Source organism: Urtica dioica, chromosome 2, assembly GCF_054948205.1.
Source record: "Urtica dioica subsp. dioica isolate 48M chromosome 2, U.dioica_male_clone48M_v1_H2, whole genome shotgun sequence".
In the NCBI taxonomy this organism is placed as follows: Eukaryota; Viridiplantae; Streptophyta; class Magnoliopsida; order Rosales; family Urticaceae; genus Urtica; species Urtica dioica.
Genome location: NC_142757.1, coordinates 54,112,437 through 54,256,615, shown reverse-complemented (window position 1 = coordinate 54,256,615; position 144,179 = coordinate 54,112,437). Strand labels below are relative to the sequence as shown.

General features: G+C 36.4%; 11 protein-coding genes, 1 long non-coding RNA gene and 2 pseudogenes across 13 annotated transcripts; 9 read left to right on the top strand and 5 right to left on the bottom strand.

Moving 5' to 3' along the window:
• The first annotated feature begins 944 nt into the window (after positions 1 to 944).
• AAE3 (AMP-dependent synthetase and ligase family protein) lies at positions 945 to 5,628 on the top strand. Its single transcript, XM_089607995.1, has 5 exons — positions 945 to 1,251; positions 1,491 to 2,100; positions 3,121 to 3,567; positions 4,412 to 4,515; positions 5,213 to 5,628. The coding sequence occupies exons 1-5, from the start codon at positions 1,051 to 1,053 to the stop codon at positions 5,435 to 5,437; spliced, it is 1,587 nt and encodes a 528-aa protein (XP_089464121.1). The 5' UTR covers positions 945 to 1,050; the 3' UTR covers positions 5,438 to 5,628.
• A 4,819-nt stretch (positions 5,629 to 10,447) lies between these two features.
• SR (serine racemase) lies at positions 10,448 to 13,463 on the top strand. Its single transcript, XM_089601340.1, has 6 exons — positions 10,448 to 10,682; positions 10,905 to 10,991; positions 11,350 to 11,580; positions 12,267 to 12,340; positions 12,492 to 12,678; positions 13,062 to 13,463. Exons 1-6 carry the CDS (start codon positions 10,507 to 10,509, stop codon positions 13,306 to 13,308), a joined length of 1,002 nt encoding a protein of 333 aa, XP_089457466.1. The 5' UTR covers positions 10,448 to 10,506; the 3' UTR covers positions 13,309 to 13,463.
• A 13,037-nt stretch (positions 13,464 to 26,500) lies between these two features.
• On the top strand, positions 26,501 to 31,683 carry LOC149405728 (putative LRR receptor-like serine/threonine-protein kinase At1g63430). 2 transcript variants are annotated; one of them, XM_089607992.1, is made up of 13 exons: positions 26,501 to 27,070; positions 27,541 to 27,685; positions 27,765 to 27,836; positions 27,921 to 28,064; positions 28,161 to 28,274; positions 28,378 to 28,488; positions 28,576 to 28,640; positions 29,063 to 29,287; positions 29,382 to 29,587; positions 29,689 to 29,821; positions 29,901 to 30,058; positions 30,144 to 30,359; positions 31,050 to 31,683. In XM_089607992.1, the coding sequence occupies exons 1-13, from the start codon at positions 26,986 to 26,988 to the stop codon at positions 31,293 to 31,295; spliced, it is 1,920 nt and encodes a 639-aa protein (XP_089464118.1). In that variant the 5' UTR covers positions 26,501 to 26,985; the 3' UTR covers positions 31,296 to 31,683. The 2 variants fall into 2 exon arrangements, with proteins under 2 accessions (XP_089464118.1, XP_089464117.1); XM_089607991.1 differs by having other exon boundaries at positions 26,504 to 27,070; positions 29,030 to 29,287.
• A 996-nt stretch (positions 31,684 to 32,679) lies between these two features.
• On the bottom strand, positions 32,680 to 35,932 carry LOC149405727 (RNA-binding NOB1-like protein). Its single transcript, XM_089607989.1, has 5 exons — positions 35,558 to 35,932; positions 34,030 to 34,912; positions 33,623 to 33,791; positions 33,193 to 33,318; positions 32,680 to 33,096 (listed from the first exon to the last, which is right to left on the bottom strand). Exons 1-5 carry the CDS (start codon positions 35,883 to 35,885, stop codon positions 32,935 to 32,937), a joined length of 1,668 nt encoding a protein of 555 aa, XP_089464115.1. The 5' UTR covers positions 35,886 to 35,932; the 3' UTR covers positions 32,680 to 32,934.
• A 3,238-nt stretch (positions 35,933 to 39,170) lies between these two features.
• Positions 39,171 to 39,837, top strand: LOC149405726 (actin-depolymerizing factor 7-like). Its single transcript, XM_089607990.1, has 2 exons — positions 39,171 to 39,403; positions 39,687 to 39,837. The coding sequence occupies exons 1-2, from the start codon at positions 39,186 to 39,188 to the stop codon at positions 39,835 to 39,837; spliced, it is 369 nt and encodes a 122-aa protein (XP_089464116.1). The 5' UTR covers positions 39,171 to 39,185.
• Positions 39,838 to 42,646: 2,809 nt separating this feature from the next.
• LOC149405725 (uncharacterized) lies at positions 42,647 to 43,893 on the bottom strand (annotated as a pseudogene).
• Positions 43,894 to 46,934: 3,041 nt separating this feature from the next.
• On the top strand, positions 46,935 to 48,257 carry LOC149405724 (uncharacterized). Its single transcript, XM_089607869.1, has 2 exons — positions 46,935 to 47,417; positions 48,168 to 48,257. The coding sequence occupies exons 1-2, from the start codon at positions 46,935 to 46,937 to the stop codon at positions 48,255 to 48,257; spliced, it is 573 nt and encodes a 190-aa protein (XP_089463995.1).
• Positions 48,258 to 48,966: 709 nt separating this feature from the next.
• On the bottom strand, positions 48,967 to 50,787 carry LOC149405723 (uncharacterized). Its single transcript, XM_089607867.1, has 3 exons — positions 49,772 to 50,787; positions 49,539 to 49,566; positions 48,967 to 49,446 (listed from the first exon to the last, which is right to left on the bottom strand). The coding sequence occupies exons 1-3, from the start codon at positions 50,530 to 50,532 to the stop codon at positions 48,967 to 48,969; spliced, it is 1,269 nt and encodes a 422-aa protein (XP_089463993.1). The 5' UTR covers positions 50,533 to 50,787.
• Positions 50,788 to 60,949: 10,162 nt separating this feature from the next.
• On the top strand, positions 60,950 to 61,937 carry LOC149405722 (actin-depolymerizing factor-like). The gene is made up of 3 exons (XM_089603926.1): positions 60,950 to 61,173; positions 61,631 to 61,862; positions 61,914 to 61,937. The coding sequence occupies exons 1-2, from the start codon at positions 60,956 to 60,958 to the stop codon at positions 61,779 to 61,781; spliced, it is 369 nt and encodes a 122-aa protein (XP_089460052.1). The 5' UTR covers positions 60,950 to 60,955; the 3' UTR covers positions 61,782 to 61,862; positions 61,914 to 61,937.
• A 12,392-nt stretch (positions 61,938 to 74,329) lies between these two features.
• On the top strand, positions 74,330 to 81,504 carry LOC149405721 (glutamate--cysteine ligase, chloroplastic-like). Its single transcript, XM_089607866.1, has 8 exons — positions 74,330 to 74,357; positions 74,499 to 74,639; positions 74,719 to 74,817; positions 79,246 to 79,259; positions 79,567 to 79,659; positions 80,994 to 81,074; positions 81,165 to 81,234; positions 81,320 to 81,504. Exons 1-8 carry the CDS (start codon positions 74,330 to 74,332, stop codon positions 81,406 to 81,408), a joined length of 615 nt encoding a protein of 204 aa, XP_089463992.1. The 3' UTR covers positions 81,409 to 81,504.
• A 9,723-nt stretch (positions 81,505 to 91,227) lies between these two features.
• On the top strand, positions 91,228 to 92,034 carry LOC149405720 (actin-depolymerizing factor 7-like). Its single transcript, XM_089603915.1, has 2 exons — positions 91,228 to 91,460; positions 91,763 to 92,034. Exons 1-2 carry the CDS (start codon positions 91,243 to 91,245, stop codon positions 91,911 to 91,913), a joined length of 369 nt encoding a protein of 122 aa, XP_089460041.1. The 5' UTR covers positions 91,228 to 91,242; the 3' UTR covers positions 91,914 to 92,034.
• Positions 92,035 to 108,385: 16,351 nt separating this feature from the next.
• On the bottom strand, positions 108,386 to 109,321 carry LOC149405719 (uncharacterized; annotated as a pseudogene).
• Positions 109,322 to 126,385: 17,064 nt separating this feature from the next.
• LOC149405718 (actin-depolymerizing factor-like) lies at positions 126,386 to 127,215 on the top strand. Its single transcript, XM_089603910.1, has 2 exons — positions 126,386 to 126,618; positions 127,065 to 127,215. Exons 1-2 carry the CDS (start codon positions 126,401 to 126,403, stop codon positions 127,213 to 127,215), a joined length of 369 nt encoding a protein of 122 aa, XP_089460036.1. The 5' UTR covers positions 126,386 to 126,400.
• A 1,946-nt stretch (positions 127,216 to 129,161) lies between these two features.
• Positions 129,162 to 136,053, bottom strand: LOC149405717 (uncharacterized). Its single transcript, XR_016295580.1, has 3 exons — positions 135,804 to 136,053; positions 134,742 to 134,937; positions 129,162 to 129,370 (listed from the first exon to the last, which is right to left on the bottom strand). It is a non-coding gene; the product is annotated as an uncharacterized LOC149405717 (long non-coding RNA).
• Positions 136,054 to 144,179: the final 8,126 nt, after the last annotated feature.

Sequence of the window (144,179 nt, the reverse complement as noted above, 5' to 3'; positions counted from 1 at the left end):
ACTTTACTCCTTAATTTAAGCTTCACGTCCTCGATTCTTGACACAAATATCGCAACAGCAAAAGAAAAAATGTCTTAAAATATCTTTTAAAAATAAGTTCTGTTGATTACGCAATCAGATATTCTTAAAAAACGTAAAAGATTAAATACTACATCGATATCCCAATACCGTACACGTTTGTGACATGACTAGGCGAGTATTCTTATTTTATTTAATTAATGAATATTCACTAGCACTAATAATGTTAATAAACCAAAGCAACCAACCAACAACGCTCCCACATTTAACACTAAACATTATAATAAACAAATCTGTATCAAAATTTTTGGTCAAGTAATAACCCTAAAAACCGTTAGAGATATTTATCATCAACACTCGTTTCTATTAATAATTTAATATTGCTACTAACTATGATACAATGCGTACTAATGAATTCAAATAAAACTACAATTTTTATTTTGATATTTATTATCAACGTTCGTTTAAGCAATTTTCAAATAACAGCACAATAAGGTATTTATTATCAACATTCATTTACACATTATCATATTGTGTTTTGTCTAAAAAATTATTATTATACTATTATATTAGAACGCATATCACACCAATATATGCGTGGATATAAATGTCAAGCAAATCCACGCTGTCACAGCGAAACCGTTCTCCACCACATATATCACGCCACGTGTCACTCCGAAAAGCGACATTATGGAGATTCGTGGAAAGCACACATCCCTATTACCTTAAGAAAATATCGCACCCTCAATCTGCCACGTAATCAAATATCTCTCTTCACAGCCTTCCCTTTTTTTTTCTTTTTTTTTTTCCTTCGTCTCTCTCATAGTCACAGACTCACAGTTAAACCGCCACCGCTAAAAAGTAAAAAAAAAAAAGCCCAAACTCGCTTTTCCTATATTTTTGTGTATATATAGTATACACCTCGAAAGAACCGTTCATTTATATTTCGTTTCAACTTTCAACCGAAGTTATTTTATCGAACCATTTATTCTTAGATTTTCATAATACGAATTCGAAGATCAAAGCGAAGACATGGAAAGTATGACCTTGACTGAAATGTTAAAGAAGTCGGCGGCGAAATTCCCAGACCGACGAGCAATCTCAGTATCCGGAAAGTTCGACCTGACACATGGCAGGCTACAATTGGTCATCGACCACGCCGCTTCTCTGCTTCTCGCGCACGGAATCAAACCCGGCCACACAGTCGCTCTATCCTTTCCCAACACCATTGAGGTCAGTTTTCTCAGAGCCCAAATTTTCTCGCAGACGAAACAGAAAAATAATATTTATTTTTCTAGTCTTTCATTTAATTATTTATTTTTTAGCAAAACTTTTCATTAAAATAATAAATCTGGCTCCGTAATTTGGCACCAAGTTTTATTAAAATATTAAACATTAGAATTTATTCGAGCAGGATCTTTTCGCAGTTTTTGGCTGTATACGCGATGATATTTATAATTTAATTTTGGCAGTATGTGATCATGTTCTTGGCCGTGATTCGGTGCCGCGCGGTGGCGGCGCCGCTGAACACGGCCTACACGGCGGAGGAATTCGAGTTCTACTTATCGGACTCGGAATCGACGGTCCTGATCACTTCGACGGAAGGAGTTCCGACGGCGGAGATCGCCGCGGCGAAGCTCGGAATCCCTCGCTTGACCGCCTCGCTCCGCGACAAAGACGGCCACGTGTCGCTCTCTCCGAGCCCGGAGGCCTCCGATTCCGCGTCGGAGCTCGGCGCCGTCAACGAGCCGTCCGACGTGGCGCTGTTCCTCCACACGTCGGGAACGACGAGCCGTCCGAAGGGAGTTCCGCTGACTCAGCAGAACCTGGCGAGCTCGGTGAGGAACATCAGATCGGTGTACCGACTCAGTGAGTCGGACTCGACGGTGATAGTCCTTCCTCTGTTCCACGTCCACGGCCTGATCGCGGGGCTGCTGAGCTCCCTCGCCGCCGGAGCCTCGGCGGCGCTTCCCTCCGCCGGCCGATTCTCCGCCTCCACCTTCTGGAAGGACATGGTCTCACACGAAGCCACGTGGTACACCGCCGTGCCCACGGTGCACCAGATCATCCTGGACCGCCACGGTACTAAGATTACTACTATTAACCCTTCTTATTATTATTTTCCTTTTTTTTTTTTAGTTTAGTATACCTAAATTCGATATCAATATTTCTCATCATTTATACTTAATTCTATAATATAATAATTCAAAATTAATCCATTAAATTTGAAAATTGTCCAAATCTAATTTTTTTTTTACTGAGTTAACAGATTCTTAGATCTCTGTAATATAGTCAAATTTAACATTATATAGCTGAAATTATTTACCCGTATATAAATTATTTAAACTTATATATAAAATTATTTTCCATGGTCTTGTGATCTTTTGTTTCAAATTTGATTATGATCTCTCTCTAATTTCAGAGATCTCTATTATTTTTAAATTTCATTAATTTTTAATTAATTATTTAGCAAATATATAAGGTCAAAGCGTCAAACATACGCTTTTGGACACGTCTTTCTTATCACCAAGGAGGCAAGGACAAAGCTAGCTGACCCTAATTTTTTTTTTTATCATTTTTAATTAAAAAAAATTATATGATTTTTTTTTTCGTATATACCCCTAATTGATTTTTATCCTTGCGCGCCACTGTTTATTGCACGATCTACATCGGCCAGCGTGCGTTTCTAAAAAGTTATTCCATAGTTGGCATGTTTAATCATATACAAGGTCTAGAGATAATTAATTAATTGTTTCTAAATCGTGTCAAATTTAAATTAAGATCACTCTCTTATTTCACACTTCATCAATTTTAATTGACTATTTAACTAGAACATAAGGTCACGCACTGGGACGGAGCCAGAAATTTTTAAAAAAATGAGTCAAAAGTGTAAATTTTTAAGGTAATAAAATGTAAAATATTTTAAAAATAGGCAAAAAATGTAAAAAAAAAAAAAAAAAAAAAAAATTTGAGGGGGTCAGTGGTCACGCACACACTTTCGGACATGTGTTCCTTGTAGCGATTTTCGAATAATTGGCATGTGGAATCATACCTAAGGTTTAGAGACAACTAATTGAATCTAAAACGGTGTCTTAACTTTAGAAGCGAAGCCGGAGGAAGCCGAGGCGGCTCTGCCGCGGCTCCGGTTCGTCCGGAGCTGCAGCGCCGCCCTGGCTCCGGCGGTGCTGACGAGGATGGAGGCGGCGCTGCGGGCCCCGGTGGTGGAGGCGTACGCGATGACAGAGGCGGCGCATCTGATGGCCTCGAACCCTCTCCCGGAGGACGGCGAGCACAAGGCGGGCTCCGTCGGGAGGCCCGTGGGCCAGGAGATGGCGGTCCTCGACGAGGGCGGGGCCCGCCTCGCCGCCGGGGTCCCCGGGGAGGTCTGCATCCGCGGAGGGAATGTCACCAAAGGGTATAAGAACAATCCGGAGGCGAACGTTGACGCGTTCAAGTTCGGGTGGTTTCACACGGGCGATATCGGGGTTTTCGACGAGGACGGTTATTTGCACCTCGTCGGAAGGATCAAGGAGCTCGTCAACCGCGGAGGTTAGTACTCGGAAATTTATATAGATTTTTTTTTTAAGAATTTTTTTTTTTTGTGTGTGAAATGAAATTTTATGGTTAAGATAGTTCATTATAATTTAATAGTTTTACAAGGAAAGTGAATGTTTGATATTTTTTGACAAGGATTAGATAAGTGAATGTTTCATAATAATTTATGTACGTGTGTATGTATGTTTGATGTTTTTGAACATATTAAAAAAATAAGAAGTTAAAATCACTTATTTTAATGGGACAATTAATTAAGTCAGTGGTTTAATAGTCCATCATCTTTTTAAAAAAATTACTAAAGTTTCATTTTTTTAATAAAATAGTCTAATACCTCGCAACGTTGAATGAAACATTGGATAAAAAAAAAACAAAAAACTATGAAATTGAGTAGTTGACACAAGTTCTTCTTTTTTAATGGTCAAACCAATTTGTTTTACGGTTTAAGGCGTTTTGCATGAATGTGTCTTGTTACGTAAGCGCAAGTTTTTCTCGACATGTCAATCAAAGGCGTGTTTTCGTGCTTTTTTTTTTTTTTTTTTTTTTTTTTTTTTTCATGCATATTTGTAATTGTATTCATGCGTGTTCTATTTTCATAAGTGAGTTTGGTGAGGGATTTGTGCCTGTAATTATTTCTTGAGAGAAAATTTCAAATGACAACGAAAAGAGGCTTGAATTAAGGACTAATATTTTGTTGGACCTCAATTTTGACTGAGAATATGGCACACGCTTTTTTTGCTTGGGTCTCTTTTGACTTTGTATCATTCTATATTAATTTGGTTTGACTTGTCCAAATTAAAAAGTCTTGTATGTTAATATTTAAATTTATTTTTTTTTTCAGGTGAGAAAATATCACCAATTGAAGTAGATGCTGTGCTATTATCTCACCCTGGCATAGCTCAGGCTGTCGCCTTTGGAGTCCCCGATGATAAATACGGCGAAGAGGTATGTTCTGCGAACTCACATCGTCTCTCTCACTTTGTGTCTCTCCAATTAAATCAGATTTATTTTAAAATGAGGTAAAAAAATGGACATATAGGGAGACACAATAGATGGACAATATGTAAAGATGGATTTTCGGATATAAATAAGTATTATTTATTAAATTTTTTTCTCCGAATCTAACCGTTTAAAATGAATCGAACGGATTTGGTTAATTTTAAAATAAGTTTAAATATGATAGAAAAAAAAATCTGTTAACCTAATAAAAAATTAGCAAAATAACCAATTTAAACGTTTAAGTTTAGCAAAATAGCCAATGTTTCGTAAATCTTAGATAAATAGCCACTGCATTTTATTTACAAGTGTATTTTTACAAAAATACCCATAAATAAGCTCATAATTTTTTGGGTATTTATGGGTATTTTTGTAAATATACGCTTATAAATAAGCGTAAATTAAATGCAATGACTATTTACCGAAGATTTACGAAACGTTGACTATTTTGCAAAAGCAAACGTTTAAATTGGTTATATACCTAATGGACCCTAAAAAAAAATTCATTTTAAATTGTCGGTTAATAACAATATTGTAAAAAATATTTCCAGATGATATATATGTATTCATGTTTTACTTGAAAAACATAAACGTGATTAATTTGTTAATAACAATATTGTAATACAACATGTGTGTGTTTTGGCAGATAAATTGTGCTGTGATCCCAAGAGAAGAAGCGAAAAACGAGGTGAACGAGGAAGAGGTGTTGAGGTTTTGTAGGCAAAATCTGGCGGCTTTCAAGGTCCCTAAGAGGGCCTTCATCACCGACTCTGTCCCAAAAACCGCCACCGGAAAGATCCAACGGCGAATTGTGGCCGAGCATTTCCTCGCTCAAATCTCCACCGCTAAAGTCTCCAAGTTTGGCGCTTAATCAATCATTTTGGTAGAAAAAAATCCCAACAATATGTATCCTATCATTGAAATCTTACATAAAATTTTCAGTTTAATTTAGTCCGTGTCATATGTAAGATTAATGATGAGGCATAACTTGTTACTTATTTGTTCCATAGCATGAATGAAATGTAGTTGCAAATAAAATCATTTTTGGTGGTTTCTCAATAATATATATGTATGCACAAATATATGCTCATTTTCAACAACTACATACGTACACTTTCATTTCGAACATACACTTGGCAAAAACAAAATTGCTTATAACATGAGATCTTCAATACAAAATAAATGAAGTTAATAAAAGATACGTGAGACAACACGGAATTACTCTATATTAGGAAATACTTCTTTGATGTCATTCTCGAAGAAAGTGGACACTTGGTGAGGAATGAACTACGAAAATGAGACATCAGATCCAGTGATCACTGATCAATCGCTAACAATATTAACAAATGTTGCTCTACTATTTGCTCATATCAATTATTAAGTAAATCTTTGTATAAAATTGTAAAAAAAGCACAAAAAGTCTCTAAAATTTCTCCATCGAGAAAGCCCTGAATTTTCTTCAGCTTTGTACTGGCTTGACCAGAGGCGGCTAGATTAAACCAAAATTTTGACCGGAAGACAAAAAAAAAAGTCTATTTTTTATTTTTTTTATTATATTAAAATTAATTAAAAATTAAAAATCGTGCTTATATGAAAATACAAAGAAGTTTTTTTTTTAACTCTAATGATTTTTTTATTTATTTTGAATATGGTAAAATCACTTTAAATAAGTATAAAATAAGATTAAAAAAACTATAAAACGAGATATTTTTGGAAGATAATAATGTATTATCAGAACAAGAATGAAAATGGAGGTATAATCAGAATATTTTTTGAAAAGGTAGATAGGGTAATTTTCAGACTTGAAATACGCATAAATAGGAGATAAAGTGATAAAACTATAAAATGAGGTATTATTAGAATACTAATTTTATCCAACTTTGTTAGGTTTTGATATTTATTTTCATCATCTCCACTCTTTCCACTTACTAGTTTATCACTAATAAAGTAATAATATCTCCATCTAACTTGAAAAATTTGTCTTATATTATGAAAATTTTGGCTCAAATGTTTGTGACATCTTCTCAGCTATCCCAGATTTTTTTGACCATGCAGGAACAAAAACAGTTTAAGGTGAAACTCTCACCAACATAACTAAGACCCTTGTGCGTTTCATTGGAGATTTTCTAGCAGTGATCAATATTCCATCCATATTCACAGTACCCTAATTAAGCATACGAACAAATTTAGTGATAAGTTTGACTACATGTTTCTTCACATCGGTGATGACACATAGACGATTGGTCTTCTCTATTAAAAGAGACTATTATCTCTTTTTGCTTCTCTGTGATCTGAGACTCTTCAAACCACTTCGGATATGAGTTTCAGAAACACACGGGACATCAGTTTCAAAGAACTTTATACTGCGAGAGGTAAAGGTAACAAAGTGATTTATATGCTCTTCTTCAGCTTCACTTTTAGATTCAGCCTTGTCATCAATGAGAGTAATGTGGTAGTTTTTTAACTACTTTCTCAGGTAGTTAACACATTCAGTTTGGATATGACCAAAACCTTCGGGCTCAATCGTTTTTTTTTCTAAGTACTTTGAAGCACTCTTACGGGATAAGTACTCCTACGATTAGATTAACTTTCCTCTGTTTATTTGCCCATATATATCATTGTCTTTTCACTTTCTTAAAAAAAAAATTGGTTCTAACACCTTGAGAGGCTTTGTCTCGATTGTTCCATATTGAGAATTTGAATATCTAGCTCTCGTGACAAGTCTTCTCATAATCCTACGGTCCTACCACTATTTTTAGCAATCATGGAAAGCTTTTCATGATACGCATCATCACAATATTATGAAGTTTAGAATCAGAATTAGTAGCCTTAATAAGGAACTTCTTTGGTCTTCTTATATGTTAGTGATGCAGCGAAAGCTATGCCGTGAGTAACGATTCTGACCGTTGATTCGATGCACAAATACCCCGTTAAAAACCTTCAAAAACCTGTTGATTCAAGACAAAGAATACTAGTTTTTGGGCATCAAATTCGATTCCACTGTTGAAAACGAAATTGGAATTAGATAGAGGATTTCTTTTCATTCATAAACTGCCATTTCAATACACTCTACTCTATTTATAGAGTCTTACATCAAAAATAAAGGGGAATACAGAACATCACAACATTAACAGCAATATTAAATCATGTGCAGTGGTTACTAAAATCATCATAACTTTTTCGAGGGAACTCCAAAGGCCACGAAACCTTCACCATTAGAAACTAGACTTTAATAGCTTTCAGTGGATATGCTATAAGCCCGAATCCATTAACATTTGCCCATTCAACTTCTCGTTTAAAGTTGGCTGATTGTTTATTTCCAAAAATTACATATTATTATGTCCTGCATCAGTTAGACTGTCATCACGAGACATCTCTTGAGAAGAGATCCCATATAGAAATAAGTGATGTTCTCCTTTTCACACTCGCACCTAACCTAAGTTAATCGGACGGAATAAAGAATTTTGTTACGATATTTTCAAAATTCGGGCCATTGGGCCACTGTAGCTAGTTATATTGAAACGTTGTAATTTCAATTTGGCCAACGTTTCAAAAGTTTTAGTTTAATAGCCATTGCCTTTTATTAACTTACACAAATACTTTTTGACGCCCATTTTTTGTTTATTTTTAAATCAATTTATTATATATTAAAAAACGTAAGTAGGTAACTAATTCCCTAGAAAGACGCAAAACAATTAATTCTATATTAGAAAAACTGAGGAAAAAATTAGTAAAATTGCATAGGAAAATCCGATTATGAAGTATACACAATTATTGATCATAGAAGTAGTAATGTTAATTAACGAAAATTACTTAAATTAACAAAAAATTACCGTAATTAACTATACAAGCTTCATAAATAAACCTTGAAAACCATGGAAACAAGTGTTAATTAACGAAAATTAATAGTAAACAAACGAATCAATACCCAACGAGACCTCAAGATCTGATCTCTTCGGAAAATTATTCGACGTGTACGTGCAGAAGCAAATCAAACAAAATTATAAACCTTAGCTTTGAGAAATATGAACAATACAAGTTTTAGAGAGAAAGATCCAAGATCGGATTCGATCATTTTAGCTTGCTCTCTTCTTGAACTCACAAGCCTCGCGGTTCGTCCATGATCTGAACGGAGGCTGTTGCTTTTTTCTTCATCCCCATGGCTCACGGACCCGAGAAAAATACTGATAAACACACACTATTACCGTTTTGTGTTTTGTGTGTGTTTGTGCGCGCGCGCGCGCACACGAGAGAGAGAGAGAGAGAGAGAGAGAGAGAGAGAGAGAGAGAGAGAGGTCCTGTTTGGCATAACTTTGTTTAAAAAAAATGCTTTTAAATTCAGTTTTTGAAAATTTTTGCTTTTTTTTCAAAAACTGACAGGTGTTTGGTAAACTGTTTATAAAACAGTTGTTGCTGATAACAAAAGTTGATTTAGCGTTTGGTAAAATAAATATATTATAGTAAAAAGACTAAAATAGACATGTTCTTAAAAATTAAATAAAAATAATTAATATGTTTATTTATATGCATATATATATGAATAATAATTTTTTTAAAAAAAATCAAAGAGAAAAAAAGATAACGTAACAAGACAAACTACTATTGGACTCCAACGGCCAACGATATTCCAATAAAATGCACAAATCATTTTTTAATAAGTTTCACTCTTAAATAATAATAAAAATGAGACATAGAGACAAATTATGTATTATGGTACAAAAATTCTCACAATTTATGAAGAGAAATAGAATTTAAAATATCATACAAATGACTTAGAAACACTTTGTACGAGGATATTACGGTAATTTGTATACCAAACTTAAAACCACTTTTTCTAAAAGCTAAGAATCATAGTTTTTCCATCTCATGTACAAAATCTAAAATCGTTTTTGAAGTTTTTTGTAAAAACAGTTTTGACAAACACTAGATAAGCAGTTTAGTTTTTTCTAAAAACAAAAACAGGGAATTTTAATCTCAACCAAACGCAACCAGTATCTGATTGATTTTGTTTCTAAAAATGTGGTACACGTTAACTAAAAACTGAAAGTAATTCAAACTATCACATAATTGAATTAAATCCGTTAAAAACTGCTGAATCGATTATTGCCGAATTTATAAATAATGATTTTTAAGGAGTAAAAATGGCAGAGAAATTTATAGAAATTGCCACGTATCTAAGAAATGGCTATTTTTTTTAAAGATTTTTGAACTGGTTGTCATTTTACAATCTTTATGTTTCAAGTGACTTAGTTTGTTATATATTTCTATATATATATATATATATATATATATATATATATATATATATATATATATTAGAAACGAAGCAAAAATTGTGAAACGAAATTTTATGTTCCATTTTACTCGCTCTCAGGTTTTTTTTTTAAAAAGTTCATTATATATATAGCCTTATTTATATATAGAAAGTGCCACGTATATAAGAAATGGCTATTTTTTAAAAAAGAATTTTGAAACTTTGACCATTTTACAATGTTTATGTTTCAAGTTGTTTAGTTTGATATATTTCTTTTAAAAAAAATATATTAGAAACAATACAAAAATGGAAGTTTCCGATTTCCAATTGGAATCGGAACGAAATTTTCAGTTCCATTTTACTTGCTCCCAGGTTTTAAAAAAAAAGTCCATTATATTTTTTGGTAAATAATCATGTCCAAATATTTACACGCGTAAATTGACTGAAAAACCTTATCAAAACGTTGGTTATTTACTTAAAATTTACTTAAAACTTACAAAACGTTGATTATTCATCTAAAATTTATAAAACGTTGGTTATTCGAAATTCTTCTACTTTTAAATTAATTGGTTAGTTTGCTAATTATTTGAAAAAAAAAATGTATAACTTAAGTCAAATTGAGGGTTTTTGTCCGTTTAGTCTATTACACCATAGGGACGTTTCTTTTAGTTGGTGTGTGAAGGAAGATGGACGGAGAAAGTGAAACATCAGAGAGAAAATACGCAGCTGATATCAACACAATCAAAGAAGCCGAGGCAAGAATCAGGCCATTCATACACACAACCCCTCTTCTCTCCTCTCGATCTCTCGACGCCCTTTCACGAAGAACCCTCTTCTTCAAATGCGAACTCTTCCAAAAAGGGTAATAATAAGTTAATAACTTCACAAACGACGTTCAAAGTTCTGATCTTTGCTTCCTTTTCGCTTTGGAAAGTACATTGCTTTAGTGCCAAGTATAGATTTTTCAACTGTTACAAGACTTTCCGTAGAAAATAGGATGTGGGTTTTATTTCATTCATTTAAGCTGTATGTGATTGTTGCCAAATAATGTGAATAAACTAATGTTTTTTTGGATTTTATTTAGTGGCGCTTTTAAGTTCAGAGGTGCTTGTAATGCTGTGTTTTCACTCAGTGAAGATCAAGCTTCCAAAGGAGTTGTAACGCACAGCAGGTTTTCGACTCTCTCTACTCATTTGTGTGATTTTTAGAATAATTAAATGTATTTTGCGAGTCAGAAAACTGTAATTAGTTCTGTATTAGTATGCAATTAGTTGAATTGTTATAAGTTGATGACGGTAAAGCAAATGGAATACTAAATCAAGAACACACATATTTGGGCAGAGATATCCGAGACCAGAAAAAAATTAAAATAGAAGGAAAGCATAAGGTGGCTAGGTGATTGTTTTCAGGAACGGAGCTAGATGACATAATTTAGGAGGTGCTAATTTGAAAAAAAAATTCCCAAAGGGGCTGATATGAAAAAATTAATTATGGGGGACTTGATTTGTTTGTGCGTGTTTGAAACGAAGTGGTAACCATGCGGCGGCGCTTGCTCTGGCGGCGAAGCTAAGGGGAATCCCGGCGTATATTGTCGTGCCCAAAAACGCTCCGAAATGTAAAGTCGAGAATGTGATTCGGTACGGAGGTCATATCATATGGAGCGAACCCAATATGAGGTCGAGGGAGAGCGTCGCAGCCGAGCTGTTGAAAGACACCGGGGCGGTCTTTCTTCATCCTTATAACGACCCGAGAATCATAAGGTAAAACGGAGACAAAGAAAAACAAATTAATTAGATGGTGTAGAAGGAAAAAAAAAGGGTAAATTAGCAAAATAGCCAACTTAAACGTTTAACATTGTTAAATAGTCAATGTTTGGTAAATTTTGGGCAAATAGCCACCTTCAGACGTAAATCTTAGGTAAATAGCCACTTTCATATACCAAATGTTGGCTATTTACCTAAGATTTATGTCTGAAAGTGGCTATTTATTTCAGATTTACCAATCGTTTTCTATTTAGTAATGTCAAACGTTTAAGTTGGCTATTTTCCTAATTTCCTGAAGAAAAAAAATCAGCCCGAATTGCGAAAGAAATCTAAGCTTTGCTAGTGTTTTATACCAAACATTGGCTATTTACCTAAGATTTACATCTGAAAGTGGCTATTTATTTTAGATTTACCAAACGTTTGCTATTTAGCAATGTCAAACGTTTAAGTATGCTATTTTCCTAATTTTCTGAAGAAAAAAAATCAGCCTGAATTGCGAAAGAAATCTAAGCTTTGCTAGTGTTTTTAAAAAAAAAAAAAAAAATTCAGGTGATTTTAAAAAATTAACTTCATTTTGGAATATCTGCTCGAAATTAAAGAAGTTCATTCATATAGGATTGATAGCAATTAGTCAGCTCATTCATAAAGAATTTTTAAATTATGACTTAATTTATTTTATGTAGCGGCCAAGGAACAGTGGCGTTGGAGCTTTTGGATCAAGCACCACAACTCGACACCATTATAGTTCCCATAAGTGGTACGTATGAATCTCGATCCTCTGTCTCTTTTTTTGTATCTCCCTTCGTGTCTCTCCAATTAAATTACGACACGTCACCGCCTACAAATAAATATGGGCACGAAAAAAGTTATAGAAATCCGAATTCAAAATGTATATAATTGCGATTTAGGAGGTGGATTGATATCCGGAGTGGCTTTGGCGGCTAAATCAATCAACCCCAAAATCCGAATCATCGCAGCTGAGCCCAAAGGAGCGAACGACGCGGCTCTGTCCAAAGCCGCCGGCGAGATAATCACACTACCCGAGACCAACACAGTGGCCGATGGGCTTCGTGCTTTTCTTGGAGATCTCACATGGTAAAGAACTGTTTAGTATCACGAGGTTTTATCTCAAATTTACCAACTGGCAGTGAGATGAGTAACTCGTAACTGAGTCCCTTGATCTTTTCAATCTGAAATCCCTAGCATTCCCTCTCAAGATAGTGGTTTTTCGATCTTTTACTCATGCACAAAGCTACATGCTAATCTTATTTAATAACACCATTATTTCGGGGGGAAAAAAAAGTTATTGAATATTATGAACTAAAAAAAATATTGCTTTCGTTTTTATACATCAAACGTTTTACTTTAGCCCTCACTATAATAAATTTCTAGCTTCGTCCTTTGCCCGTAACCCATTGGAGCTACTGTGCTTTGATACCATGTTAAGTATTGTGTCCTTTCGCAAAAATCAATTGCAGGCCTGTGGTTCGAGATTTGGTCGATGATGTCATAACGGTGGACGATGGGGAGATAATAGAAGCGATGAAGCTCGGTTACGGGATTCTCAAGGTCGCCGTGGAACCGAGCGGAGCGATAGGTTTGGCTGCCGTTTTATCCGATAGTTTTAGACGAAATCCGGCTTGGAATGAGTGTAGACACGTCGGGATTATTCTTTCCGGAGGCAATGTGGATCTCGGTGTGCTTTTGGATTCCCTTAAAGGGTGAGAAGAATCTAAATCTATGCACAGGCTTGTTTTTGTGTTGGGACATTTTATTGATTAGTTCTCACTTTTAATCCAAGTAAATGGGAAAAAAAAAACTATATTCAACACGGCTTGATCAACCTGTGATATTTAAGAGTTATTTAAAAGTTTATGAGATATTTTACGCCTGCGTTTTATACTAATATTTATCAGATTGAAAAAAAAAAATGGAGTTATTAAGATTAGATGTTAACGTGTCAATACCGATCCACCTATAATTTAGTCCCTAAAGTTGAGGTTCAGGTGGTTTTGAACCATTTAAGTAGTTCGATTCAAACATGTCCGAAACCGTCCAAGATTATTAAACAAAAACAAAAAAAACAAAAACACCACATGTAACTTTGTTCCCTTTTAATATTAACCTTAAATGTACTTTCTTAAAAAAAAAAAAAAAAAAAAAACAGCTTTCATGTTCTTGACACAAGCTTTCACTATCTTCAATTCAATTGAAAGTCATTCATTTGGGCCCAAATGGGATCATATTCAGAAGTTTTCTGACATTTGTTTTGAATGCTGTTGTGTGGCTTGAATTACAAGTTACTGATTGAAAATTAATAAATGAATCAGCCAAAAAAAAAAAAGAGTAAAATCATGTGCAAGTGTTTTAGGACCAGCAAAGATGTGAGCTTCATAAATTCCCATAACAGCAATGCCTTTTTAGTTGATGTCACCATTCGTCTGCTTCATAATTTTAGGATACAATTATATATCAAAGTGTGGTTAAAAAATATATAAACTACTTGATTTGTGAAGTCATTACATTATAGAGGCCTCTAATTTTCCGCAAACAAGCTTTAAAAAAATTAGAATTTATTAATGATGTTGCATAATTAAAATTATAGGCTTTGTTGATCGATAAATTTTCTTCGTCTTAATAAGTTAACTGTCTACGAAAGAGTAAAAGTTGTCAAGATTCAAATGGCATCAACATGAGCATATAACAACCAATATTAAGACCCAAACTCGAAAGAAGAAGAAAAGTGTTTCTCCATAACATGAACCACTTTCTATGCATGAGACTCCACAAAATCGATAACGAAAATTCAAATCTAGAGGCCACAATAAGTTAAGACGTAGAACAATAGTCTATACTTCTTTAACGAGATATTGCCTAAAAGTTTATTTTGAAGCCGCCCTGACAAACCGACAGAATCTCGGGTGATAGTTTTAATTTAAATTTAACTCGAATCATGTGAGAGTGAAACATTGACATATAACTTGTAAAGATATGGTCGAGGCAATTCTCATTGTATTTGCATTTTATGAATATATGTACATATATATGTATTTTAGAATTTTTTTAATATTGGAACTTTGAAAGTTATATTTTTTGCTACACTTAAAGTCTTCATTTAGAGGCTATAAGATGTAAACTTGAGAAATCAAGTTTAGTTTTATCCCACATTTGAAAATCAAGTTTCGTATTGAACATTTTAGGAAAATCAAGCATTTGGGTAGATAAAACGTCAAAAATACCCTTGTTAAAAAAACTTCGAAACGATTAGAAAGATGAAGACAAAAACTTTGAAATAACTAGAAAAATGGAGACAAAACCTTCAAAACGATTAAAAAGATGAAGGCAAAAAACTACGAAATCAATAATGTCAGAATAATCTATTTTCGAAAATTTTGCCTTCATTTTTATATTGACTTTGAAGGTTTTGCATTCATTTTTCAGTGATTTCGAAGTTTTTGGCTTCATCTTTCTAATCGTTTCAAAGTTCTTTAACAATAGTATTTTGGATGTTTTACCCACCCAAAAACTTGGTTTCCTAAAGTGGTCAACATAAAATTTGATTTTTAAATGTGAGGTAATATTAAACTTGGTTTTTCAAGCCTCTTAATTGTTTTTAAAAGATTAAAGATTTTTTTTTAAAAGATGGACTTAAAGTCTTCGTCTAGAGAGAGAAATGTCACGGTCAATTAATAATAATTAGAAGTGGCTTAGTTATTTAGTATATATGTTATAAATAGATGTGGATTATGGATACACTCACTTATAAATGTTCAAGTGATACTACTACACGTTTAACTTCATGATTATCGCTTTTTAAAATATAATTATTTTATTAATTAAAAAAACGACTTAATATAATTTTTAAGTTCATTTCATCGCTTATAATTCTGCAATGACTTTTGACATAATACTATAGAAACCGAGATTCTTGCCTAGAAAAAAAGCATTTTGCATGAAAATCAATTGCATAGAAGGAAGCTTCAAACCTGCAGAGAGCATCAGATAGTTGGTGACAACCATATATTAACATGTTAATTAAATTGGGTCATCAAAATTAAAATGGTCGCTTCTATCATAGTCAACTTCGTCAACCAACTTTATTTCGTTTGCTAAGTCATGTTTGATTTTTATAATCCACATCTTAGCAAGTTTATTAATGGTGCTATCAAAGTTAATATATATATATATATATATATATAAAGAGAGAAGATCAAAAGGAAAAAAACACTATGGACCACTTCAATGAATAAAATGTAAATACATACCACGGACTCTATAATTAATTCGCAAAGAAAAGTCCAAATGAAAATTTTCTAAAAGCAACTGCTTTAGGGTCACTCCAATTCAGTACAACTCTTTAGAACTTTCAAACACTTATACAAAACTATTAATTCTTTGTGCCAATAATAAATTAAAATAAATACTGTTCCATAAATGAAAATAGAAAGCAAAAAGTAGTATCTAACAAATTTTATTTTATGACATTAAATGAGTGGTAAGTTAGAGAAGGAGAAGGAATATAAAAAAAAATCCCTAGCAACTTAGCAAGTACCAACATTAAATTAGTAAAACATCATTAGATAGACCAAATTTTCAATTTTTTTTTTAATCGGGACCAAATATTTATTTTTAGTTTCGATAGATTGTATACAATAATAGCTGTTCCCCACTTTTTTTTTTTCATGTTTCAAACTCAGAGCATGTTATGGTGGGCATGATTCAATGTTTTGAAGAAATAAAAGGGAAATAAAGTTGAATTGACTTGAGGAAAGTTTTGCTACAACGTATAACTTTCAAGTGAAGAATAGAGGGAAAGGTTTGAACAAATAATTGTGTTCTTTTTTTTTAATCTTATAAACAGAAGATCGGAGGAAATAAAAATTCAATTTTTAAATTTTATATATTTTTTTGATAAAATATCTACTTTAGATGTATAAAAATATGACAAGCCTCCTTTAAGATATATTAAATGAAAAACAAAGTAAAAGATACTTTGTATTAGTAAAATCGAATCCCTCTCTCTTACATTCTCTTGTATCACTTCTATGCGAGTTAGGGTTTTCTAAAAAGGTCGTTAGTAGAACGGTGTTGGGGTCAGAGGTGTGGCGTGTTTTTTCGTCTTTGATCTCTTCGACGGTGTCTGATCTAATGATTTGGGGTTTGCCGATCAGAGATTCTAAAGCGATGAATCTCTAGTGGCCATCGAGTTCTTGTCCCCGTTGTGACTTATGTCTTTTGTCTTTCTGATGCTCTCTGTACAATGTTGTCATAAATAATGTCGACGTCTTATTTTTTTTAATCAATTTTATTGTGTTTATCAACACTTGATTTTGTAGTTATATGTATTATTTATTTTGCTCCAAATTAAAGACGGATTAAGTGTCGTCCAGTATCTCATTATGAGAGTAGATTTTTTGTCAAAACATACTTATTTTTTTCGTGGTTTTTAACAGACTACAATTGCTTGAATATCTCTATTAACTAGCGAGTGTATCTTGAAAGAGCTACTAAACAAGCATTCGGATTTTAGTATGTGTATAGCTTTTTTTCTTTTCTTTTTTTTTCTTCAGAAGTGTGCAAATGAATGAGCAAACACTTATACTTTAGGGTTAAATATAAATATGATCTGACAATTTGTGATGTTTTATCTATAGTCTAATATTTTCTTTAAAATGCTTCGTACCATTTTTCATTTTAAAAAAAATGGGAAAAAAGGCATCGGACAGTAAGTGAGAGAAATAATTATTTAATGCTTTAAATGCACCAATATAGCAGTAAACCATAAAATATATATATGGGCCCAAAATACGAGCGTGTCCTTGTCAAATTAAAAGGGACGCAAATACCTGTTTAAACGTGTATTTTCAATATTAAGTCATTTCGTCCTTTTATCAACACCAAAAAAAAAAAAAAAAAAAAAAAAAATCAAAATCCTTTGTGTTATTTAGGGGCCCAAAGTTAGGGCAATACTCTGTAAAGATATATTATTTACAGTGTTTGTAACTCTCTCCACTCTTTACATTGCCAACTAGTAACTACTAACTAGCCTTTTAAATAAGACCATATTTAGTACCTTCTCACACAATACATTGTTTTATACTTGTTTTTGGAAAAGCTAATATTCATCACTTTGGTTAAAAATAATAATATATGTATATGCATTTCTTCTCATATCTTCTTTACATATTGAAAACTATAAAGTATGTCTGCGAGTAAGACCTAACTTATCTTATACATTATATTATCCCAACATGCATAATAAAATCATATGCTACACATGAAGGCAGGTGAAAAGTATTGGATTATTAATTAATTTTTTATTGGTTTTTATTTTTCTACTTTGTTTTAAAAAAATATTAGGTCCCCTATATGTATGTGACATCTGTTTATTATTACTTCACTTGTAGGAAACCCCACAAGGCTTTTTCCTATTTTCCTTCTTCTAAATTATTACTATTATTATTAATTGTTTTTGTAAAGAGAGTATCTTGCTTTGAAGCATTGTCAGCTCTCATGCTTAAAGCCTTAAACAAATCCATTGTCTTCTCTATTCCTTCTTTTACAAAGTTAAAATGAAAAGATACAAGTGATGCCAAAACAGAAAAAGCAACTGTGGAATAATTATTAATAGAGAAATACTTCAATCATAAATAGTAAAATTGTAATGGGCTTTACAATTAACTATTCCCTCCCTACAAATCATGTGCAATTATTATTTTTCCTTTGTTTTGGTGTCAAGCAAGAAGACATTTCCCATAAGATACTTGAGAACATTTTGTTTAGGTTTGTTGGTTCTGAATTTTGAATTAATATATAAAGAGGCTCAAATGTCTTATCATAAAAATAAAAAATAAATTACTATATTACATATAGTGGTGGTTGTTGTAGAATTAAAATAAAATAGGATATTTGTATATACATCTTAAATTTGTATTATAATTAACGTTTAATTTAATTATAGTTAACTAGTCACTAATTTTATTAACAATCATTAATTGATAATTTTGTCCAAATAATTCATGTTCATTAACAATTAATGGGAATGAGTTATTTGGACAACATTGTCAATTAATTGTTGTTCATATAATTAGTGACTAATTAGACAAAACGTTGGCTATATAACAAATAATAAGTATAAAACTTAGTTGTTTATAAATTTCTTTATAAAATATCTTTTACGGATCAACATGTTTAATCTTATGGATAATACCAACTGTAAAATAATAAAAATAAAAAAACGCAACATTTCAAAACTCATTTATCGAAAGATAAGCTATAAAATAAAAAAATATTGCTGAAAAGTTGTTACTAATTTAAATTGTGTTTAAGAAAATACAAATTATACGAATCAATTATACCGTATTAACAAATATGAATTGACTGCAAAATTCTCAAATTTTGAGATCAAGTGAGTGAAATACGATTCATAGTAAGGGTGTCAAAAGGGCTAGATCGGGCCGACCCAGCCGTTTTTTCAAGTCCAAAAGAGGCACGGGCTCGACCCAAATTCTTTTATTAGTATATTTTGTTCATAAATAAAAAATAAAAATAAAAAAAAACTCTTTCTATTTATCTTAAATTATTAAAAAAAATTCAAACATGTCGGAAACTCGTCGGAACGTGTCGGAACTCGTCGGAACGTGTCGGAATCCATCGGATTCCGATGATCTTCATCGGAAATTCCCAGATTTAAAAAAATATATATATTCACCTCCAAATCTCATTCAAATCAACCTAAAATAACTAATAACCACTCAAATCTTGTATCCTAATCCTACACTAATTAAACCATGAAAAAACCATAAAAAAAAACTAACTTTTTTTTTTTGTCATTTTGAGGTATGGAAGTTTGAGAGAGCTTGAAACTTTGGTGGAGGTCGGAGTTATGGTGGTTTCGGTCGGATTTGGTGTGGTTGGGCGTCGGAATGGGGCTCACGTCGGATTTGGTGTTCTTTGGTGTGGAGAGAAAGTGAGAGTGAGAATGAAAGAGATGGAAAGAGATGGAGAGAGGGTTTATTTTGAATTAATGATATTTTCGTCCAAAATTGGTACAAAAATCCAATTTTGGATATTTTTTAACTATTGGGTCTAATTGAGATATTTCCATAACTTTTGGGTCTAGATAATTAAATTTCTCTATATATATAATGGGAGAGAGAGAGAGAGAGAGAGAGAGAGATAGATGATGTTGATAAAAAGAAAAAAAGTTGAGAGAGGAGAGTGGTGGACATACTATGTTCATGCATAGTCATCTTTGTCTTTCTATAAAGAGAATAAATTGTGCAAAATTAAATATGTAGCTTAGTTCTAGTAAATTATATTGAATCCTATTTAATAATGGTCAGAAGTTATATAGAAACCTATTAATGATGTGATTTAATTTATATTAAAGATGTCAAAAGGGTTGGGTTCGGCCAGCCCGACCTTTTTTTTCAAGCCCAAAAGAGACATGTACCTGACCAAAACTCTTTTATTAGAGGTTAATCTTTGATTTAGAATTTAAGTACTCATTAAATATACATATAGACTCATCGCACGAATATTATGTTCATGTTCATCTATCTCTCTTTCTCTCTCGATGGTGTTTTTATTGTTCATGTTCATATCTCTATCTCTCTTGATGGCGTCCTTACTGTTCTTTTTTATTGTACTCGTCGCTGGGATGACTACATTATCTTAAGAGACCGTAAGTAATTGGGATCCTACAGGCCACCAACATCCAAACAACTTGAGCACTAGCCCGACACTTTTTTTTCAAGCCCAAAAGAGACCTGGGCCTGACCAAAACTCTTTATTGGAGGGTAATCTCTGATTTAGAATTTAAGGGCTCTATATATATATATATATATATATATATATATAATATATATATATATATATATATATATAGACTCACCGCGCAAATATTACGTTCATGTTCATCTATTCAGTCTCTCTCTGTCTCTCTCTCTATAGCGTCCTTACTGTTCACGTTCATCTCTCCATCACTCTCTCTTGATGGTGCCCTTACCGTTCCTTTTTATTGTACTCGTCGCAAGAATGACCATGGTATCTTCACAAACTGTACGTCATCGTGATCATGCAGGCCACCCACATCCTAACAATCTAAGGACCATGTTGGCGATCATCGGCGCCGTCGACGGCCTGATGACAAGCAGCGCCTTGGTGGCGATAAAGTGTTGAAGCGATGGTTGTTGCAACGGGTCGATCTACGCCTAGTTCTAGTAAATTAAATAAATAGCTTAGTTCTAGTAAATTATATTGAATCCTATTTAATAATGGTAAGAATTTATATAGAAACCTATCTAATAATGTTATTTAATGTATATTAAATATGTTAAAAGGGCTGGGCCCGGCCAACCCGACCCTTTTTTCAAGCCTAAAAGAGACCTTGGCCTGACCCAAACCCTTTTATCGTAGGTTAATCTCTGATTTAGAATTTAGGTGCTCATTAAATATACATATAGACTCACCGCCCAAATATTATGTGCATGTTCATCTATCTCTCTATCTCTCTATCTCCCTCTCTCTCTCGATGATGGCGTTCTTACTGTTCATGTTCATCTCTATCTCTTGATGGCGCCCTTATTGTTCATTTTTATTGTACTTGTCACTAGAATGACCACGGTATCTCTTACAGACCGTAAGTTATCGGGATTCTGCAAGCTACCAACTGTTAGGAATAATTGTCCACTGAAGATAGTTAATATAATATAAAGTTGATTTTATTAGTATTATTTATTAGTGGGTTATTTTCTAATTAGAATCAATAATAACTATCATCCATATAATCTTGTGGTGTGACACCGAGATTGACAAATCAAATGAATAAGAGAAAATAGAGGTTTCGTTAATTATTCGGATTTGTGGAAACTTTAATTACTAGGTCCATAGTCCATATGGTGGCTCTGATAATATGGAAAGAGATGCTCGTAATAATTAGATAATTGATTACATTATCACTACAACAACTTGGTTGCAATTTCTTTCACATTCGTAATAAAGTATTTTACGAATAAGTTATTACTTGTTTAAGTAACTTTGGAATATCACTTATATTTAAATGAGCTTATAAAATAGTAATTTAAATCAGCTCACAAGGGATAAGCGTGTACAATGAGGTACATGTGTCTTGGATTTGTTTGATCAAAGCCAATAGAATTGGAGCTTTTTCTCAAATAGGAAATAAATATTATATATGAAATATTATCCGATTTGGTTATTATTTAATGTAGTAATTATTTATGAGAGTATCATGGAGATATTCTCTGCTATTCTTTTTATGGAATAATATATCTTGTTGTGATAAATAAATAATGTATTAATTACGTTATTTATTGAGAGTATCATGGAGATATTCTCTACTACTCTATTTATAGAATAATATATCTTATTGTGAGAAATAAATAATGTATTAAAATATGTTATTTATTGAAAATATGATGGAATTATTCTATATTAATCAATTACTTGATTAATAAATTCTAATGTTAGAAGTAAATAAATATCAGATATTATCTGGATATTCTATTTATTAAAGTAAATAGAAGATATTTGATTTTTTATAATCATAGAATCTCATGTTAAATAGAATAAGATCAAAGGAAATCAGGAAATTGCATATTCTATTTGGGCTAAGTTAAAAATTGTCTAACTGATTGCAATTCACTCTAGTTTTCTGCCCAACTGCTTTCTTCCTCACTTGAGATTTTCGGCAGCCCCTCTCCTAGTTTTGTGGACGTTTTTTCTCCCTCCTGGAGCTGGAAAATTTGTTCATACCAACTCCCAAAGAAAGAAAGAATTATGACACCTTGTTGGAGTAATTAGTGAGAAAAGAGTTGGCCCACACCAACATCCGAACAATCTGAGTACCCTGCTGGCGATCATCGGCTGCCACCAACCTGTTGGCAGGCGGCGCCTTGGTGGCGATAAAGTGTTGTGGCGGTGGTTGTTGCAACGGGTCCAGCCTAGTTCTATTAAATTAGATATGTAGCTTAGTTATAGTAAATTAAAGAAAATACTCTCGCCCAAATGACCTCTTAGCGCGTGGATATACTCCTCGTGTAACGACCTCATCACGCGTGGAGATTCTCCTCGTCCAAAAAGGGATTCTTCTCGTCCAAAAAGGAAATCTCATCGTCCAAAAAGGAAATCTACTCGCTCAAGAGCACATCTTCACCATTTTTTTAGCCAGTCTCGGCTGGGTCCCACAGAACAACTCAAAAATCCTCAACATAATTTCAAAACACTATAAATACTCCATTCACTCCACTATTTTATCTCAAGAAAATAAAAATCCAGGCAAACACATGCCAGCTTTCTTTCTCACTTCTCTCTCTTGATTCTTCTTCCACAAGAACATTTGAGAAAAAAAAAACAAAGAGAAAAACCAATACACTCACAATATATATCACAAAAACAAAAAAGAGAAAAACTTCAACATCTCTCACCTAAAAACACAGGAGACGAAATATTCTCTCTCTCTCTCTCTCTCTCTCTCTCTCTCTCTCTCTTTCTCTCTCTCTCTCTCGCGCGCGAACAGTCTACAAAGCCAAATTTACATTCACTCACTAAAAGTGTCAAAGAGCTTGAAAAATCGATTGTTATGTTCTTCACTTAATAAGAGGAATATTTCACCGCACACTTCACGTTTTCTCTTTTCTTAGGAAATCGCGACGACAAATTCACTTTCGGCGTAAAGTTGAATAAAAAGCGAACTCACTCCCACGTGGAGTCGAGAGAAGAACAAACTCACTTCTGGCGTGAAGTTGAGCGAAAAACAACCATCATCACACTCTTAATCTCACGGATTCAAAGGTATGTGGCCAAATCCACCCATGACACGCATCTAACAAGTGTTAAATCCAAAGGCATGCGACAAAGTATTTTAACTGTCAAGCGGCCATATCACATTATATATTTAAAGGCTAATACACTACACGAGTTGAAAAATTAAATTACCTACCAACGTGGAGTCATATAGTCATGACAAAACTTCATTTACTTAATTAAATCCAAAAGACCCGTTCAATCGATTTTACATGCTTGACTCGAATGGTATAAATTAAGTTCATATTTTTCTAATCATAAGGCGTTCCCTTTTGCAGCAACTTAAAGCCTCTTTTTTTTTTTTTTTTTTTTGGATCAACGTACATTCAAGTTTCAACACGTTAATCTCTATTGACGGCAACGCACTTTATAATATACATGCACATGTTGTTGCCACGTAATCACACAAAAAAAAAAATTAGAGAAATTCCCTTCTCATTTTCAATGCATAATTGTGCTCTAAATAGAAGCTTCCCGTTGCAATTCCCCAATTAATTAATAAATCTCCCTAAAATTCTGACTCACGTGACAAAACCATCATAGATTCATAGTCAAATTAATAAATAAAATTACAACAAAGTTCAAAGGAACGAACGACACAAAGTAAAACCAACCAAACGCTGATTTTTTTTTTTATTATTATTATTATTATTTTAAATAACGGTATATTGGCGATAATAAAATTGACAACGAGAAGACCAATATATCATATCGTGGGCTAAACGGTAATTAAACAATGAGTTAGAAAAGTGAGGCGCATGATTACTTGGCGCTAATTCCGGATGGGCCCAATAGGCCCATTTATTTGTGATTGGCAATAAAAGGTCTTTATTTGAATTGTAATTAATTTTAAGTCACTCTTTTAAACATGCTATATAATTTATAATCTTCTAACACAAAAAAATGCTATGTTTAAGAGATAGGGCATAGATGATAGATTAATAAATTTTATCTGTAACAATAAGGAATGATTATAGTTTTATGATTTAGAAATTTGGAAGCTAATGTTTGTTTTTTAATTATTAAGATTAAAAAAATATTGATTAGATACCCATGAGATTGTAGTTAAAATAAGATGTGTTTGTTTTTGGTTGTCGTACTCATTTAAATAAGATGTGTTCGTTTTAAATTTCAACTTTTTATTGCCGGGCATTGCTCAAGTCAAGTTTCGCTAGTATTATATCTGGTCTTTTTATATAAGAAAAAAAAATGCCAGTCTGTTTATAATATAACAAATGCGAGTATACAGTAAACCAATTCCAAAATAAAAGTAGCTTTAGATAATTTGATTTTGGTGAATATTTTTGTGGCACAAGCACTTCCCACAAAGAGTTTTGTTTTTATTATAATATAATTATGTTTTTTTTTTTTTTTTTTTATGAAATGTCTTTATTGAAAGGGATTATTAATTAACGACACAAATGTTATTATTATACTTGATTTAATATTTAATGTAATTACAGATTTAAGTGCTAAGAAACGTACAGTTTTTGAAATGAGGAGGATAATAGTTCCTTAAATTGTTTGTTATTATTACACCAATTATCATCTAAAACTAGAAAAATTTAATTAAAACTAAAACAAAAATGATTTGAGCTTTGCCAAGACGGCTAAACCTAATTTATGATACCAAGCGGCGTCACAAAACTCAAACACAAGTGATAAGAAGAAAAAGACAAATAAAAAATAACTGTAAAACAATAAATATTGGGTTGTCCATGCCCTCTGATGCGAGTAAATTACTCTGCATGGTCAACTAAAGTTTGTCCACATCAAATAAAATGGAATCAAAGTCTCTCTCTCTCAAAATTAAAATTGAAACCAGAAAAGAAAGTTTATTAAAACTAAATCTGAACATTTGAAATGGAATGAACAAATTAATTCCGCTAATTTTGTGTGGATCAACAAATTTCACTCCAAAATTTAAATAGTAAACATTGACGCGATTTGATCGTGTATCGAATCCTATATGGCCTAAATAATGGTAAATTCTTCTAATTCGTCCTCTTTTTTCATCGAAAAATGATGTCGAAAAGTGATTTTTGACTCCTTATAACCTGGGAAAAAAAAAGAGTGCATAGGATTTTTTTTCGACGCGCTCTTTGATAGTTAATATTAGGGGATTTGATGATATATGAAATCGAGGATATTTTTTTTTTAGAAAGAGAAGTGTATAAAATAAAAGTTGAGAAAAATTTACTGATCTTATAGCTTCGTATGTCATATCATTTGATCATTTCTATTTTAATATAAATACCACTACGAAAGTTTTGTTTCCATGATCACTTTTAGAATAGAACGTTTGAGTTATAATTATGCGGAAAATTCAACTTCGCTATTATTCTAACCCATTGCTGAGGGTTCACTCCATTGCCAAGGTTATTTTCCATTTTCATCTTAATATTTACTCACCTAATTGTCTTATAAAGTCAAGAATGTGATCTAATTCACGAGCTTACAGAAAATAAAATGTTTGGGGTTGCACGTGATAAGTTGATTATTGATAATCGTGAGAGAGAGAGAGACACGTCATTAGGTGTATAATATCGTCACGCTTCTCTTAATCAGTCCATGTTAACGCAATCATTATCACTAATTGAAGGAACCAAAAACTCATACGACCCCCCAAAAAAATCCCACTAATCAATAACATAATTTCTATTAATTTTATTAAAGGAAAAATCATCCTGTTATTAGAAAAATCCATTTAAAATCATTAGTTGCCAAATAAAATCTAAACATACAACTTTATTGATATTTTAATATAAAATCAAATCACACTATAGTAACATAGTTTTAAAATATAAAATAAAAAAATATAACATCACTATTTTTTTAAAATTGTAAACTATATAATCACTACTTTTATAACGTAATGTTACGAAAAAATTATCTTAATATTTACAAGAATTTTAGAATAATTTCAGTGTAAATGTTTAATTATCAGATATTTATAAAAAAATATGGATAATTGGATATTCATATTCTCCGTCCCTTTCTCTCTCACATCGGTGTTTTATTTGTTATCCAATCCTTTTGCTTTTTTTGGCTTTTGCTTTTTTAATTCTTTTTCATTTTTTCAAAATTCTCTCTAGTTTTTTGGCCCTTCTTTCTTCTCTGTTTTTTTTTCTTACTTTCTCTTCACTTTTGTTGTTTCGTCAAGAGAAAACCCTGTCTTTGAATCCAAGTCTCCATCTAAAATCTGGACAACAATCAACATCGAAATATTCTAGTTTTTTTTTTTGGTTCCATTATTAAAAAAAATTAGCTTCTATTTTGTTCATTGACGTTGGGGTTAGAAAGAAACTTCACACAACTTCTCAGTTTCTCATTTTTCTTTCTCTTCCTAAAAAAACCAAAGCTAACAGTGAAGAAGAAAAAGACTAGTATTAATCAAAGATTACATTTTTGGTTAATCTTGAAGTGGGGTTTCTTTCCATTATATCTTATCACCCAAAAAAGAAAAAAAAGAAGCATATCTCACAAAGTCACTGTGTTTTTTCTTTGAAAGAGTGTGGTTTTAATGAATTCTCTTTCTGGGTTTCATTTGCATTGTTGAGAAGTGAGAGAAAAATGAAAACTTTGGCTTCGGTTTGGCTTCTGGGTTTGATATGTGGACTTCTTTTTGCGGTCGGTGAGACCATTGACTCAAAAGAAGGTATTATCTCAGATCTTGATTTATTTTATTTTATTTATGATAAATCTCTGTCTGGTTATTTACTACTGAGGAAGTGTAGAAACATGAGATTGTTTAAAATCAATATCGTTTATGCTCTTGCATAGTACCTCATTGTACTTAATTTAGATAATTCAACTTTCTGAACACTAAGAGCTTATTTATTATAAAAAAAAAACTCCTTCATTAATTACTAGTCGAAGGAGTAGATTTTGAATGTGATCAAAGTATTGACAATTTTCTGAAAAAAAATCTATGGTTTATTGAAAAAAAAAATCTATGGTTTATTGAAAAAAAATCTATGGTTTATTTATTATTAATGTACTAGAGAGATGTTGACACACACAAAAAAAAGGGAAGAATAGTATGAAGGAAAAAAGAAAACTGGTTAATTGTGATGTTCAAGTATCTGATATAAAAAAAAAAAAAAATGGAATCTGGGCTTTGTGCAGTTTCAGCTCTAATGACATTTAAGGAAGCTATATTTGAAGACCCACATAAGGTTCTGTCTAGTTGGAACGGTCTCGAGCTCGGCTCCGATCCTTGCAATTGGGACGGAATTACTTGCTCCGGCGACCGAGCTCACGTCACGAAGATGTAAGGCATGATTTATATTGGTTTATTAATAGCTATACAATCGAATTAAACTAAGCTCCCACTTTCCGATTTTTCGCAGCAACATTTCTGGGGCGTCGATAAGAGGATTTCTCGCACCGGAATTAGGTCGATTGACCTCCTTACAAGAGCTGTAAGACTCTGTGTGTGTGTGTGTATTTACTTGGATAAGATTTTCATTGGTCGAAACGTGATAAAATATCGGTGATTTGTGTAGAATATTGCACGGAAACAGACTGCTTGGCGTGATTCCGAAGGAGCTGAGCTTGTTGAAGAGCCTCACAGTCTTGGATTTGGGGAAAAATGAATTAACGGGTCCGATTCCGAGGCAGATCGGGAATTTAACAAAAGCCGTTAAAATGTATGACAGGATTTCCTGGTTTTTGTATTTCGGTCGATCTTTAGTTTGTGTTTTTTTTAACTAATGGACGTTAATATTTTTTCCACTTTCCTGCAGAAACCTCGAGTCAAATGCGCTGACCGGTCACTTACCTCACGAGTTCGAGAACTTGAAGTACCTCCGAGAGCTCCGACTTGACAGAAACAGGCTTCAAGGAAGTGTTCTTGGAATGTTAGTTAGTTCAACACTCTTTCAATTGCACATATAATTCAGAAAAATAAAGAAGTTTATAACTTGTTTCATCATCTCTCATTATTGCTTGATTTTAACTCAGGTATGCCTCGAATGTCACGGGTGTATGTGGTTTGACTCAGTTGGAAAAAGCGGATTTCTCGTACAACTTCTTCAACGGAACCGTACCCAAGTGCTTGGGATTTCTACCGAAGTAATTTCCCGGCCCTTTATAGTTTTATTTTCTTCATTCGAGTCTCTGATTTATGAACGGTACATTCATGCTCGTACTTTGATGCAGAACGAGTTTTCAAGGGAACTGCCTTCAGCACGGAGACATAAAACAGCGCCCGAAAAATCAGTGTGGTATGTCTAACTGTGAATCAGAAATTTCCTTTGTTTAGTCTTATTTTAGTAGAATTAAGTCGTTAACGAGTCATTAGGTTTTGTTGAGAAGAATTGTTATTTTACTTTTTTTAAGTGGTAGATTAGTTTAGTAAGAGAGATCGGTTCACCTCTCTCCAATAAATTAGGTTTGGAATGGAAAATTAGTATTTTTCATTTGTTTAGTCTTGTTTTAGTATAAAGCTGTCATTATTAGTTTTCTTAGTGGTAGAGCTTTGTAATCAGATAGATTATTTCGCCTCTCGAAAACTGAAAATACATCATCTATATAGCGAAAAACCGGCGAGATGTTGACTTCTCTTTTTTTTTTTTTTTTTTTTTTTTTCTTCTTCTTTTCCTTTTGTGCTAAGACGGCTCTTTTCTTGCGAAACCCCATTCCGAAGCCAACATAAGGCACCGAGCTTCGAAACCCGAATCAGACGAGCACGGAAGATCGTCAAAGAAGCCCACGTGGCTTCTCGCGCTGGAAATAGTGACGGGAGTGATGGTGAGCTCTCTGTTAATCATCGCTCTCCTCACGGCTCTCCAGAGATGCAACAGCAAATCCTCTCTCATAATCCCTTGGAAGAAATCCGCGAGCGAGAAGGAACACGTCTCCGTACACGTTGGTCAGTCGGTTAAAAACGCGTTTCTCACGATATCGTCATTATTGAATAACTGATTGGAAAAATGAAGGGAAAAATACATATCTCGTTTTTACAGACTCGGGGCTGTTGAAAGACGTGGCTCGATACGGGAGACAAGACCTCGAAGTGGCGTGCGAAGATTTCAGCAACATAATCGGATCTTCGCCCGATAGTGTGGTCTACAAGGGAAACATAAGAGGCGGGCCCGAGATCGCTGTGATATCTCTCTGCATCAAAGAGGAGAATTGGACGGGCTTTCTCGAACTCTACTATCAAAGAGAGGTAACAAAACAAAAAAAGTCATTGAGCTCGGATAGTCTTTTATATATCTTTTAAAAAGTTTGCGATTTTTTTGCTCGAGTGATTTATTATTTATTTTTTAGGTAGCGGATTTGGCGAGACTGAATCATGAGAACGCGGGAAAATTGCTAGGCTATTGCCGAGAGAGCTCTCCGTTTACGAGGATGCTGGTTTTCGAATACGCGTCGAACGGGACTCTCTACGAGCACCTTCATTGTAAGCCCGTCTTTTCTTTTTTCTATTTTCTCATCTGATCGTGTGAAATCGCTGTTTAATCGACTCGTCCGAATCTCAGACGGAGAAGGATGTCAATTGTCGTGGACCCGGAGAATGAAGATCGTGATAGGGATCGCTCGAGGACTGAAATACTTTCACTCGGAAATCGAGCCTCCGTTTACCATATCCGAGTTGAATTCCAGCGCCGTGTACCTCACGGAAGATTTCTCGCCTAAGGTTATTATTATCATATCCCATTGTATTATCATTATTTTTTCTCGAATCCCATCACCTCAAGTTTTTTTTTTTTTTTTTTTGACAGCTCGTTGACTTTGAATGTTGGAAGGCGATTCTGGCGAGGTCGGAGAAGTACTCGGGCTCTTTCGACAGCCAAGGCGCGGTTTGCATTCTTCCGAACTCTCTGGAAGCACGACACCTGGACATTCAGGGAAATATTTACGCGTTCGGCGTTCTCTTGTTGGAAATCATCAGCGGCCGACCACCGTACTGCAAACAAAAGGGCTGTTTGGTGGATTGGGTACGTTTTACAAAAAAAAAAAAAAAAAAAAAAAAACCGAAAAGAAAACAACACGAAAGAGACTTAGTTGAGGTGTTTATAAGGTCAAGAGTTAGTTCTGTTCTCTGATAGTAACTAGGGCTGAAACTGGTTCGGTTTTGGCCCATTTTATGAATCGGAACCGAATTTTCGGTTTCAAATTTTTGGACAAATAACCGGACCGAATTGGTCCAAAACCGAAATTCGGTTATCCGAATTTTCGGTTAACTGAATTATGAAAACCGATATTTAGTTTAAAAACCGGTTTTGAAAAGCGGTTATCCAGTTTCTGAAACTGTTTATCCAAAAAATTATCTGGTTTCATAATCGGTTATCCGGTTCAAAGCAATTTATTCGGTTTCGTAACCGGTTATCCGGTTTCAAAACTGGTTATCCGTTTTATAAAATAAAATAAATAAAAAAATTGTTTAAATAACCGATAACCGAATAACCGGATCGGTTAACCGAACCAAATTTTCGGTTTCATGACGTGGCACCGAATTTTGGTTTCGGATCGGTTTAACCGATTTTCGGTTAATTTTTGTACACCCCTTATCTGATACTGCTTAATCTGATAAAGAGCTTACAAAAGCTAAAACGAGACGAAAAAGCTGCCATCTTTGTTATGATTAGCAGAAAAGGCCTAAACTTTCTTATTCTCATTTTTTTTAGGCGAAAGAATATATCGAGATCCCGGAAGTGATGTCGGAGATGGTGGACCCGGAAGTGAAGAATTTCAAGGCGGAGGATCTGAAGGTGGTGTGCGAGGCGGTGAGGCTTTGCCTGAATTCGGATCCGACTGAGCGGCCGCGGATGAACGTTCTTTGCGACATCTTGGAGAGCGGAATCGACACCACCTTCGCCGCCGATCTCAAGTGCTCGTCTTTGGCGTGGGCCGAGTTTGCGCTCTCGTCGTGATTCCAATAAAGCCATTTAAAAAAGCTTTAGCTAACATACTGTAAAGCAGCAGAGAAGAACTAAAAAGTTTTTTTTTTTTTTTTTTTTTCTTCTTTCTTTTATTTCCAAGTTACATTTTTTTTCTTCTTAGTGTGGTTTTGTAAATGTTTTTCTGAGAGCTAATGCCATTTAATTTCCGAAGTTGCTAACAAGTGACATTAAGAGATAATGGGATGTCTTTTTTTTTTTTTTTTTTTTTTTTTAATGCTCTCTGTGCCACTGCTTTTGAAAGTGTCATGGAGTTGAATAAAGTATTTGTATACCAGGCAGGCACGAATAAGTCTCACCAAGCTGTAAAAAAAAAAAAAAAAAACATGTTGATGATAAGCTATATGAAATTATTCTTGCATTTTATCCTTGCTTGCTATATTACATCCTTATATGCAAAGATTCTGGAAGCAATTATTCAGAAGAAAAAAATACCTGCAGTTTTGGGTTATATCAGTATATCCGTCGTAAGTAGTGATCGTTTTTACACTTGTCGCTTATTTCTCTATTTTTTTGAAAGTTTTTATTTGGTTGTGTATTTTTGTCAACACAACACAACACAACCAGTGGCGGAGCGAAGATTTTCGGTTAAGAAAAGGCATAGTTACAATTTTTAGATGTGCGGGATGAAAATATTCAAGAGGGCCAAATCGAAGTTTGTTGCGCAAAAAATACCACAAGGAGCTTTTCAAGACCTTCAAGTATTTAAGCGCGGCTCATGGTCTTAGAAGCTCATGCACTCATATTTTATTATTCAGAAAATTTTTGTTGAATTGTTTAAGAGTAAAGAACGGCTTGTATTACTCTCTTGAATCTGTGTCGTTCCACTGCTATGTTTTCTTCTATACGTGTTTGAGCAAAATAGAAAAGAGGTTAGGTTTATTCTTTTTTTTAGAACTGGAAACACATGTGTAGAAGTCTCGGGAGAGATATTTTTGTGGAAACGAGAGGATCTCAGAGTTAGGTCGGTTAGCTAGTGAAAGAGTCATTGATCTGTATGTTCGTTTATTATTATGCATCTATTACGTTCTCATGATCTTCTCATTAATTTAAGCGATTATCGCAAAATCCGTCCGAAATAGCTTTTTGTAGTTGAGTTACACGTTAAAAGAGTAATCCGTAACTTTATGTGTTGAACTTCAGTTATCAACATTACCATTGAGAGGCCAAATTAATTTAAGTTTAGCGAGCTAGCTGGCATTATTTTAAGTTTTTAACTACCCTTCTTGCTTCTGTATAAGACTTAAACCACCAATTTCAGCTCAGTTGACCTGAAATGCCATACACAAGTAGATAGATATATATATATATATATATATATATATATATATATATATTCATGCTGGTTGCAAAAAAGTAAGACGAATAAAAAAACATATTCACGTGGTTTTGCTTACTTTTTTCTTATCTTGTTTCATGATTAACATGATCAAAGTGTTGGGAGAGAGAATTAAGTCCCACAAGCACTAACATGTTCACAGAACTCAACAAAGACATAGATTTGTTGTTGGCAAAATTAGCTTTATATGAAGAAAATAAAATAAATGACATACAAAAATCAAAATTCTGGAGGGAAAGAAAAAAAAAACCTCATAAATAAAAGCAAAATTATTTATTTGTGCATGGAACGAGAGTAATGATTGTCATTAGGGTTTCTCTTGCCACTGAAGACCTGCAAGGCCTTGCGAACCGGTGGCTGAAGAGACGATTTTTTGTCGCAGTGATGTTGCGAGAAGATACAGTTGTCTGACCTTCCGATGAAGAAATCGTCTCCCTAAAAACCGAGTAAATCAAAAACTCATCATCAGATAATTGTTCAGAATCAGATCAATTGAAGAGAGAAAAGCAAGAACACGGATCGATTCAAAACCTCGTCTTTGTTCACTGCTTTCTTCTTGGTCTTCGGGTGAAGGTATTTCTGGGGAAGTTGATCTTCGCGCAATATGAGGTTCTTTGTTATGGCCTCTCTTCCGCCTTGAGGTAAAGGTAGCGAAAACTGAGAGAAATCCGAGTGTCAAATGAGCCAACAAAACACATAATACACAATATATATGTATGTATGTTTCAAGTTTCTTTAAGTGGTAGATTTCATTAAATTGCGATCTCATAAAAAAGTTAAAAAATTTATATAAAAAGGACTAAAATGCTATAATAAAAAAAAACCAAAAGGGTGGAATTTTAATCCAACATAACGGTATGGTGTCTAATTCCACTAACAAGCTTAAACAACACGTATCTCAAAAAGAATACATGTGTATGTATTTATGTATGTATCTATGTACAAGTACGTATGTGCTTACTTTTGTGCCACGCAGAGACACTCGGGGACGTCGGGCGGCCACAGTAACTCCATTCTCACCGACCGTAACAGCCACTTTACGCAAAGTACCTCCGTTCCCACATTTGGGGCAAAATATTTTCTCAACCTCGGGAGTCACCGTGTAGCAAGCGTGGCACCTCAAAACCCACCTGGAATCAAATCAAAACAGCTTATTTCGTCAAAAAAACCCAATTTTATACGGTTTATTTGATTTTTCTTTCATATATCCCTCTTAATATAGATATTGTTTTCTTACACCCTACAAAATTTAGAATAATTTTTTTTACTGCAAATCTTTGCTCCGCCACTGGTCACAAAGTTGAATCTTTCAATATCTGTACTAAATTTAAGACTAATTTCTATTTCAGCCCTGAATTCCCGTAATACCTCTGAAGCTTGCGGATTTGCATCCCTCCCGGTGCCACCAAGCGAAGACCCATCTGCAGAATGACATTTTGCATCGCAAAGTCGCTTGTTATGCAAGCAACGCTGGACTCGGATAACGACCTCAACGTCCAGCTCTGCTCGCTGCTCGCACCGTCGACGCTCTCGCTCATCTCGCTCAACACCTCTTCTTCTTCTTCTACTTCTTCCAAATCGCCGAGCTCTTCGCCGGCGATGCCTTCTTCTCCGCGAGCCTTCAGAGATTCCTCTTCCAATAGCCTCATCTCTTCGAGCTTAGAGGCGAGGCTTTCCTCGTCGCCTTTCGCGGACTGCGAGTCGGAAAACTCTCGCCTCGCCTGTCTCCTGTGATACCTCCTCTGGCTGCTTCGGCTCACCGCGGGCATCCAATCGCCCTCGTCACCGTTGACCTCTCCGTTCGAGGCGTCGATCCCGTCGATCACCATCTTCTTCCCGTCGATGCTGATCTCCTTTTTCTTCGGAGGAAATCTCTTCGGCTTCTCTCCATCGTTGCCCTCGATCCCCTCCTCCTCTTCCTTCCTCTGAACCTCCGGGCTGGGATCGGGATCGGAGACGACGTTCAAGTTCAAGTCTCTCAGAGGAAGAATCCTCGAAGCCCCGCTCGGCTTGTCCTCTTCCTCGTCCTCCAGAGCTTCCCATTCTTCGAGGTTCGGGACATTGGAGCCCCAACCCGGCAAGTCCTTTTCGGGTAATCTCTTCACGTGGACGGTGTGAATCGGAGGCGGGCAATCCCTGAGATGAGCTGTGCCGTGGATTTGAGCCTCCAGAGTGTAAGTCAAAGCTATGAGCTTAATGTCCACGTCCGATAGAGTCTGTAAATCTCCCGTCGCCCGCGCAAACTTGGTCACTGCACTCGATCGAATGAACTAAAGATTCAGCTATATGAAGTTTCAGAAAATTATAATGAAAATTGTGAAATCAACCACGCAAATTTCAGTAAATTATAATCCAGGTATATATACTCGAGCTTTTCAAGTAATCCACTGAGAATTATGCCTCTAAGTTTTCAAATCAAAACCCTTTGTTTTTCACTTACGTCACTATGAACTAAGATTTAGCTATATGAAATTTCAGTAAATTAGAAAGAAAATTGTAAAACCAACCACACAAATATATACATCCAGATATAAAAACTTAAGGTTTTCAAGGAATCCACTGCGAACTATGCTTCTAAGTTCAACGTCAAAACCCTTTGTTTTTCACTTACTTCACTATGAACACTAGCTTCAGGAATTTTCAGTAGAAATTTACAACACTACATAAGTTTGGAAAAAATTATTCTAGAACCGCTCATTGACCTAAATTAACAAACTTTACTAACAAATTCTAAGATTTTGAGCTCCAAAACCCTAAAAATCCACATCTCCATTCTAAAACCGTTAATTGACGAAAAATTATAAAGCTTTACTAACGAATTCTAGATTTCCACAAAATACACGACCAATTAAAACAATAGCTGAGATTTTGATCTCCGAAACCCTAAGAGACTGACCTTTGCTGAGAGATTCCGGCGAGGGCTCGGTGGTCTGGACAGTGAAGGGGACGAAGGCGAGTCGGTGGCGCGAAACGGGGTCTCGGATCTCGTCCATGACCTCGGGAACGGAGACGAACTTGTCGGCGCATTGAGAGAGCCTGTCTCCGCCGGCGATAATGGCGTTGGCGTCAACCACCGCGACGGCGATTCCTTTAGTGGACTTGCAGCTTCCGGCGAAGACTCCGGCGAGCGAATCGGCGGAGCTAGGGCTCGGGTTCGGGTTCGGGGCTGGTTGGCTCTTGAGGATGTTGGACCAGCAAGGTTTTGGGACTTCTTGATCCGCCATTGTTGTAGGTGAGAGAGAGAGAATGACAGAGCGCAAGATTTTATTGATATCTAAAATTCTAAAACCCTAATGACTGAATGAATGGTTTGTTCGTTGATTCGGTTTCGATGTCGTTTTTCGTAATCTCTCCCAATTGTTTGAAAAACGACGTGACTTATTTTTGTAGCATAGAGAACTGTGATGGTTTATAAATAAAACTAGTGATATTTAGATGGTTTATAAATAAAACTAGGGATATTTGTATTAAAACAAAAAAACCACTACTTATAGGTTCAAACTTGTTTTGGATTATGAAAATAGCATACTATTTATCAGGGCATTCACATGTGTGAGATTCATCCGTCAAATAAAATAGCTCAATTGTTGTGAGAGCATCAGTTATTTCAATGCGCTGATATTATTCATATTTTTTTGTTAAAAAAAATATTGTAAGATTAAGTAAAATATTATCGTGTTTTTAAATATATCACCATCATATTTTTATTTGTTTTTTGTATTGTCATATTACAACGGCAAATGATTTGGCCTTTGGAGTTGAACTCAATAAAGAAGATTATAGAATCTTGCTCCGTAATATTCATGGTGACAACATAGAGACCCACGAGCATTTCTTTAGGAGTGAGAGATTAAGAATGAGATCTTCTTCGTTTTCATTGTTGCCTCCAATAGATAACGGAATAGAAAACAGAGGAAGAAGAGATCGAAGACGAATTCGATTCACCTAAATTTATAAGTTGGAAATATCGGGAGTTTCAATCCTAAGTCTCGTAAATATCTTTATTTATGACTTTTAAAAGAAAAATTTCATGATTAATATAATTTAATTTCATTATATTTAAACTGAAATATGACTAAGTGAGATAGTTTATGCCAGGATTGGAACGAAAAAAAGTCCTAATTTCTGAAACTGACCACCATCGCCCAACATCTATTTTTGGGCCTGTGCCACTGCTTGTCGACTAGTCCACAAAGAAATGCAGATTGCTGTCTGGGAGGGTTTGATTTGCAATAAGCTCGGTCATAGCAATCCAGCTCGATCTCAGCGAAAATACAAAGGTGCGAAAGGAAAACATGGAGACCTCAAGGACGGCAACGACCTTATCGAAGTCATGGTTTTCAATTCACCGAGCTTAAGCACCCCCAAAAGAAATAGTTTTTTTGAGGGCCAGCCTAAAAGCTAGCTCTCCTTTTCAGAGGGTGAGGGAGAAATCCCGTCAGATGTTTCTTGACATCTTTGTTACTGTTTGTCTATTAGGAGTTTTAGTTATCTTTTCTGATTGCTTCGTGCTCTTTCTCTAAACAGTTTCAACTATTTGTAAGAGTTTATCTCCGCTTGAATTCTGTATTCAATCTTCATTAAAATCATCAATAATACAACTTTCGTTTTAAAAAAAAAATGGAACGAATTCCCCAAAAAAAAGCTCTTTAAATACATTGACAAATGTAATGTTTACAATTCTCTCATTGACTTGAAAAGCTAATAAGGACTATAGATGTCACCTACTCAAACTCAAAATTTTCATATTTTATTAATATTAACTATTTTCATTCATATTGTCGTGTTTTTAATCGGACAAAAATATAAGTTTAACACATATTTAACTACATCTGACATTTAAGTTTGAATAACAATGAATAATTTAAGTTTCCACGTAAAAGACATTTTAGATTTTGTGGGATTTGAACTCTCATCCTCTAAGGTAACGTAAATGGTGAAATGTCTCTTTGTTATGGTAAATTTTTCGTGATTTACTGATAGTAATGATAAAAATAAAACAGTAGGATCGTAGAACAACGGTGTCTTGGTTGGTTAATTTATCACAAATAGATAAGGACATAAATTGTTTATAATTAACCTGATTTCTCCAATGTATCAATCTGATTATATAATGAGGTCTAACTATATCTACAATGAAAAGAAGTCTCAATTTTGCATTGATTTTTTTTTTACAAAGCATGAACAAGTTTAATTATATTTATACACAAGTAAAGAAAGGGTTCTATAGTTATATAGTCATATAGAAACTTCAAGTTCGCATAATAGTCAACATTTAGTCAATTATAGTTAATTAGTCATTGATTCTATTAACAACAATTATTGATAAGTTTCTCCAAATTTTATTTACTGTCAATTAATGAGAGGGAGTTAACTATAATTAACAAAGCGTTGATTATTTATATGTTATAATATTGCCGAATTTGGATGTGATTATGAACTATTGTTAATCCAAATGCACAAACCTTATGGTAAATTATGATCTTATACCGAATTTGGTAGTGAACAATTGTTAATCAGACTTTTTTTTTCCCGGATTTAATATGAACCTTCATTGTTCCATTGGCAAAACAGCATGATAGAGATTTGTCCTCTCTAAATTTGGATGATTGGATAAATAGCTTTGACCATATAATAACAACTTAATAAGCACAAATATAGCAACGTGGAAGCGTTGTAGTAAATTGTGGGAAAAATTGGCCAAGAAGCCTACGATTAGAATAACAAATCTCACCCCATCATTCTCCTTCAAATGCGATCTCTCATTCGTAGCCTCTTCTCAAAGCTTTTTATTTTTATTTTTTTAACCACCTCTAAGAACTCCCATTATCAAGGATCGCATTATAGGAGTTATCCATTTGTTTTTACCCTCTCGCTGAATACTTAGATTCATTTTTTTTTCTTCTTTTCAGTAATCTCTTCTTCGCTTTTCAGAAAAACATTTTACCTACGGAAAGCGAAATAATGGTATGCACTTTCATATTCTCAACCTCAAATGCCATTATGGTAATCACAATACAATAAACTTTTTAAGACGTTTCCAATTTCTCTAAATGGTTTTTTTTTTTTTTTTTTTTTTTTTCTTTCTATAATCAATCTATCTAGGAAAACTTTCCAATTGCTCTGGACTTTAAGTGTCACGTAATAGTATAATTACCTATCATACAATGTGGATCATTATTGCATCTTCGTCTCTTAACTTACCATGCATGCATGCATGCCTATAATTTGGTACGTAACTAATAATATTATCTAATCTCCATTTTATTTTTAATTTTTAATCCAGCGTTTTTGTATGCCGAAGAAAGTTGAGATTCTTTTAACTAATGTGTATCGAAAATCTCCATTTTATTATTTTTATCACATTTTTTTTCGTCTTAATAGAAATCAATATTTAGGAGAAGGAAATAAATGTTAGTTTATTGCTAAATGTTTAAGTCAATAATTAGCTACATTAGCGCAATTTATAATTGAATGAACAGGCGAATGCTGCTGCTGGAACAGCGGTGAACGACGAGTGCAAAATGAGATTTACGGAGCTAAAAGCGAAAAGGATTTATCGTTTCATAATCTTCAGAATCGACGAACAACAAGTTGTCGTTGAAAAGCTTGGTGGACCTAATGAGAGCTATGACGATTTCACCGCCAGTTTCCCATCTGCGGAGTGTCGTTACGCAGTTTATGACTTTGATTTCACAACGACTGAGAATTGCCAAAAGAGCAAGATCTTCTTCATTGCATGGTGATTTTTCGAAAGTTTAAATCTCATTAAAGTAGGCATGTTTAGTTGAATTATAGCATGTCATAATTTTAACTCGTTTTTTACAAGCACACACATACATAACTAGAAAAAAAAATATGATATATCATAATAGGGACATATGATGAGAGACAAAAAAAAATTGGGATTATTTTATTACACTGCCCTAAACAAAACTTTTTGTGCATCAATATAAAAGAAAATTTTAGAGTCCAATGTAGGTTTATTTGCATATAATGATATTATTTAATTTTTATTGATATAGGTCTCCGGACGCATCTAAAGTGAGAATGAAAATGGTATATGCGAGCTCGAAAGACCGATTCAAAAGAGAGTTGGATGGCATTCAATTCGAGTTGCAAGCGACTGATCCAAGTGAAATGAGTTTGGACATCGTTAAAGAAAGAGCCTTCTAAGTAATTAAAATGGCCTTCAATTCTTCTTCACTTTTTATTTATTTCCAATATTGCTATTTTGTGAATTCATGGAGACTTTCTTTTTCTCAAGACCACAAATGTTGTTAATTAGAATTTAAGAAAACTAAACACCTAGGGGGTGAAAATGGTTGGTTGAGTTTATAGGGTAACAAATTCTATATATTATGGCAACGTAACATGTATAGTTGACATAATAATTGTTTTGAGTATGTAGGTAAAACTTATACAATATTTTTCTTACTATATATATATCTTTTAACGTAAGCTAACCAACCGATATCCCTTCTCATTTACCCTGGAGGTTTTTTTTAAAACTTGTTTTCACTAAGCCATATCAAATTTATTGTTTACTAAATAGCCAACAGTTTGTTATTATAGTTAATTAGTCACTTATTCTATTAACAATAATTAATTGATAATTTTTCCCAAATAAAATTATTTGGGTATGTTAGGAATCCCACATTGAAAGTGAATGAGAACTAATAAGAGCTTATAAATGTCATGAATTACTCCTCTCATTACCAATTGGTTTTGAGATGGAATCTCATGATACTTTCACATGGTATCAGAGCCCATTAAGCCCAAACGAGTATCCGATACAATCGTTGGGATTCGGCCCAAGATGAACGAACGCAAAGAGCCGTCATCTTGAGGGTCGTGTTAGGAATCTCACATTGAAATTGAATGTAAACTAACAAGAGCTTATAAAGATCATGGGTTACTCCTCTCATTACCAATTGGTTTTGAGATGGAACCTCGTGATACCTTTACAGGGTAAAATTATCAATTAATTATTGTTAATAGAATCAATGACTAATTAACTATAATTAACCAAAATTTGTCTATTATGCAAACTTAAGGTTTCTATATGGCTATATAACTATAGAACCCATATTATAATTCATTTTAAGGTTTTTATGCATTTTTACCTAAAGGTTTTTACGCATTTAGATTAACATAGCTCACTACCAAATTCGGTATATTTAATTTCACCGTGTAAGGAGAGAATATAAAGCTATTGTCTTTATTATTAAAATGACACAGGTAAGTTAATGTTAAAAAAATTCAAATTCATATTCATGATTTATATATTTTATATAAAATAGTATTGATCAAATTTATTTTTTATTCAAACATTTAAATTTAAATCAAATTCAATTGAAAATTGAAAAAAGAAGAGAGAATGTAACTACTAACTAGAGATAAAAACACGCCTAAAAGAAAGTGAAAATGGAGGGGATACTCTGTCAATTGTTTGAAAAACGACGTGACTTATTTTTGTAGGATAGAGAACTTTGATGGTTTATAAATAAAACTAGTGATATTTAGATGGTTTATAAATAAAACTAGTGATATTTATATTTAAAAAAAAAAACACTACTTATAGTTTCAAACTTGTTTTGGATTATGAAAATAGCATACTAATTATAAGCGCATTCACGGGTGTGAGACTCAACCGTCATATAGCTCATCTGCTGTGAGAGTATCAGTGATTTCCGTGCGCTGATATTATTCATAATTTTTTGTTAAGAAAAATATTGTAAGATTAAGTAATATATCATAATCATATTTTATTTGTTTTTTGCATTATAACAACGGCGAATGATTTGGCCTTTGGAGTTGAACTCAATAAAGAAGATTATAGAACCTTGCTCCGTAATATTTATTGTGACAACATAGACCAACAAGCATTTCTTTAGAAGTGAGAGATTACGAATGAGATCTTCTTTGTTTTCATTGTTGACTCCGAGAGATAATGGAATAGAAAAAAGAGGAAGAAGAGATCGAAGACGAATTCGATTCACCTAAATTTATAAGTTGGAAATATCGGGAGTTTCAATCCTAAGTCTCATAAATATCTTTATTTATGACTTTTAAAAGAGAAAAAATTTCATGATTAATATAATTTAATTTTGGGCCGACTAAAGAACTAGCCAAAATGACACCCCTACTTTAAAATTATAGTCCAACTATTAACATATTTAGGAAAATAGCCAATTTATCATGACAACATTCCAATATTCCAATTATACCCTTAGGTTAATATTATTAACTATCTTAATAAATAATATCATCCATAACAAAAAAAATTTAGTAAATCTAATTAACAATAACAAAAACTACAGTAAATCTTATTTTTCGTTACAAGAATAACAGTAAATCTTATTTACCGTAACAAGAACAATAGTAAATCTTATTTACCGTCACAAAAAAATAATAAATCTTATTTACCGTTATAAGAACAATAGTAAATCTTATTTATCGTAACAAGAACAAAAGTAAATTTTATTTACCATAATAGTTTGTAGTTAATTTAACAGTAAATACGATTTACTAATTATTTCATATTAACAGTAAATCGTATTAATCATTAAGTAAATCATTCGTTTCTATGGTAAATATAACAGTAAATACGATTTACTAATTATTTCATATTAACAGTAAATCGTATTAACCATTGAGTAAATCAGTCGTTTCTATGATAAATATAACAGTAAATCCGATTTACTACATATTTGTTAGAAAATTATAGGACAAACACTTTCAACAGAATTACTACAGAGAAAATATAAAATAACAAAACTCTAGCCGCCTCACCGATATCGCTGCCACGTGGCCGAACCCACCGCCTCATCAAATTTAAACAAAAAAAATTCTCTTTTGATTATTTTATTTCTTAAATTTCACTACGGTAAAAATTAACAAACTATGCCTACAGCTACTACTTAGTTCCAAAGGCTTTTTTTATTATTTTTAATTTAGAATTTTTTTTTAGGGAAATTTAGAACTATGTTGAGAGGGCATCGGTGTCAGGGGAGTCGGAAATCGGGAAATAAGTGTCGTCACCGCCAGTATTCCAAAGGAAGTGAGCGTAATCGGCGGCGTAATCGGCGGCGTAAGCGGAGTTAATCCACGGCGGAGATGGCTTCCTCCGCCGCCCACAAGTCGTTCTTCGCTCTCCACAGGAACGTCGCGTACTTGCTGTGCGCCGCCGGATCCGCCGGGAGAACCTTCGTCGCCCTCTTGAAATATTCCTCCGCCCTCTTGAAAATGGATCGGGACACGAAGTTTCAAGACTTATTATCCAACAGTAAAACGAATAATTACCTGTCGTGGTTGTGAGCGACGAGGTAAAGAAACTGAGTGTAATTGGCGAGCAACGAGGCGTTGTTTGGGTCCTTGGCCAATTCCGTCTGGTAGTGAATCTCCATCTTCGAGTACTCCTCGTAGGACTCGTCGGAATCGATCCTCGCGCTCACCGGAGAAATGAAATCCCATACTGTCTCTTTATTCAGAGACTGGTCTCTCGCGGAGGCCTCCATCGCCGCCGCTTCGTCCACGATCGAGTTCCACAGTGCAGCCTCCTCGGCCTCCCGATCCGTCGCCTCCGACGACGTCATCCGCGATGTGCCGTCGGTCCCGCTGGCGATCGGCAGAGAGCCTCCGCCGCCGGATCTGCCGCAGATCGACGTCGTCTTTTTCCCGCCGGAGCTCGACGAAAGCAAGAAGGTCTTCACTGCAGAGGAGTCGAAGCTGGTCTCCTCCCAGGAATCGTCGACGATCGCGGTCGGCGTTGCGGCGGCGGCGAAGGCTGGGCTGTGACAAAATATTGAAGAACAACTCTGTAATCAGTTACAAAAGGGCAAAACAGGAATAAAATATATTTATTGACTATTTCCTTAATAGAATTGATAGTTTGGCCAAAATTTTAAATTTCCTCTTATGAAATGGCTAATTCGTTATAAATCTCTTTAATTTAATATACTTAAACTGCTTCAAATATAACTAAGTGAGATAGTTTATGCCAGAATTGGAACGAATTCCCCTAAAAAAAAGTGCTTTAAATACATTTATAAATGTAATGTTTACAATTCTCTCATTGACTTGAAAAGCTAATGAGGACTGTAGATGTCACCTACTCGAACTCCAAATTTTCATATTTTATTAATATTAACTATTTTCATTCATATTGTCGTGTTTTTAATCGGACAAAATTATAAGTTTAACACATAATTAATTAACTACATCTGACATTTAAGTTCGAATAACGATGAATAATTTAAGTTTCCACGTAAAAGACATTTTAGATTTTGTGGGATTTGAACTCATCCTCTAAGGTCACGTAAATGGTGAAATGTCTCTTTGTTATGGTAAATTTTTTGTGATTTACAGATAGTAATGATAAAAAAAAAACAGTAGGATCGTTTAACAACGGTGTCTTGGTTGGTTAATTTATCACAAATAGATAAGGACATAAATTGTTTATAATTGACCTGATTTCTCCAATGTATCAATCTGATTATACATTGAGGTCTAACTATATCTACAATGAAAAGAAGTCTCAATTTTGCATTGATTTTTTTTTTTTTTTTTTACAAAGCATGAACAAGTTTAATTATATTTTTATACACTAGTAAAGAAAGGGTTTTATAGGTATATAGTCATATAGAAACTTCAAGTTCGCATAATAACCAACATTTAGTCAATTATAGTTAATTAGTCATTGATTCTATTAACAATAATTATTTGACAATTTTCTCCAAATAATTTTTATTTATTGTCAATTAATGAGAGGGAGTTAACTATAATTAACAAAGCGTTGATTATTTATATGTTACGATATAGCCAAATTTGGATGTGATTATGAACTATCGTTAATCCAAATGCATAAACCTTATGGTAAATTATGATCTTATACCGAATTTGGTAGTGAACAATTGTTAATCAGATCTTTTTTCCCGGATTTAATATGAACCTTCTTTCTCTTTCACAACTAAAAGAAGAGATTCAATTAACTTAGGTTAACCTTTAACCGAAAATTTAGGTTAAAGGTTAACCGTTTAACCGATTTTTTTTAATTAGGTTAACCGAAATTAACCGAATTAACCGAATTATTTTAATATATTTTATTTAATATTTAAATTTATTTAAGAAATTAATGCCTTTAATTTCATTATAATTAAATTAATTAGTAAATTGATATAATTAATTTTTAAAAAATTATTATAAATTCGTATATAAATTTTAATAAATTTCAGTTTAACTAAATTAAATTTTGTTAATAGATATTATTAATTATAATTAAAGTTAAATTAATTAATTTAATTTGAAAAATAATATATTTTATTTTTTTTATTTAATAAGTCTTATAATCTAGGTTAACCTAGGTTAACCGAAAATTAACCGGTTAAAATTAACCGAACGGTTAATTTTAACCGAAATCGCGGTTAAAATTAACCGTTCGGTTAATTTTAACCGGTTAATTTAGGTTAAAAAATAAATAAAAAAGATTAGTTTAACCGAATTTGCATCTTTATTCACAACATTATGTCTCAACTTATATAATATTTGGTATTTGTAGTTTACACACATAAATATATATATATATATATATATATATATATATATATATATTATATATCATATTAATATATCTAAGTTTAGATAGATAGATTTCCTTCTTGAAGTTTAAAGTGCATACATTACATTATATAGGACTGTGTTGGACCAATTAAAAATTGAAGAGTAACTCCATTATCATATATTTATGTTTAAATATTTCCATGATCATATTAATATTGTAGAAAGTTGCAATATTTTAAAGCGTAAATTAGTAAAACACGCTTTGTGTTTCCTAAGTTAAGTTTCGCTACTGGGGGGCCAGAAATCGGGACCTATGGCGGAGGGAACGATCCAGAGACGCAAGGGAGTTAGAGGCGTGGAAGGGAAACAGAAACGCTCCAGGTCACTGACGGCGGAGAAATCCTCCTGGAAAAAGAGAGCACGTCAAGCTCAGGAATCACTGCCTTCAATCCCTCCCATGGCGGTCATAAGTTTATCTACCGATCTAAATGCCTCGACTGAGCCTTGCGGAGGCCCCGCTCTTGTTCCCTCTCAGAGGCAGGACCAGGAGATGTACACGCCAGCCTCTACCCTCACTCCGACCCTTGCTGTTTCTGGTCAATTGGATTCGGCAGAGGTTCTCTCGACGTTTGAAGCGGCGCCCCGCAGTGACGTGGGCGTCCGGGAGCAATGATTACCCTATTTTGGAACGTCCGGGGGTTGGGTAACCCCGGGACGAAGGAAGCTCTTCAGTCGCACTCTCGTAAGTATAAGCCCGATTTGATCTTTCTTTCGGAAACTAAACTTACGAGTAGGGCGGCCGAACGAGTTCGTCTTTTATTGGGTTTTGATAATTGCTTCGCGGTCGACCGAGTGGGTCGTAGTGGGGGACTCATGCTGCTTTGGAAGGATACGATCCGCTTCTCCCTAGGATCGTATTCTCGTTTCCACATTAACGGGGGAGTGGAGGATGAAGAAGGACGTGCTTGGGGGTTCTTGGGACTCTACGGAGATCCGGTGGCGTCCAACCGAAAACTTACATAGGAGCTTGTTCGGCGAGTGATGGCCTCCTACAATGGGCCGTGGCTTGTTGGAGGAGATCTCAACGAGGTGCTTGCGGATAGGGAGCTAAGCGACGGGAGGACTCGGGAGGCATATCTCCTTGACTCGTTCCGGCATATGCTTGAAGATTACGAGCTCGAGGATCTAGGCTATGAGGGAGCGTATTTTACTTGGCGTCGTAGCTCTTCCCCGGATAGTATCGAGGAGAGGATCGATCGCTGCCTTGCTAACTCGGAATGGAAGACTCTAGTTCCGCTAGCGAAAGTTTTTCACCTTGAGTATTGAAGATCGGATCATAGGCCCCTTCTTCTCACGTCCTCCGGGAACAAGGGGGGGCCAAGCCGAAAAGGCCACGGAGGTTCTTTTTCGAGGAGGCGTGGTGCGATGACGAGGATTGTGGGGACATCATCCGGAGAGAGTGGCTGGGCGCGGAGGATGGTAGGGGGGCTCGTGGTCTCCTCGACTCCCTCCATAGGTGCGGCGAGAGACTCTCGGGGTGGAATAAGGGGAAGTTGTCCGAGCTCAAGCATGCGATCGAGAGACAAAAGTTGGTGGTTGAGCGGGCCGGTGATCGTAGGTTTGGAGGCACCCGGGGTGACTTAGGACGGGAACAACGCAAACTCGATTGCCTTATCGAGAAAGATGAGGTGTATTGACGGCAGAGGAGTCGGATGGCGTGGATGAAGTGCGGGGATAAGAACTCGAAACTTTTCCATTGCAAGGCTACCACGAGGAAGAAGAGGAATGAGATCCGAGGTCTTTTCGATGAGTCCGGTTCGTGGAGGGGCGACGAAAAGGGTATTGAAGAGGTGATCTCCACCTACTTTGAGGACATCTTCCGCTCTTCGAAGCCCGACCCTACTTGTGTCGCGGAGGCTCTTGCGGGTTTGGAGGAAAGAGTCACGCCGAATATTAATAGGGACCTCCTTAGGCCCTTTGACGAGGACGATTTGAAGGCTGCCCTTTTTTCTATGGACCCTATAAAGGCCCCGAGTTTAGACGGCTTTCTGGCCCTTTTCTACCACAAGAATTGGGAGGTGGTGGGAGAACGCGTGACCGCGGTGTGCTTGGGTGTTCTCAACGACGGTCAACCGATCTCGGAGCTCAACGATACTCTTATCACTTTGATTCCCAAAGTTGATAAGCCTACCAAGGTGAATGAATTTCGTCCCATTAGCCTTTGCAATGTTGCTTATAAAGTGATTTCTAAATGCCTCGTATCTCGTCTTAAGGGCCACATGGAGAAAGTGATATATCCTGGATGCGAAGTCCCAGCCTCCGAACCGTAGACTTCGGCGATTTCAGCCGCCATCCGCGCTCCCTGTGGCACCAAGCGTCCGACGCCGGTCAAGTGATCACTCCGCGAACCCATAATATCGCGGATCGCCTACTACTCTAGGACGGAAATATCAACGTTCGCTCCTTGTTGAACCTATCGACCAGTCGATCCTGATATAATAATCTAGTTAATATATATTAATCGAAAAATAAAACAAAATAAATGTAAACTTACATAACGTGCGGAGGATTCAGCAGTCAGCCATTCAGACTTGTCGGACTGATGTTGGCGCTTGTAGTTCGCAAACAAGCTCTCGAAAGCGCCTGTCTCGGCGCTCTTCTGCATGTAAACAAAATTTCAAGTGTTAGATAGTTTTAACGATTTGATGTATCATATAAACATAAAACTTACGTTCTTCATGCGGTGGGTCAAGAATCCAATCGTCCCCTGTCGACTCTTCGTCTTCTTCTTCGCGCGATTCGCCTTGTTCTTCGCTTGTATGGCCTGTAATATAAGTAAGCTAGCGTACACGTAAATAACAAATCGTATAATAAAAGAGTAAACATATATTTAACGTAAATGATTTGATTATCTTAAACTCATCGCTCGTATATCGTTGTATAAGCGTCTCCCATTCGGTGTCAAGCTTAATGGTCCTCGGTTTCATCGACCGCGCCACCTGTACGCTGCTCTTGTAGTCAATGTCGAACCATGATCGCAAGGTATGCCTCCAATCGCGAAGACACCCCTTCGCGTCTCGAATGATTGCCGAATCGACAATCGCCTTCTTCTTCCTGGTTGTGTCACCATCGACTCGAATTTCGTACTTGTCTCGAATCGCTTCTCGGATCTCGGCCTCCTTCGCCGGCCCCACGTTCGCATGCGTCCACCTTGGGACCGTAGGTGAGATCTTGTCTCGGACGACCAACCCGAGCGTGTTCGCGAACGTCGCGAGATCCGGATCCATCTCTCGCTCTGGCTGCAAGAAAGACTGAAACTCCTCGTTATAAATAACGACTTCCTTCACCCCGGGGCGCCGTGCACGCTCAGATCGAATCCCGAGCGTCGGCCCACGCACGGCCGGTTTGATCTCCTCGTCTTCTTCTTCACTGCCATCGCGTACGGGCGCCGACTCGCAGTAATTCGGGAGACGCGCTAAGTAGTCATCCCCGCCTCCGCTGCCTCTAGCTCCTGTAGCCGTAGCCATCTGAAATTCAAAACAAACTTTATTTAGTTATGCATTTGTAATAATTTAAATATGTTAATTTAGTAGTTACATGAAAAACGTTATATACTATCAATCATCATCGTCCGACGAATCATCTTCTTCCATCAAATCATCGTCGTCAGCTTCTTCGTCATCGTTGGACTCTTATTCTTCAATATTTTCCAAGTAGAGTCCTTCGTTGCTCTGGTATCGCAGACTAATGACGCGTCGACAGTGAATCCAAATCTGACGGTTCCACCGACAGTTGAACTGATGACGAAGATTGACCAAGAATGAGGTCAATATCAGGAAGATCCCACACATTTCGATGATTACACTCTTCGACGATTCGCCAATCAGGACCATTCAAATTATCTTCCAAGTAGAAAACTTGTTTTGCCTGAGTTGCCAAAATAAATTGCTCGTCTTTGTACCATTCTTTTGCCGTATACACGCTTGTCAAGTTGTTGTCGTTGCGTGTCCTTTTCCTCAGATCTTGGTCACCGAACCAACGACATTGAAATAAGACGACACGACAATCGTTCTGATAAGTCAAGACAATGACGTTTTCTACTTGACCGTAGAAGTCGTGACCTTCTTCACTTGGTACACATACCCTGCTATTCTGAGTCGTTCTTCTGCTATCACGTTGACGGGAGATAAATTTAACTCCATTCACTGCACAACACGGATACGTCTGTGGTACAAAATGTAGTCCCAATGCCAATGCGTATAATTCGGAGGATACGGGTAATCCGTCTTGGCTCATGCGAAACACCTACATATAACCATTAACGAGTCGGTTAGTGTCGAATACCTACATACGGAGTTTAATCATATTCTTTAAGTTAGTCAATACCTTTTCCCAAAACCATTTTGGGAACTCAAGTCGATGCGCTTCTTCAACATCCGGTCGACCTTCTAATTCCATGAGATCTATGTGTTCACTGAAATAAAATTCATGTTCATTTAATACATCATGTAGTGTAAATAATTGAAGTTCATTTATTTCACTCATTTACCTCATGAAATCGTCAATTTCAGGACAATTTCTTAAAATGTACCACTCTGCGAGCAATCGTAGATTCTCATCTAAGCGTATCGTGGTCATCTTCCCGTAAGGCCGACAACGTGATGACTGAAACACCGATAGCTCCCGTTCGACACCTTTGAAGTTAGAGGCGACGTCTTTTCGTTGGGGCATGTTGAAACGATTCTCAACGCCTTCTAGATACCTTGAGCAGAATGTCAATGCTTCGTCTACAACATAAGCTTCGGCAATTGAACCCTCTGGTCTAGCTCGATTACGCACAAAGTTCTTGAGCGTTCCAAGGTATCTCTCAAATGGATACATCCACCGCATATGAACCAGACCTCCGTTCATTGCCTCATCCGGTAGATGCATTACCAAATGAACCATGATTGTGAAGAAATCAGGTGGGAAAATTCGTTCCAACTTACACAATATCAGCTTCACATCCTCCTGCGCCTTTTCGATGTCAGAAATTACCAGCGTTCTTGAGCAAATAAGTCTGAAGAAGTTGCAAAGCTCTATTATGGCATCTCGAATGGTTCGATCCATAAAAGGACGAATAGCAAGAGCCAATAGTCGCTGCATAATCACGTGACAATCGTGAGACTTCAAACCTATCAACCTCCCGTCCGCGGTAACATTCTTCTTCAAATTCCTCGCAAAACCATCGGGAAATCTGACTGATCTCAAGAACTCAGTAAACCGCTTCCGTTCTGAAGGTGTCAGAGTGTATGACGAAGGCGGTTTCATCTATCTATCTCACTCTTGGTACAAATGAAGCTCGTGCCTTATGTTCCAGTCCGCCAGAGTCAACCGTGCCTTATATGTGTCTTTCGTCTTTCCCTCGAAGTTCAGCAACGTACCAAGAAGATTGTCGCATACATTCTTTTCTATATGCATTACATCGAGGTTATGCTTTAACGTAAGACTCGACCAATACGGCAACTCGAAGAAAATACTTTTCTTTGTCCAATTCAGCTCACTCGCATCGCGCTTTCGTTTCTTCCCACCGAGGGTGCTTCCCCGGCGTTACATCTCCCACTAATCGCAATTGTCGAAGTATGTCGCTCGTCGATTTTCTCACTGGTGGTGGTCGTTTCTCATTTCGTACCTTGTACAGTTTGCTCTTCCTCATCGGGTGTAACAACGGCAAGAATCGACGATGGTCGCAGTAAACAATCTTGTTTTGAGCCTTGAAAGACAGTGTGTCGTTGTTACACGTCGGACAAGCAAGGTACCCTTGACTACTCCATCCCGACAAACTGCTTCTCGCTGGAAAATCATTCACCGTCCATAGCAGTACGGAAAACAACCTGAATAGCTCACCAGTCGAACCATCTCTCAACACGACACTGGTTTCCCACAATTCCTTCAGCTCATCAATAAGCGGTTGTAAAAAAACGTCCATGTATTTTCCCGGCACACTACGACCTGGTATAAGCAATGTTAACATCAAGTACGATGTTTTCATGCACAACCACGGCGGTAAGTTGTACGCAGTCAAGACTACCGGCCACATACTGTACGATAAACTCATGTCACCAAATGGATTGAAACCATCGGCGGCAAGTCCAAGCCGGACATTCCTCGGTTCTGCCGCAAACATGAGATATTTTCGGTCGAGCTCCTTCCACGTTGCTCCGTCAGCAGGATGTCGCAGTACACCATCCTCTTTAATGCGTTCATTCTCGTGCCACTGCATCTCTAGAGCTGTGTGTCGACTCGCGTACAATCGCTTAAGCCGATCTTTCAGTGGAAAGTAACGCAACACCTTATGCGCTACTTTTTCTTTCACCGTCTTTCTTCAGCCACCGACTCTCATTACAAACTGGACACTGGTCTAGATTGGCATTGTCCTTCCAAAACAACGCGCAATCGTGTTTGCAGACGTGAATCGACTCGTAACCCATACCAAATCGACGCAATTTCGCCTTTGTTTCATAGTGTGACTCTGGAATCGTGTTACCGATCGGATGAGACTTTTTCAGTACTTTTAGAAGCTGATCAAACGACTTATTCGTCCACTTGTTCACTTTCAAATGCATCAACGTGACAACAAAGGAGAGTGACGAATACTCTGTACAACCCGGCCATAATTCGGTGTTCAGGTCGCTGAAAAGGTAATCGAACTCTCCACTCTGGTATTCTACATTCGGGTTAATACTGTCATTGTCACCGTCTACGTCGTTGCGATCTAAGATATCGTGTACAGCATCAAACATCCCACCTCATGTTCCGTAATCCGTCTGATACTGCATTACGTCATCTTCTTCCTCCCCGTGAAAGATCCACCTCGTGTAATTCCTCTTAAATCCTCTGATAAAGAGATGATTCTCTATATCAGGAATTTTTTGCGTCAACACGTTGTTACACCTCTTGCATGGACACTTAACTCGTCCTTCGATGCTTACGTGTTGTCAGGCCATTGCCATGAACTCTGTCATTCCAGCCGCAAACTCAACGCTTAGACGTTGGTCCTCGATTATCCAATTCCTATTTGGATAACTCATTTTACCTAAAGATTCAACATTTAAAAATTTAGTAGTTTTCATATTTTATTTTATAATTTCACGATCCTACCGAAATTTCGGCCGAACCTCCCCTATAAACTTAACAACCCGGCATCAATCATTTAACTTTAAAACCTGCACAGAAACATCCTAAAACTAACAATAAATCGAACCTCAGTGGTTCGATTACTAAAATACATAATCCATAACCAACTTTAACAAAATTAATTACAATTTCAATTTTTATTCATTTTTACATAATTTTACCTAATCAATTTTAATTACGAAACTAATTAATTTTCGTTAAACTAATCTACTAATCCTAACAAAATTTCATTTCATAATTAATCTCTACTCCTAATATTTATATTTATATCTCTAATCCATTTCATGTAAATATTTATATCTCTAATATTTATAATCTAATCCTAAATTATATTTATATATATATATATATATATATATAAATAATTATATCTCTAATTTACATAAATATTTATACCTAATTTAAATATTTATACCTAATATAAATATTTATAACTAATATTTAAATATAACTAATTTAAATATTTATACCTAATATATATATATACACATACCGTATATAAATGAAGTAGACGATCAGGACTTCGGCGTCGGCGGAGGACGAGGACTTCGGCGTCGGCGGTGGAATGGCGGAGGACGACCGGCGCGGGCGGGCGGGGAAATTCTGGAGGAGAGAGAGAAAAGTGAGGTGAGAGAGATGTGAGGAGAGAGATAAGTGAGGAGAGAGAGACTCACCGGATGAGGGAGGAGGACGGCGACACACGGCGAAGGACGTCGAAGATTCGGAGATTATGAAATTTAGGGTTTAAGTTCGCGTGAAAATGAAATGGGGGAACTGAACCCGATCTGGTATTTAAAGATATTTAGCGACGATAATATCGTCGCTAAATGCTTAAATATCGTCGCTAAATGAACTAAAATTTTACCAGGCATTAAGCGACGATATTCTCGTTGCTAATTGGTTTCATAAATAGTTAGCGACGATATTATCGTCGCTAATTCTATTCGATTTAATATACTGGAGGGATTTTTCCCTCTTCAATTTTCGTCAAAATTCGAAAATAATTAGCGACGAAATTATCGTCGCTAATTGGTTACATAAATAGTTAGCGACGATATTATCGTCGCTAATTCTATTCGATTTAATAGTATTGGAGGGATTTTTCCCTCTTCAAAATTTGTCAAAATTCGAAAATCATTAGCGATGATAATGTCGTCGCTAAATGAAATGATAACAATATAGCGACGGTACAATCGTCGATAATTTGTTTCCCGCGAACTTAGCGACGACAAAAAATAATTAGCGACGATATTGTCGTCGCTAAATGTCTTTGCCGCCAAACTTTGAAATTTTTACCACCAAATTTTCATACTATTTTAGCGACGACCTAATCGTCGCTAAAAGTATGATTAGCGATGACTTAATCGTCGCTGATAGTTTCGTAGCTAAATGTCATATTTCTTGCAGTGTTCTCTAGTCACATTATTTAATATTTTTTTTTGGGGGGAACAAATCCTTTGGGATCTATTTAAACACCATACTTTGGTGTACCACCAAACTCTTACTATACCCTAAAAAAAAGGCCAAACACACATTCATCATGAAATTTTGTTCATCCTAAAAAAAACATCCCAAAGAAGAGCTAGCTATTACACAAATCCTTTATTGATCTTTCCTTTAAGCTTAGGATTCACATTATTATATATATATATATATATATATATATATATATATATATATATATATATAAAGCAAAACCCATATTTTACTAAAATTTCCAAAATATCTATTTAAGTTTTAAAATTACATAAGTAACCGTATAACAAAATTCCAAAAACAACTTAAAAAAATGAAAATTCCAGAAACAACTCTAAAAAACAAAAATTTCAGAAATGACTCTAAAAATAAAAATTCTCTAAACTAACTTTAAAACAATAACAATTATTAGCAGATTAATAGTTTTATAATTCAAATTACTTATGATCAATACAATTATTGAAAACTAATGAACATATAAGTAATGATGTTGGTTAATCATAATTTTTGTGTTGCTAAAAAAAATTGTGTTCATAATTGCAACTTACTATTTCTAATTTTTGTTTATATCTGAGTTATTATTTAATTAAAATGGTTTAAATATATATTAAAAAGTGGTAAAAAAAATGCTAACTTTTACGTATGACAAGTGACAACCATCAATTGCAAATCGTTCATATTATTATCTAAATTAAAATTTATCAAGCCTCCCGGGCAACGCTGGGGCCTATTGCTTGTACTTAAATGTAGAGAGAAAGAAAGAACGAAAGAGAAAGAAGAGTAAAGCATCATATCATTAATTACACTCCTTTTTTCTTTTTTTCAATTTAAACCCACACAAAAAGAAAAAAAAAATATATCCTCTTAATATATAGCACCACCACCAACATATCAAAATCGCCATTGAATAAACAAAAAATTGGCTACGTAAGCCACTTAAACTATATGAATTGTAAATTAGCCAACATTTGGTAAATACTTTGTAAATAGCCAACTTGCATACGTGGCAGCCTATTAACTATCTTTTATACATGTTTGGCTGAGTTAAATAAGTTTTTTACTAATCTGTTAATAAGTTATATAACTTGACTATTTACAAGAAATTAACCAAATGTGGGTTATATCCCAATTCACTATAACCGTGTGGCTATATAACTTAATAACCCTTGAATAAGTGGTTTGCAACAACAACAATGGGTAGTCTTTATTCATGGTGATTTTTTTTTTTTTTCAATTTAGCCCCCACACAAAAAAAAGAAAAAAAAAATCAATCCTCTTCATATATAGCACCACCACCAACATATCAAAATCACCATTGAATAAATAGCATTGATATCATCATGAGCTCTACTATCACCACAACCAAAGCCAAAGCCAAAGACATTAAATTCATTCCATGGAGTTATGTGGTTTGCAACAACAACAATGGGTAGTCTTTATTCATGGTGATTTCCTTCTTGAAGTTGAAAGTGCACACATTACATTATATAGGACTGTGTTGGACCAATTAAAAATTGAAGAGTAACTCCATTATCATATATTTATGTTTAAATATTTCCATGATCATATTAATATTGTAGAAAGTTGCAATATTTTAAAGCGTAAATTAGTAAAACACGCTTTGTGTTTCCTAAGTTAAGTTTCGCTACTCATACGCATGCTTGATTTGATTGAATCAAATACCAATCAGAAAATAAAAAAAATGAAAGATGAAAACACAAAATCCAAATCTAGGATATCAATAGTTTGTTATGAACAATACTTGCCCATTCCTTTTTACCAAAACAGAATACACACACATTCGAATTTTCGTTGTTCCTGTATCTAGAATCCAGCCTAATCTATTTAGCTTTTTTTCTTTAATTTTTATTTTATTTTTTATTTTATTTATGTAAATAATCTTAGATATGTACTTTTAATACTATGAATACTATACGAAAAAATACGAAACAATTTGCAAAGACAAATAAAATTGAGGAAATTATAGTGTAAAAATTAGCCCGTTGTACAGTTTCGTTTAAGTGTAAAAATTTTCAGTCTTCTCTTTTTGAACTCTCATTAAATTTTGAGTTAGTGTAAAAAATAAATCAGTTTTCAATTTATTAATTTGACTTTCGTGGCAAGACAAAATTACAAGAAATGGTTCGTGATGATGAAGTATTAACACTATTAAGCACTCTCAGATTGGGTTATAATCTCTCTAATGCGAGACTTTTGTTTAGTAATTTATCAATTCATGTTTCTTGAAATAGGTTATTGAACACCAACGACTCACACTCATTTCTTCTAGCTTTTGACAAAAAATGACCAATTGTATACTTCTTATAAAGAGGACTGAGAAACCTAGACAATTAATGCCCATGTGAACGTGATATTGGCCCTTGATGACTAGATTTAGTCTTTTCATCGACAATTAATCATGCAAAAGAAAATAAAATATATCAAATTAAGTATTCGCATGATTAAATAATGCCAATTCAAATATTCTCAGGTAATAATTTATAGGGAATGAAAATCAAGAAAATATTTAAATTGATGTGAATAAATACTCATAATTAGGCACAAAATAGAAGATTTTTTTTAAGATTTGTTAGTTTAATAGAAAACTAATAAGAAAAATTCATATTTTATTTCTAAAATATTTGTAATAATTAAGATTTTTTTTTTGCAACGAAAAAGTAATAAAAGATTATAACAACCGGAGATTATTTATAAATTTTATTAGTTTAATAGAAAACTAATAAGAAAAATTCATATTTTATTGAGCCAAAAATTATAATCAAGGGAGACAAATTTGAAAATAATAATTTAGAGGGAGCTTATATGAAAAATTAATATATAATTTTGGAGTAAACATGTACAAATTAATGTAAATCGGGGTAAAAATTATAATTTTCAAAGTTCAGGAAACATGTCTCCCTAGTCTTTAGTTCAGGAGATATATACCCCTAGTCCTTAGTCCGGAATTGTAGTTAGGAGGATAAACTTTTAAATTTGTTTTCTTCAGAGAGGGCATATATTAAAAACTCATAGAATTTTGAGTTAAGAATATAAATTTTAATAAAAATTACAATTTTTAAAATTTTAGAGGTATATACTTCCCTTACAATTCTTAGGGTGGCTCTACCCAGGGAATGTGTATATTCAAATCGATATACACTTAATTCCCATAAAAAAAAAAAAAATCGATATACGCTTAACATTTCACGTCTTTAATCTAAAGTGGTCTCCGGCCACGAGTCGTCGAATCTTCAGATTCGTCTTTCTTTTTCTCGTCGGAAATGGGTCTCCGATTTCTATCACTTTATTATTATTTATATATATATATATATAAATATATATATATATATATATATATATATATATTTGTCGCAATAATTCGAATTTTCATTTTTCCTGTATCTAGAATCCAGCCTAATCTATTAAGCTATTTTCTTTAATTTTTATTTTATTTATGTAAATAGTCTTAGATATGTACTTTTAATACTATGAATGTACTATACGAAAAAATACGAAACAATTTGCGAAGACAAATAAAATTGAGGAAATTATAGCAAAGGAAAAGGGATATACAATTCAGAATAATAATACAAAAATTAGCCCGTTGTACGATTTCGTTTAAATGTAAAAATTTTCAGTCTTCCCTTTTCGAACTCTCATTAAATTTTGAGTTAGTGTAATAAATAAATCAGTTTTCAATTTATTAATTTGACTTTCGTGGCAAGACAAAATTACAAGAAATGGTTCGTGATGATGAAGTAGCTAATTTGGTCTGAAATCTACTATTAACACAATCACTCTCACATTGGGTTATAATCTCTCTAATGCGAGACTTTTGTTTAGTAATTTATCAATTCATGTTTCTTGAAATAGTTAACGACTCACACTCATTTCTTTTAGCTTTTGACAAAAAATTACCAATTGTATACTTCTTGTAAAGAGGACTGAGAAACCTAGACATGGCATATCCATATTTTCAACAAATAATTTAACGCCCAAGACCTAATATGTGGGGCCGCCTCTGATATGTCCGTGCTTGCTTCTTTGGGAAATGATTTTTCATACGCTGATCATGTGCCATTTGCAAATAAAGCCAAACTAAGGTGGGGCATTGTTGTCCCAAGTAGCAAAACAAAGGTTTATCTGCAATAATTGCAGAGATTACATGAGGTGGGGCATTGTTGTCCCAAGTAGCAATATTATTAAAATTTAAAGCAAATTGAGCAAGAATGTGAGCAGATTGAGTATTATTTGAAGCTAACACAATCCACTTCTATATCTTATATACACGTATACAATATACTTCAAATCAAATATGATAATTTTTCATTTATTCTTCACATTGGATATCAAAATACTTTTTTTTTTCATATTAACATAAGTTGTTTTATTTTTTTTTTATTTTTTTTTATTTTTATATATAATCAATCTATCTATGAAAACTTTCCAATTGCTCTAGACTTTAATTGTCACGTAATAGTATAATTACATATCATACAATGTGGATCATTATTGCTGCAATATATAATCCATGCATCTTCGTCTCTTAACTTAACATGCTTGCCTATAAGTTGGGACGTAACTAATAATATTATCTAATCTCCATTTTATTTTTAATTTTTAATCCAGCGTTTTTTTATGCCGAAGAAAGTTGAGATTCTTTTAAGGGCAATGTAGCGAAATGAAGCTAATTCGGTATATTTAATTTCACCGTGTAATTAAGGAGATAATATAAAGCTATTGACTTTATTACTTTGATCCTGTGCTCAAGAGACGGGAAATGATTTTTCATTCTCTGGTGATGGGTGTGGACCGTGCGGTGGGTGATGGATTAGAATTTTACGTGTTAGAGTTTTCTTTCAGATTTATTCCATGCCTGGTGATGGTCATGGTATCAGACGTTGTTTTTGTTTTTTTGTTTTGGTTCGGTATATTTAATTTCACCGTGTAATAAGGAGATAATATAAAGCTATTGACTTTATTACTTTGATCCTGTGCTCAAGAGACGGGAAATGATTTTTCATTCTCTGGTGATGGGTGCGGTGGGAATTTTTCATTCTCATGGTATCAGACGTTGTTTTTGTTTTTTTGTTAGCCTACGGGTGTTGGGTAGTGGAGACCATATATATTTGCTTTCTTCGTCTGGTTCTTTAGTTTTCTCTGAATCTTTGATGTAAAATATGATTTGATGTTTTGGAAGTATGCTGATCTAGAATTCAGGCCCTGAGGTGACATTAGTGTCTATTGTACTCACGCTAGACATGTGCTAGCTACGTACGGGAGCGTTGTGTAAGTACGCTGATACTTTCGCTGATATCCCCATTATTGGCAGGACAGTTATCAACAGTAGCCTAAACAACGAAATAAATAAATAGAGTATTATTTGATTGTTTTGATAATTGATTGAGTATTATTTGAAGCTTCATACTTACCCTTAAATTAAACTAACAAACTCTAAAATTAAAAACAATTCATAACAAATTCTTCATAAATCAATAAACAAGTTCAACATAACCTTAATCATCAATAACTAATCACAAAATTACAAAATAATTCGGATTAATTACAAAAATATTATAAACATCAACACAAACTCTAAAATTAAAAACAATTCATAACAATTTCTTCATAAATCAATAAACAAGTTCAACATTACCTTAATCATCACTAACTAATCACAAAATTACAAAATAATTCGGATTAATTACAAAAAAATTACAAACATCAACACAAACTCTAAAATTAAAAACAATTCATAACAATTTCAAACCTAAAAAAGTAAGTAGATGGTCAAGAGAGAGCAAAAGGTGAAAGAAATACAATAAATACAGCAGATTGCTATCAGTAAAACTCTTGGAAGTGCAAGTAAATAAAGAAAAATTGTCTAAAAATACGCTGGGTAGGGTCGATCGTCAATTACCGACGGCAAATAAAGATAACAACAAACTCACGGACAAGGGAAATTCACATGGATCCCTAAAATGACACATATAATATGGCAAAACAGTTAATCAAGCGAAATTCTTTGGGAACTATATGTGAACACCCTACTATCGCCAGCTTTTTTATTAATGCTCGTTGGTGGATGACGGGTTAGAATTTTACGTGGTGATGATGGTGATGCTTCGATTATTGGCATGACAGTTTATCAACACTAGCCTAAACAATCAATAATTGATAACATTATTGTCTAAAAACAACAGTGAAGAGATACGTACGTGAAAGAGATGGATAATAAAGGATGGATATTACATGGATAATAAAGGGTGGGTTGATTATTTTGATAATTGATCGAGTATTATTTTAAGCTTCATACTTTCATCCGGTGCTCTTGAATCGGAGAAATTGTCTAACACGTGAAGAGTAAATCTACGTGGAAAGAGATAATAAAGACTAAACAACAAATACATAAAGACAACAGTTAATCAATTTGCCCTCGCTATTAATTAACTGTTGGCCATAATAAATAGCTATTTCTGACCTCGCTATTTCTGCCCTCTCTAAATTTGGAGCCTCTTCTCAAAGCTTTTTTTTATAAACCAGCTCTAAGAACTCCCATTATCAAAGATCGCACTATAGGAGTTATCCATTTGTTTTCTTACACTCTCGCTGAACACTTAGATTCGTTTTTTTTCTTCTTCTTTTCAGTGATCTCTTCTTCGTTTTTCAGAAAAAACATTTCACCTACGGCAAGCGAAATAATGGTATGATCGACTCTCATTATTGCTGCAATATATAATCCATGCATCTTCGTCTCTTAACTTAACATGCTTGCCTATAAGTTGGTACGTAACTAATAATATTATCTAATCTCCATTTTATTTTTAATTTTTAATCCAGCGTTTTTTTTATGCCGAAGAAAGTTGAGATTCTTTTAACTAATGTGTATCGAAAATCTCCATTTAATTATTTTTATCACATTTTTTTTTTGTCTTAATAGAAATCAATATTTAGGAGAAGAAAATAAATTTTAGTTTATTGCTAAATGTTTAAGTCAATAATTAACTAACAGTAGCGCAATATATAATTGAATGAACAGGCGAATTCAGCTGCCGGAACAGTGGTGAACGACGAGTGCAAAATGAGATTCATGGAGCTAAAAGTGAAAAGGATTTATCGTTTCATAATATTCAGAATCGACGAACAACAAGTTGTCGTTGAAAAGCTTGGTGGACCTAATGAGAGCTATGACGATTTCACCGCCAGTTTCCCATCTGAGGAGTGCCGTTACGCAGTTTATGACTTTGGTTTCACAACGACTCAGAATCGCCAAAAGAGCAAGATCTTCTTCATTACATGGTGATTTTTCGAAAGTTTAAATCTCATTAAACTCTTGCCTTTAATTTCCAAGTATTTGCCTCATTTCACTAATCTTTCTCATTTGGTTAAGAAGTTTTTTTTTATTTCCTTCTTCAGTAGCACTGGTGGTGATAGTGAGTATCATTTTACCATTTAATTTCATTTTTAGTTTTGAAAGTATACGTGTGTTTCTTGTCTATGTGTACATTCCACTAGTAATTGACTTATAGCATGCCATTAATTATTTTAACTCGTTTTTTTACACGCACACACATACATAACTAGAAAAAATCTGATATATCATAATAGGGACATATGATGAGAGACAAAAAAAAATTGGGATTATTTTATTACACCGCCCAAAACAAAACTTTGTGCATCAATATAAAAGAAAATTTTAGAGTCCAATGTAGGTTTATTTGCATATAATGATATTATTTAATTTTTATTGATATAGGTCTCCGGATGCATCTAAAGTGAGAATGAAAATGGTATATGCGAGCTCGAAAGACCGATTCAAAAGAGAGTTGGATGGCATTCAATTCGAGTTGCAAGCGACTGATCCAAGTGAAATGAGTTTGGACATCGTTAAAGAAAGAGCCTTCTAAGTAATTAAAATGGCCTTCAATTTGATTTGAGGTAATAATAATAAATAAATAAAAAAAAAGGAAAAGACAATTTGATATGAGGTAATAATAATAAATAAATAAATAAAAAAGGAAAAGACAATTTGATTTGAGGGCAAATCCTTCTCAATCCGGAGGTATGATGAGAACATCTCAAGCATCAATGTGAAGAAAGGCCAATGCACTCATCAACAAATTTGTATGTTTTTTTTTTTTACTTGTTTTGTAACCTCCAGCTTTTAATTTTCATTACTTGGTGGTTTTTATTTTCTTAGAGGTTAGAAAATGTAAGGTTTGTGTCTAGAGGTTATTATATAGACTATATATATATATGTGTGTAAGCTCTAGTATGAGCATCTTGGAAGATATATGAAAAAAAAGTGTGTTTGTATGTTTAGTGAGGATTCTCTTAGCCTAAAACTTATCAAGAATTTGTGCTCAAAATTCTTGTGGCGTTCGTCCAATTTATCGACGGGAATTCCGCAACCCATCGTGGCATCATTCGATCCATCCTAATTCGAAGGTTTCGAGCACGAAAGCTTCGTCTATATCCCAACCTTCTATCAAAGGTGTCCATTTTTTTAAATTTTTTTTTCTCCTCCTATTTTTGTATCTGCATTTGCAAATTCCAAAAAAAAAAACAAAAAAAAAAAACGAAAAAAAAAGAAGTAAAAAAAAAAAATCTCCAGAAAAGTTTTTACCCTCCAGAAAACTTTAAACTTTTTATTTTTAATAATCTTTGTGTGTTTCAATTTATCTCTTTTCCTATCCTCCAAAATACTTTCTTCCAGATTATATATCCTAGAATACCTCTTCTCCACAAAAAAAAAAAAAAAAAAAGGAACAAAAAAAAAGAGAGAAAAAAAAGGGCCGGCTAAAGAACTAGCTAAAATGACACCCCTACTTTAAAATTATAGCCCAACTATTAACATATTTAGGAAAATAGCCAATTTATCATGACAACGTTCCAATATTCCAATTATACCCTTAGGTTAATATTATTAACTATCATAGTAAATAATATCATCCATAACAAAAAAAAATTAGTAAATCTAATTAACAATAACAAAAACTACAGTAAATCTTATTTGTTGTAACAAGAATAACAGTAAATCTTATTTACCGTAACAAGAACAATAGTAAATCTTATTTACCGTAACAAGAAAACAATAAATCTTATTTACCGTAATAAGAACAATAATAAATCTTATTTACCGTAACAAGAACAAAAGTAAATTTTATTTACCGTAACATTTTGTAGTTAATCTAACAGTAAATACGATTTACTAATTATTTCATATTAACAGTAAATCGTATTAACCATTGAGTAAATCATTCGTTTCTATGGTAAATATAACAGTAAATACGATTTACTAATTATTTCATATTAACAGTAAATCGTATTAACCATTCAATTTACTAATTATTTGACTCAGCGCCACCGGATTCGGATACTGTTACGAAGATCTGAATGTTCATCTCCATTAGCAGCGAGGTACTGATATTAAAACAACTAATATTGAAACTAACCACTCTTTTATTCCATTTATTGATACAAAAAGAATGATATATATGCACACAAAAGAATGTCAAACAAAAAAAAATTATAAATTACGATAAAAAGTAAAAGAATAATAGAAGAAAAGAGTACGTCAGTTAGTTGTGAGTCTTATAAAAACGAGGTATCATCATCAACGCCTCCGAAATAGTTACCGTACCCATCGCCGGCAGGAAAATCTCCGAAATCGTACGCCTCGCCGGCCGGCAAATCTCCGAGATCATCTTAGGCATCGCCAGCGGGATTTTGGTGCGGCGGTGGTGGTGGTTGCTGTTGAAGATCGGCTGAATAAAACAAAGCCGGATTATCGTCTTGAATATAGATCTGATGATTCTGATTCTGATTGTGATCTTGATTTTGAATTTGGGGCGGAAGGGAAGGGAGGACGACGATGGGACCGGAGAAGAGCCTCTTCAGCACCACCGCTTTGACGAAATCAGCAGAGGACGACGGAGCTTCCCCGACGGCGTCTCTAGGAATGCGACGCCACTTTTTCAAGCCGTAGCCTTTGGTGGTGGTGCTGTTATTGCCATCCATTCAGCAGATCATACATCAATCGATCTGAATTGAATCGAATTGGATTTCATCAACATATGACACAAACAGATTCGACGAATTGGGTATTAAACATGGGTGAGAGAGACAGGTGAAATTGGGGAAGGGTATTTTAGGTACTCTAATTTAATATTGGCTATATAATTAATAAATTCATAGTTTGGCTACTATTTTAATATCTCTAATAGTGAATGGCCAATTGTTAACAAATCTAAAAAAAAAATGTCTTACGATGGAAACAACAACGACATGCCGAGGAATTTTGAGTTGCTCCAATGTTTGATTGAAGATATGAATAGGAGATTCACCATCCTCGAAGAAGCCATACTACGACCTCCCGCACCACCTCAAGTTCCACCACCGCAACTTCCACCACCACAAAGTCCTAACCCACCGGCCGCGAGAAGACAACCAAGGTATGCACTCAGCCAATATCCCGACGAGTCCGAGAGCGATGACCAAGGCGAATACCGACTCCATCGACAAGATATCAACGTCGAAGACATCGGCGAATACAATCGCCACACCAAAATGGCATCCAAGACGATGAACGGGGTCGGAAAGAAGTTACAGCCGATATCGAAATCACAATCGAGATGAACTAGCCAACGTCCGAATGAAGGTTCCTCCCTTCTATGGGAAAAATGATCCCGAAGCCTATCTTGATTGGGAGAGAAAAGTCGATATGATTTTTGGCGATCGACGTTGTTCCGAGGCAAGCAAAGTCAAACTCGCGTCCCTTGAGTTTTATGACTATGCTTTGGTTTGGTGGGATCAAATGGTATTAAATAGAAGAAAAAATCGCGAACCCGCATCGACACATGCGAGCAAATGAAGTCAATAATGAGAAAAAGATTTGTGCCAAGCCATTACCACCGAGGAATTTATACCAAACTTCAACGACTCAACCAAGGAAGCCGAAGTGTGGAAGAATACTACCAAGAGATGGAAATGTTGATGAGCCGCGCCGACATCGAGGAGGATCGAGAACAAACAATTGCTCGATTTCTAGCCGGGCTCAATATCGACATCGCCAACGAAGTAGAGCTCCACCACTACGTAGAGCTTGAAGAAATGGTCCACATGGCAAATACCATCGAGAAACAATTAAGAAGAGGAAGCAATCGATCCTTCAAGACCGCCGAAAAGACTCCTTGGAAGACGCCCTACAAACAACGAGAAGATAAATGATCAAGCTCCTCCAAAATAGTGGTTCCACCTTCGTCGACGCCACTCAATCATGATGTTCAAGACAAGACCGGCATCGAAACGTCAAGAAATAGTGACATAAGGTGTTTCGAATGCCAAGGACGAGGGCACATTGCTAGCCAATGTCCAAACAAGCGCACCATGATCTTGACGGAAAATGGAGAGTACACCACCGATGAAGAGTCGACAGAAGAACAAGAAGAGAACGAAGAAGACCTGGCCAATGACATCCTAAAAAGTCTCACACTTGTGAATCGTCGGTCCTTAAGTGTGCTCGCTAAGGAAGATGACGACGCTCAACGAAAAACAATCTTCCAAACACGGTGCTTCATCAAGGACAAGGTATGTAGTTTGATCATTGATGTTGGTAGTTGTACCAACGTGGCTAGTACTACCTTGGTCGACAAGCTTGATTTATCGATGACCAACCACCCACGACCATACAAGCTCCATTGGCTCAACGATAATGGAGGTGTGAAAGTTGTTCAACAAGTTATCGTTCCATTTAAAATCACAATATACGAAGACAAGGTTCTTTGCGACGTGGTTCCAATGAAGGCCGGACATTTACTACTCAGACGGCCATGGCAATTCGACCGGAAGGTATCTCACAACGGCTTCACCAACAAGTACACTTTCCGCCACAACCACCGCGACATCACTTTGTCACCACTTTCTCCAAAAGAAATTTTCAAAGACCAACAACAAATGTGCCAAGAAAGTGAGGTAATAATAATAAATAAATAAAAAAGAAAAGACAATTTGATTTGAGGGTAAATCCTTCTCAACCCGGAGGAAATGATGAGGACATCTCAAGCATCAATGTGAAAAAGACCAATGCACTCATCAACAAATTTGGATTTTTTTTACTTGTTTTGTAACCTCTAGCTTTTAATTTTCATTACTTGGTGGTTTTTATTTTCTTAGAGGTTATGGTTATTCATTTTTGTGATTATGTTTTTTCTTCATTCATTTGGTTTTGTAACCATTGAATTAGAATATGTAAGGTTTGTGTCTAGAGGTTATTATCTCACTACTACAAATGTTGGATTATACAACCCACTTTCTACAACGCTTAACATAAGCGTTGTAGAAACTAGGGATTCTACAACGCTTAACATAAGCGTTGTAGAAACTTAGTGTTTCTACAACGCTTATAGCTAAGCGTTGTAGAATCTAGGTGTTTCTACAACGTTTTTGGATAAGCGTTGTAGAATCTGATAGTTTCTACAACGCTTATAGCTAAGCGTTGTAGAAACTTAGTGATTCTACAACGCTTGTGTAAAGCGTTGTAGAAGTACATAAATTTCAGATTTCCCACAACGTTTACACTATCCGTTGTAGAATCGTCGCCGCGGCACCACGTGATTTATGCCGCGGCGAAACCTTTTTACAACGCAAGGTAAAAGCGTTGTAGAAGGATGGACCTCGCCGCGGCACGATTTCAACCTCGCCGCGGCGACTCTTTCTACAACGCTTGTTTAAAGCGTTGTAGAATCCATTCGCCGCGGCGATAGTCATCTCTAGCCGCGGCGACATTATCTCGCTGCGGCGAGAAATATTCGCCGCCGCGGAGAGAAGGATACCGTGGCCAAGCAGTTTTTTATGAAACTTCCTCGCCGCGGCGATGATGGAATCCCACCGCGGCGAGATGATCCTACAACGGTTATAAAATCCGTTGTAGGACCTTCTCGCCGCGGCGAAGACATATTCTCGCCGCGGCGAGATTTTTTAGGTTTTCCCTATATAAGCCCATTTTCAGTTTTTGTTTCTCATTCTCCTCAAAATACAAACGCGAGACAACCATTTCGGCCGATTCTGTCCTGATTTTTTCTTCCAAATTCCCTCGCCACGTCCTCGCTGCCCCGATTTCTCGCCGTCGCCTTGTCCTCGCCGCCATTCTCGCTCGCCACGTCCTCGCCGCCCCACTCTCTCGCGCCTCTCTCTCTCTCTCTCTCTCTCGCCGCCTCTCACTCTCTCTTTAACATTGTAAGGTATGATTTTCTAAGTTTTTAAGGTGGTTATTGATTTAATTTCGTGTTGTTGATATGGATTTCGTGTTTTTGAATATGGATTTCATGTTATTTCCCCGAGTTGCATGTTGTTGTTATTGATTTAACAAAATTAGGGTTATTGATTTAAGGTGGTTATTGATTTAAAAAAATTAGGGTTTTTTTATTTTATTTTCTTTGTTTAGAACACGAAATTAGGTTTTTGTTTGACATATTATGAATGAATTTGAGTTAGAATTTGTGTTACAATGATTTTCCTTAAATAAAAAAAAATTAACAAAAATACTTACATAGTTGACTAGTCATCTTACCACGGATAAAGTATACAATATATGTATGGCCACTACTACAAAATTGATTTTATGATGCGCAAGACTATCAGATGCGACTAGTCGCATCTAAATAACTTTTAGATGCGACGCGACTAGTCGCATCTGATAGTCAATCAGAAGCCGAAAAAATTCGCTCAAATTGTCTTTTGATTTTGACAATCCGATGCGACTAGTCGCACCTGAAAATATGATGAAACTTTCAGGTGCGACTGTGTCGCATCAGATAGTTTTAAATTTGTAGGCGGGCCTCATCTCCCCCTCTTTTATTTCATTAATCTGACGTGGCGAATGAATTTTTTTTTTATTATAATCCGGTGCGACTAGTCGCACCTGAAGAATTATCAGGTGCGATTATGTCGCACCTGATTATTAGGGTTTTGCACTAGTACAATTAATAGCATCAGGTGCGACAAAAGTCGCACCTGAAAGCATCAATGTCGCACCTGAAAGTATCATCAGGTGCGACTTTAGATGCGACAAAGTCGCGCATCTGAAAGTGCGCACCTGATGATTTTAGGTGCGACTTGTCGCACCTGAAAGTCATCACTATCAGGTGCGACATTTTAGGTGCGACAAGTCTCACCAAACGTCGCACCTAAATATCCCTCAAAATAAGAAATTAAAGCGTGAATTATAGTATCAGATGCGATTAGTCGCATCTGATACTTTCGCGGGAAGAGTATCAGATGCGACTAGTCGCATCTGATAGTAATTCCCCACGAAATATTTGGCGGGTGTTAGTACAATCAGATGCGACTGATACTCTTCCCGCGAAAGTATCAGATGTGACTAGTCGCATCTGATTGTCTATAGTTATTTTTTTTTAAATGCTGATTCTAATAGAATCAGCCTATTAAATATATAAAAATTATAATTTAAAAAATTAATTAAATAATTTTTTTGTTAAATTAAATAAATAATTTGAATAATATTAATTAGAATAATTATATAAATAATTTAATAGAAATTCTAATATTAAATTCATAAAATTTGATAATTTACATTCAATAAATTAAAAAAATTACAATTTATTCTTTTTGTTTCCCTTTTTCATTCGAAGTCTGCCAATTCTGGAATGCACGGCCTCCTCTTCCGCCAGATCTTGCTCGTGCGCCTTGGCGGCCTGATCCGCTGCCGCTCGAACGATGTCGCTGAAATTCTACCGAACCTGGCTTCTGATCAGCATTTGGCATTGAAGCGGATGGCGGCGTCTGAACATTCGGCATTGAAGCGGTTGCCGGCGTCTGAACATTCGGCATTGAAGCTGATGGCGGCGTCGTCCCACGGTGCATCATCGCGGGGGATGTCTGCATGGGAGACGGATGCTGCTGTGTGTAGGCATAGAACTGTCGCTGAAACGCCTCCATCTAAGCTTGTTGTGCGGCCAACGCTGCTTGTAGCTCGCTAATCACTGGATCTGGAACGCGCGTCGATGAAGAACCTGAGGACGAGCTGTCGTCCTGAGCCTGAGCCAAGAGATACGAAGATCTCGGGATCGAGGGACCTATCCCGACATACCAATCTCGACGTTGCCCGAGAACAGTATCCATCGCGTACTGCTCCGCCTGGTCTATGTCAAACATTTGGCCTGACTCCGCTGCTTGTCGCTGCATATCCTCGACTTGAGTCATAATTCGCGCCTTCAAACATATGTTAAAAAAATTATTAAGATTATCGAAACTTGATTATTAAGTAATTAACACAAGTAACTTACAAATGCTTGGTGCGCACAAGCTGTCGTCCAATTGCCTTGATCATCTTGATGTTTTTTCTCCCACGTGTTTAACGCCGAGGCCAAAGTTCCATCTTCCCTACTCTGCAGTTCTTATGAAAATATGAGTAATGTATTTATTGCAAAAAAAATATTACAAAATTAGAATAAACTTACGTTCAAATGTCGATAAGCCAAAAAAGAAATCGACCCTTGTGTTGATTTCGTTTTCTTGTTCTTTGAATTGTCTCTGTTGCGAGTAGACTTTTTATGCACATATTAAATTGCATTATAATTCGATTTCATAGAAGATAACATAATTTTTTGAATTATACGCATTACCTTCCAATCGTCAGTTGCGAACTCCTCTATCACCTTCTCCCAATCGTCTTTTTGATATCCTTTTGGGATTTCTTTCTTGGCGACATTCATTTGCCCACAACATTTTCCTAAGAAAGTCCCTGATAATCTAGACTTTTGGTTGCGCCTCATACGCTTTGCATCGCGAATGATAGTCTGGTCAATCTGATGACGATAGCAATCCGCCGGAAGCAGCTCCTCGGTCTCATCATCCTTGTACACGAAAGTGTACTCGGAATGAAGTGCGCTCAGAATATTGCCCAACATCTGGGGCGTCACTTCGTTCCAATCACGAAGTGTGACCGGGATATGGACTTTCACCAAAGCGCCGACGCGGTTGTTGAATACTCCTACCTTTTTTTATTGTTTTTCTTACGTCCTGGTAGAAAGTTTGGTTGATTGGGTCGTACCTAACAACTTTCGCACCGGGTACCCCATGCGCTGCTTTTGCCGAAGTAGACCCGGTTGTTGGTCCCTTTGTTTTCTTAGGACCTTGGGAACCCGGTGTCTCTAGCGGAGACTCATCTCCACCTGCTCCTGAACGGTGTAGCGGAGACTCATCTCCACCTGCTCCACCTGCATCTGACATCCTGTAAGATGTGAACAATATTAGTAAATAAATATTAGTTTTCTGTTTAAAAAAAACGTGGACGGCACCACGGATTTTATTATTAACAAACCTCACATATGGCGGAGGAAAACCGTGGTTACATTATATAGTAAATAAACATACAAAAAAGATATTAATCATTCATCATCATCTATGCCTATAATGTTAATATCATCTTCTATATCGACATCAACATCTTCTCCCTCAAAAACGACATGTCTCTCATTTTCATCATCGTCTTCTTCATCATCGTCAACGACAGTCACTAACTCAGCTTCATCGATTTCGTGTCGATGATTCAAACGCTCGATGTTTGACAACTCTATAGTCAATGGGATCGAGGCTGAGTTGGAGGGGTCAACTTCAGGAATGTCCCAAATCCCTCGATGATTGCATTCCTGGACGATTTCCCAGTCGCCGCCTTTAATAAGATATTCGATGTAAAAAACTTGTTTCACTTGAGTCGCGAGTACGTACGGCTCCTCTTTAAACCATTGTTTCGCAGTATAGGCACTCGTTTCTCCAGTAGTCTTATCGGTGTGCACTAGTCGGTTTGCATGATACTTGTCACCGTACCAAATGCATTTGAACAATACAACACTACAGTTATGCCTATAGTTCACGACGATGACGTCTTCCATTCGACCATAGGAAGTGAAATCATCCACAAGTACACATACACCGCTATTTTGAGTGACTCGTTGATTATCGCGACGACGAGTGATGAACTTCACGCCATTTACAAAGCAGCTCGGATATTGATAGGCGACTTGAATGGAACCGATAGAAAGCGAATAGAGCTCGTCAGAACCACTAGCTTTCATATCAAAAGGACGACACGCTCATGAGGAATCTTCTTCCTCCTATTCCTCTCTGATCTGTTCCTCCGATGGAATCTTCTTCATGAGGAAGGACGACACGCTCGAGCTCGCCGTGATGATACCATTTTGTGTAGCCTGGGGTAAACCTGAACAAATGATTCCTGACAACCCCGATGTCGTGCCATCTCACGTTGTTGCAAGGTTTGCAAGGACACCGATATTTGCCAATTTCGTTAGGGAATCTTCTTGCAGCGCGAATAAACTCGTTAACACCGGTTTTGTACTGCAATGTCACCCGATTATTCTCCGTGATCCAATCTCTACTTGGATTGGACATTTCGCTGAATGAGAGCGAGAAATGAAAGTTTGGAAGAGTTATTGATAAAGGACGACGGAGAACACAATGAAAGAGAGATTTTGAATTCTATGTTATTTTGAGCTCATATTGAATAAGTTGGGAGTTTTTAAACTACTTAATTCGAAACTCTACCGAAATTTCGGAAGAGTTTCCCCTATTATACTGACAAACCAAAAACCTGCAAAATTATTTAAAAACATACATAAACCATCCAGAACTATCCTATAAATTAGCTCAGCCCTAAACCGAACCTCCGTGGTTCGATCACAACATTTATAAATGAAAAATCAAAATAAACAAAATATCACAAACTAGCAAAACATGTCACAAACTATTTTTCTTATTTAAACTTACAATTTCATTTCATGTTAAACAAACTAAAACTAATCACAAATTCATTAACTTAATTTTAACCTAAACTTCATTTTATATTAAACATGTCACAAAACATCAAAACATGTCACAAAACATTGTAATTAATTACAATTTCTTTACAATTACAATTAACATACTAATCAAAATTAAATTAAAGAACCTAAACATATTACTAACTATATATGTAATTAAAATTTACAATGATTAACTACAATTATATTAACTAACATTTACATTTACATACTAACACTTAACAATCTAAATAATTACTTACTAACATATCTATTTAATTAACTAACATTTACATACTAATTTCTTATTTAAACTTACAATTTCATTTCATGTTAAATAAACTAAAACTAATCACAAATTCATTAACTTAATTTTAACCTAAACTTCATTTTATATTAAACATGTCACAAAACATCAAAACATGTCACAAAACATTGTAATTAATTACATTTTCTTTACAATTACAATTAACATACTAATCAAAATTAAATTAAAGAACCTAAGCATTTTACTAACTATATATGTAATTAAAATTTACAATGATTAACTACAATTATATTAACTAACATTTACATTTACATACTAACACTTAACATTCTAAATAATTACTTACTAACATATCTATTTAATTAACTAACATTTACATACTAATTTCTTATTTAAACTTACAATTTCATTTCATGTTAAATAAACTAAAACTAATCACAAATTCATTAACTTAATTTTAACCTAAACTTCATTTTATATTAAACATGTCACAAAACATCAAAACATGTCACAAAACATTGTAATTAATTACAATTTCTTTACAATTACAATTAACATACTAATCAAAATTAAATTAAAGAACCTAAACATATTACTAACTATGTAATTAAAATTTACAATGATTAACTATATATTAACTAACATTTACATTTACATACTAACACTTAACATTCTAAATAATTACTTACTAACATATCTATTTAATTAACTAACATTTACATACTAATTAACTAACTAACTAACATTTTATATCAACTAACCTAATTAACTAAACTAACTAAACTAACAACACAAACAATTTTTTTTTTTTTTAAAGGCTAGACTTACTTGGACAGCTCGGGACAACAGGGGACGGCTCGGTGAAACGGCGGAGGAGGGATCGAGGCAGCGACGGTTCGGTGCAGCGGGGAGAGAGACTCGTCGAGGACAGGGACTCGTCGAAATAGCAGGGACGCGCGAGGCAGCTCGGGACAGCAGCTTGACGAGGCTGAGCACGGGACAACGCATCAGTTCAGTCAAAGGGAAAATAAGAGAGAGAGAGAGAGAGAGAGAGAGAGAGAGAGAGAGAGAGAGAGAGAGAGAGAGGCAGTGAGAGATAGCTTACCGGGATTGCAGTGACACCGAGGCTGAGCACGCGTCGAGGCAGCGGGGCTGTCGGGGCAGAGACGCCGAGGCTGTCGAGGTCGGAGAGAGTGAGCCGGAGAGTGAGAGGTGAGGCAGAGAGAGAGCCGGGGAGTGAGAGGTCGGAGAGAGTGAGACTGAGGCAGAGAGAGAGCCGGAGAGAGTGAGGCAGAGAGAGAGCCGGAGAGAGAGAGTGAGGCAGAGAGAGAGCCGGAGAGTGGGAGCCGGAGAGAGTGAGGCAGAGAGAGAGCCGGAGAGTGGTGGCGCGCGCGGCTTGGCGGAGGAGCTGCTGGCCGCCGATCGAAGCTCGGCTTGACGGAGGAGCTGCTGCCGGCGGAGCGTGGCTGGTGTCGCAGATGAGGCAGAGAGAGAGAGACGCGGCGGAGGTGGTGGAAAGGGCGGAGCGCGGCGGAGGTCAGAGAGAGAGAGAGGGTTTTTTTTTTAAAGTGCATGGCTTTTTTTTTTGAAGTGCAGAGAGTTTGAGCGGCTGGAGAAGAAAGGATCGCGACCTGGGTTTTTAAACAAAACCCTAATAATCAGGTGCGACAGAATCGCACCTGATGAGTTATCAGGTGCGACTAGTCGCACCTGATTATAAAAAATAAAAAATAAAATTTCATTCGCCATGTCAGATTAATGAAATAAAAGAGGGGGAGATGAGGCCCGCTCAAAAATTTCAAACTATCTGATGCGACATAGTCGCACCTGAAAGTTTCAACATATTTTCAGGTGCGACTAGTCGCATCGGATTGTCAAAATCAAAAGACAATTTGAGCGAATTTTTTCGGCTTCTGATTGACTATCAGATGCGACTAGTCGCACCTGAAAGTTATTTAGATGCGACTTTTAGGTGCGACTAGTCGCATCTGATAGTCTTGCGCATCAGAAAATCAATTTTGTTGTAGTGTTGTTTAAAAACCCAGGTCGACTCTTCTCCTCCGTAGCCGCTGAAACTTGTTTTTTTTTGTAAACTCGTTTTTCTCTCTCCCTCTCTGCGAACTTCTCTTCTCCGTCCTCATTAGCCGACTATTCCTCCGTCCCTCTCTTCTCCGACTATTCCTTCGCCTAAGAACACTTCGCCGACCACCACAAGCGCCCGTCTCAGGTTCCGCTGCCTCAGCCGGCCACAGGACCACCACAAGCTTCCTCTCCGATCGACATCCTCAGGTTATCTATCTCTCTCTCTCTCACTCTATCTCTGGCTCTCTCTTTCTCTTACTAATTTTCTATGTTTCATCAGCCGGAGCTCCGCCACCGTCTCCGCCGTCTCGCCGTGCGCTGCGCTCAGCCCCGGCCCCGCTGCCTCCGAGTCACCACTGCCTCTCTCTCTCATTCGGTATTTCTCTCTCTCACTCCCTCTCTGCCTCGCTCCCTCTCTGCCTCGCTCTCTCTCACAGCCACGTACCCGTACCCGCCTCACAGCCACGTACCCGTGTGTCTCTGGTCCTCTGCCTCGTACCCGGCCACCGGACCTCCGCCTCATCCGGCCACCGGACCTCGCCAGTCACCACTGCCACCGTCCCTGCTCCGGTCACCAGGTTATCTCTCTATCTCTCTCTCTCACTCTATCTCTGGCTCTCTCTTTCTCTCACGGCAATTTTGCTCTGTTTTGTCCAGCTCCGCCATCGGACCTCACCATCTCCGCTATCCCTGCTCCATCTTCGACAACGCCTCAGCCACCGGACCTCACCGTCTCTGCTGAATCTCCAACGCAAGGTTAGTGTTTTTATTTTTTTTTTCCTGTTTAAGTATATATACATATATATATATATATATATATATATATTACTAATTCATATATGAATATATGTGTAATAATATATGTATATATATATATATGTGTGTTTGTATATTGCATATATGTTTAATTTATATGTGTTACTAATTATAGTATTATATATTGTGTTAAGTAATTTTAATTGGATTAGTTTAATTTAATGTGTAACTAAATTAGTATTAATTTGATAATTAATTTAACATGTTTAATTAGTAATTTGGTTAAGTTTAATAATTCTATTAGTTTAGGTTAAAAGTTTAAATTGATTGTAAATTAGTGTTTATATTAGGTTAAAATTAAGTTTTAATTGTTTTTTGACATGTTTTGATATATAGTTTGTGACATTTTTAAATTTTTTGCTTTTAATTAATTTAGATTAATTATAAGTAAATTATTACCTAGAAATTGTAATTAGTTTAATAATTACATTTATGTTGCTTAGTTTATAATTAGTTAATTAATTTGTGATAAGTTTGTGTAGTTGATTTAACATGTAATGAAATTGTAATTTAAATAAGAAAAATAGTTTTGTGACATGCTTTGATAGTTTGTGACATGTTTTGATAGTTTGTGATATTTTGTTTATTTCGATTTTTCATTTATAAATGTTGTGATCGAACCACGGAGGTTCGGTTTAGGGCTGAGCTAATTTATAGGATAGTTCTGGATGGTTTGTATATGTTTTTAAATAATTTTGCAGGTTTTTGGTTTGTCAGTATAATAGGGGAAACTCTGCCGAAATTTCGGTAGAGTTTCGAATTAATTAGTTTAAAAACTCCCAACTTATTCAATCCGAGCTCAAAATAACATAGAATTCATAATCTCTCTTTCATTTTGTTCTCCGTCGTCCTTTATCAATAACTCTTCCAAACTTTCATTTCTCGCTCTCATTCAGCGAAATGTCCAATCCAAGTAGAGATTGGATCACAGAGAATAATCGGGTGACATTGCAGTACAAAACCGGTGTTAACGAGTTTATTCGCGCTGCAAGAAGATTCCCTAACGAAAAAGCCAAATATCGGTGTCCTTGCAAACCTTGCAACAACGTGAGATGGCACGACATCGGGGTTGTCAGGAATCATTTGCTGAACAAGGATTTTACCCCAGGCTACACAAAATGGTATCATCACGGCGAGCTCGAGCGTGTCGTCCTTCCTCATGAAGAAGATTCCATCGGAGGAACAGATCAGAGAGGAATAGGAGGATTGCACGGTGCTGTGGAGGATATCAGGGATCACGAGGATTTCGACGATGCTATGGAGCCGACCCAGAGCGAGGTGCGTGCAGAGGAGCAAGTGGAAGACCTCTTCGCCGAGTTGGAAGCAGAATTGTACCCTGGATGCAAAGAGTATTTTTCTTTGTCGTTCTTGGTTTCGTTGATGCACCTCAAAGTCACGAACCATTGGACGAACAAGTCGTTTACAGAACTCTTCCAGCTGGTAATCGAATTCCGGAGAAGCATTACGAGGCAAAGGCGAAGCTGAAGCGTTTTGGCATGGGATACGAGATGATCGATGCGTGTATTAACGATTGTGTCCTATTTCGAAAAGATCTCGCGGAAGTCGACGTGTGCCCAGTATGCAACGAGAGCAGATGAAAGCCAACTGGGAAAATGATACCGCAAAAGATTTTGCGATATTTTCCCCTGAAAGATCGATTGAAGCGGTTGTACTGTCTCGACACACGTCGCTTCTGATGCAGTGGCACGAAAGAGATCGCGTCAGGGAAGTTGGTGTTCTACGACATCCTGCGGATGGTACGACGTGGAAAAACCTGGACGAGAGATACCCAGGCTTTGCTGCAAAGCCTCGAAACGTGCGGCTTGGACTAGCTGTGGATGGATTCAATCCGTTCGGAGAAATGAGTTTATCGTACAACATGTGGCCTGTGGTACTAACTGCGTACAACTTGCCGCCTTGGTTATGCATGAAGAAAGAGTACTTGATGCGGATGCTTTTGATCCCGGGGCCTCACTCACCAGGAAAGGACACGGACGTGTTCTTGCAGCCAATTGTCGAAGAGCTGAAAGAACTGTGGGAGACCGGATTCCGCGTTCGAGATGGCGCCAACGATGAAGTGTTTCGATTGCGTGCCGCGCTACTCTGGACGATTAACGATTTTCCAGCTCGATCCTATTTATCGGGATGGAGTGGCCAAGGGTATCTCGCTTGCCCGACGTGCAACCTTGACACGCCGTCTTTGAAAGTCAGAAACAGGATCGTCTACTACGACCATCGTCGATTCTTGCGTACGCGTTACCGATTGAGAAAAAGCACCGATCACTACAAGGATCGCCATGAGAAACGTAGTAAACCCGAGAAGTTGACTCCGCAAGACATACTCGCTCAGTTGGCTAGTGTGTCTTGCACGACAACTGGCAAACATGCTGGCTCCGTGGGCAGAAAACGAAAGCGAGCCGAGTGCGAACTAAATTGGGCCAAGAAAAGCATCTTTTACGAGTTGCCGTACTGGTCAGATTTGGAGTTGAAGCATAACATGGACTTCATGCACATAGAGAAGAACGTGTGCGAGGGGACCAACAACCGGCTCTACTTCGGCAAAAGCAGCGCTTGGGGTACCCGATGCGAAAGTTGTTAGGTATGACCCAATCAACCAAACCTTCTACCAGGACGTAAGGAAAACAATAAAAAAGGTAGGAGTATTCAACAACCGCGTCGGCGCTTTGGTGAAAGTCCATATCCCGGTCACACTTCGTGATTGGAACGAAGTGACGCCCCAGATGTTGGGCAATATTCTGAGCGCACTTCATTCCGAGTACACTTTCGTGTACAAGGATGATGAGACCGAGGAGCTGCTTCCGGCGGATTGCTATCGTCATCAGATTGACCAGACTATCATTCGCGATGCAAAGCGAATGAGGCGCAACTAAAAGTCTAGATTATCAAGGACTTTCTTAGGCAAATGTTGTGGGCAAATGAATGTCGCCAAGAAAGAAATCCCAAAAGGATATCAAAAAGACGATTGGGAGAAGGTGATAGAGGAGTTCGCAACTGACGATTGGAAGGTAATGTATAATTCAAAAAAATTATGTTATCTTCTATGAAATCGAATTATAACGCAATTTAATATGTGCATAAAAAGTCTACTCGCAACAGAGACAATTCAAAGAACAAGAAAACGAAGTCCACACAAGGGTCGATTTCTTTTTTGGCTCATCGACATTTGAACGTAAGTTTATTCTAATTTTGTAATATTTTTTTTGCAATAAATACATTACTAATATTTTCATAAGAACTGCAGAGTAGGGAAGATGGGACTTTGGCCTCGGCGTTAAACACGTGGGAGAAAAAACATCAAGATGATCAAGGCAATTGGACGACAGCTTGGGCGCAACAAGCATTTGTAAGTTACTTGTGTTAATTACTTAATAATCAAGTTTCGATAATCTTAATAATTTTTTTAACATATGTTTGAAGGCGCGAATTATGACTCAAGTCGAGGATATGCAGCGACAAGCAGCGGAGTCAGGCCAAACGTTTGACATAGACCAGGCGGAGCAGTACGCGATGGATACTGTTCTCGGGCAACGTCGAGATTGGTATGTCGGGATAGGTCCCTCGATCCCGAGATCCTCATATCTCTTGGCTCAGGCTCAGGACGACAGCTCGTCCTCAGGTTCTTCATCGACGCGCGTTCCAGATCCAGTGATTAGCGAGCTACAAGCAGCGTTGGCCGCACAACAAGCTCATATGGAGGCGTTTCAGCGACAGTTCTTTGCCTACACACAGCAGCATCCGTCTCCCATGCAGACATCCCCCGCGATGATGCACCCTGGGACGACGCCGCCATCATCTTCAATGCCGAATGTTCAGACGCCGCCATCCGCTTCAATGCCGAATGTTCAGACGCCGCCATCCGCTTCAATGCCAAATGCTGATCAGACGCCAGGTTCGGTAGAATTTCAGCGACATCGTTCGAGCGGCAGCGCACCAGGCCGCCAAGGCGCACGAGGAAGAGGAGGCCGTGCATTCCAGAATTGGAAGACTTCGAATGAAAAAGGGAAACAAAAAGAATAGATTGTAATTTTTTTAATTTATTGAACGTAAATTATCAAATTTTATGAATTTAATATTAGAATTTCTATTAAATTATTTATATAATTATTCTAATTAATATTATTCAAATTATTTATTTAATTTAACAAAAAAATTATTTAATTAATTTTTAATAATTTTTTGAATTATAATTATTAAATAATTAATAGGCTGATTCTATATGAATCAGCATTTAAAAAAAAAACTACAGACAATCAGATGCGACTAGTCGCATCTGATACCTTCGCGGGAAAGGAATCAGATGCGACTAGTCGCATCTGATTGTACTGGTACCCGCCAAATATTAGGCAGGGAATTACTATCCGGTGTGACTAGTCGCATCTGATACTTTTCTCGCGAAGGTATCAGATGCGACTAGTCGCATCTGATACTATAATTCACGCTTTAATATCTTATTTTGGAGGATATTCAGGTGCGACGTTTGGTGCGACTAGTCGCACCTAAACTGTCGCACCTGATAGTGATGACTTTCAGGTGCGACCTGATGATACTTTCAGGTGCGACTATGGTGCTTTCAGGTGCGACTTTTGTCGCACCTGATGCTATCACCTGATGATATTTTTATATTAAGTATAATTTCGGACAAATATTTTGTTCATATTTATTAACCAGGTGGGCTTACTTTACGACGAGATTTCGCTGCAAAATGTTATCGACTTGATATCCGACTGGACCGAGGAGGAGAGGCAAACGCTGAGAAATGAGGTAATAATAATAGTACATGAAATATTTATCACCTATATATCTCAGTTACTATAATAATGACGTCACGAGATATATATATATATATATATATATATATATATATATTATTTTTTTTTAAGGCAACTTCGCTGCAGTGGGGGTTGAATTCACGACATCAACACAGGAGGTGGTGTGGAATTACCACTAGGCTATCCTATGTACCACATGACGTCACGAGATATTACCTAGGTCCTACATCTCTAGCCGCGGCGACATTATCTCGCTGCGGCGAGAAATATTCGCCGCCGCGGCGAGAAGGATACCGTGGCCAAGCAGTTTTTTATGAAACTTCCTCGCCGCGGCGATGAAGGAATCCCACCGCGGCGAGATGATCCTACAACGGTTATAAAATCCGTTGTAGGACCTTCTCTCCGCGGCGAAGACATATTCTCGCCGCGGCGAGATTTTTTAGGTTTTCCCTATATAAGCCCATTTTCAGTTTTTTTTTTCTCATTCTCCTCAAAATGCAAACGCGAGACAACCATTTCGGCCGATTCTGTCCTGATTTTTTCTTCCAAATTCCCTCGCCACATCCTCACCGCCCCGATTTCTCGCCGTCGCCTTGTCCTCGCCGCCATTCTCGCTCGTCACGTCCTCGCCGCCCCACTCTCTCGCGCCTCTCTCTCTCTCTCGCCGCCTCTCACTCTCTCTTTAACATTGTAAGGTATGATTTTCTAAGTTTTTAAAGTGGTTATTGATTTAATTTCGTGTTGTTGATATGGATTTCGTGTTTTTGAATATGGATTTCATGTTATTTCCCCGAGTTGCATGTTGTGGTTATTGATTTAACAAAATTAGGGTTATTGATTTAAGGTGGTTATTGATTTAACAAAATTAGGGTTTTTTATTTTATTTTCTTTGTTTAGAACACGAAATTAGGTTTTTGTTTGACATATTATGAATGAATTTGAGTTAGAATTTGTGTTACAATGATTTTCCTTAAATAAAAAAAAAATTAACGAAAATACTTACATAGTTGACTAGTCATCTTACCACGGATAAAGTATACAATATATGTATGGCGTCGAATTATTTATTTATTTATTTTTATATTAAGTATAATTTCGGACAAATATTTTGTTCATATTTATTAACCAGGTGGGCTTACTTTACGACGAGATTTCGCTGCAAAATGTTATCGACTTGATATCCGACTGGACCGAGGAGGAGAGGCAAAAGCTGAGAAATGAGGTAATAATAATAGTACATGAAATATTTATCACCTATTTATCTCAGTTACTATAATAATGACGTCACGAGATATTAAAACATCCTGAGTGTATACATATTTTTAGGTTCCTAGAAGTGGCTTGAATACACCTTTCCGAGATGGATTACTTAGACACGTTGCACAAGATGTTGTCAAGTGGGCAAAGGTAACTAAATTTGATCTTAATAAACCATATTTTTTTTTTTATTACTTTTGTTGTCGTTTTATGAAACATACATGTCGTTTTTTACAATAGGATGGCCCGGAAAGGAGGGGATTGAGAGAATCAGGCTATCTAGATGAGGTGGCTGACGTGGCAATGACGGGTAATAAACCAGGCATTAATTATAAGCACTGAGGTTCATTTTTTCAAACAGAAAATCTTATGTTGCTCTCGTGATTTCATTTCAGGTGTCACAAAGGCTGAAAATATTTTGGAGATGTATTATGGAAAATTGGAACAATGCGTCGATCCACTTTTTAAGCACATAATTTATTGAAATCAATTTAATTACACGTATCTGTTTATTATATTATTGCCATATGTGATCGAACGTCTATTATATCAATTATCTATTGTGGGATGATTTAAATAATATGTTGTTTTGGCCTAGCTTGTTAAGTTCGAATACTAAGTTTCAAAAAATCAGTGATCAATTATGTAGTCAATCTCTAACTTAGTTTTAAAGAAGTAGCAAACGTTTAGTTTATTTTATAATATAGCTATTTACCAAAATTTACATATGAAAAATATCACAATTTTCTTTATGTAGCCAAATCATAAAAACCGACCACTAGCTCACGTTTCAAAATTCTGTAATTAATAGTCAACAAAATCAATTAAGTGATTTCATAGGTCACGTATGACAATTTAAAAAAAATGTAATTTTTAAACCTAATAAGATTAAAATAAACTATTTAAGCCAAAATTAAGACAATATCTTCTTTTTTAAACCTAATAAGATTAAAATAAACTATTTATATAAACTACTCGGAAATTAACAAAATTTACAAAAAAATTCAATAGGAAAAAGCATAAAATAATTACAAGGATTTTTTTTCCTTGATCATCTCACCAATAATCGTTCAAAAAAATTTAAATTACATACCTAAATGAGGTGATGATATATACAAAAAAAAAAAAAAAAAATAAAGGTCAATTGCCTAATATAACCATATTTTCTACGTTATGTTTTTTTTTAAATAACTAATCCCTAATCACTTGGGTTTATGTGTGAATGAAAGTCAATGTAAATAAGTGCAAATATATGGACTACAAAATAGGCAAGTGAATATCATCAAATAAATGAGGATTGCGAATGAATGGCAATATATCAATGCTGAAACGTGGGCTAGCAATCGAGTAAAAAAAAAACGTGGGCTAGCATTTAGCATTTTTTTAATTAGAGATAATCATGTAAATTGCTATTTGATTAATGAGGTCATATCATCAAATATGGTGACATTTTAAATATGTTTGAAACTTGGCTAGATTACAATTCCAACATTTCAAGTGACCTAATCCGTAGGATTTTACTAAAATTTTATTTTAGACACTACATGTTAAGTTGCAAATTCGACTATAATTTTTATTATGAGCCTTAATTTTCGTATATAAGTATCGAGCTATAGATACGAATGGTAATAAAATCCAGGGATTACTTATGAATAATAGTTTTAAGCAAGTAAAATTTAAGTAATTATTATAAACTCGTATATTAAATCCAGCATGAATCATTATAAACAAACAAAAGGACTAATATTTATAAACATACAGGGGTTTTTAAAAAGAAAAATTAGACGGACTAGCCAAATTAAAACGTTGAGATTGCATTTTAGCCAACATTTACATTTATTTTGAGAAATAGCCAATTTCGCTGACGTGGCGTTCAAGCCAATATTTTGCTTCCAGTTTTGACCTTTTTAATTAAAAAAAAATATAATTAAAGAAAATAAAAATTGATTGCTAACATATTTATGATTTGATTGCCAAGATATTCTATTTTGATTGCTAACATATTTATGTTTATATGATATATAATTGATAGCATGTTAGGAGTTATTGTTGAGTATTTATTTTTATTTTTTTTTCATTACACGTCTCTCTCTCTCTCTCTCTCTCTCTCTCTCTCTCTCTCTCTCTCTCTCTCTCTCTCTCTCTCTCTCCCCACTAGAGCAGCCATGGAAGCCGCGCAGAGATCGCTCCTCCTCGAATCCTCGAAGCTCTTCCCTCTCCCGCCCAACTTCACGCCGTCGTACGGCACGTCGGGATCCCGCGCCGACACGTCGCTGCTCCGATCGACGGTCTTCCGCTCCGGAATACTTGCCTCGCTGAGGGCGCTCAAGACACGATCCGTGATCGGGATCGCCATCACGGTGTAGCACAACCAGGTCTCTGACAACGGCATCACGATCGCTTATCCCTCCGGCGGGATGCTCGACCAGGCATGGGAGCCCTTCGCCGACTCCCTCGCCGCCGCTCCGAGCTCCGATCGAGTCGTCGAGTTCGTTGCCGAGTTCGCGGAGCCGGAGGTCGGTTTTCGTCTCAGGTAATTAGTCTTTGAATTTTCCATATCTTTGTCGAATTTCAGAGTGTGAAATTCTAGGGTTTCGATTGGGGATTTCGAAAATAGTTCTTGTTTAATTCATTTAAATTCGTGTTAATGTTTGTTAATTCGTGTTAATTCAGTTTATTTATGTTTATTTTTTGGATTTCAGAAATAATTATTGTTTAATTCAATGTTGATTCATGTTAATTAACGTTATTATCTATTAGTTGCTGTTACTTGACTTTGTTTTTGAATTTTTTCCTTGTTCTTCCCAACTGATTCATGTATGGAACGATTTTCAATCCTGTTAATTAACGTTAATATCTGTTAATTGCTGTTATGTAGGTTTATGAACGATTTCAATCCAGTTAATTAGCGTTAATATCTGTTAATTGCTGTTAATTGACTTTGTTTTTGAATTTTTTCTCGTACGGTGTAGGTTTGGATGCGTGTTTGAAAGATAAGCATTTATCACGGTGGATTTGTTAGATATGCATTTATCACGATGGATCTGTTTTAGTTGGCATTTATTCACGCGATTCCAATTTCATTTCTTTCTTTTTTGGACGCGGGAATCTTCCAAATATTTTGATTTGATATTATTTAAATGAAGGGCAAATTTGTATTTTTTTACTGTTAATGTGGTATATTGGCTACACATTAAAAATAAACCAAAAGTTGACTATTTTGACAATTACAGCGTTTGACTTTGCTATTTTGCTCGGGCTCCCTTTTAAAAATCATTATCATTTATATAAACAAACAAGAAGGTCTAATCATCATAAGAGCACTCTAGCTAAGTAGCCATCGCAAAACTTGAAATTGCAAAGTAACCAATGTTCTTGTTATACTTGATAATTAACAATTCCAAAAATATTACTTGATGGTATAAGATGCTATTGCCCTCAACATTTAGTTTTACACTCACTTATACTGAATAAGAATTAAATGACAAAAAAATTCAAATGAAAATCGATTTTAATTCAAATGAAATTTAATATTACTAACCAAATACTTCATTTTCTACACCAAAAAATCATAATCCATATTTCTTATAATTTTAACTTCCTATTTATTACATTATCGTCCATATATATTTAACTTGTATCTTTTGTATCCGATCATGCTATACAATTTTATACATATTATATAAATTTAAAATAATTATGTGACACTCCAATAAATACAAAGTAATTTTTTTTAAATAAACACACATTACATATAACATTTAAATACTCGGCGATGTATTTTCAATGATGAGGAATCCTATATTCCTAAATACTAGATGTTGCTTATGTCTATCATTTTGTAATTTGCACTTGACTTTGTAGTGTGTTATATTTTAGGAATTTTTTTTTTAAATTTTTTTTAAATTTATATATATGCTATGTACTTTAATGACTTTAGATCATAGTTCATACCAAATTAGAATAATATAACATGATTTTGTGATAAATTAATATAACTACATGTAAAATATTAAAACACATTAAGTTTTAGGGTAATTTTGTAATTATTTTATTTTATTTTAATATGATTAAAATCCCACTCAAAAAACGGGGTGGAAGGAATAGAGAAACTCTAACTTTGGAGTTTTTCTATTCACCCACTCCATAATATATTGTGCGGCAGGTAGACGGCCTAAGCCTTTCGATAAGAAGGTCGATGATTTTGCGACTATATTGGATGTTTGGGAGGCTGATAATGCAAAAATTATCACGTGGATTAACAATTTGGTTACCCATGCTACAACAAAAACTGACACCAGCCGCGACAAAAGTCGAGCCTATTGCTATGAAAGTCGTGGCTGTTGGTACTTCAGCCGCGACAACAGCCATGACAAGTCGTGGCTGTTGTCGTGGCTGTAAAGTATTTAGCCACATCAGTTGTTGTGGCTATTCTATAATCTCAAATAATGAGCGCGAGAATAAGCCCGCTCTAATGAATAGATGAAAATAGCAACAGCCACGACTTGTCGTGGCTGTTTCATCTAAAGTCGCGGCTATTTAGCCACGACTCGTCGTGGCTATTCCCGAGAATAAAAATTGTGGCTGTTGCCATTGTTTATTGTAGTGGCACTCGATCGGTGCTTAGTTGGCGAAGTACGAGACTACAAAGAGGTTTGGGAACATCTTGAGAGACTCTACATCTCTCGACGTGAAGAGCAACGACTAATTCAATTTTTATGGCGCTTCGCGACGAATTTGAGGGATTGTGTGGTGCAATTCTTCACCGCAGTCCTCTTCCTTTTGTGATTCTGTGGTCAACGAGCTGCTGGCCGAAGAGGTTCGTCTCATGTCTAAGATTGACAAGGAGACTTCGCCATCTGCATCGCCTGCTGTCCTTGCTGGTCGTCTAGTGGTAGTGCGCCTAAGCCATTGATGACAGTCCATCTGGATAAGTGTGCTTGTTGGGCAGAGGTAAACCGCAGCAGCAACATCAACGACCATCTCAACAATAACAATAACATCCATCCCAGCCGTGGGCACCTCGTCCGACTGCTCCGTGGGCAACCCGTCCGACGGCTTCATGGACACCTCAGTTCACCAACGATATTGCTACCTTATATGTGGATCCGTACATGTTTGAGCAGTTACAAGAGTTCTTTGCTTTGAAGCCTCAAGTCATGTCTGCCTCTTTCTCTAAAGGTTTGTCATCATCGTCAGTCAACTCTAAATCTTCAGATATTTCACTTCAAAATGTTATGGACTTGATATCCGATTGGACCAACGAGAGGAGACGGAGATGCTAAGAAATGAGGTAAAAATTATGTGCTAATTTTTTAAAAATAAATTACATGTTAATTATTTCTTATATATCTCAGTTATTTTTATTATGTCTTCCATGGGATATTCAAATATTTTTTATTGTACATATTTTTAGGTTCCTAGAACTGGCTTGAATACCATTTTCCGAGATAGATTACTTAGGGACATTGCTCAAGATGTTTGTCGAGTGGGCAAAGGTAACATAAATAAATTTGATCTTGAACCATTCTCTTATTGTTATTGTTTTGGTGTCGTTTAATGGAATAGACACGTCATTTTCTGGTAGGATGGTCTGGAGAGGAGGGGATTGGAAGAAAGAGAGATCGAGGGAGTGGGCTCGAGGAGGAAGACAACACCTCCGCCGGAAATCGGCGGCTACAGTAGCAGAATCCGGGAGGGGAGTGGTGATTCCACCGAGGCGCGAGGCTTTCGGTGACGCCGAGCTGGACTCTGGCGAGACATGCATCGTTGCCAGCCTGGCGAGCCGCCGCGACACGCAGGTGATCCACATCGATCCCACCACCGGCGCGCTTGGCCTCAATCCCGCCGGCGATTTCGAATATGAGAAGGACGCTGTGGAAGAGGTGACGCGGGGATCGCGGGGAACGGCGACGAAGGCGCGGACCATTTTGGGGTACGCGGCGGTGGGCGGCGTGGGGCTGCTGCTGGTGGCGACGAAGGTGGCGGCGACGATCCCGTGTCTCAAGGCAACGATCTATGATTTTGTTTTTCTCTCGACTAATTTTGGTTCTCAGGAATTTCAGCGTTCATTCTTGTTCCTGGAACGCATGTGCTGAGAGAAGTTTATGGTTTTTTTTTGCTGAGAGAAGTTTATGGTTTTTTTTTTAATACAGTATGTTCGTGTAAATAGATATCATATTTACAGTATGTTCGTGTAAATAGAAATCATATTTACAGTATATTCGTGTAAATACAAAGCTTATTTACAGTATATTCACTGTAAATACAAAGCCTATTTACAGTATATTCGTGTAAATAAAGTGAAAAAAATTCTGGAAATATTTTGGGCACGAAAATTATGGAAATTATGAATATATGGAAGACAATAATATCAATGAATGAAGAATATATTTACAGATTTTATCCATAATTAATTGCAACGAATATAGAAACTAATTACCTAAAGTCAACGCTGAAAATTTCCAAATACATAACAATTAATGGCTGAGAACTTTCAAAATCTGCTCAAAATTCAAATTTCAAATTTGAAAACTTCCCTATTCGGTTTCAATATTTAATTCGAAATTTTTTAAAAAAATGCCTAATTAAAATAGCATAAGGGTAAAAAGGTAAAACTAATTCAATTAATAAGCTGTCACGTAAGAAGATGACTATTTACGGGAAATTAACGAAAGGTTGGCTAAAACCAAATTGCTAGTGTTTTAGATGGGTAAACATTTTAATAGTAACATTCCCACATTTATCCCACTGGCTCCCGCAATAAATACTAATTCATAGTAATTAGTCCACTGAAAAATAAACATTCTTTTTCCCTAGTCACATTATTTAATATATATTTGTTTGCGGGGAACAAATCTTTCGGAACTATTTAAACACCAACTACGTACCGCCAAAGTTTCATATTGGCTGCGGGTCACTCTCACTTATCAACACAACAACGATTTTTCATATCCATGTAAGAAATTGACATTTGCAAATAAAGCCAAACTAAGGTAGTGGAAAAGCGATTAACTAAATAAAGTAGAGTCTGAGCGATAATATCCTCAGACAAATCAAGAGAACAGATAATATCCTCTCATTTTCCACCTTCAAATGCGATCCAAGTGAAATGAATTTGGACATCGTTGAAGAAAGAGCCTTCTAAGTAAATAAAATGGCCTTTAATTCTTCTTCACTTTATATTTATGTCCAATTTTGCTATTTTGTGAATTCATGGAGACTTTCTTTTTCTCAAGACCACAAATGTTGTTAATTAGAATTTAAGAAAACTAAGCACCTAGGGGGTGAAAATGGTTGGTTGAGATTATAGGGTAACAAAGGCTGTCAATATTTTGGAGATGTATTATGGAAAATTGGAACAACGCGTCGATCCACTTTTTAAGCACATAATTTATTGAAATCAATTTAATTACACGTATCTGTTTATTATATTATTGCCATATGTGATCGAACGTCTATTATATCAATTATCTATTGTGGGATGATTTAAATAATATGTTGTTTTGGCCTAGCTTGTTAAGTTCGAATACTAAGTTTCAAAAAATCAGTGATCAATTATGTAGCCAATCTCTAACTTAGTTTTAAAGAAGTAGCAAACGTTTAGTTTATTTTGTAATATAGCTATTTACCAAAATTTGAAAAATATCACAAATTTATTTATGTAGCCAAATCATAAAAACCGACCACTAGCTGTGCATGTGGTCAAGACTCCAAGAGAAAGGTGCATGTGGTCAAGACTCCAAGAGAAAGGTGTGAATGTAGAGTTACTTTTCTTTTCTGTCTTCGATGAAAAGTGTAATTCGTGTATTTTTTCTTCAATCTTGGATGAAAAGCATTATTTGATGTTTTTGGAAGTACGTAGCTTCTTCTCAAATGCGATCTTCATTTATAGCATCTTCTAAAAGCTTTTTTTTTATAAACCACCTCTAAGAACTCCCATTATCAAAGAACTCCCATTAGATTCGTTTTTTTTCTTCTTCTTTTCAGTGATCTCTTCTTCGTTTTTCAGAAAAAACATTTCACCTACGGATCAAGCGAAATAATGGTATGCACTTTCAAATTTTCAATTTATTCTACGTCAGGGATCGACTCTCAGATCCTTTACAGCGTTAGTTAGTTTTTTTTCTTCTCATCGGTTCTCTTATTGTTTTAATTATGTTATCTTTAACTTTCTTTCCTCGTTAACTTTCGATGATAATGAATTGTATACTCATATTTTTCTATAAATTTCAAACTCGAATACTTTATTTATTAATTTGATCATTTTAATAAAAAAAAAATAGTTTATTCTATGTATTTCTTACCGTTCTAAACTCGAATACAATTTTTTTAAAATATAATTAACTATAATTATTTTTCTTCATTCTATGCATCAAATATATACTTTATTGAGAAGAAAAAAAAAATTAATTCATTGGTTCTTTGATGATCGATGCATATATAAAATATTATTAACTATTTTAATATATTTTATAATCATATGAAGTATTTTTGAAGTTTATATTTTTAATCTATTTTATAAAATATAAATTTAATAAGAATTATTAATTTTAAACAAATTTAAGAATTTATTTTTATACACAATCCACTTGTATATCTTATATACACGTATACAATATACTTCAAATCAAATATGATAATTTTTCATTTATTCTTCACATTGGATATCAAAATACTTTTTTTTTTTTTCATATTAACATAAGTTGTTTTATTTTTTATTTATTTATTAACATAATTTTAACCACGAGCCTTTTTCCTCAACGAAATTTTAAACACCATGCCAATATTTGGCAAATTCCCTAAAGTAATGATATAGCTAGGTACTCAAAATTCGAGACTCTTCAACATTCCACACTAAATTGATTAAACCTTCTCACGCCATATGATTTGATGTGTTTTTGGAAGTATGAATGATCCACACTAAATTGAGCATGTAATATCCACGTTGGCAGGCAAGCCAATCCGACGTGTACATGATCAACCCTTTTTTTTTTGTATATGAACTATAGCTTAACTCATTCCGCATGTACATGATCAGTTCCTGCCATTTTAATTTCCGACTTGATTATGAGTAAGAAAGATGGATTGTGTGATGCAATTAATGTAAATTTTAGATAAAAAAAAAAAATAGATGTGAACTTTAACCATGATAGATACATTTTAAACATAAGACATTCAATATTATACATCTTAAGAACTTGAATTAAAATTAAGATAATATCATTTTAAATGAAATGTTTTCCAATAATTAATTTTAAAAATGTAATCAGTCGACATTTTGAGTTATAAAATTTATAAAATCTCGAATTAACTATAAAGTATGTTTATACGAAACAAATAATTGGATCTAGAATATGATGAAATCTTCCACGTTACATTACTCGTAGATCTATATATGTATATGGTCAATTTTCAACAGTTTTCAATGATATGTATACTCACCTTGTGACGTTCCTACTTACTGAAATACTCGTAGATCTATATATGTATATGGTCAATTTTAAATAGTTTTCCATGATATCTATACTCGATTTGTGACGCTCCATCTTACTGAAATAGAGCAAGACGACGAGGCCAACAAATGGGTAAGAACCAAATTTGTTTTTGGAAGTATGCGATCCGTGTAAGAACCAAATTTGTTTGTCCTCGAGAAAGGGGAAGTGTGCATTAATTCTTTTATATCCACACCGTGTAAGAACAAAATTCGATGATTTGATGTATTCTTCTGAAATGCGATCGTCGTTCGGAGCCTCTTCTCAAAGCTTTTTTTTATAAACCAGCTCTAAGAACTCCCATTATCAAAGATCGCACTATAGGAGTTATCCATTTGTTTTCTTACACTCTCGCTGAACACTTAGATTCGTTTTTTTTCTTCTTCTTTTCAGTGATCTCTTCTTCGTTTTTCAGAAAAAACATTTCACCTACGGCAAGCGAAATAATGGTATGATCGACTCTCATTATTGCTGCAATATATAATCCATGCATCTTCGTCTCTTAACTTAACATGCTTGCCTATAAGTTGGTACGTAACTAATAATATTATCTAATCTCCATTTTATTTTTAATTTTTAATCCAGCGTTTTTTTTATGCCGAAGAAAGTTGAGATTCTTTTAACTAATGTGTATCGAAAATCTCCATTTAATTATTTTTATCACATTTTTTTTTGTCTTAATAGAAATCAATATTTAGGAGAAGAAAATAAATATTAGTTTATTGCTAAATGTTTAAGACAATAATTAACTACAGTAGCGCAATTTATAATTGAAAGAACAGGCGAATGCAGCTGCTGGAACAGCGGTGAACGACGAGTGCAAAATGAGATTCACGGAGCTAAAAGCGAAAAGGATTTATCGTTTCATAATCTTCAGAATCGACGAACAACAAGTTGTCGTTGAAAAGCTTGGTGGACCTAATGAGAGCTATGATGATTTCATCGCCAGTTTCCCATCTGAGGAGTGCCGTTACGCAGTTTATGACTTTGATTTCACAACGACTGAGAATTGCCAAAAGAGCAAGATCTTCTTCATTGCATGGTGATTTTTCGAAAGTTTAAATCTCATTAAAGTAGGCGTGTTTCATGTCTCTAAGTAAATTCCACTAGTTGAATTATAGCATGTCATCATTTTAACTCGTTTTTTTACACGCACACACATACATAACTAGAAAAAATCTGATATATCATAATAGGGACATATGATGAGAGACAAAAAAAAATTGGGATTATTTTATTACACCGCCCAAAACAAAACTTTGTGCATCAATATAAAAGAAAATTTTAGAGTCCAATGTAGGTTTATTTGCATATAATGATATTATTTAATTTTTATTGATATAGGTCTCCGGACGCATCTAAAGTGAGAATGAAAATGGTATATGCGAGGTCGAAAGACCGATTCAAAATACAGTTGGATGGCATTCAATTCGAGTTGCAAGCGACTGATCCAAGTGAAATGAGTTTGGACATCGTTAAAGAAAGAGCCTTCTAAGTAATTAAAATGGCCTTCAATTCTTCTTCACTTTTTATTTATGTCCAATATTGCTATTTTGTGAATTCATGGAGACTTTCTTTTTCTCAAGACCACAAATGTTGTTAATTATAATTTAAGAAAACTAAACACCTAGGGGGTGAAAATGGTTGGTTGAGTTTATAGGGTAACAAATTCTATATATCATGTATAGTTGACATAATAATTGTTTTGAGTATGTAGGTAAAACTTATACAATATTTTTCTTACTATATATATATATATATATATATATATATCTTTTAACGTAAGCTAACCAACCGATATCCCTTCTCATTTACCCTGGAGGTTTTTTTTTTAAACTTATTTTCACTAAGCCATATCAAATTTATTGTTTACTAAATAGCCAACATTTTGTTATTATAGTTAATTAGTCACTTATTCTATTAACAATAATTAATTGATAATTTTTCCCAAATAAAATTATTTGGGTATGTTAGGAATCCCACATTGAAAGTGAATGAGAACTAACAAGAGCTTATAAATGTCATGAATTACTCATCTCATTACCAATTGGTTTTGAGATGGAATCTCATGATACTTTCACATGGTATCAGAGCCCATTAAGCCCAAACGAGTATCCGATACAATCGTTGGGATTCGGCCCAAGATGAGCGAGCGCAAAGAGCCGCCATCTTGAGGGTCGTGTTAGGAATCCCACATTGAAAGTGAATGGAAACTAACAAGAGTTTATAAAAGTCATGAGTTACTCCGCTCATTACCAATTGGTTTTGAGATGGAACCTCGTGATACTTTCACAGGGTAAAATTATCAATTAATTGTTGTTAATAGAATCAATGACTAATTAACTATAATTAACCAAAATTTGCCTATTATGCAAACTTAAGGTTTCTATATGGCTATATAACTATAGAACCCATATTACAATTCATTTTAAGGTTTTTATGCATTTTTACCTAAAGGTTTTTACGCATTTAGATTAACATAGCTCACTACCAAATTCGGTATATTTAATTTCACCGTGTAAGGAGAGAATATAAAGCTATTGTCTTTATTATTAAAATGACACAGGTAAGTTAATGTTAAAAAAATTCAAATTCATATTCATGATTTATATATTTTATATAAAATAGTATTGATCAAATTTATTTTTTATTCAAACATTTAAATTTAAATCAAATTCAATTGAAAATTAAAAAAAGAAGAGAGAATGTAACTACTAACTAGAGATAAAAACACGCCTAAAAGAAAGTGAAAATGGAGGGGATAGTAGTGTATAAAAAGATAATATATCATTATTTCTCATTATTTTTCTCTACATTTTGCCATAGAATAAAGATGGATTTTATTTGATCCCACTAAGCAATGCTAATTATATTCAACCATCAAACAAGACTTGATTCAATCTTGTGAACTAGAAGGAGAAGTTGGGCTGATTGTTCATCTTGTGAATTTCCTCAATAATGAAGCCTTTTTTTTCCAAATCGCGAACTCCCTAGTAGTCGTAGTCGTAGAGAGAGAGAAAGACAGAGCGCGAGATTTTATTGATATCTAAAATTCTAAAACCCTAATGACAGAATGAATGGTTTGTTCGTTGATTCCGTTTTGATGTCGTTTTTCGTAATCTCTGTCAATTGTTTGAAAAACGACGTGACTTATTTTTGTAGGATAGAGAACTGTGATGGTTTATAAATAAAACTAGTGATATCTAGATGGTTTATAAATAAAACTAGTGATATTTATATTTAAAAAAAAACACTACTTATAGTTTCAAACTTGTTTTGGATTATGAAAATAGCATACTAATTATAAGCGCATTCACGGGTGTGAGACTCAACCGTCATATAGCTCATCTGCTGTGAGAGTATCAGTGATTTCAGTGCGCTAATATTATTCATATTTTTTTGTTAAGAAAAATATTGTAAGATTAAGTAAAATATTTCCGTGTTTTTAAATATATCATAATAATATTTTATTTGTTTTTTGCATTATAACAACGGCGAATGATTTGGCCTTTGGAGTTGAACTCAATAAAGAAGATTATAGAACCTTGCTCCTTAATATTCATGGTGACAACATAGACCCACAAGCATTTCTTTAGGAGTGAGAGATTAAGAATGAGATCTTCTTCGTTTTCATTGTTGCCTCCGAGAGATAACGGAATAGAAAAAAGAGGAAGAAGGGATCGAAGACGCAATCGATTCGCCTAAATTTATTAGTTGGAAATATCGGGAGTTTCAATCCTAAGTCTAATCCATTTATTTTTGTTTATGACTTTTAAAGAAAAACTTTTCATGATTAATATGATTTAATTTAATATATTTAAACTGCTTCAAATATGGCTAAGTGAGATAGTTTATGCCAGAATTGGAACGAATTCCCCTAAAAAAAGCGTTTTAAATACATTTACAAATGTAATGTTTACAATTCTCTCATTTACTTGAAAAGCTAATGAGGACTATAGATGTCACCTACTCGAACTCAAAATTTTCATATTTTATTAATATTAACTATTTTCATTCATATTGTCGTGTTTTTAATCGGACAAAAATATAAGTTTAACACATAATTAACTACATCTGACATTTAAGTTCGAATAACGATGAATAATTTAAGTTTCCACGTAAAAGACATTTTAGATTTTGTGGGATTTGAACTCTCATCCTCTAAGGTCACGTAAATGGTGAAATGTCTCTTTGTTATGGTAAATTTTTCGTGATTTACAGATAGTAATGATAAAAAAAAAAAAAGTAGGATCATTTAACAACGGTGTCTTGGTTGGTTAATTTATCACAAATAGATAAGGACATAAATTGTTTATAATTAACCTGATTTCTCCAATGTATCAATCTGATTATACAATGAGGTCTAACTATATCTACAATGAAAAGAAGTCTCAATTTTGCATTGATTTTTTTTTTTTTACAAAGCATGAACAAGTTTAATTATAATTTTATACACTAGTAAAGAAAGGGTTCTATAGGTATATAGTCATATAGAAACTTCAAGTCCGCATAATAACCAACATTTAGTCAATTATAGTTAATTAGCCATTGATTCTATTAACAATAATTATTTGAAAATTTTCTCCAAATATTTTTTTTTAATGTCAATTAATGAGAGGGAGTTAACTATAATTAACAAAGCGTTGATTATTTATATGTTATGATATTGCCAAATTTGGATGTGATTATGAACTATTGTTAATCCAAATGCATAAACCTTATGGTAAATTATGATCTTATACCGAATTTGGTAGTGAACAATTGTTAATCAGATCTTTTTTCCCGGATTTAATATGAACCTTCTTTCTCTTTCACAACTTTATGTCTCAACTTATATAATATTTGGTATTTGTAGTTTACATACATATATATATATATATATATATATATATATATATATATCATATTAATATATCTAAGTTTAGATAGATAGATTTCCTTCTTGAAGTTGAAAGTGCATACATTACATTATATAGGACTGTGTTGGACCAATTAAAAATTGAAGAGTAACTCCATTATCATATATCTATGTTTAAATATTTCCATGATCATATAAATATTGTAGAAAGTTGCAATATTTTAAAGCGTAAATTAGTAAAACACGCTTTGTGTTTCCTAAGTTAAGTTTCGCTACTGGGGGGCCAGAAATCGGGACCTATGGCGGAGGGAACGATCCAGAGACGCAAGGGAGTTAGAGGCGTGGAAGGGAAACAGAAACGCTCCAGGTCACTGACGGCGGAGAAATCCTCCTGGAAAAAGAGAGCACGTCAAGCTCAGGAATCACTGTCTTCAATCCCTCCCATGGCGGTCATAAGTCTATCTACCGATCTGAATGCCTCGTAGGCCCCGCTCTTGTTCCCTCTCAGAGGCAGGACCAAGAGATGTACACGCCAGCCTCTACCCTCACTCCGACCCTTGCTGTTTCTGGTCAATTGGATTCGGCAGAGGTTCTCTCGACGTTTGAAGCGGCACCCCGCAGTGATGTGGGCGTTCGGGAGCAATGATTACCCTATTCTGGAACGTCCGGGGGTTGGGTAACCCCGGGACGAAGGAAGCTCTTCAGTCGCACTCTCGTAAGTATAAGCCCGATTTGATCTTTCTTTCGGAAACTAAACTTACGAGTAGGGCGGCCGAACGAGTTCGTCTTTTATTGGGTTTTGATAATTGCTTCGCGGTCGACCGAGTGGGTCGTAGTGGGGGACTCATGCTGCTTTGGAAGGATACGATCCGCTTCTCCCTAGGATCGTATTCTCGTTTCCACATTAACGGGGGAGTGGAGGATGAAGAAGGACGTGCTTGGGGGTTCTTGGGACTCTACGGGGATCCGGTGGAGTCCAACCGAAAACTTACATAGGAGCTTGTTCGGCGAGTGATGGCGCCTCCTACAATGGGCCGTGGCTTGTTGGAGGAGATCTTAACGAGGTGCTTGCGGATAGGGAGCTAAGCGACGGGAGGACTCGGGAGGCATATCTCCTTGACTCGTTCCGGCATATGCTTGAAGATTGCGAGCTCGAGGATCTAGGCTACGAGGGAGCGGATTTTACTTGGCGTCGTAGCTCTTCCCCGGATAGTATCGAGGAGAGGATCGATCGCTGCCTTGCTAACTCGGAATGGAAGACTCTAGTTCCGCTAGCGAAAGTTTTTCACCTTGAGTATTGTCTACTCTTCGGTTTCGGGGCAAGTCGTCAACTTCGCAAAGTCCGATGTTAGCTTTGGCCGATCGGTCTCGGAGGAGTCTAAACTCGCGGTCGCCGCTAGCCTTGGAGTGTCTATTACCCCGTGCCACAAGAAGTACTTAGGGCTGCCCACCTTCACCGGCCTCCGTACCCGCGAGTTGTTTGCCTTTGCTCGTGATCGGGTGTGGGAAAAAATCAATTCATGGAGGGGAATTTGGTTTAGTTAAGCCGGCCGTGAGGTGCTCATTAAGGCGGTCCTCCAAGCCATTCCCGGGTAAGTTGCGAGTTGCTTCCGCCTCCCGAAGACCCTCATCGGAAACATTCACAAGGTCATCGCAAAGTTTTGGTGGGGAAATAGGGGTGACGAAAAGAAAGTACATTGGTGTAAGTGGTCGGAGCTAACGGCGCACAAGTCGGATGGGGGTTTGGGTTTCCGAGATTTGGAACGCTTTAACCAAGCACTCGTGGCTAAGAATGTGTGGAGACTTTGTCGGAACCGAGGCAGCCTTGTGGAGAGAGTGTTTGAGGCTAGCTACTACCCTAACGGTTCACTTTTGGAGGCAAAGTGTTTATCCGATTGCTCTTCGATGTGGCGCGGCTTGATGTGGGGGAAGGAAATCATTGATAAAGGTTGGAGGTGGAAGGTTGGGGATGGGGAAAGCTCCGACCCTCCCCCGATCCCCGAAGATATGCGTGTGGCCGAATTTAAACACCACAACAGAGAGTGGAATGAAGCCTTGGTCCGAGCGATGTTTGCTAGGAATGACGCGGATGACATCCTTGCCTTTCCTACTACCGACGAGGGGCTGCCCGATACCATCTGGTGGCATTTCTATAAGGACGGGAAATATTCGGTCAATAGTGGCTACCGCTTGGCCTCTAACCCGACCCGGCGTGCCATTGCCTCCGCTTCCGCCCCGGGGTCTACCGAAACGTGGTGGAAGACCCTTTGGAAACTCTCAATCCCGCCTAAAGTCAAACTTTTTGTGTGGAGAGTTTGCAAATGTTAGATCCCGGTGAACTCGATACTTGTCCGACGGAAAGTCACTCTTGATGCTAAATGCCCGGTGTGCTACGGAGGTCCGGAGTCGATCGGCCACGCTTTTTGGGGTTGTCGATGGGCTCGGAAAGTTTGGAAGCTCACTAACTTTGAGGATTTGTTTCTTGTTCTAGTGTGGGAAATTTGGAATCATAGGAACAACATCTTAATGGGTAAGGATAAGTGGTCTCCGGAGGAGTTCGTAGAATGGACCGGGGGTTTTCTTGATGCTTACCGGAGAGCTAACCCGCCAAGGCCGCTGTCCTTCGCGAAACGCGTGCCACCGGCGTCGGAGTGGCAGCCCCCGGAGCCCGGTATGGTGAGTGTTTGTGTTGATGCGGCCATTGACTCTCGCGGGGGGAAAATTGGTACCGGATGTGTGATTAGGGACCACCGAGGATGGGTTATCGCTTCGGAGATCTTGGTGAAGAACGCCGGTTCTTGCGGAGGCTTTTGCTATGCGGGGAGGTCTTCGGTTGACGATGGAGCTTGGATACAACCGGGTGAGGGTGCAATCGGATTGTCTTGAGGTGGTTCAAGCCGTGAAGAGAGACGCTACCCCGGCGATGGAGCTTGGCACTCTCCTTGGGGACATCAAGGTTTGTAAGTCCCTTTTTCCCTTATAGAGGTTGCTTACCTTCCCCGTTCTAGTAATGTTGTTGCCCATTCTTTGGCCCGTTTTGCGCTTAATTTTACTTCGGCATCGCGGTGGTTGGGGCTTGTCCTGCCATGCGCGATGAACGACGTTATCGATGATATCTGCCGTTGTAACCACGGTATTCCTCCGCCATAAGTGAGGCTTGCTATTGAATTCGCCGTGGTACCGGCCACATTTCCTAAAAAACAAAAAAAGGTAAAGTTTCGCTACTTGAACACATGCATGATTTGATTGAATCAAATACCAATCAGAAAATAAAAAAAATGAAAGATGAAAACACAAAATCCAAATCTAGGATATCAATAGTTTGTTATGAACAATCCTTGCCCATTCCTTTTTACCAAAACAGAATACACACACATTCGAATTTTCGTTGTTCCTGTATCTAGAATCCAGCCTAATCTATTTAGCTTTTTTTCTTTAATTTTTATTTTATTTTTTATTTTATTTATGTAAATAATCTTAGATATGTACTTTTAATACTATGAATACTATACGAAAAAATACGAAACAATTTGCAAAGACAAATAAAATTGAGGAAATTATAGTGTAAAAATTAGCCCGTTACTACTACAAAAACATTGATTAACAGCGTTTTTTAAACGCTGTGAAATATGATTGAAGGCGTTTTTTGCACGCTGTTGTATCGCATGATGTTAAAAGTATTCCACGGCGCCTAAAATAAACTCTGTCTAAAGTGGTGCCACGTAGGAGCCACGTAAGAATTTGGGCGAAAAAGTTTTCACGGCGTTTGTATATAAGCGCTGTCTAATGTTTTTCACAGCGTTTGTATATAAGCGCTGACTATTCTTTTCCAACGTGGCATCCACGTGTCTTCATGGCGGGTAAGAAGTTTTCACAGCGTTTATATACAAACGTTGTCTATTCTTTTCAAAAGTGCCATAAGACGTTTATTTACAAGCGCTGTGTAATGTAATTTTTTTTATATATATAAAAATTTGAATATTACAAAAAATTCATGCACGCAGTTTCAATATATATTCCAAAATCCGAACCTAAACATACCAATACGAATTTTTAATAATCCATTCAATAATTTCAAAATCAAATTCTATTATTCGTACTTTGTACCGTATATTTAAACCGAAACATATCAAACCATGTAAACAAATATTCATGCACCGGAAACACACTCACTTTACATTCACATTTGTCGATTTGACTTCTGTGTCCATAAAGTTTAACACCATTTGGTACCATTCTTCTCGATACGCATCTATTGCCTCATCGATTGGAGAGACGGGATCGGAGAGAAGCATCGCGTCCCTTCGCGTCTTAGAGCTGCCATGGCGATTTTCGCTTCAGATTTGATCGCACAATAAATGAGATTGATGGAAAATTCATACTCATAAATGAAAGTTTTCCATTTTGACGTTTAATAGCATTCATCATGGAGGTGATTCACAATTTGCTACCATACCATGTAACATAACAAGAGAAAAGATAAAACAACTCAAAAGTAAATTGCTTCCTCTCAAATCTTCAAATAGAATCTCACAAGTTACTGACCCCTAGTACATGAACAAGTTACATATCCATCTGATCTGTGTAGCCTCTTTGCCGAGTAAGCAGCTTCACCCAATCACTTATAGTAAAAGAGACTATACACTCCATTGAATAAGAAACGTACTAACATTTAGAGAAAAAGAGAAATATACTATAGATTCAATAATTAAGCATCTTAGGTTAGAGTTGAGAATAATTATATACCGGTTATTTTATGTTCATTCAAGAATATTGAAACTATAAGCAAACTCTTATTCTAAATGAAATTGTAAATTAAAACTATAAGCAAACTCTTATTCTAAATGAAATTGTAAATTTTTTACTGTAAAAACAACTAAACTGAAAATGTAGATATAACAAAACAAATACATAAAAAAAAAGTAAAAATAAAAATAAAAAATAAAAAAAAGAATTGTATATTTCAAATATTGGAAATTTCTTATAAGAGAATATTGTCTCGCTTATAATTAATATATGTTGAAATTGGATTTTAATTTAGAATATAATATTGATGAGAACAAATGAAAATTATGAAAGAGCAAAGACAATATCACGAAGTCAATATTGTGCTCTTATTGCCATTGTGAAAACCAAAAGAGTGAAGTAGCAAGCAAAATGAATTATTGGTCAACTACAGCCGAATTACCAAGGCATGAAACATATACATCAGAAATCTGAACACCCGTATCTCACATGTTATAAACTAATATAGTGTCTCCAGAAGAACAAAAGAGAGAATGTTGACTTACTTCGGTTGAGCTTTTCAGACAAGGAGTGTTTGAAGGAAGTGGTGCTTCTGAGAGGACATCCTTTCACAGAATCCAGCTCCGGACAAAATTATCCTAAGAGTTTGATACTAAACTCATGATATCACTATGAAGGAATTTATGCTCGTTTTTTTTTTAAATAAAGATCTGTTGAGTTATCTTTGGATAACACGAACGATTTAAATACCTGGCAGCAGGAATACAAACATTTCCCATTGAAAGCCCAAGCTAAACCTGTGACCTACAATCCTCGACCACATTAATTGTATTACCTGTCATGAGCGTCATATGAACCTAACTTATTAAAAGTACTGTTCTACACATCACAATCCCAAACTTCAAAAGATCCAGCTCCTTTGCCTATTGCTAAAAGCATTTTGTTTGATGATTGAGTCGGCACAGTCTCGGGAATAGGATCGATCTGATCGCCCAAAATCTTCGAAGTGAAGTGTCTCGCCTCGGAATCGAGATCGACCCACTCGGCCACTATTCTTCTAGCGCCCTGCAACGCGAAAAATATGTATATATATTGATTAAACGTTACGCAACATAGAAAATACAAGATAAATTAAGTAAAAATAAAAGTCTATAAAATTGATTATTTGCCTGAAGCTTGGGTTCCTTGGTCATGGGATTGTTGCAAAGGTCAATTGTTTTTGCCTTTGCTTTTGTGGAGTTACTGCACATGACTCGCACCAAAGCCATTCTTGCGGCAAAGAGAATATTGGCACCGTGTGTTGCGCATAGTTCGGAAGATCCTGGCCGTACAACATACACATACTCATAATTTTCAGAAACATCGATCATTGTAAAAGCAATAAAAAATTGAAATTAAGTAACCTTATCCAGATTGGACAAACTAACCTGCGCGTGCATCAATAATACTTAAACGACTTTAAGGTACAAATGACCACAAATGGATTAAATACAGAGAGAGAGAGAGAGAGTAAAATAATACTTACACGACTTTAAGGTTTGAAATACCAGCGAGTTTCCTTGGGTCTGGTCCACTTACCCGGTTGTCATTAAGCCGCCTAGGAATAAAACTTTAATCAGAAAGCGGAAATTGTAGTCTAGCTCTGTCACTGCGTTTAAGCATAGAGACTCTATTTCTAACATGCATGTTAATATAACAAGGTCCAATTTGTTCCAAAAACAGCGAATTACTATTCACAAGTTAGTTCTGCAGGCAGTGAATTTGATTATCTTGAAAAAATAAATAGTTATCAAAACATATGTAGTGTTGCGAGAAAAATAAATTGAATAATAACAATAAAACCAAGGATGCAGCAACCCGTAAACTTTAATTAGTGTCTAAATCTGTAAATATGTTTGATATTTGACCTTCGTTAATTAATATAGGTCATAACAAAGTGGATAAGCACGACAAGGGCATAGTCAATATCCCTAATGGATAATTTAAATCTGATAAACTAATTTGGTTGACTTATTTTCTTAGGAATGTAAGGACTTATAAATCCTTGGGCTTCTTCAGAACGCGTAGGGCCTCCCTTTTTTGTTTCACATCATCATAGGGCAGCAACATTTATATCACACGAAACAAAATAAAATAAAAAGGCTCGACTTTTTACTGCAATATAATGAAGTTCTAGCAATATTAAGATACTACCCCTTTTGAAGCAATACCAATACCATCTTCCCATTTCAACGAAATAATAAAAGTACATTCGCAAAACTCATTTACTTTCAAATACAGAGATAATCTACAAACAGAGATTTTTATTGTTTGCGTTTCTCTAATAAATCAGCGATCCAAAGATTAACTAGAACACAAACCCCAAGGGATTGGTATAGTGTTAAGGGTGATTCTTGAGACCTTAAGAGTCGCCAGTTCAATAATTTCAGAGCCTCGTGGACTTGGCAAAGTACCCACTTAGTTGTGGTTGTAGGATTCAAAAAGTACCTAATTTAATTATGAGAAAACTACACTATAGTAAAATCCTAAACGCAATGCAGAACCATGTCTCATTGGAAAGAAAAAAAACAAAGCAACAAGTCACTCGTGGTAAAATGCACATCCTACGAAAGACCTATCGCTTGTGAAAGCAAGAGCATCATTTCTCTTACCCAAACACTCTGGGCTCGTGAATATCAGTCTCATTGAAACCCTAATTCCTAAAACAAACATTACAATGAACTGATTTGCAGACAAGTTATTGAAGGAAAGCTTACAGCCTTGCGGAGCTTTTTGATCAAAGCCATGGGCTTGCGCTTCAAACCCTTCTGGAACCTAAAACAAATCACATAAAACATGCATTTTTTTATCCTACAAAAAAACACAATCCTTAAATCACGTGAATAAGAGAGAGAGAGAGAGAGAGAGAGAGAGAGAGAGAGAGAGAGAGAGAGAGAGAGAGAGAGAGAGAGAGAGAGAGAGAGAGAGAGAGAGAGAGAGACGGCTGCGATAGGTCGAGAACCCAGGACGCGGCGAACCAGATCTCGCATATGATGGAGGTGAGCCAGAGGCCGTAGGCGTCGTTGACAGGGTGGAGGATTCGGTAGTGGAAGAAGAGGCAGACGATGACGACACGGAGGAGGATGACCATGCGATAGGGGGACGCTGGCGAGCTCAGAGGGCTTGCCTTCATTCTCGTACCTGTGGAAGCAGCGGAGTCAGAAGGGAAGGGAAGAGAGAGAGAGAGAGAGAGAGAGAGAGAGAGAGAGAGAGAGAGAGAGAGAGAGAGAGAGAGAGAGAGAGAAGGATACAGACCTGAGCGAGAGGCGGTCGAGATAGGTCTCGCGGACGAGGCGGCGAACCAGAGGCCGTAGGCGTCGTTGACAGGGTGGAGGATTCGGTAATGGTTGTCAATGGCTTGACATTACTCGACAAAGAGTGAGCAAAGAGGGTGGAGTCCGTGGAGAATGTGGAGAACGTGAGTATTTGGAGAAATGGAGAAGAAGGGGTATATACTCAGATTTAGGGGTTTTTTTATGTACTTATTAGAAATAGATTGAAAGAATAAACTGCCATATTTTTTACAGCGTTCTCCCATCAACGCTGTGAAATAAAAACTAACGACATAAAACAAATCCAATTAAATTAAATTCTGAAACTTACACGTGTCAATTTATAATTGTAAATTAACTTTTCACAGCGTTTGTATATAAACGCTGTCAAAACTTTTTTTTTCAAACCACGTCTTCTCCACATGGCTTCTTGTAATTCGAGGGAATAAAATAAAAGCGCTTATATATAAGCGCTGTCTTATGTTTTCCACAGCGTTTCTCTTCACAAGTCACGTGTCTTCTTACGATTCGACAATAAAAAAAATGATGTTTTGACGGCGTTTTTTTGCCAAACGCCGTGAAAACATGTGCTGTGAAAAGCATGATTTCTAGTAGTATTTCGTTTAAGTGTAAAAATTTTCAGTCTTCTCTTTTCGAACTCTCATTAAATTTTGAGTTAGTGTAAAAAATAAATCAGTTTTCAATTTATTAATTTGACTTTCGTGGCAAGACAAAATTACAAGAAATGGTTCGTGATGATGAAGTAGCTAATTTGGTCTGAAATCTACTATTAACACTATTAAGCACTCTCACATTGGGTTATAATCTCTCTAATGCGAGACTTTTGTTTAGTAATTTATCAATTCATGTTTCTTGAAATAGTTATTGAACACCAACGACTCACACTCATTTCTTTTAGCTTTTGACAAAAAATGACCAATTGTATACTTCTTGTAAAGAGGATTGACAAACCTAGACATGGCATATTCACGAACTTTTTTCCTCAACGAAATTTTGAACACCATGCCAATATTTGGCGAATTCCCTAAAGTAATGATATAGCTAGGTACTCAAAATTCGAGACTCTTCAATATTCCATACTAAATTGATCAAACCTTCTCTGGCCTCTACTGTCAGTAATTAATTTATACCATATCCTATTTTTAAAATAAAAGTGGGAAAATAACACATATATAACATGTGTTTAAGTGAAATGTCGACTTTAACCTTCGGTTTTCAAAAATATCGATATCATACCATCTGTTTAACTAAAATGACGAAATTATACCATGAAATTGATAACAGTATCACAAATCTCTCTTTCATTGATATTGACTCTTATATAAGAAAAATCGAATCAAATTCAAAACAGTATCCTAACTTCCAAATTTCCAATTTTGAAATAAAAACAGCCGTAAATTGAAATTAAATAATAAAATTCATATCTCCAAGAGATGACTTCATTCTGTGTTCGAATTGCAATTCTGAATCCTATGTTCTCTGTTCGAATATGTAATTTTGATGACTATCAACTGTCAATTTTTACCCTTTTGCCTCTTTTTACGTTTTTTACGATTAAGAGATTGTTGTTTATTTTTTTAGTTTTTTTTAATAAATTACATATATGATGTGAATGAATAAAGATAATTGGTGTTTACATATAAATATTATAGTCAACGTCAATGAAAAGTCAATCAAAAGAAGATTTGTGGCACTGTTGTCTATTTCAGGGTATAATTTCGTCATTTTAGTTAAACAGAGGGTATGATCACGACATTTTTGAAAACCAAAGGTTAAACTCGACATTTCACTAAAACACAAGGTATATATCTGTCATTTTCCCAATAAAAGTCTACTAGCTTTTTAATAGTAACATTCCCACATTTATCCCACTGGGTCTCACAATAAATACTAATTCATAGTAATTGGTCTACTGAAAAATAAACATTCTTTTTCCACTACAACAAATAGAGTCATTACCGACGATTTTTTTCGTCGCTAATAACACCTTAGTCGTCGCTAAATCTATTTAGCGACGATATTAGCGACGATTATTATCGTTGCTAAATGTCCGTGCTTAAACATATTTAGCGACGAAATAGTCGTCGCTAAATATTTACCGACGACATTAGCGACGATAATGTCGTCTCGAAAAGTATAAACGGAGACATTTTTTAATTTTATGAAATATAATTAGCGACGAAATAGTCGTCGCTAATTCGCGCGCGAAAATTTTCGCACGCGATTTAGCGACGGAATAGTCGTCGCTAATAACTCCACTCAGTAAAAGAATTAGCGACGAGTTTATCGTCGGTAATTAATAAGTTATTATTTTTTTCGTTTATAAAATTCTAAAATGAAAAAAAACCAAATTATATTATCGAAATCAACTTATATATAAATTCCAGTTATGATTTCGATAAACGAGAAATATGTTAAAATACATGTAAATAATAATCTACTATACACAAAATATATAATAAAAGAGGGTCGTCGTCCTTTTTTTCCTCCGCCTCGACGTGAAATGCTCTGCTAGCGCTGATACTCTGCAAGGCTCGGCGGAATAATGTGCTCATCAGCTGACTGACTCGGACCGCGATGGTGGGAGGTCTAGCTACCGTCGGGAGTCGTCTGCTGGCCGCCCGTCAGAGTGTGGACGCCTTCCGTCGGAGTCTGCTGGCTGTGGATCGAAGGAGCCTGCTGCGAACTCTGCGGAAATTGGGGCATAAACGAGCTCAGGTTGAGGCCTGGTACATGACTCTGTATTGCCTCGGCGAACGAGGCGAGGGTCGACGTGAACATCTCTTACGAGATATATCCTGGATGCGACGTCCCAGCCTCCGAACTACCGTAGACTTCGGTGACTTCACTCCGCGGTCAAGTGATCACTCCGCGAACCCATAATATCGCGGATCGCCTGCTGCTCTAGGACGGAAATATCAACGTTCGCTCCTTGTTGCTCAACCTCCGCTCGCAACGTGTTGAACCTATCGACCAGTCGATCCTGATATAATTAACTAGTTAATATATATTAATCGAAAAATAAAACAAAATAAATGTAAACTTACATAACGTGCGGAGGCTTCAGCAGTCAGGCAGTCAGACTTGTCGGACTGATGTTGGCGCTTGTAGTTCGCAAACAAGCTCTCGAAAGCGCCTGTCTCGACGCTCTTCTGCATGTAAACAAAGTTTCAAGTGTTAGATAGTTTTAACGATTTGATGTATCATATAAACATAAAACTTACGTTCTTCATGCGGTGGGTCAAGAATCCAATCGTCCCCTGTCGACTCTTCGTCTTCTTCTTCGCGCGATTCGCCTTGTTATTCGCTTGTATGGCCTGTAATATAAGTAAACGTACACGTAAATAACAAATCGTATAATAAAAGAGTAAACACATATTTAACGTAAATGATTTGATTACCTTAAACTCATCGCTCGTATATCGTTGTATAAGCGTCTCCCATTCGGTGTCAAGCTTAACGGTCCTCGGTTTCATCGACTGTGCCACCAGTACGCTGATCTTGTAGTCAATGTCGAACCATGACCGCAAGGTATGCCTCCAATCGCAAAGAGGGGTCTTTGCGTCTCGAATGATTGCCGCATCGACAATCGCCTTCTTCTTCCCGGTTGTGTCACCATCGACTCGAATGTCGTACTTGTCTCGAATCGCTTCTCGGATCTCGGCCTCCTTCGCTGGCCTCACGTTCGCATGCGTCCACCTTGGGACCGTAGGTGAGATCTTGTCTCGGACGACCAACCCGAGTGTGTTCGCGAACGTCGCGAGATCCAGATCCATCTCTCGCTCTGGATGCAAGAAAGACTGAAACTCCTCGTTATAAATAATGACTTCCTTCACCCCGGGGCGCCGTGCACGCTCAGATCGAATCCCGAGCGTCGGCCCACGCATGGCCGGTTCGATCTCCTCGTCTTCTTCTTCACCGCCATCGCGTACGGGCGCCGATTCGCAGTAATTCGGGAGACGCGCTAAGTAGTCATCCCCGCCTCCGCTGCCTCTAGCTCCTGTAGGCGTAGCCATCTGAAATTCAAAACAAACTTTATTTAGTTATGCATTTGTAATAATTTAAATATGTTAATTTAGTAGTTACATGAAAAACGTTATATACTATCAATCATCATCGTCCGACGAATCATCTTCTTCCATCAAATCATCGTCGTCAGAAATCGGGACATCGGTGGACTCTTATTCTTCAATATTTTCCAAGTAGAGTCCTTCGTTGCTCTGGTATCGCAGACTGATGACGCGTCGACAGTGAATCCAAATCTGACGGTTCCACCGACAGTTGAACTGATGACGAAGATTGACCAAGAATGAGGTCAATATCAGGAAGATCCCACACATTTCGATGATTACACTCTTCGACGATTCGCCAATCAGGACCATTCAAATTATCTTCCAAGTAGAAAACTTGTTTTGCCCGAGTTGTCAAAATAAATGGCTCGTCTTTGTACCATTCTTTTGCCACATACACGCTTGTCAAGTTGTTGTCGTTGCGTGTCCTTTTCCTCGGATCTTGGTCACCGAACCAACGGCATTGAAATAAGACGACACGAGAATCGTTCTGATAAGTCAAGACAATGACGTTTTCTACTTGACCGTAGTCGTGATCTCCTTCACTTGGTACACATACCCCGCTATTCTGAGTCGTTCTTCTGCTATCACGTTGACGGGAGATAAATTTAACTCCATTCACTACACAACACGGATACGTCCGTGGTACAAAATGTAGTCCCAATGCCAATGCGTATAATTCGGAGGATACGGGTAATCCGTCTTGGCTCATGCGAAACACCTACATATAACCATTAACGAGTCGGTTAGTGTCGAATACCTACATACAGAGTTTAATCATATTCTTTAAGTCAGTCAATACCTTTTCCCAAAATCATTTTGGGAACCCAAGTCGATGCGCTTCTTCAACATCCGGTCGACCTTCTAATTCCATGAGATCTATGTGTTCACTGAAATAAAATTCATGTTCATTTAATACATCATGTAGTGTAAATAATTGAAGTTCATTTATTTCACTCATTTACCTCATGAAATCGTCAATTTCGGGACAATTTCTTAAAATGTACCACTCAGCGAGCAATCGTAGATTCTCATCTAAGCGTATCGTGGTCATCTTCCCGTAAGGCCGACAACTTGATGACTGAAACACCGATAACTCCCATTTGACACCTTTGAAGTTAGAGGCGACGTCTGTTCGTTGGAGCATGTTGAAACGATTCTCAACGTCTTCTAGATACCTTGAGCAGAATGTCAATGCTTCGTCTACAACATAAGCTTCGGCAATTGAACCCTCTGGTCTAGCTCAATTACGCACAAAGTTCTTGAGCGTTCCAAGGTATCTCTCAAATGGATACATCCACCGTATATGAACCGGACCTCCGCTCATTGCCTCATCCGATAGATGTATTACCAAATGAACCATGATTGTGAAGAAATCAGGTGGGAAAATTCGTTCCAACTTACACAATATCAGCTTCACATCCTCCTGCGCCTTTTCGATGTCAGAAATTACCAGCGTTCTTGAGCAAATAAGTCTGAAGAAGTTGCAAAGCTCTATTATGGCATCTCGAATGGTTCGATCCATAAAAGGACGAATAGCAGGAGCCAATAGTCGCTGCATAATCACGTGACAATCGTGAGACTTCAAACCCATTAACCTCCCGTCCGCGGTAACATTCTTCTTCAAATTCCCCGCAAAACCATCGGGAAATCTAACTGATCTCAAGAACTCAGTAAACCGCTTCCGTTCTGAAGGTGTCAGAGTGTATGACGAAGGCGGTTTCATCCATCTATCTCCCTCTTGGTACAAATGAAGCTCGTGCCTTATGTTCCAGTCCGCCAGAGTCAACCGTGCCTTATCTGTGTCTTTCGTCTTCCCCTCGAAGTTCAGCAACGTACCCAGAAGATTGTCGCATACATTCTTTTCTATATGCATTACATCGAGGTTATGGTTTAACGTAAGACTCGACCAATACGGTAACTCGAAGAAAATACTTTTCTTTGTCCAATTCAGCTCACTCGCACCGCGCTTTCGTTTCTTCCCACCGAGGGTGCTTCCCCGGCGTTGCATCTCCCACTAATCGCAATTGTCGAAGTATGTCGCTCGTCGATTTTCTCACTGGTGGTGGTCGTTTCTCATTTCGTACCTTGTACAGTTTGCTCTTCCTCATCGGGTGTAACAACGGCAAGAATCGACGATGGTCGCAGTAAACAATCTTGTTTCGAGCCTTGAAAGACAGTGTGTCGTTGTTACACGTTGGACAAGCAAGGTACCCTTGACCACTCCATCCCGAAAAACTGCTTTTCGGTGGAAAATCATTCACCGTCCATAGCAGTACGGAAAACAACCTGAATAGCTCACCAGTCGAACCATCTCTCAACACGACACCGGTTTCCCACAATTCCTTCAGCTCATCAATAAGCGGTTGTAAAAAAACGTCCATGTATTTTCTCGGCACACTACGACCTGGTATAAGCAATGTTAACATCAAGTACGATGTTTTCATGCACAACCACGGCGGTAAGTTGTACGCAGTCAAGACTACCGGCCACATACTGTACGATAAACTCATATCACCAAATGGATTGAAACCATCGGCGGCAAGTCCAAGCCGGACGTTCCTCGGTTCTACCGCAAACATGAGATATTTTCGGTCGAGCTCCTTCAGCGTTGCTTCGTCAGCAGGATGTCGCAGTACACCATCCTCTTTAATGCGTTCATTCTTGTGACGACCCGACTTTTCGGACCGTCTTACTTATCTTACTTTTTAAACTTTAGAAAATTCTTTAGAAAACTTGGAGGATTTTTTTTTAAACACATCGAATAAAGGCGAACAAAAATTTTAAAGATCTTAAAAAGAAACAAAACATTAAGAAAAAGGTAAGATTTCATTTAAAACAACTTAATTAGAAAAATACTTAACCAAAACTGAAACCAATTTTAAACCAAACATAGCGGCAATAATAATACAACATAATCTGTATTCTAAATCTCAACCGAATTAGAAAACTCTTTGAAACTTCATAACTTTGAAATAATTGAAAATTAAAACTTTAAAAAAATTTATTTCTAAAAGACTTGTAGCGGAAGACGTATTTCTTAATAACGAAAACAAAACTTTAAAAATTATTTCTTAAAAATTCGTAGCGGAAGACTTAATTCGTGAATGGAAACCATGACCCAACCCTCTCGCTATCGACGCCGCTAGTCCGCCCTGCTCAGTTCCTTGTAAGATGTTTACCTACAACACAGACATATATTTTTTTTCGAAGAGATGAGCTTACGCTCAACGAGAATAATATAAAGCTCACAAAAAAAGAGTAATGCAATGCATGAACCGGTAATTAGTATTTTAAAACTAAACGGTGACCTAATCTTTCTTTTCTTGATTCTATCAACTTTTAATTCGGGGTGCCCCTAGGGTAGTCGTACCTATTTCAGTGCACACTTTAGAGACGAAGATATGGGGTTGCAAGGTCCCACACTTCGCTCTATCTTATAAACTTATTAGGGCCTCGGCCCGAGAAATATCCCCATTTGGGCCCGTAAGTCGGCTCGAGAAATTCTCCTTAAGACCTCCATAGCTCGAGGCGGTACGACTTCCTTGCTTATCTTTATCTTTTCACTTTTTTTCTTCGTTACATGCACGAATGACGTATGACATACAATAAACATGATAACATGACTAGAAAAAGAACATGATATAAGTATTCTAATTTATAACATATCATCACATAACATATCGTACCATATCATATCATCACATAACATACCATACCATATCATATCATAAACTCAACATATCATAACATATCGTTCATAATCTATCATACCATACCATATCATATCATATCATTACATAACCTACTATACCATATCATATCATAAACTCCGCATACATAACATATCATACCATAACACACATATGTCAAACAATCAAACAATAACAATTTCAAAAAGGTAATAAACTCATTCAGATCATATAACACTTAATATATTTTTGAACTAATCTGTGTTGCAGTGAGATTATTCTCACCTGGATATCGGAATTACGATCGAAGACCGTCGAAGGAAAATGAAGCTCTTAATGACTCGGAACCTAAACGGAACAGGTTGACTATTACTTATCAGGTAATAAAAGGATTTAATACATGACTTAGTTTCTGGAAATTTTCAGAAACGACATTCAACGTGAAATTACGAAAATACCCTTGGCTATTAGGGTTTCGGTGAAAAATTAAAACTCTGAGAAAACTTCTGTAAAAGTTCCAATACGTATAAAACAGAATTTGGATCACTTTTTGTAAAGGCATCACGGCCAAAATAATATTTTAACTATTTATTAAAAAAAAAATGCTAAAATCTAACTTTAAAATTTTTATCAAAAACTGTTTGCGCACCGTTTTGAAAATAATCAGAAAATATTCTGTATTTAATAAAAATATTTTTTCGATTAAAGGGTTAGATAGAAGACATTTAAACCTAACTTTTCTAAAAAGAATCAACGCAAAACCAAATTTTTTGAATCCACAGTAAGCGTTTAAAGTCTGAAAATCAGGAATAGGTCTCAGGTCTGTGCGCTGATTTAAAAATAATCAGAAAATATTCTGTATTTCATATAAATATTTTTCGATTGCAGATTTAGATAGAAGAGACTTAAAACTAACTTTTCCAAAAAGAATCAACGCAAAAACAATTTTTTTGAATCCAGAACAAGCGTTTTAAGAAATCGTTTTCAAAGAATCCGAACCAGAGAGAAAAGAAAACCTACCTAATTGGAGCTACGAAATTTTCAAACCAAGAGAGGGATGGGGGAGGGAGAGCAGAGAAGAAGCGTTAAATGAAGAGGATGGGATGCTTATATATGGTTTAATTAAACCCTAAAAGCCCAAACCATAAAAGCCTAAACCCTAATCCTACTTTTAATATTAATATATTAATTATTATTATTATTATTATTATTATACATAACGCATACACACGCTGCTGGCTGATTGTACATGTTATGTTATAATATATATGACACCTAATATGCATATATTACTTACTATAATATATATATATATATATATATATATATTATGTATAATGTTATATATATATATACACATATATATTACTTACTTACGTACCTATAACCTTTAATTTATAACTATAATATATATATATATATATATATATATATATATTTGTATAACAATGTATGTCAAATATGTATATTTATACACACATGATTTATTTATAATATATATATAACTTATATATATAATATCCATATATGTAATCTAAATAGTATATTAAAATTCAAAAACACACCAAAACACACATAAAAAACTAAAACATAAAAACTACCGCATAACTAAAATCATTCACTACTACTTTATAAAAAAAATACTAACATCACTCGAATACCAATATTTTAGCTTTTTAATTAAGCTTAAAATTTGGGATTTCACAATTCTCGTGCCACTGCATCTCTAGAGCTGTGTGTCGACTCGCGTACAATCGCTTAAGCCGATCTTTCAGTGGAAAGTAACGCAACACCTTATGCGCTACTTTTTTTTTCACTGTGTTTCTTCAGCCACCGACTCTCATTACAAACTAGACACTGGTCTAGATTGGCATTGTCCTTCCAAAACAACGTGCAATCGTGTTTGCAGACGTGAATCTACTCGTAACCCATACCAAATCGACGCAATTTCGCCTTTGTTTCATAGTGTGACTCTGGAATCGTGTTACCGATCGGATGAGACTTTTTCAGTACTTTTAGAAGCTGATCAAACGACTTATTCGTCCACTTGTTCACTTTCAAATGCATCAACGTGACAACAAAGGAGAGTGACGAATACTCTGTACAACCCGGCCATAATTCGGTGTTCAGGTCGCTGAAAAGGTAATCGAACTGTCCACTATGGTATTCTGCATTCGGGTTAATACTGTCATTGTCACCATCTACGTCGTTGCGATCTAAGATATCGTGTACAGCATCAAACATCCCACCTCCTGTTCCGTAATCCGTCTGATACTGCATTACGTCATCTTCTTCCTCCCCGTGAAAGATCCATCTCGTGTAATTCCTCTTAAATCCTCTGATAAAGAGATGATTCTCTATATCAGGAATTTTTTGCGTCAACACGTTGTTACACCTCTTGCATGGACACTTAACTCGTCCTTCGATGTTTACGTGTTGTCAGGCCATTGCCATGAACTATGTCATTCCAGCCGCAAATTCAACGCTTAGACGTTGGTCCTCGATTATCCAATTCCTCATTTTCCCTAAAGATTCAACATTTAAAAATTTAGTAGTTTTCAGATTTTATTTTATAATTTCACGATCCTACCGAAATTTCGGCAAAATTGTGAAATCCCAAATTTTAAGCTTAATTAAAAAGCTAAAATATTGGTATTCGAGTGATGTTAGTATTTTTTTTTAAGTAATAGTGAATGATTTATTTATGTGGTAGTTTTTGAAGTTTTATGTTTTTTATGTGTTCTTTAGAGTGTTTTTTTTTTAATTTAATGTACTATTTAGATTACATATATGGATATTATATATATAAATAAATCATGTGTGTATAAATATACATATTTTACATACATTGTTAGACAAATATATATATATATATATATATATATATATATATATATATATTATAGTTATAAATTAAAGGTTATAGGTACGTAAGTTAAGTAAGTAATATATATATGTACGTGTATATATATATATATATATATATATATATATACATATATAACATTATACATAATATATATATATATATATATATATATATATTATAGTAAGTAATATATGCATATTAGGTGTCTTATATATTATACAATCAGCCAGCAGCAGCGTGTGTATGCGTTATGTATAATAATAATAATAATAATTAATATATTAATATTAAAAGTAGGATTAGGGTTTGAGCTTTTATGGTTTGGGCTTTTAAGATTTAATTAAATCATATATAAGCATCTCATCCTCTTTTTTTAACGCTTCTTCTGTGCTCTCCCTCCCCCATCCTTCTCTTGGTTTGAAAATTTCGTAGCTCCAATTAGGTAGGCTTTATTTTCTCTCTGGTTCGGATTCTTTGAAAACTATTTCTTAAAACGCTTGTTCTGGATTCAAACAAATTGTTTTTGCGTTGATTCTTTTTGGAAAAGTTAGTTTTAAGTCTCTTCTATCTTAATCTGCAATCGAAAAATATTTTTATCAAATACAGAATATTTTCCGATTATTTTCAAATCAGCGCACAGACATGAGACCTATTCCCGATTTTCAGACTTTAAACGCTTACTGTGGATTCAACAAATTTGGTTTTGCGTTGATTCTTTTTGTAAACTTTAGGTTCAAATGTCTTCTATCTAAACCTTTAATTGAAAAATATTTTTATCAAATACAGAATATTTTCTGATTATTTTCAAACGGTGCGCAGACAGTTTTTGACAAAAACTTTAAAGTTAGATTTTAGTACTTCTTTTATTTTTAATAAATAGTTAAAAAAATTATTTTGGCCGTGATGCCTTTACAAAAAGTGATTCAAATTATGTTTTATACGTACTGGAATTTTTACAAAAGTTTTTTTTTTTCCAGAGTTTTAGTTTTCCCCGAAACCCTAATAGCCAATGGTATTTTAGTAATTTCACGTCGGTTATTGTTTCTGAAAATTTCCAGAAACTAAGTCATGTATTAAATCCTTTTCTTACCTGATAAGTAATAGTCAACCTGTTCCATTTAGGTTCCGAGTCATTAAGAGCTTCCTTTTCCTTCAACGGTCTTCGATCGTAATTCCGATATCCAGGTGAGAATAATCTCACTACAACACAGATTAGTTCAAAATAAATTTGATGAGTGTTTATTCATGATATGACTTGTTTATAGATTTATATGTTTGAGTATGCTATTTGTTATTTGATTGCGTGACTAGTTGAAGTAGTATGTGATTTACGTGTTGTATGCCATGTGGTGTTATGTTAAATTAGATTTGAGATACATATTTTATTCTAGTCACGTTTTTGTATGAGGATATATATATAAAAAAATTATGCTAATGTCATATCCTTATGTAACGTAAGATTCAAAGTGAACAGATAAAGTTAAGCAAGGGAGTCATACCGCCTCGAGCTACGGAGGTATTATGGAGAATTTCTCGGGCCGATGCTCAAATGGGGAAATTTCTCGGGCCGATGCCCTAATAAGTTTATTAGCTAGATTGAGCGAAGTGTGGGCTTTGCAACCCCATATCTTCGTCTCTAAAGTGATCACTGAAATAGGTATGACTACCCTAGGGGCACCCCGAACTAAAAGTTGATAGAAGCAAGAAAAGAAAGTTCAAGTCATCAATTAGTTTAAAATACTAATAACCAGTTCATGCATTGCATTACTCTATTTTGTGAGCTTTATATTATTCTCGCTGAGCGTAAGCTCATCTTTTCGAAAAAAATATGCGTCTGTGTTGTAGGTAAACAACTCGCAAAGAACTGAGTAGGGTGGACTAGCGGCGTCGATAGCGAGAAGGCGGGTCATGGTTTCCATTCACGAAATAAGTCTTCCGCTATAAGTTATTAAGAAATAAATTTGATGGTTTTGTTTTCAATTATTTCATTGAAAGTTATTTTATGGACTACGTTTTACTTTGCTAATATCTTTGGTTTAAAATCGGTATCTCATATTTTCTGTTTTCGTTAAGTACTTCTCAAGATATTTTGAAATGCAATCTATATGTTTCTTTAATGCTTTTGTTTCTTTTTAAAATCTTTAAAATTTTGGTTCACCTTTGTATGATGTGTTTTAAAAAAAAAAATCCTCCAAGTTTTCTATAAGAATTTATTAAAGTTTAGAAAACAAGTAGAAGTAAGACGGTCCGAAAAGTCGGGTCGTCACAGTTGGTATCAGAGCAACGAACCTATGACCCCCTTCGCTATTCGATTGCACGGCTGTCCCCTACTCAAGTAAGTTAGTAATTTTTTTGTTTATATGTTAGGTTTTTTTTTTCTCTCTTAGATGAAAAACGTTCAAGCTGCTCGTGGACGAGATAGAGGAAGACCACGAGGCCGAGGTAGAGGAAGAGGCAGAGTTACCGCTGATGTCCCAGTACAAGATGCTCATCATACCGCTCCGTTTCCCGCACAACAGGGAGCAGCGGAGAATCTCAACGGTCCAGCCCCTGGACCTCAGCCAGCGGCCCAACCAGATCTTGCGGTGCTCGTTACTGCATTGTTGCAACGTATCGAAACTCAAGAAGCGGAGATACAAGAGTTCAGGAACCACCTCCCCCAAGTGAATGGAAATGTGGGAGATGATCAACAAGCACCACCAGAACCTCCTCAAGGCGTACCTCAGATGGGCCAATTTGTTGTGACTGATGATCTGTTCGAAAGGTTCAGGAGGATGAGAGCTCGAGATTTTGAAGGATCGGCGGATCCTTTAGTGGCTGAAGAGTGGATGTCAGAGATGAAGAAGATCTTTAACTTCATGAATATCTCGGAAATTGAGAAGGTCATATGCGCATCTTTTGTTCTGAAGAAGGATGCACGATACTGGTGGGAGACAGTAGCAGCTAGAAGAGACACACGCGCTATGTCTTGGGACGACTTCATCGAGGAGTTCAACAGTAAGTATTTCAACGTGTGAGCGATGAACACTCAACAGAAGGAGTTTGCGGAGCTGAAGCAAGGGACGATGACTGTGACTGAAGCAGTGAGGAAGTTCAACCAGCTGGCAAGATTATGCCCCAACCTGGTTCCGATCGAGTCAGAAAGAGTTCGGAGGATGATGGGAATGTTCCGACCGGAATTGGCTCTAGCTATTGATAGTGGAAGTCACCCACCATCCACTGTTGCAGACTGTCTTGAACGTGCAATGTGTGTTGAATACCATTTGATTCAAGTGAAGTAGGAGCGAGACAGTACATCAAGGCAATGAAGGAAGAGATAACTCAAAATAGAGGACTAGGTAACAATAAGAATGCCGGTCAGCTTCTCCTCAACGACCAAGTTGGCAAAGCGCAATACCTCGAGAATGAAAACGGGAGGAAGATGAGCTATCCTGAAAATGGTAATAATGCAAATTACAAAGTCAAGATGGAGAACGTATCCTTTCCGAAGTGCAACACATGTGGGAGGATGCACCCAGGAGAATGTAAGATGGGCAATATGTCGTGTTTTAAGTGTGGTCAGCTAGGACACTTCCTCAAAGATTGTCCTAAGCAAAACATTGTCCAGAACAAGCAAAATGATCGTGATGGGCGACTCAACTTCATGCAAGCTACACTCGAAGGGCCACCGATTTTCCAAGGTCGACTAGAAGCACCACCAAACATTCAGACACCACCACCACCTCAAGATCGCATTTATGCCTACACCAATGCCGATGCCCTTGCCAGCACCTCTAATGTAGTAACAGGCCAGCTTCTCTTAGTCCGTTATGACGTCTTTGTTTTGTTTGACTCCGATGCTACACACTCCTTTATTTTCTTAGAGTTAGCTAGGAAATCATGTGATAGAATAGAGAAAACTATAAAGTTTTCAGGATGGCCCTAACGTCTGACGATGTATTATCAGAGTACTTTTAATAAGAATACCGATAGTAGTTAGTGGTTCGGTGTTAAGGATTGATTACATCGCCTTGAAGAAGATAGTTTTCGATGCTATCTTGAGAATGAGAATAAGACAAGAGAACGCAATATCCCGAGCTCTTTCTGGAGGGACTTGCTATGTCCGCGTAATAGTTCTTACAGTTCTTCTCGCCTTTCTTGTTAATTTTCGGGACGAAAATTATAATAAGTAGGGGAGATTGTGAAATCCCAAATTTTATGCTTAATTAAAAAGCTAAAATATTGGTATTCGAGTGATGTTAGTATTTTTTTTAAGTAATAGTGAACGATTTATTTATGTGGTAGTTTTTGAAGTTTTATGTTTTTTATGTGTTCTTTAGAGTGTTTTTTAATTTAATGTACTATTTAGATTACATATATGGATATTATATATATAAATAAATCATGTGTGTATAAATATACATATTTTACATACATTGTTATACAAATATATATATATATATATATATTATAGTTATAAATTAAAGGTTATAGGTACGTAAGTAAGTAATATATATATATATATATATATATATATATATATATATATGTATATATATATAACATTATACTTAATATATATATATATATATATATATATATTATAGTAAGTAATATATGCATATTAGGTGTCTTATATATTATAACATAACATGTACAATCAGCCAGCAGCGTGTGTATGCGTTATGTATAATAATAATAATAATTAATATATTAATATTAAAAGTAGGATTAGGGTTTGGACTTTTATGGTTTGGGCTTTTAGGGTTTAATTAAATCATATATAATCATCTCATCCTCTTCTTTTAACGCTTCTTCTCTGCTCTCTCTCCCCCATCCCTCTCTTGGTTTGAAAATTTCGTAGCTCCAATTAGGTAGGCTTTCTTTTCTCTATGGTACGGATTCTTTGAAAACGATTTCTTAAAACGCTTGTTCTGGATTCAAAAAAATTGTTTTTGCGTTGATTCTTTTTGGAAAAGTTAGTTTTATGTGTCTTCTATCTTAATCTGCAATCGAAAAATATTTTTATCAAATACAGAATATTTTCCGATTATTTTCAAATCAGCGCATAGACCTGAGACCTATTCCCGATTTTCAGACTTTAAACGCTTAGGATTCAACAAATTTGGTTTTGCGTTGATTCTTTTTGTAAACTTTAGGTTCAAATGTCTTCTATCTAAACCTTTAATTGAAAAATATTTTTATCAAATACAGAATATTTTCTGATTATTTTCAAAACGGTGCGCAGACAGTTTTTGACAAAAACTTTAAAGTTAGATTTTAGCACTTCTTTTATTTTTAATAAATAGTTAAAAAAATTATTTTTTCCGTGATGCCTTTACAAAAAGTGATTCAAATTATGTTTTATACGTACTGGAATTTTTACAAAAGTTTTTTTTTTTTTTTTCAAAGTTTTAGTTTTCCCCGAAACCCTAATAGCCAAGGGTATTTTAGTAATTTCACGTCGGTTATCGTTTCTGAAAATTTCCAGAAACTAAGTCATGTATTAAATCCTTTTCTTACCTGATAAGTAATAGTCAACCATGTTCCGTTTAGGTTCCGAGTCATTAAGAGCTTCATTTTCCTTCAACGGTCTTCGATCGTAATTCCGATATCCAGGTGAGAATAATCTCACTACAACACAGATTAGTTCAAAATAAATTTGATGAGTGTTTATTCATGATATGACTTGTTTATAGATTTATATGTTTGAGTATGCTATTTGTTATTTGATTGCGTGACTAGTTGAAGTAGTATGTGATTTACGTGTTGTATGCCATGTGGTGTTATGTTAAATTAGATTTGAGATACATATTTTATTCTAGTCACGTTTTTGTATGAGGATATATATAAAAAAAATTTATGCTAATGTCATATCCTTATGTAACGTAAGATTCAAAGTGAAAAGATAAAGTTAAGCAAGGGAGTCATACCGCCTCGAGCTACGGAGGTATTATGGAGAATTTCTCGGGCCGAGGCTCAAATGGGGAAATTTCTCGGGCCGATGCCCTAATAAGTTTATTAGCTAGATTGAGCGAATTAAGGGCTTTGCAACCCCATATCTTCGTCTCTAAAGTGATCACTGAAATATGTATGACTACCCTAGGGGCACCCCGAACTAAAAGTTGATAGAAGCAAGAAAAGAAAGTTCAAGTCATCAATTAGTTCAAAATACTAATAACCGGTTCATGCATTGCATTACTCTATTTTGTGAGCTTTATATTTTTCGAAAAAAATATGCGTCTGTGTTGTAGGTAAACAACTCGCAAAGAACTGAGTAGGGTGGACTAGCGGCGTCGATAGCGAGAGGGCGGGTCATGGTTTCCATTCACGAAATAAGTCTTCCGCTATAAGTTATTAAGAAATAAATTTGATGGTTTTGTTTTCAATTATTTCATTGAAAGTTATTTTATGGATTACGTTTTACTTTGCTAATATCTTTGGTTTAAAATCGGTATCTCATATTTTCTGTTTTCGTTAAGTACTTCTCAAGATATTTTGAAATGCAATCTATATGTTTCTTTAATGCTTTTGTTTCTTTTTAAAATCTTTAAAATTTTGGTTCACCTTTGTATGATGTGTTTTAAAAAAAAAAATCCTCCAAGTTTTCTATAAGAATTTATTAAAGTTTAGAAAACAAGTAGAAGTAAGACGGTCCGAAAAGTCGGGTCGTCACAGTTGGTATCAGAGCAACGAACCTATGACCCCCTTCGCTATTCGATTGCACGGCTGTCCCCTACTCAAGTAAGTTAGTAATTTTTTTGTTTATATGTTAGGTTTTTTTTTCTCTCTTAGATGAAAAACGTTCAAGCTGCTCGTGGACGAGATAGAGGAAGACCACGAGGCCGAGGTAGAGGAAGAGGCAGAGTTACCGCTGATGTCCCAGTACAAGATGCTCATCATACCGCTCCGTTTCCTGCACAACAGGGAGCAGCGGAGAATCCCAACGGTCCAGCCCCTGGACCTCATCATATCGCGCGAAGAAGCTGACGAAGACTCGACAGGGGACGATTGGGTTCTCAACCCACCGCATGAAGAACGTAAGTTTTATGTTTATATGATACATCAAATCGTTAAAATTATCTAACACTTGAAGTTTTGTTTACATGCAGAAGAGCGCCGAGACAGGCGCTTTCGAGAGCTTGTTTGTGAACTACAAGTGCCAACATCATTCCGACAAGTCCGAATGGCTGACTCCTGAAGCCTCCGCACGTTATGTAAGTTTACATTTATTTTTCTTATTTTTCGATTAATATATACTAACTAGTTAATTATATCAGGATCGACTGGTCGATAGGTTCAACACGTTGCGAGCGGAGGCTGAGCAACAAGGAGCGGACATTGATATTTCCGTCCTAGAGCAGCAGGCGATCCGCGATATTATGGGTTCGCGGACTGATCACTTGACCGGCGTCGGACGTTTGGTGCCACAGGGAGCATGGCGGCTGAAGTCGCCGAAGTCTACGGTAGTTCGGAGGCTGGGACGTCGCATCCATGATATATCTCCCAGGAGGTGTTCACGTCGACCCTCGTCTTGTTCGCCAAGGCAATACAGAGTCAGGTGCCCGGCCTCAACCTGAGCTCGTTTATGCCTCAATTTCCGCAGAGTTCGCAGCACGCTCTGTCATCCCACAGCCAGCAGACTCCGACGGCCGGCGTCCACACTCCGACGCCCGGCGTCCACACTCCGACGGGCGGCCAGCAGAGGACTCCCGACGCTAGCCAGCAGACGACGCCCGGCGGACCAAGTCAGTCTACTGATCAGCACATTGTTCCGCCGCAGCTTGCAGAGTTACAGCGCCAGCAGAAGAGCGTTTCACGTTGAGGAGGGGGAAAACGAGCGCCGGGACGACAAAGCAAACGTCGCGACTAGTGTTTTATTAGATATCACTAGTACAAAAAATAGCAACAGGTGCGACTTTTTTCGCACCCGAAAGTCAATTTTCGCACCCAATGATACCTTTGGGTGCGACTTTAGGTGCGACTTTTCCGCACCCGAAAGTTCGCACCTAAAAGTGTTAGGTGCGAAAAGTCGCACCCGAAATTCATGACTTTCGGGTGCGACATTTAGGTGCGAATTTTCGCACCCAAAATCGCACCCAAATAGTCACCAAAAAAAAAAAAATGGCGACAATTAGGCCCTGGTTCTGTAGCTGTCCGAAGTCCTGAAGCCTCAAGAATTCGTGCCGAAACAAAAAATTATAGCCTGATTGTTTGTTCCTCAATATTATCAGTACACTAGATTTTCTTGTAGGCAAATGAAGCAACCAACCTTTTGCTCCAGAAACTTTCAGATTTGCATAAACAAAGGCAATGTAAATGTAGACAGAATACCGAACAAGGAAGAAAAAAAAACTCGCGACCTCAAATCAATACTTGGAACCAAATACTTGTCAAATAAGAATCTTGACTCTCAATACTCTATCAATAACAAATCAACAAGGTATGAAATTACAACCAAGATAAGATTAATGAGAGGCCTGGCTCTCGTTCTCTGGGTCGTTCTAGCGAAGCGGTGGGGTCAGAGCTTGCTGGTGGGTAGGGTTCCCATGGCTCGAGCGGTGTCTCGGAGAGCAAACTTCTGGACTTTGCCGGTGGAAGTCTTGGGCAAGTCTTGGAAGACGATGGTGCGGGGAGCCATGTGGTGAGGCAAGCGAGCCCTGACGAAGGCGATGATGTCGGCCTTGGTGGCGGTGCAGCCGTCCTTGAGAAAGAGAAAGAGAACACTTACAAGATTGGTCGGTCGGTGAAGCACGCCTGAACACCAGTAAAGCTTAAATGAAGGCGTTGTGCAAGACTCCGGTGAAGGCAAGAAATTTATGCGCCTCCGATGAAGGCGTTGTGCAAGCTCCAATGTGGTTGTGGAGTTCGTGAAGAAACTTGGGCTGTGGAGGTCGGAGATTGAAGATTCTGCAGAGGGAAAAAGTGAGAGAGGCGGAGAGAAATGAAGAAGACGAAGTGAAAAAAATTGATTTTTATAGCAATACCTAGATCTGAATTGGACTTTTGGGTGATAATGAACATAAATTAAAAAGTGGGAATCTCACGTAGAAAAAAGTGGGGGGAAAATCATGCCGCTCAAATTTTTTGACTTTTGGGTGCGACTTAGTCGCACCCAAAAGTTTTTTTTCTTTCAATCATCCCCAAAAAAATAATTAACATGAAAGTAATTTTTTTTTGTTTTTTGGCCTTTTTTTATCTTATTAATTTCAAATCACAATTTTTTTAGTTTGAATATGGTAAAATTATTTAAAACACTGATTAATAAGAGAAACAAAAAAATTGGAAACTAAGATGTTGTTATAATAGAAAAATATATTATTAGAAAAAGAATGAAAATTGCTATATTGTATTTTAAAAATAAGATACCTACTGTAATTATCACACTTGAAGCAAATTTAAACAAGAGAAAAACAATAAATGAGATATTCTTCTAATTAAATAAGCTATTCTCGGAATAAAAACAGCTATCTAAGTATTATCAGAAATTAGTTATAAAATACGATATTTGAGGTAATAAGTTTTTCGAAATTTTGGGGCCTTCCTCAACATGAGGCCTAAAGCAATTCCTTTAGCTCCCTCATGGTTGGGCCGGGCCTGGTCCCTATCATGATATATCAGATTTTGTTTAGTTATGTATGTGTGTGCGTGTAAAAAAACGAGTTAAAATAATTAATGGCATGCTATAAGGCAACTAGTGGAATGTACATATAGATCCAAGAAACAGACGCCATTGATTTTAGCTTTAGTATTCATTTTAGCACTGAGCATAACAAGTTCTGTTCTTTCGGTCTTTCACAAAGTATATTTTCAAAACTAAAAATGAAATTAAATGGTAAAATGATACCCACTATCACCACCAGTGCTACTGAAGAAGAAAATAAAAAAACTTCTTAACCAAATGAGAAAGATTAGTGAAATGAGGCAAATACTTGGAAATTAAAGGCAAGAGTTTAATGAGATTTAAACTTTCGAAAAATCACCATGTAATGAAGAAGATCTTGCTCTTTTGGCAATTCTTAGTCGTGAAATTAAAGTCATAAACTGCGTAACGGCACTCCTCAGATGGGAAACTGGCGGTGAAATCGTCATAGCTCTCATTAGGTCCACCAAGCTTTTCAACGACAACTTGTTGTTCGTCGATTCTGAATATTATGAAACGATAAATCCTTTTCGCTTTTAGCTCCATGAATCTCAGTTTGCACTCGTCGTTCACCACTGTTCCGGCAGCTGCATTCGCCTGTTCATTCAATTATATATTGCGCTACTGTAGTTAATTATTGATCACTTAAACATTTAGCAATAAACTAAAATTTATTTTCTTCTCCTAAATATTGATTTCTATTAAGACAAAAAAAAATGTGATAAAAATAATAAAATGGAGATTTTCGATACACATTAGTTAAAAGAATCTCAACTTTCTTCGGCATAAAAAAACGCTGGATTAAAAATTAAAAATAAAATGGAGATTAGATAATATTATTAGTTACGTACCAACTTATAGGCAAGCATGTTAAGTTAAGAGACGAAGATGCATGGATTATATATTGCAGCAATAATGATCCACATTGTATGATATGTAATTATACTATTACGTGACAATTAAAGTCTAGAGCAATTGGAAAGTTTTCATAGATAGATTGATTATATATATATATAAAAAAAAAAAACCATCTAGAGAAATCGGAAACGTTTTAAGAAGTTTATTGTATTTGATTTCCATAATGGCATTTGAGGTTGAGAATTTGAAAGTGCATACCATTATTTCGCTTTCCGTAGGTGAAATGCTTTTTCTGAAAACGAAGAAGAGAGCTTGCTGAAAAGAAGAAGAAAAAAAATTAATCTAAGTGCAGGGCAACAAAATATACCGCCGAGAATTCCACCAGCAACGCATTGAAAGTGCAGGGCAATGGGGTATTCGGGCTTTTTAGGATTAGGAGTGGATCACAATAAATATACCGCCGAGAAGATATGGAATATGAAATCTTTTTGTTTTTTTTTATTATTATTAAGTAATTGAATATTATAAAAATATTAGGATTTTTTTTTTTTTTTTTGGTGAGGTGTGAAAGAGAAGAAGGCCGGACTTTTAGTTCTGTGTGAGAGAGAGAGTATTGATACTCTCTTTTCAAATCAACTTCATTTGGCAAATCTCTTTTTTTGCATGGTGTGCTCGGATAATTAAACTACGCCCATTGCTCGCATGTATTAATTCGGGCTCTTCTGTGACATCTAACTTATATTTCGGAATATAAATAATTAAACGTGAGTGCCACTTATGTGATTCACGTGTCCACACAATGCATTCGTCGCATTTTATGGAATAAAATTCAAGTTATTAAACACACATATATAAACACACATAAGTTGATTTGCCAAATAATAACTTGAATTTTATTCCATAAAATGCGAAGATCGGGGACGGTTCGTGGTCTCCGCCTTCAGGTACAAACTGGACACTTGCCACTTCTGGTCACAGATATGCCGTGTGGCACAAGTAACCATCCTATTATCCCATTATATATATATTGATTTCCCAAATAATAACTTGAATTTTATTCCATAAAATGCGACGAATGCATTGTGTGGTTAAACCAATGCAATCGTCGCATTTTATGGAATAAAATTCAAGTTATTAAACACACATATAAATTGAGCGTTCGCATTGGCCCACCCTGGTCTTTGGCACTCCCACTGCTAATGTGAACACATGTAAATCCCCAAACGTTTTTCTGATATTTAAAGCGTCCCTCGTAAAACAAATAAATAGACGATCCCTCTCGCTGAACACTTAGATTAATTTTTTTTCTTCTTCTTTTCAGCAAGCTCTCTTCTTCGTTTTCAGAAAAAGCATTTCACCTACGGAAAGCGAAATAATGGTATGCACTTTCAAATTCTCAACCTCAAATGCCATTATGGAAATCAAATACAATAAACTTCTTAAAACGTTTCCGATTTCTCTAGATGGTTTTTTTTTTTTATATATATATATAATCAATCTATCTATGAAAACTTTCCAATTGCTCTAGACTTTAATTGTCACGTAATAGTATAATTACATATCATACAATGTGGATCATTATTGCTGCAATATATAATCCATGCATCTTCGTCTCTTAACTTAACATGCTTGCCTATAAGTTGGTACGTAACTAATAATATTAATCTCCATTTTATTTTTAATTTTTAATCCAGCGTTTTTTTATGCCGAAGAAAGTTGAGATTCTTTTAACTAATGTGTATCGAAAATCTCCATTTTATTATTTTTATCACATTTTTTTTTGTCTTAATAGAAATCAATATTTAGGAGAAGAAAATAAATTTTAGTTTATCGCTAAATGTTTAAGTGATCAATAATTAACTACAGTAGCGCAATATATAATTGAATGAACAGGCGAATGCAGCTGCCGGAACAGTGGTGAACGACGAGTGCAAAATGAGATTCATGGAGCTAAAAGTGAAAAGGATTTATCGTTTCATAATATTCAGAATCGACGAACAGCAAGTTGTCGTTGAAAAGCTCGGTGGACCTAATGAGAGCTATGATGATTTCACCGCCAGTTTCCCATCTGAGGAGTGCCGTTACGCAGTTTATGACTTTGGTTTCACAACGACTCAGAATCGCCAAAAGAGCAAGATCTTCTTCATTACATGGTGATTTTTCGAAAGTTTAAATCTCATTAAACTCTTGCAAGTATTTGCCTCATTTCACTAATCTTTCTCATTTGGTTAAGAAGTTTTTTTTTATTTCCTTCTTCAGTAGCACTGGTGGTGATAGTGAGTATCATTTTACCATTTAATTTCATTTTTAGTTTTGAAAGTATACGTGTGTTTCTTGTCTATGTGTACATTCCACTAGTAATTGACTTATAGTATGCCATTAATTATTTTAACTCGTTTTTTTACACGCACACACATACATAACTAGAAAAAATCTGATATATCATAATAGGGACATATGATGAGAGACAAAAAAAAATTGGGATTATTTTATTACACCGCCCAAAACAAAACTTTGTGCATCAATATAAAAGAAAATTTTAGAGTCCAATGTAGGTTTATTTGCATATAATGATATTATTTAATTTTTATTGATATAGGTCTCCGGATGCATCTAAAGTGAGAATGAAAATGGTATATGCGAGCTCGAAAGACCGATTCAAAAGAGAGTTGGGTGGCATTCAATTCGAGTTGCAAGCGACTGATCCAAGTGAAATGAGTTTGGACATCGTTAAAGAAAGAGCCTTCTAAGTAATTAAAATGGCCTTCAATTTGATTTGAGGTAATAATAATAAATAAATAAATAAATAAAAAGGAAAAGACAATTTGATTTGAGGTAATAATAATAAATAAATAAATAAAAAAAGGAAAAGACAATTTGATTTGAGGGCAAATCCTTCTCAATCCGGAGGTATGATGAGAACATCTCAAGCATCAATGTGAAGAAAGGCCAATGCACTCATCAACAAATTTGGATGTTTTTTTTTTACTTGTTTTGTAACCTCTAGCTTTTAATTTTCATTACTTGGTGGTTTTTATTTTCTTAGAGGTTAGAATATGTAAGGTTTGTGTCTAGAGGTTATTATCTAGACTATATATATATATGTGTGTAAGCTCTAGTATGAGCATCTTGGAAGATATATGAAAAAAAGTGTGTTTGTATGTTTAGTGAGGATTCTCTTAGCCTATAACTTATCAAGAATTTGTGCTCAAAATTCTTGTGGCGTTCGTCCAATTTATCGACGGGAATTCCGCAACCCATCGTGGCATCATTCGATCCATCATAATTCGATGGTTTCGAGTACGAAAGCTTCGTCTATATCCCAACCTTCTATCAAAGGTGTCCATTTTTTTAATTTTTTTTTCTCCTCCTATTTTTGTATCTGCATTTGCAAATTCTAAAAAAAAAAAAACCCAAAAAAAAAAAAACGAAAAAAAAAGAAGTAAAAAAAAAAATCTCCAGAATACTTTCGTTATTCTCTCCAGAAAAGTTTTTACCCTCCAGAAAACTTTAAACTTTTTATTTTTAATAATCTTTGTGTGTTTCAATTTATCTCTTTTCCTATCCTCCAAAATACTTTCTTCCAAATTATATATCCTAGAATACCTCTTCTCCACAAAAAAAAAAAAAAAAAAAAAGGAACAAAAAAAAAAGAGAGAAAAAAAGGGCCGGCTAAAGAACTAGCTAAAATGACACCCCTACTTTAAAATTATAGCCCAACTATTAACATATTTAGGAAAATAGCCAATTTATCATGACAACATTCCAATATTCCAATTATACCCTTAGGTTAATATTATTAACTATCATAGTAAATAATATCATCCATAACAAAAAAAAAATAGTAAATCTAATTAACAATAACAAAAACTACGGTAAATCTTATTTGTTGTAACAAGAATAACAGTAAATCTTATTTACCGTAACAAGAACAATAGTAAATCTTATTTACCGTAACAAGAAAACAATAAATCTTATTTACCGTAATAAGAACAATAATAAATCTTATTTACCGTAACAAGAACAAAAGTAAATTTTATTTACCGTAACATTTTGTAGTTAATCTAACAGTAAATACGATTTACTAATTATTTCATATTAACAGTAAATCGTATTAACCATTGAGTAAATCATTCGTTTCTATGGTAAATATAACAGTAAATACGATTTACTAATTATTTCATATTAACAGTAAATCGTATTAACCATTCGATTTACTAATTATTTGACTCAGCGCCACCGGATTCGGATACTGTTACGAAGATCTGAATGTTCATCTCCATTAGCAGCGAGGTACTGATATTAAAACAACTAATATTGAAACTAACCACTCTTTTATTCCATTTATTGATACAAAAAGAATGATATATATGCACACAAAAGAATGTCAAACAAAAAAAAATTATAAATTACGATAAAAAGTAAAAGAATAAAAGAAGAAAAGAGTACGTCAGTTAGTTGTGAGTCTTATAAAAACGAGGTATCATCATCAACGCCTCCGAAATAGTTACCGTACCCATCGCCGGCAGGAAAATCTCCGAAATCGTACGCCTCGCCGGCCGGCAAATCTCCGAGATCATCTTAGGCATCGTCAGCGGGATTTTGGTGCGGCGGTGGTGGTGGTTGCTGTTGAAGATCGGCTGAATAAAACAAAGCCGGATTATCGTCTTGAATATAGATCTGATGATTCTGATTCTGATTTTGAATTTGGGGCGGAAGGGAAGGGAGGACGACGATGGGACCGGAGAAGAGCCTCTTCAGCACCACCGCTTTGACGAAATCAGCGGAGGACGACGGAGCTTCCCTGACGGCGTCTCTAGGAATGCGACGCCACTTTTTCAAGCCGTAGCCTTTGGTGGTGGTGCTGTTATTGCCATCCATTCAGCAGATCATACATCAATCGATCTGAATTGAATCGAATTGGATTTCATCAACATATGACACAAACAGATTCGACGAATTGGGTATTAAACATGGGTGAGAGAGACAGGTGAAATTGGGGAAGGGTATTTTAGGTACTATAATTTAATATTGGCTATATACTTAATAAATTCATAGTTTGGCTACTATTTTAATATCTCTAATAGTGAATGGCCAATTGTTAACAAATCTAAAAAAAAAAATGTCTTACGATGGAAACAACAACGACATGCCGAGGAATTTTGAGTTGCTTCAATGTTTGATTGAAGATATGAATAGGAGATTCACCATCCTCGAAGAAGCCATACTACGACCTCCCGCACCACCTCAAGTTCCACCACCCCAACTTCCACCACCACAAAGTCCTAACCCACCGGCCGCGAGAAGACAACCAAGGTATGCACTCAGCCAATATCCCGACGAGTCCGAGAGCGATGACCAAGGCGAATACCGACTCCATCGACAAGATATCAACGTCGAAGACATCGGCGAATACAATCGTCACACCAAAATGGCATCCAAGACGATGAACGGGGGTCGGAAAGAAGTTACAGCCGATATCGAAATCACAATCGAGATGAACTAGCCAACGTCCGAATGAAGGTTCCTCCCTTCTATGGGAAAAATGATCCCGAAGCCTATCTTGATTGGGAGAGAAAAGTCGATATGATTTTTGGCGATCGACGTTGTTCCGAGGCAAGCAAAGTCAAACTCGCGTCCCTTGAGTTTTATGACTATGCTTTGGTTTGGTGGGATCAAATGGTATTAAATAGAAGAAAAAATCGCGAACCCGCCATCGACACATGCGAGCAAATGAAGTCAATCATGAGAAAAAGATTTGTGCCAAGCCATTACCACCGAGGAATTTATACCAAACTTCAACGACTCAACCAAGGAAGCCGAAGTGTGGAAGAATACTACCAAGAGATGGAAATGTTGATGAGCCGCGCCGACATCGAGGAGGACCGAGAACAAACAATGGCTCGATTTCTAGCCGGGCTCAATATCGACATCGCCAACGAAGTAGAGCTCCACCACTACGTAGAGCTTGAAGAAATGGTCCACATGGCAAATACCATCGAGAAACAATTAAGAAGAGGAAGCAATCGATCCTTCAAGACCGCCGAAAAGACTCCTTGGAAGACGCCCTACAAACAACGAGAAGATAAATGATCAAGCTCCTCCAAAATAGTGGTTCCACCTTCGTCGACGCCACTCAATCATGATGTTCAAGACAAGACCGGCATCGAAACGTCAAGAAATAGTGACATAAGGTGTTTCAAATGCCAAGGACGAGGGCACATTGCTAGCCAATGTCCAAACAAGCGCACCATGATCTTGACGGAAAATGGAGAGTACACCACCGATGAAGAGTTGACAGAAGAACAAGAAGAGAACGAAGAAGACCTGGCCAATGACATCCCAAAAAGTCTCACACTTGTGAATCGTCGGTCCTTAAGTGTGCTCGCTAAGGAAGATGACGACGCTCAACGAAAAACAATCTTCCAAACACGGTGCTTCATCAAGGACAAGGTATGTAGTTTGATCATTGATGGTGGTAGTTGTACCAACGTGGCTAGTACTACCTTGGTCGACAAGCTTGATTTATCGATGACCAACCACCCACGACCATACAAGCTCCATTGGCTCAACGATAATGGAGGTGTGAAAGTTGTTCAACAAGTTATCGTTCCATTTAAAATCACAATATACGAAGACAAGGTTCTTTGCGACGTGGTTCCAATGAAGGCCGAACATTTACTACTCAGACGGCCATGGCAATTCGACCGGAAGGTATCTCACAACGGCTTCACCAACAAGTACACTTTCCGCCACAACCACCGCGACATCACTTTGTCACCACTTTCTCCAAAAGAAATTTTCAAAGACCAACAACAAATGTGCCAAGAAAGTGAGGTAATAATAATAAATAAATAAATAAAGGAAAAGACAATTTGATTTGAGGGCAAATCCTTCTCAACCCGGAGGTATGATGAAGACATCTCAAGCATCAATGTGAAGAAAGGCCAATGCATTCATCAACAAATTTGGATGTTTTTTTTTTACTTGTTTTGTAACCTCTAACTTTTAATTTTCATTACTTGGTGGTTTTTATTTTCTTAGAGGTTATGGTTATTCATTTTTGTGGTTATGTTTTTTTTTTTTTCATTCATTTGGTTTTATAACCATTGAATTAGAATATGTAAGGTTTTCGTCTAGAGGTTATTATCTACACTATATATATGTGTGTGTAAGCTCTAGTATGACCATCTTGGAAGATATATGAAAAAAAGTGTGTTTGTATGTTTAGTGAGGATTCTCTTAGCCTAGAACTTATCAAGAATTTTTGCTCAAAATTCTTGTGGCGTTCGTCCAATTTATCGACGGGAATTCCGCAACCCATCGTGGCATCATTCGATCCATCCTAATTCGAAGGTTTCGAGCACGAAAGCTTCGTCTATATCCCAACCTTCTATCAAAGGTGTCCTTTTTTTTTAATTTTTTTTCTCCTCCTATTTTTGTATCTGCATTTGCAAATAAAAAAAAAAAAAAAAAAAAAAAAAACGAAAAAAAAAAAGTAAAAAAAAAAATCTCCAGAATACTTTCGTTATTCTCTCCAGAAAGGTTTTTACCCTCCAGAAAACTTTAAACTTTTTATTTTTTATAATCTTTGTGTGTTTCAATTTATCTCTTTTCCTATCTTCCAAAATACTTTCTTCCAGATTATATATCCTAGAATACCTCTTCTCCACACAAAAAAAAAAAAAAGGAACAAAAAAAAAAGAAAAAAAAAATGTCTTACGATGGAAACAACGACATGCCGAGGAATTTTGAGTTGCTTCAATGTTTGATTGAAGATATGAATAGGAGATTCACCATCCTCGAAGAAGCCATACTACGACCTCCCGCACCACCTCAAGTTCCACCACCGCAACTTCCACCACCACAAAGTCCTAACCCACCGGCCGCGAGAAGACAACCAAGGTATGCACTCAGCCAATATCCCGACGAGTCCGAGAGCGATGACCAAGGCGAATACCGACTCCATCGACAAGATATCAACGTCGAAGACATCGGCGAATACAATCGCCATACCAAAATGGCATCCAAGACGATGAACGGGGTCGGAAAGAAGTTACAGCCGATATCGAAATCACAATCGAGATGAACTAGCCAACGTCCGAATGAAGGTTCCTCCCTTCTATGGGAAAAATGATCCCGAAGCCTATCTTGATTGGGAGAGAAAAGTCGATATGATTTTTGGCGATCGACGTTGTTCCGAGGCAAGCAAAGTCAAACTCGCGTCCCTTGAGTTTTATGACTATGCTTTGGTTTGGTGGGATCAAATGGTATTAAATAGAAGAAAAAATCGCGAACCCGCCATCGACACATGCGAGCAAATGAAGTCAATCATGAGAAAAAGATTTGTGCCAAGCCATTACCACCGAGGAATTTATACCAAACTTCAACGACTCAACCAAGGAAGCCGAAGTGTGGAAGAATACTACCAAGAGATGGAAATGTTGATGAGCCGCGCCGACATCGAGGAGGACCGAGAACAAACAATGGCTCGATTTCTAGCCGGGCTCAATATCGACATCGCCAACGAAGTAGAGCTCCACCACTACGTAGAGCTTGAAGAAATGGTCCACATGGCAAATACCATCGAGAAACAATTAAGAAGAGGAAGCAATCGATCCTTCAAGACCGCCGAAAAGACTCCTTGGAAGACGCCCTACAAACAACGAGAAGATAAATGATCAAGCTTGTCACGACCCGCAGGACACCCGTCACCCTCGGATCGCGACCTTTCTCATAATATTCTCATAAACCATTTATATTTTCAACCGAAAGGAAAAATAAAACACTTTCAAATGTCATTTACAAAACGTTTGTTAAACAACAGCGGAAATAAAATTAATTTACATATAAGGACTAACAAGGGTTCCTAGAGTTAGTCCGCTAAAAACCGGTAAAAAATTTCGCTTCTAAAAAGGTTACAAACATGCGGACTACCCTAGCTTGCTATTCGTAAGCACGGGCCCATAATCGTGCTGACCGAGTTTCAAATCGTAAAAAGAGTTTCGGGCCGATCATCTAAACATTATTATATTATAAAAGTTCTTTCACAAGATATATATAAAAACTTTCACGAGCATACAAGCTCGGTTTTCAAAAACCTGATACCCCTTTCCCAAAAAGACATTTCCTATGCCACAGGTCGTCATGAGATCGACCTTGACTAGCACTCCGGCTTCGTCTAAGCTTTTCATTTATCTACAATGAGAGGGATTTATGGGGTGAGTCACACCGACTCAGTAAGCATGATATCTAACCTAACACTACATGAGATGCATGGTTGCAGATGATAAAATGCAGATGACAGCAGGTGATAGATTCAGAAGAATAAAGAAGTTCCATCATACAATCAGGATAACAAAATCTCATTCAATCAACATAGACATATTCAGTTTTAGAACTCCGTTCTAAAACAAGCAAACACATAATCATATAGGAATCCGGCTAACAACCGTCTTCCTAGAAACTCATCCATCTCACTCATACCGGCGCCTTACATCAGTGGACTGGCCAATCAACACTTCAGTCTGCAGCCGTTCATGAGAGATGAGTAAACCATTATGAGAACTTGAGCCTAGCCCTCAGAAGGCCGAAGTTTTAACGTCTGGGATCCACTAGCACATGTAGGAGGGCCTTAACGCGCGTTTGGTAGAGGGAATCAAACCATCACCAATCCCTGGTCGATCTAGGGTTCATATTTCCTTCAGGATAGGTAAGCCACGCATCGACTTACCTGAAGCCACCCATCGACTTCTCATTAAAGGGCCTTTGGGAATGTCACTCGCTACATTGCCGACAAGGGTTCATTACGTTTTACAGGAGCTGACTACAGCCTACCTGCCTATCCTATTATAGGAGGAGATCTTATCGGGATAAAGCCCATCATTAACATTATTAATTCCACTGTATGGCTCTTTACGTATTTTAGAAGGAGTTGTCGGCAGCTGTGAGGCTGGACCGTCTCCTAGAACAGTTCCTCTCGGGATTGAATCCGAAAGACTCCGTCTTTCCTCCTCCTGTTGTCCTCCTCATCAGGACAAAAGGTTAAAAACCTATTACAGAGGCTTAACATAGGTTTAAAGGCTTCAAGGTTCTTAACTTGCTAATCGTTTAACCCTACCATTTTATTATCTTATTAGTTAGTGGCCGAAACCTTATTCGGTCATCTTGTCTAACTGAGGGTTCCTCTTTGTTTTAGGATTAAACGAATAAACATAACAATTACTCTACTAGGCACCATTTCCCTTTTGGCGCCTCAAACCTAAATCCCACTTACCCGGAAAAGTTCGTCGGAGAACTTGCTGAATTCCGGAGAACACTTTGCTTTACACGTTTCCCGAGACCTTTAACACGTCCTGGAGCGTCGAGAGAATAGTGGGATCGAGATCCACTCTTTCGTGAATCCTTTAACCTCCGGCTTCGATGCCTACGGTAACCAGCTCTTGCTTGCCTCGATTCGATCTGTTAAAAAGCTGTGAAATTCAAAAACAGTGATCGAGTCAACCACTAATTCTAGCACAGACTCGAACCATGAAATCCAATTTCTCGGTCTCTCATTGCGACCCGAGAGACTCTCGAGACTTAGATGAAAAGACGAACCACAAATCTCAATCAACCCGACCATACCAAACCGAACCCGAGCTAACCGGAACTCCAACATAAACCTCAAATCACTCTAACCAAACAAACAATTAACCAGCCCCGGCTGAACACACAGAATCAAACGCTCGGCAAAACACAAACAAATCAAAGGGATTTCCCAACAGCCTGACCCACTAGCGCTTAAGCCATCATAACTCGAGCTACAAAACTTGAAATCGATTGATTCTAGCGGAAAATGAAAGTAGACTCATGTAGCTTTCTAACGAGATATTACAAGCATACATACGACAAGAATAGCTACCTCAAAAACAGCCCGTAATTCCCGGTTACAGTTCTGGAAATCCTGTAATTACTGCTGCGAAACAAAATCTTTGAAAATTCATAACTCACTCAATACTCAATGGATTTACATGTTCTTGGTCATTTTAGAAAGCTCATACAGTCTACTATCCATGAAAAATATCCAAAAATAAGAACTCAGATCATACCGATCTGTCCACGTCGATTTACAGAGGCTGTTGAAACAGTTTTTCTTTTTCACACATTCGGCCAAATTCAAACCACAACCGATAAATCCGTGCTCAAACCTCAAAATCAAGCTATAATCATCAATAAACGAGCTCAATAAACATATAAAACCAACCAATTTTACTGATTTCAACCCGGATCAAAAACCCGCAAATCCTATCTCATGAACCCTAGCTTCGAATTTCAATCCAAGGAGAGGATTTCTTACCTCAATCAACGAATTCAAGCTTCTTTGGAGGGTTCTCACTTCCTTCCCGGTGGTTTCTCTTGCTCCGGCGTCACGGCGGCTCTCGGCGAGTCTCGTTCTCCTCAGCTCGGAGCGCGCGGTGATGGAGGCTCACGGCGGAGATGGCGCGCGACAAGAAGAAAGGAAGAAGAAGAGAGGCGGGGTCGGGTGGTGATGATGATGAGCTAACAATTTTTTTTTTCATTTGTTGCAGTTGTGGCTGTGCGCGCGAGACCAGAAGAACGAGAAGAGAGAAAGAAGAAGATAGAAAAGAAAGAGAAAATTGAAGGCCACGTGGCACACTCACATTATGCCACACATGGACAGGTGGCCCAACCTGCTTTGGACACGTCCAAATTATTTGCCCAAACTGTCCATTTTCCAACTTTCTTTTCAATTTCGTCCCTCCTTTGTTGCACATAGATCCTTCCAAAATAAAACTTCACCACTTCGTCCTTGATTAATTGAAAATATTCTTGAAAAATAACCGAGAAAATTCTCATTAATTCTCGTTACCTTGAATATATTTAAGGGATTTCGGAATTTATTTTCACTCTTGAGATTTTTAAATCTCCGAGTACATTCCGAGTAATTTTTATTCGGAAAATAATATCGAGTTTACTCGAATATCCTTATCCCGAAATTTCGTCACCCTTAAATATTATTTCCTTCGTTCTCGAGCACTTAAATTTATTTCAACATTCAAGTACTTTCATAAATCCTTTTCCTTAATGATTTATCCAAATTTACTATGAATTTCTTCTGAAATTCTAAAATTTTACTTAGAACGTGGAACGAGAAAATATAGAAAGAACATCTCTAATAAAATGAAACAAGAGAGATCGTGAATTATATAATTCATTCAACACGGAGAGAGAAGAAAATTTCCTTTATTTATTGATAAGAGGAAATTTTTACAGAATCTGACGTGTACAAAAGTCGGGTCTCACAAAGCTCCTCCAAAATAGTGGTTCCACCTTCGTCCACGCCACTCAATCATGATGTTCAAGACAAGAACGGCATCGAAACGTCAAGAAATAGTGACATAAGGTGTTTCAAATGCCAAGGGCGAGGGCACATTGCTAGCCAATGTCCAAACAAGCGCACCATGATCTTGACGGAAAATGGAGAGTACACCACCGATGAAGAGTCGACAGAAGAACAAGAAGAGAACGAAGAAGACCTGGCCAATGACATTCCAAAAAGTCTCACACTTGTGAATCATCGGTCCTTAAGTGTGCTCGCTAAGGAAGATGACGACGCTCAACGAAAAACAATCTTCCAAACACGGTGCTTCATCAAGGACAAGGTATGTAGTTTGTTCATTGATGGTGGTAGTTGTACCAACGTGGCTAGTACTACCTTGGTCGACAAGCTTGATTTATCGATGACAAACCACCCACGACCATACAAGCTCCATTGGCTCAACGATAATGGAGGTGTGAAAGTTGCTCAACAAGTTATCGTTCCATTTAAAATCGGAATATACGAAGACAAGGTTCTTTGCGACGTGGTTCCAATGAAGGCCGGACATTTACTACTCGAACGGCCATGGCAATTCGACCGGAAGGTATCTCACAACGGCTTCACCAACAAGTACACTTTCCGCCACAACCACCGCGACAACACTTTGTCACCACTTTCTCCAAAAGAAATTTTCAAAGACCAACAACAAATGTGCCAAGAAAGTGAGGTAATAATAATTAAAAAAAAAAGACAATTTGATTTGAGGGCAAATCCTTCTCAACCCGGAGGAAATGATGAGGACATCTCAAGCATCAATGTGAAAAAGGCCAATGCACTCATCAACAAATTTGGATGTTTTTTTTTTACTTGTTTTGTAACCTGTAGCTTTTAATTTTCATTACTTGGTGGTTTTTATTTTCTTAGAGGTTATGGTTATTCATTTTTGTGATTATGTTTTTTTTTCATTCATTTGGTTTTATAACCATTGAATTAGAATATGTAAGGTTTGTGCCTAGAGGTTATTATCTTTCTACAACGCTTGTTTAAAGTGTTGTATAATCCATTCGCCGCGGCGAAAGTCATCTCTCGCCGCGGCGACATTATCTCGCTGCGGCGAGAAATATTCTCCGCCGCGGCGAGAAGGATACCGTGGCCAAGCAATTTTTTATGAAACTTCCTCGCCGCGGCGATGAAGGAATCCCACCGCGGCAAGATGATCCTACAACGGTCATAAAATCCGTTGTAGGACCTTGTCGCCGCGGCGAAGACATATTCTCGCCGCGGCGAGATTTTTTAGGTTTTCCCTATATAAGCCCATTTTCAGTTTTTTTTTTCTCATTCTCCTCAAAATACTAACGCGAGACAACCATTTCGGCCGATTCTGTCCTGATTTTTTCTTCCAAATTCCCTCGCCACGTCCTCGCCGCCCCGATTTCTCGCCGTCGCCTTGTCCTCGCCGCCATTCTCGCTCGTCACGTCCTCACCGCCCCACTCTCTCGCGCCTCTCTCTCTCTCTCTCGCCGCCTCTCACTCTCTCTTTAACATTGTAAGGTATGATTTTCTAAGTTTTTAAGGTGGTTATTGATTTAATTTCGTGTTGTTGATATGGATTTCGTGTTTTTGAATATGGATTTCATGTTATTTCCCCGAGTTGCATGTTGTGGTTATTGATTTAACAAAATTAGGGTTATTGATTTAAGGTGGTTAACAAAATTAGAGTTTTTTATTTTATTTTCTTTGTTTAGAACACGAAATTAGGTTTTTGTTTGACATATTATGAATGAATTTGAGTTAGAATTTGTGTTAGAATGAATTTGAGTTAGAATTTGTGTTAGAATGAATTTGAGTTAGAATTTGTGTTAGAATGAATTTGAGTTAGAATTTGTGTTAAAATGAATTTGAGTTAGATTGCAATATCCGGATAGTGTTTGACATATTGTGACATCGGTTAGTATTTAAAATGGTTATATTGATTAATGTTGATATTGAATTGTTTATGAATTTCTCAATTGTTGGGATTGTTTATGAATTTCTAATTATTGGAATTGTTTATGAATTTGATATTGTTATGTGTAAATGAAGTTGGAATTGATATAGAATTTGTGATTGTTGTGACATTGTTAGTATTTAAAATGGTTATGTTGATTGTAGATGTCGAGATTGAATTTTTTATGATTATGCTTTGTGAAGGTGAAAAATGGTTCGAACAAAAATTCCGGCGGGCGCCACGGCTCCGAGCTCTTCCAAAGGTCCTAGTAAAAGTAAAGGTAAGCGAGCTCGTCAACCGTCCCCTGAAGCAGATTATAACACAAGTATCTTCACTAGAAAGGCCACGGAGGATCGTTACGACAAAATCTCGTCGCGCAGTGTGATCCCTGAGTGGGGATTCAATGTGAGCTCTAACACCGATATAGGAGTGTTAATCCGCAACAGTATTCAAGGTCATGACTGGGTGAAGTATTGTGCCGTTCTCGAGTTCGAGGCGAACTTAAACTTCGTGTACGAATTCTACGCAAACTTACCAGATCACAATGGAGATGTTGTGACGGTCCGAGGTAGACCGGTCGATGTGAGCGTCGAAGCGATCAACGATTTGCTTGGGACCCTAGATGTGCCTTTCGAGAATGAAGGCTATCGGGAATGGTTAAGAACTTGCAGCCATGAGGAGATGGCGAGGTTGCTGTGCATTCCAGGAGAGGATTGGGTCCTTGAAAAAGGAAAAAGGGTACTCAAGCGTGACCAACTCACCAGGATTGCTAAAGCTTGGATTTACTTTGTTTGCGCTCGCCTCTTTCCGATCAAGCACTTCACCACTCTTGACGAGGGTCGTATCCAGGTGTTATTCTGCATCATAAAAGGTTATTCTATCAACGTCGGTCGATTCATCTACAATTGGATGAAGAGTCTAGACTATACTAATGAACGACACGGTTTTCCATATCCGTCAATCATTATCGGCCTTTGTACAAATGCGGGGCTAGGACGCTCGAAAAGGGATACGATGAAGGGTCCTACGGGGCCTATTACGAATAACATCATCGATCGGTACAAGATTAGGGAGGAACCACAAGCGGAGGAAGCGGAGGAAGATGAGGAAGAATGGGAAGAGGGACCACCACTCAACGAGCCTCGATTGTTCTTACAAGCACCTCTGGTAGTCGACCCCGCCACCATCGACTACATAGCTCAATGCTCCAACTATCTCATCGGCGGGTTCCAACACACGCAACAGTACATGCACCAACAAGCGGAGTCTGTCGCCTCTCACATCAACCAATTGAACGATCTCTACTCTCGGTGGGACATCAACCAAGAGAACCAGGTGTTATTTCCTCCATATCCTCAATACTCCGACTATTCGTACCCACCACCACAGTGGCCACCGCATATGGCACCTCCTCAATATCCGGCGCACTCACCACCACCACCACCACCGAATGACGAGTAAACCAACAACACCAACTCCTCAATAACAATTTCAGACTCTTTTTAAATTTAAATTAAGACTCGTTTGGTTTGTTTATGTTTATGTTTATGTTTATGTTTATGTTTATGTTTATGTTTAAGACTCGCGTTTTATTTAATATGTGTTTGAGACTTGATTAATATTTACCGCTTGTGAAATCTGAATGTGTGATGATTTTTTATTTGAATGGTAATTTTTTGGTTGAAAAACAGGTTTAAAATGGGAAAGAAAGTGAAATATGAATGATGAGGTTATTATACTCTAATCTCGCCGCGGCGATGTACTATACTCGCCGCGGTGTGGAATCGATGCCGCGGCGTGTTTTCTACATCGCCGCGGCGAGGCATTCTACAACGCTTTGCAAAGCGTTGTAGAAAGTCCTAACCGCAGCGAAAAGTCCACATCGCCGCGGCGAGAAACTTACCGAGAGCATGCATATTTGAAAACATGACCTCGCCGCGGCGACATAATTTTCTCGCCGTGGCAAGTTTATCTCACCGCGGCGAGAGATTCTACAACGCTTTTTCAAGCGTTGTAGAAACGTCTCGCCGCGGCGGAACACATACATCGCTGCGGCGCGAAACTTACTGAAAACATACATTTTTTAAACATGTTCTCGCCGCGGCGACATCATTTTCTCGCTGCGGCGAAATTATGTCGCCGCGGCGAGAAACTTAACGAGAGCATGCATTTTTTTAAACATGATCTCGCCGCGGCGACATGATTGTCTCACCGCGGCAAGTTTATCTTGTCGCGGCGGAATTACATAGTCGCCGCGGCGAGAGATTCTACAACGCTCTCTAAATCCAAAATGAAAATACATTGTTAACTGTTCTAAATCAAACAAAAATAGGATCTATATCCTTACGAAGTAGATGAGAAACATCGTCATCATCAAAATCGTCCATCTCTTGATCAATGGGAGGTAATCCTGATGTGAACGGTGGAATGCTAGACATGTCTTCGGCTTCTTCATCGTTACTATTTCTCGCTTTCATACGAACTACTAACGATAACTTTGGATTGGCTGGATCCGAAACATAAAACACTTGACTTGCTTGCGAAGCCAAAATAAATGAATCATTCTCGTAGTCAATCCGTCTAAAGTCGGCAACTGTAACTCCGTCATTATCAACTTTAAAATGATTATTATCTGCCCATTTGCACTTGAATAATGCGACTCGCGACCCGCAATAATCAAGTTCCCAAATGTCTTAAATGTATCCATAATAGTTCATAAAAGCATGTTTTGGATTCTTATCTTTGGCCGACGAAACATGTAATGCTTCGGCAAACAATGTAACACCACTATTTTGAACGAGATGCTTGTTGTCTCTCTCTCTTGTGTAAAATGTAAAACCATTAACAGACCAAGCAGTGTACCTTGTAACCATTTAGGAAGGCCCGCCAGATAGTTTACTCAATGTAGATGAATGTCCTGCCTCTTTAAATAAGCGTTTTCCAAGCCAGTTCTGAAACAAACGGTTGTGCTCTTCTTGTAACCATTTCTCATTTCTTCCTTTCTTTGGATTATTCACTCTCAACTGAATATCCACAAATGGCGTGACCTCAGAAACGTTGTGTTGGAATTGATCTAGGGTTTAAGAAAAAGTTTAACGCTTCGTTAAGCAATGGAATTTTAAAAAATTTCTTTTACAAGTAAAACAGTTTTTACTAACGTACACAAAGTGCAAGCACATGTAAATAAAAACTATTATGAGCATAGAAGTTTACTAACCTTTTTAGAAGCTTGAACGTTGAGAAGCTTTTGGAAAAGGTTGCAACGTTCGTCTCCCCTCGCAGCACGTCTCTCTTCCTTCCTCGGCAACTCGAGCAACCACAAAAGTTTCTATCACTAAATCACTCGAGAGAAAAGGAATTAGTGACTGGGCACTTTTAAACACTACGACTTAAGAACGAGTCTTGAAGTCGCAGAGCTAAACACTAGGTCAAATGAGGACCTAGGTGCCAAAACAAAAAATTGAAAATAAACTAGAGAGAGAGAGGAAGGGGCGGCAACCACAAGTTCTAGAGAGAGAGGCTCTCAATCTCTAACTTATGTGGAATGAGAAAATTGAGAAGAATGAGGCTCCTATTTATAGGAGAGGTCTTACCTTCAATAAGGTAGTTTCCTCTTCTATAGAATATCACATATTCATGAGCCAATTTCCTCTTTTCCTCTATGACATACTCGGCCAAGGTAGGCTTCATTAAGCCTTGGATTTGTTTCCTATTTTGTTCCGTGCCTTGCCTTTTGTCTCTCTCTTGGGCGCCTACCTCATTTCCTCTTAGGGGAAATTTGTTTCCTCTTTTTCTTTTGGCAAGTATCTTCATACATTTATGCACAAAATATTCTCTCTTCCTATGGGTATGTTGGGCGCCCACTATGTCTCTAGAAGGAGCTTCTAGAAGCTTCTTCATTTGTTCATGACAACATGAGAAAAGCCCATTAAGGATTTTCAATAAAATTCTTAAGAAATGAAATTAATTCACAAGGCCCAATGATCAAGTCATGGCCGAGTGATATTAAGTCATCAAATGAACTTGTCAAAAAAATTTATTGACATTCATTTCATCCTTTGTCTCAAAAGACAAAAATACCATTTTGACTATTTTCGTTCTTGTTTTGACTTAGCTTCCAGTTTAACTATTCCTACTCGATGTGATTCGTGACAGTGACCTCATGGACCCAAATGAACAAAGCTTGAGCTAAACACTTGGACTCAAAAGTTCACAAACCTTTTCCAAGTTTAGCTTAATGCCAACTGACTCCACTAAAGAGTTGACACTGAAAATCTCTCGGTTCAAATGAATTTATTTTCTACTCAAGAATTCAACCTAATTATGATGAGCGGATCCACTGAATATTATCTATGTTTACCCTTCATGAATGTCATCAGCTAGTCGGGATTTACTAAATTACCATTTTACCCTTCTAGTTGTTATTTCTTCAACTCCTTTGTTGCTTGTGAATAAGTTAGAAACAATGTATTGACGAGGAGCTAACAAGTCACATTGTTTCATCCAAAAGAGTCAGGACTCAATTTGGACACTGGCCAGTTCATTTATTCACACTCCAAGGAACAAAGCATGAGGTGACATACATTGCATTTCAGCAATCTTGTACATGAATTCCATATCTATGAGAACTTCACAAAGTTACTCATGACATTCTCACAACTTAGTACTTCACCAATAGGCCCTGTTCGGAATCACATAGTGAGTCCGAACTCTGACTTTCTCAAATGAGAATACGTAAGCTGTGAAATGGCATGTCTCATTTCAGGATTAAGGTAAGCATGATGCAATTCATACATAGTGACTTCGAGACATAAGAGGTTAAATGGTTTGTTCTTATCTTGTCTCTAGAAGTGCACTGGTCAATTCAGTACCTTTGGAAGATACCTAGAAGAACTATAGAGTCTTCAACTCTCAATGCCTCATAACCAGACATCATAGATTCTTCTAACAATCATACTGAGGTCAATAGTCATTTGACCTTTAGATTGCGAATATATTGTTTTAAGCAAACTACGAAGAGTTTGTTCATGCAAATCTACATTTGTCTCTTCGTAAGTTGTTTAGTTTGTTCATGGACTAAAGACTAAGGTTTTATCATAAAGCTTCAAACAAGGAAGATTGAATGAACGTTTCAACTTTTTATTAATGAATAAGCAATTACAAGCAAGAGTGTTCATGAGACTTTATTACATCAAATGCATAATATAAAGATTACAACTCTTCTTGTGGGCACCATTGACAACACGTTGTGTAGCACATGGAGACCGGCTTGCTCCCATTCTTTTCGCTTGACACTCGAATAGGTACCTATAAATAAAAACATACTTAAACAAGAACGCTCATAATTTAAAGTAACAAATAAAGTGTCAAAAACATACATGTAGATAGAGCTTTTGAATCAAAAT

Coding starts and splice junctions, on each gene's coding strand:
- AAE3 (XM_089607995.1), top strand. CDS start 1,051: ATGGAAAGTATGACCTTGACTGAAATGTTAAAGAAGTCGGCGGCGAAA. Junction 2,101..3,120: donor GATCATCCTGGACCGCCACG/GTACTAAGATTA, acceptor TCTTAACTTTAG/AAGCGAAGCCGGAGGAAGCC. Junction 3,568..4,411: donor GGAGCTCGTCAACCGCGGAG/GTTAGTACTCGG, acceptor TTTTTTTTTCAG/GTGAGAAAATATCACCAATT.
- SR (XM_089601340.1), top strand. CDS start 10,507: ATGGACGGAGAAAGTGAAACATCAGAGAGAAAATACGCAGCTGATATC. Junction 10,683..10,904: donor TGCGAACTCTTCCAAAAAGG/GTAATAATAAGT, acceptor GATTTTATTTAG/TGGCGCTTTTAAGTTCAGAG. Junction 12,679..13,061: donor TTTCTTGGAGATCTCACATG/GTAAAGAACTGT, acceptor AATCAATTGCAG/GCCTGTGGTTCGAGATTTGG.
- LOC149405728 (XM_089607991.1), top strand. CDS start 26,986: ATGAAAACTTTGGCTTCGGTTTGGCTTCTGGGTTTGATATGTGGACTT. Junction 28,641..29,029: donor GCGCCCGAAAAATCAGTGTG/GTATGTCTAACT, acceptor TTTTGTGCTAAG/ACGGCTCTTTTCTTGCGAAA. Junction 29,588..29,688: donor AACTCTACTATCAAAGAGAG/GTAACAAAACAA, acceptor TTTATTTTTTAG/GTAGCGGATTTGGCGAGACT.
- LOC149405727 (XM_089607989.1), bottom strand. CDS start 35,885: ATGGCGGATCAAGAAGTCCCAAAACCTTGCTGGTCCAACATCCTCAAG. Junction 33,792..34,029: donor CAAATCCGCAAGCTTCAGAG/GTATTACGGGAA, acceptor ATTTGATTCCAG/GTGGGTTTTGAGGTGCCACG. Junction 33,097..33,192: donor AAGCAGTGAACAAAGACGAG/GTTTTGAATCGA, acceptor CTCGGTTTTTAG/GGAGACGATTTCTTCATCGG.
- LOC149405726 (XM_089607990.1), top strand. CDS start 39,186: ATGAGATTTACGGAGCTAAAAGCGAAAAGGATTTATCGTTTCATAATC. Junction 39,404..39,686: donor AAGATCTTCTTCATTGCATG/GTGATTTTTCGA, acceptor TTATTGATATAG/GTCTCCGGACGCATCTAAAG.
- LOC149405724 (XM_089607869.1), top strand. CDS start 46,935: ATGGCGTGGATGAAGTGCGGGGATAAGAACTCGAAACTTTTCCATTGC. Junction 47,418..48,167: donor AAGTTGATAAGCCTACCAAG/GTGAATGAATTT, acceptor TCGTTGTATAAG/CGTCTCCCATTCGGTGTCAA.
- LOC149405723 (XM_089607867.1), bottom strand. CDS start 50,532: ATGAAACCGCCTTCGTCATACACTCTGACACCTTCAGAACGGAAGCGG. Junction 49,567..49,771: donor GAAATTGACGATTTCATGAG/GTAAATGAGTGA, acceptor CTCCGTATGTAG/GTATTCGACACTAACCGACT. Junction 49,447..49,538: donor CACTAACCGACTCGTTAATG/GTTATATGTAGG, acceptor TTTGTACCACAG/ACGTATCCGTGTTGTGCAGT.
- LOC149405722 (XM_089603926.1), top strand. CDS start 60,956: ATGAGATTCATGGAGCTAAAAGTGAAAAGGATTTATCGTTTCATAATA. Junction 61,174..61,630: donor AAGATCTTCTTCATTACATG/GTGATTTTTCGA, acceptor TTATTGATATAG/GTCTCCGGATGCATCTAAAG.
- LOC149405721 (XM_089607866.1), top strand. CDS start 74,330: ATGTTTCATCAGCCGGAGCTCCGCCACC. Junction 74,358..74,498: donor TCAGCCGGAGCTCCGCCACC/GTCTCCGCCGTC, acceptor TCTCTCTCACAG/CCACGTACCCGTACCCGCCT. Junction 81,075..81,164: donor ATGTTGTCAAGTGGGCAAAG/GTAACTAAATTT, acceptor TTTTTACAATAG/GATGGCCCGGAAAGGAGGGG.
- LOC149405720 (XM_089603915.1), top strand. CDS start 91,243: ATGAGATTCACGGAGCTAAAAGCGAAAAGGATTTATCGTTTCATAATC. Junction 91,461..91,762: donor AAGATCTTCTTCATTGCATG/GTGATTTTTCGA, acceptor TTATTGATATAG/GTCTCCGGACGCATCTAAAG.
- LOC149405718 (XM_089603910.1), top strand. CDS start 126,401: ATGAGATTCATGGAGCTAAAAGTGAAAAGGATTTATCGTTTCATAATA. Junction 126,619..127,064: donor AAGATCTTCTTCATTACATG/GTGATTTTTCGA, acceptor TTATTGATATAG/GTCTCCGGATGCATCTAAAG.